The sequence below is a fragment of the Meles meles genome, chromosome 5 (genome assembly GCF_922984935.1).
Source record: "Meles meles chromosome 5, mMelMel3.1 paternal haplotype, whole genome shotgun sequence".
NCBI classification, from domain to species: Eukaryota; Metazoa; Chordata; class Mammalia; order Carnivora; family Mustelidae; genus Meles; species Meles meles.
In genome coordinates this window covers 58,416,839-58,560,913 of record NC_060070.1, presented here as the reverse complement: position 1 = coordinate 58,560,913, position 144,075 = coordinate 58,416,839, and the positions used below count along the sequence as shown (strand labels likewise).

At 36.9% G+C, this 144,075-nt stretch overlaps 1 protein-coding gene, 1 long non-coding RNA gene and 1 other non-coding gene across 6 annotated transcripts; 2 read left to right on the top strand and 1 right to left on the bottom strand.

Annotated features, from left to right (window-relative positions):
• Positions 1 to 43,614: 43,614 nt before the first annotated feature.
• SHPRH (SNF2 histone linker PHD RING helicase) lies at positions 43,615 to 134,229 on the bottom strand. 4 transcript variants are annotated; one of them, XM_046005462.1, is made up of 30 exons: positions 134,028 to 134,229; positions 126,799 to 127,470; positions 123,447 to 123,576; positions 121,286 to 121,504; positions 118,414 to 118,492; positions 117,593 to 117,743; positions 116,210 to 116,318; positions 115,295 to 115,551; positions 112,653 to 113,306; positions 108,873 to 109,124; positions 107,948 to 108,026; positions 102,279 to 102,442; positions 101,916 to 102,172; positions 100,674 to 100,795; positions 93,575 to 93,663; positions 91,890 to 91,982; positions 89,886 to 89,993; positions 88,773 to 88,915; positions 84,865 to 85,038; positions 84,476 to 84,538; positions 83,352 to 83,577; positions 81,446 to 81,589; positions 79,814 to 79,915; positions 72,885 to 72,956; positions 69,559 to 69,747; positions 54,388 to 54,480; positions 53,546 to 53,632; positions 52,600 to 52,778; positions 47,689 to 47,769; positions 43,615 to 46,546 (listed from the first exon to the last, which is right to left on the bottom strand). In XM_046005462.1, the coding sequence occupies exons 2-30, from the start codon at positions 127,435 to 127,437 to the stop codon at positions 46,450 to 46,452; spliced, it is 5,052 nt and encodes a 1,683-aa protein (XP_045861418.1). In that variant the 5' UTR covers positions 127,438 to 127,470; positions 134,028 to 134,229; the 3' UTR covers positions 43,615 to 46,449. The 4 variants fall into 4 exon arrangements, with proteins under 4 accessions (XP_045861418.1, XP_045861419.1, XP_045861420.1 ...); XM_046005463.1 differs by lacking the exon at positions 134,028 to 134,229 and adding an exon at positions 133,582 to 133,999; XM_046005464.1 differs by lacking the exons at positions 43,615 to 46,546; positions 47,689 to 47,769; positions 52,600 to 52,778 and adding an exon at positions 53,189 to 53,325.
• On the top strand, positions 70,954 to 71,061 carry LOC123942855. The gene has a single exon (XR_006818492.1). It is a non-coding gene; the product is annotated as a U6 spliceosomal RNA (small nuclear RNA).
• LOC123941766 lies at positions 93,137 to 107,759 on the top strand. The gene is made up of 3 exons (XR_006818351.1): positions 93,137 to 93,208; positions 102,305 to 102,401; positions 107,638 to 107,759. It is a non-coding gene; the product is annotated as an uncharacterized LOC123941766 (long non-coding RNA).
• Positions 134,230 to 144,075: the final 9,846 nt, after the last annotated feature.

The following is a 144,075-nucleotide window of genomic DNA, read 5'->3' as shown; positions in this document are numbered from 1 at the left end:
CTCACAGCTACTCACAACACTCTATACAGGTTGTCTCACACTGGTTTAGATGAGGCATAGCTCCTAGTGTTTTTGTTTTGTTTTGTCTTGGTTTTTTTCCTAGAGGCCATTCTCAAGATGGGGGAGGTATAAAAACCATAAGAATATATTAACACCACAAATAGAAGTACAAAACCTAACCACAAGACTAGACTGTAGAGAGAAAAGTTGCCAAAGAATGAAAATTCAGTTGATAAAGCAAATTTAACAGCCAAACAAAATCATCTTCCCTTTGTTCAATGTCAGGCAAATAACATCCATGTAGAAGATTTTCTTTCCTGTGTAGACCATCCAACGCTCAGGTAGCCCAGGGACCAAGGCAACAGATAAGTCTGGACTGAAGTTTAAGTCATGTACTAATTAAGGAAAGCATGATTGGCCAGAGACAAGTGTAAGAGGGTGGGGGCTGATTTGCAGCTGTGAAATCATGGGACAATCGGAATTCCCAGCTGGGACTGCGGTGGGAAATACCATTCCTCTTTTGTGATATGCTCATAAAGAATTACAGGAGAGAAAGAGCCACTTTGATCACCTAATTGCCAGAGTTTAGAATCTAATAGCTGTAATTATATTTTCTATACAAGTTTCTTTGAAGTATGCAGAATATGACAATTAACATACAATTATGTGGTAACTTAGAAAGAGCCTGCCAAGGATCATATTCATAACTCTAACTCAACCTTACAGTTTTATGTAAATAATCAGGGGAATTTGAGCCAAGGAAGCATGGAATGTTGAAAAAAGTAGAAAACCCAGGTATTGTTCTTGTATAGCACAGACTCCTCTAGGACATTGTGGAAATTATTTATCATGTGCATTTCATTCATAATTTCAGTTATTATAATTAGATTTACTAATATAGTTCCTAACTTACAGAATATATGCCCATTGACTGCATAAAGGAACACATGAATAATTTTATCCTCAGAAAGTCTGAGTGCCATTGTTGTAGTTGCATTTCAGGTAGCTACCACTAGGGGGAACTAGATCGTGTGGGAGCAGGTAAGCAGGTAGCCTGTCAGGTGGGGGTAATGAAGCAGTCTTAATCAATTGTCTACAAATATGAATGTAACTTTGTTAAGCTAACAGCACGTTTGGGGGTAATACTTAAATTCTATGTATAAATTTCACGTTATCCAAAGAAATTTTATGTAGATAAGATATCTGGGAGAAAACGCTTTTAATTTACCTAATAAATGAGCTCACTATGCAGTGCTGATAGTGTCTTCTCTGTTCAATTGCAGAGGTAGCAAAGTTGCATGCCTGAAGCTCAATGGCATGCTAGGAACAGGAAGTGGGTTTGAAGCGAGTTGCTGGAATCAGAGAAGCACATTGTTGCAAAGTTGTTACTTAGTTCTAGCCCAGAGCTGCTGTTGCCTGAAAATGGAAGGAGGTCGTTACCCTATCTTTGGATGATTTTTGTAGAAGCTCCTGGAAATTTAGATAAATTGTGTCAAAACCACCTCATGTTGTTTATAAATTTTTTTGAAAACCTGTCTGGGGGGGAAAAGACCAACTGCAAAAGAACCTGCATCATCAGCAACTCTTGTTTTCCTAACTCACACAAAAGATGACACAAGAGAAGAACAGACTTAACTTCTGTGGGCAGCCAGTCTCCAAACTGTCTTACTTCCCTCTGGAGCTTAGCTTTTCTATTAGTGGCTAATCCTGAGGCAAGTGTTATAGACTGAAAGTTTGTGTCCCCGCCTAAAATTTATACGTTGCAGCCCAATCTCCAAGGGGATAGAATCAGGAAGTGAGGCATTTAGGAGGTGATTAGCTCATGAGGGCAGAGGCCTCAAGAATGAGATTCGTGTTTTTATGAAAGAGACCCTGCAAGTCTCCTGGGCCCCTTCTGCCACGTGAGATGACAGTGAATTGGAGTCTCACCAGACAGTAAATCTGCCAGGGACAAGATCTTGCTCTTCTCAGCCTCTAGAACTGAGGGGGGCGGGGGGGGGGGGATGTCTATTGTTTCTAAGCCACTCAGCCTGTGGTATTTTACTACAGTAGCCTGAAAGGGTTAAGACGAAGTAAGTTAGTTAACCTCTCCTGTGACACACAGACTCTGAGATGGCCCCAAATGACCCCCGTCTCCTAGTATGCACATTTTTGTGTAATCTTCTCCACCTTGAGTGTAGGCAGGAGCTGTGACTTGCTTCTAAGCAGTAGATGTCAAAGGCATTGGGCTATCACTTACAAAAGACTGACTTTTGTCTCACTGGCAGACTCTTCTCTTACTGGCTTTGATGAAACAGGTCACCATGCTGGAGGCACCCACGTGACATGAAACTGAGGGCATCTGCTGGACAATACCCAGCTAGGAACCAAGAACCTCAATTCAATGTGCCCCAGGAATCTTGCCAACAACCATGTGCATGAGATTGGAAACAAATCCTTTCCCAGTCAGTCCTTCAGCCTGAGACCAGAGCCCTAGCCAACACCTTGGTTGCATTCTTGTAAGAGACCTTGAATAGAGGCCCCCATTAAGCTATGCTCTGACCCATAGAAAATGTGATATAGTAAGTGTTTGTTGTCTTAAGCTGCTACATTTGTGGTCATTTGTTGTATAGTAACAGATAACTAATATACCATGCCTTACCTTTCTCATCTCTAAAATGGAAAAGACGAAGCATTGCCCACCCACACCCAACAGAGGCTATTGTACAGCTTAAATGAGTTCGTCCATTCTAAGGAAAGTACTTAGAACAGTGCCCAGTGCATATGAGCACTCTGAAGTGTTGTTTGTCTTTTCCTCAGGTAGATCTTAGTCATGAAGTCAGGCATCTTAGCAAGGAATGTATAGTGGACAGAAGCTGAGAGAGCTGTGTCAGTGCTGCTTCAAATTCAAGTGACAAATTCTGACACAGTGTTGGGCAGAGGGAAATTTGTTCCCACTTGTGTACCACCAAGGGCAACTTTGCCCCAGAGCCTGACAGAGTTGTCGGCCTACCCATGGAAGCCAGGGAAGCCATGCTCTCACAGAAGAGACAGTAGAGACTCGGCCTCTCCCTCAAGCCAATGGCCAATGAGGAAGAACCCAGACGGAAGATCATCAGTGGATTTATTTTTGAGTGCATGGGGACAACTCCACTGGGAAAACCCGGAAACATCTAAACCAGTCTATGAGATAAGCCTCTGAAGGGTAGTATACCCTACCATTGAGATTTGTAGCTGAATCCTTCCATTAAGTCTTATAGTTTCAGTCAGGTAACCCCAAGTGGCCTAGAAGCAGGGTCTGTTGTCTGTCTTGTGCATTCCTGTATCCCCGAACCCAGGAGATGATGACATATGTGATGTGAAATAAATATTTGCTCAATGACACGGGTGTTACTCCAATATTTATGAATTATTTTTACTTCCTACTTTCAAATGACAGTACAGTTTTCACAGACTTTCTCTTGCCTGACCTTATATCTGACAGTGAAAGAAAGAGGATGCATAATAATATTGACTCAGAACCTCACCTGCCCACAGGTGAGACACATTTCTGGGAACAAAGGCAAGCTGGTCCTCAGGGTGTTTGCTTTTCCACTCCAAGTCAATATCTGAGGTTTGCCAAAGTTAATTTATCTCGCTAGAATAGAAAATTTCCCTAAGAAATAACTTAACGAACATCACTTTTGTTTCTCTTTAGTTATATAGACAACTCATGTGTTCAGAGTGTGGATGATGGGACTGGTGAAAAAAAGTGTGTAAGCAAATCAGTAATTAGGAGGTGATACTAATGACCACTCAAGGTAGGTTAAGTCACTCCAGTAGGAAAATCTCTATCACTTAAGTCTCAAAAGTAAAAATGAAAACTTCGGGGAGTTTTCTCATTAGAAGAATTACATGTCTTTTAGAGCATGGAGGAGAGAACAGAAAGACCTAGAAAGCAAAAGTGGGACTTTTTATTCTCTTTCCAGTATAAAAATGATTGAAAGGTAGAAGTGCTCTCCGTGTCTATCAGTATACAAAGCTGAAGTTAATATCTGGCAAAGGGCCCACTGGCTCACACCTGGATGGACTCCCCCTTGAGGAAAACAAAACCTGAGAAGAAGTATGTGTCTTGTCCTCTTCCTCAAGATTGGGAAGTCTGAGGTGTATACCCAGCTATGTGAAAGTCGAGTGGGACACAAAATTGTCAATGTGTTCCTTTGATGATTATGAGGTCTTCTAGAATAACCCAATAAAAGACTGATAACCGTGGGCTAGGCAGTACTTTATTAAAGATTATGGACATTTGGCAGCAGCAGTGCATCTGAAGCATGGGAATGGGAAATTCTCTGTGCCAAAGGATGGTGACAGGGACGAAAATGGGGAGATGGAGGCTTCCAAATTGGCTCTGAAAGTTCACCTCCTCTTTGTTCCCAGAAGCTAAACCTTCCACCCAACCTCCCTAAATTTGTATCTGTTTCTTTCTTTTTTTTTTTTTTTTCATGTGAATTGTACACTAATTCTGATATAACCAGAACTGGCAGAGGATACAATTCTGACATCACCATGCCAAATTTGTCTGAACCTTCCTGGGCAAATTTTGTTCCATGTAGATGTTTTATTGAGTTTCTTGGACACAAAGGAAGAACCAAAGTTAATTGCCCCTGATATCCTTCTCACAGAATTCCTGGAGCTAGTTTCACTGGCATTTTATGTTCCCCAGGGCATTTTGACTGTTCATATCACCCATATTTTGTAAGCAGAAAGGACAGTAAAATCAATTTCTGAGCCAGGGCCCAAGTCTAGGACCTGACTCCCACACACTGTGATTTAATTAAGAAGACATGGAAAACAAACACAACTCACACAAAAACTAAATTAACTCTAAATTGACTTACAGATCACTTATCAGATGCTTAATTTCATTTCCAATGTGATTTGGAAGGATCCAATGCAAGCCTGTGTAGGTCATTCATTAAAACCAATGTCCAAGACAACGCAAATACCTCATCATCTTCTTTGGGTATCAAAAAGGTACCCAAGTCTCTCCCAGACATTTCAGAGCCCAAAGGGCTGGCCACACCCTGATCCTGCTCCTCCAGACTCTCTCTGCTTATCGTATGCAGAGAATCATTATAAACAACATACGCTTCTATTTCCTTCCCTTCCTTAGTGAAATCACATAACAATGTTCTTCGTGAAATATAACTGACGGATGCCTCAGCCCTAGAATAACTCTCAGCTGCTTCCCACATTTGGTTAAAAGCTGTTAATGTTTATTAAAGAAGATAAACATTTATGAAATATGAGAAAGCAGACTTTGGAAAGAGACAGAAGGAAAATAGTACTATTCAGGGCTGGCCTTAATGCAAAGTCCATCAAAGCAACTCAAGCATGAGTTTGTACAACTCATGGCTAAGACGGCCCTGACTTGGCATGATGTGAACAGCAGCATCAAAGCATCCTTAAACAAAACAAACAAACAAACAAATGAAAAGCATCCTTGAGTTCACCTAAGATGTCTGAAAACATAGAGCTCTCGGGATCAGGCATGAGGGGTAAGTAAAAGAATTCACCGAGTTGGGAGCTGGTCAAGGACATCTTCTTTATTCCCTAAGAGCCCCTGAGACCCCATATGTGAGTCTAGATTATTACAATAGCTTCCAGCCTCAGTCAGACTTTGCTTTAGTAAATGCAAGTGCCCTGGGCCAGAATGGATGAGATTGGCCCACACACCAGGTCAGGAAAAATATTCTCCCTTTCGACCCTCTGTTCTTGCCTCAGCCCTTGAAGTCCTGGCTTGGACACCATGGTCCTGCTGTGCTATTTTCATTAGCAAAGGCAAGTTCTCCTGCTCCAAAAGTCCGATTAATCCATCTTGATAAATACAATTGAGCAATCCTAATTTTAGGTGAAAAGCCCTAAATTTGTATAATACATTTTAAGTTATTTTATTTTTTAAAAATTTTAAAGAGATTTTTACTTATTTATTTATCAGATAGAGAGAGCACAAGCAGGGGGAGTAGCAGGCAAAGAGAGAAGCAGGCAGAGGAAGAAGCAGGCTCCCAGCTAAGCAAGGAGTCTGATGCTGGACTTGATCCCAGGACCCTGGGATCATGGCCTGAGCTGAAGGCAGAGGCTTAATGACTGAGCCACCCAGGCACACCCAGGCATCCCTTTTTAAAATTATTTTAAATAAATTATAATTCAATTATTGTAACTTTGCTATTACTTTTGTGTTACTCAAGTTATCCCTACTTAGCATTTGGGGAAGCAGGGACAAAGAACATTTAAGCAAGGTCTTCTTTCAACACGGGACTGGGAGTCGAGCTGAGATCCCCTGATTCTGCGTTCGCCCTCTTGCAGGAACAAGATGAGCAAATTCATTGGACCTTAGAGATAATTAACCCATCATTTTAGAAAAAAAGACATCAGTGCAGACACCAAATGCTGTGCAAGGCCAGTGCTAATCATTGCGGTCACAACAACGTGGATTCAGCAAACCTACTGTCTGGCACCCACACCACTTTGAGCAGCACCTTGCTTTAAAAAGAGCAACATGGGGGTACCTGTCTGGCTCAATTGGTTGAGCATCTGACTCTTGATTTCAGCTCAGGTCACAATCTCAGGTCATGAGTTTGAGACCCACGTCAGGCTCTGCTCTGGGTGTGAAGCTTGGGATTCTCTCTCCCTTTGTCCCTTCCCCACCCCCCACCAACTCACCACCTGCTGGCTCTCTCTTAAAAAACAAAAGAAAACAAAACACAAAAAGAGCAACACTGCTGTGGGGGAACTGATACCTCCTCTTTCAGAGTATTTCCAAGTGTTGGTTTTCTGGAGTCATGCTGCTCACAGTTACCAATTCTAAATGAGGTGGCCCAGTGTGCCCTATTTCTGCAGTTGGTACACATTATATACAGGCTAATGAAAGATCAAGTTTCCTTGCTTGCACGTGAAATCATAACTTGTGAGGGTGGCAAGGAAATTGTTTAAAACTGAGTGTCTATGTACATGGAGAGAAGAGGAAAGGAGATAGATAGTTGAGGATTTAGGTGATGAAAATAGTAGCAACTAGATCCTGAAGCCATCCTACAGGCAGTAGGGATTAAAAAGATAGTTTGTTTCTAACATTAGATTGCAAGGCATCTCAAAAAGTCATCTATACTGTTGTTGGAATTTTTTTTTAAAGATTTTATTTATTTATTTGACAGACGGAGATCACAAGTAGGCAGAGAAGCAGGAGGCAGAGAGGAGGAAGCAAGCTCCTGCTGAGCAGAGAGCCCGATGCGGGGCTTGATCCCAGAACCCTGGGATCATGACCTGAGCCAAAGGCAGAGGCTTTAACCCACTGAGCCACCCAGGCGCCCCTGTTGGGATTTTTTTTTTTTTTTTTGAAGATTTTATTTATTTATTTGACAGAGAGAGAGAAACAGGTTCCCTGCTGAGCAGGGAGCAGACATAGGACTCGATGCCAGAACCCTGGGATCATGACCTGAGTAGAAGGCAGACATTTCGCTGACTGAGCCACCCAGGCACCCCAAAGTCATCTATATTGTAGTAAAATTTTGCTGTATGTGTGACATAGAAGAGAATGACTATGTGTCCCATTTCTTTCACAAGTCCATTTAAATAATAAAACATGCCATAAAAGGATTCTACTATAAACTACACAGGAAAGAAATATTACTTACTATTTTTGAATACATGAAAAAAGTCTTGAGATTATGTTTGGAAATAAAGCATTTAACTTTAAAAGAAAAAAAAAAAATCCCACATCTCTCATAGAAGCCTGTCAGTCCAGGGGCGCCTGGGTGGCTCAGTTGGTTAAGTGTCTGCCTTTGGCTCAGGTTGTGATCCTGGGGTCATGGGATTGAGTCCCAAGTCTGTTGAGCAGGGAGCCTGCTTCTCCCTCTCCCTCTGTTCCCCACCAGTGCTCATGCTTTCACAGATTCTGTCAAATAAATGAAATCTTTTACAAAGTCAGTCCAAATGGTTTATTGATTGTGTTTCTGCAATTTGCCCTGATTGACATTGGTTAAATATGTGATTAGTATCAACTTGAGACTCAGAATGAGCTTGTAAAGGGCCAGTCGCTAAGGAATTTACTGTCATTCAGAAGCCTCTGGGGTGGGGGAGGGGAAGCAATGTAACTGGAATCAGCACCTGAAGTACAACCACTTGCAGAATGTCTGGTCACAAGGGAAGGCAGGGCCAGGGCCGAGCCTTCTGTCCTGAGAACTCTGATAGGCCGCCCCCTGCTTTGACCTCCCCTGACCTGGCTGTCTCTGGCTGCCTGCCTCAGACTCCCTTGCCAGCTCTTTCTGGCGTGGCTGCTGCTGGCTGCCTCCTGCTCTGCCTTGAGCCAGGCTGGTCCTGGCCCACTAGCACGGTGGTGTCCCCCTGCGTGGGGTCCTGGCTCTGTATCTTTCAGCATCTTGTCCTCCCTGACTCTCGGGAATGAAAAGCAGAGGCATACTAAAAGCCTGAAGCCTTTTTTTTTTTTTTTAAAACAAGTATACACTGGGAGGATTTCTTTTTTAAAATTAATAAAAGTGACTCCATCATAAAGAACCCTGTAGCATAAAATTATTAAGTATTCTGTCCTAAGATCCTATATATGTATCTACAATTTTCCCTTATGAAAATCTGCATTTTCCAGGGGCACCTGGGTGGCTCAGTCAGTTAAGCGTCTGCCTTCAGCTCAGGTCATGACCCTGGCATCCTGGGATGGAGGCCCCTGTTGAGTTCCCTCCTCAGTGGGGAGCCTGCTTCTCTCTCTCCTTCTGTCTACCACTCTGCCTCTCTCTCTCTCTGTCAAATAAATAAAGGGCCTCTCTGTGTTCTTGCTCTATCAAATAAATAAATAAATAAAATCTTTAAAAAAAAAAAAAGAAAATTTGCATTTTCCAGAGTTTAAAGCAAGAGTGAAATAAAACCCAGTAGGTATAGTCATACTAAATAGAAGAGAAAAAACTCTAAACCCGGAAGGCAATGAGCATTTCTAATAACAGACAAATGGCAGAAACTGACAGAGGTCTGTGGTTTCTACCATACATGTTAACTTTTTAAGGTTAGTGTAAGAATAGTGTAAGTGGTGATTCTGTGTTAATAATAGTTCAGAAGCTCAGACCTTCATATCTGACTATCAGGCTAGAACTAGCTTAGCGATGAAGCAAGTGTCTGAAAGCACGAACGGATACCAGACACGATGGATTTCCAATTAAGATGTGAGTGAGTGTGCTCAGAACCATCTGGGAATTTAAAAAGCAACTCATGCTGAGTTTCCATATTTGCCCTAGTTTCTCTGACAAAGATTTATTTTTTTTCTGCCTTTTTTAAAATTTTTTTCATAGAATGAGAAGTTCAATATTTTTCTTTAAATCGCTGTATTTCTTTTAAGTCTCACTATCTTAGATATCTCATGTTAAGGGGAACCATGCAGTATTTGTCCTGCAACTGGTTTCTTTCATTTAGAACAACACCTCCAGGTTCTTCCCTGTTGTTGCAAATGGCAGGATTTCTTTCTTTTTTAATGCTGAATAATATTCTATCTTATGTATCTGCCACATTTTTAAAGATTTTTTTTAATTAATTCATTTATTTATTTGAGAGAGAGAGAGCAAGAGACAGCAAGAATGGTGGGGAGAAGCAAAGGGAGAGGGAGAGGGAGAAGCAGGCTCCATGCTGAGCAGGGACCCCAATGTGGGGCTTAATCCCAGGACCCCAGGATCATGACCTGAGTGGAAGCAGACTCAACCGACTGAGCTACCCAGGCACCCACATTTTCTTTTATCCATTCATCCATCAGCGGACATTTAGCTTGTTTCTGTATCTTGGCTATTATGAAAAATGCTGTAATGAACATGAAAAGGTAGATATGATTTTAACATCCCGATTTCTATTCTTTTGTGCATATACCTAAAAGTGGTCATCAGGGGCTGGGGAGGGGGACAGAGGGAGTTGCTCTTCAAACAGTATAAAGATACACTGTTTAGAATAAGTTCTAAAAATCTGATATGGAACATTGTGCCTATTGTTGATAGTACTTTCCAGACAGGAAAAAAAAAGTCTGTCTCGGGACTGCACACTTTACTCGGTCCTGAGGACAGTGTTGTAACTGGTGTTTATAATAACATTTTGTAGCACGTAAGAAAAAGTGGATATGTTCAGGATTCGAACATGTGTATTTATCAAAATTTCTGTTTTATATGGTTAAAAGAAAAAAAAAAACAGCACAGCCAAATGATTTTCAAGCTGAAAAGAGTAATACTTAGTGACTTCTACTGCTTAACTTTTTAGAATACTTAATTCACAGAGGTTTCTGGAGAGTCACGTTTTCACTGGGAATTTATTATAGAATTTTCTCTAAACAGAACCAACAATACCATTTAGGGCATTTGATTAATCAATTACATTGACACAGATGACTGGAGACACTCTCAATTTAAAGTCAAAATCACCTGAATTAACTCACCTCAATTTTGGCACTAAGAGTGAAAAAATAGTCTACCTATTTACAAGAAGGAAACTCTCTGTCTTCTTAAATTATAGAGTCATCTGCTTGTTGGAGTTCATTTAACAGGCATTTACTGTGCATCGTATGCACCAGACCGTGGCTATTCCTTTATGAGGAGTAGACAAGCATTAGGTAAAATTGATCAACTAATGGGTCATTCCTATATTCTTTTTCATGTATCTGACGAAAAATAAAGGGTAGAAATAAGCCAAGAATTTCTGCGTCATTTCTGATTTATTGTTATCTATTGATTTAACAGAGATCTATAGACTAAGTTTTATCATTTTGATATAAATAGCAAGTTTTCTATGTGGATGTGGAGAGTTTATCACAAAACTACATACAAAAATAAGAGTGAAATGGAACTGATAGGTTAATTTTATTCCTAAATGGAGTCAGTAAATCAGAGCAATTAATAAACTGGTATATTAATAAGATGCATGCTCTCCTGACAAAGCAAATTATAATGGATACATCCTTATATAAATTACAGGAATGGCTTCATAGATCAGCTTAAGTTATTGACTGGTGACAGTAAAATGAATAATAATAATAATATCCCTCAATCAATATCAATGATACCCAAACTCAAACTGTCATTTGGTGTGCAGTCGATGCTACAAACTCCATTGGGATGAATGAATTTCACATTAGCACCACACTGAGTTCTCTGGGATACTTCTACTGTGGGATACTTCTGTTCCAGGCGGGCCCATTGGGATACATTGTGCTAAAAAGGAACTACTCCACAGGCCTGCATATAGACTTTGGAAACTACTTTTATAGATACACATGATACAATTTTGTAAAACATAACATAGGATATTTAAGAATTTGTTTTATTAACTATTGCCTCCTCAAAGAAACAACAACAACAAAAAGGATAACTACTTCAAAGTCAGTTTTGGTTGATAACTCTGTCTTTAAGTTTTTACTAGGAATCAATGTAACATGACATCCTGTCTACTGATGTAGATGTACATTTGACAAGTAGTCTCTTGTGGAACCTAGGTCAAAACTTGGTGCTCCTGAGTGTATCCTAGGAATCTTACAATGTTGGGATCGGCATTCAGATATACTGATTTATATTTTTTGTCAACTAATTGTCAAGTTATCTGGAAGAGAAATTTGGGGCTTTTTGACATTCTTTATTTCTAAGGATCATCTTGGTTGGACCTATGGAAATTCCCCTCTTCACCTCCAAGAGGAAGTGGAATGGCTTTAGGAAAAAGTCATTAAGGTCTTTGTTTTTCCCAAGTTATCCATTCTAACCCTAGCTCTTTCCATTAGGAGCCATATGAATGTGTCCTTAATTGGCAACAGAGAAGAGTTGCTAGCTACTTGCCAGAGATGCATTCTTGAATTCTTTGTTACTCAAGTATCTATTAAAAGCTCAACTAAGAGAAACAATGTCCATGGATGATTTTGGAAAGATACACATTTCATTTATTCCTTTATATTTGTCCCCTCTGTATCCCTAACATGTATGTCAGACAAGTAGTAGGTATTTCACAATATTTTCTAACAGAATATATTGTTTTATCCCCTCCAAAATTATTCCTCAATTGTATTTTGTATGAAGCTCTGGGATTATACTGAGAATATCTCTATCAGTTCTTCTGTGGAACTCACATTATCAGAATACACACTCTCTACTTTAAGAAAAACCTTAGAACATTTATTTTTCTGGTCCTACTATAACAAATGTCTTGTTCATCTTTAGAATTTGATTTGCTTTATTTTATGCATATCATGAATTCTGTTACCGGTCAGGTTCGCTTTTCCCAATTCCCTGCCATCAAGAAAAATATCTGTAGCTCAAAATGCCACATTATTGCATTTTTCAATTAATTCATTTCTACTTCTATTTTCTGCCCCATTTGTTTTTCCTTTTCCACCCTCATATAATTTGTAGTTTATGATTTGTTGGCATATTTGTTAGTTTATTATATATTTTACATATCCATTACAATAAAATAGCGTATCAGCAAATAAAATATTTAATCCATCTATTAAATTAAAGATTAAATTTACTGTATAGGATAATTTGACAGTCATAATCTCTGGTTTTAAAAGCCACTGAGACAAGACAATCTTGTGGAGTATACTTGCTGATTGTTCTACCAAAAACTTACTGCCTTCTTCTGGAAAAAAGCAGCTCTATCTTCTGGAACTGCTTCTCTTTCCACTGCAATCATGCTGTCCTCTGACCAGCTCTGCCTCCTAAAAAGTGTTGGGCATTCCAGGGATGGGCTACTACACCAAACCCTACTACTCAGGCATCTCTTCAGTTGTTTCTTGGGGACAGGGATGTATTACAGGAGAGGCAGGCCTGTCCTATGATGGAATTGAGAGAAAACTTGGGTGCTGAGAGTGATCACAGTTTCTGCCTCACAGAGAAAGCCTAGCTCAGTGTGAGAAAAATTTGGCACAAAGCAGAGCAGCAAATGAGAAAGAGAAAATAAGTGAGCGATAGGAGAGAGCTGGCAACATTCAAATTCCTGGTTCTATCCTTTCCTGATATCCAACTGATTCCTGCATCTATCTTGTCCTGAGACCCAACTGAACCTTTGCTTTTCATGTGGTTTCGATGTTCACTCCTTCTTTACATTTTGTAAGATAACTAGTTCTTTTTCTTTTTTTCTATGTTGGTTCAAAGTGGATTTCTCTCACTTTCAAGCAAGAGTCCTTGCTGATGTATGTTGCTTCCAAGCTTTGTTGTGTGGAGTTTGGAGCACCAACCTGACTGCACAGAAAAGCTTTGGCCCTAATCCTAGTCAGTCCCATAGCCCACCTTTGCACAAAGATGTGACTTAATCTTCATTTTGCAGAGGACATAGCTGGCTGCAATTTTCTTTTCTTTATTATTTTTCTTTCTTTTTCTTTTTCTTTTTTTCTTTTTCCTCTAATTTTCATTTAAAAGAAATTCAGCAGCGCCTCTTTTAGGTCTGGTGTAAAAAATATTTGTGTTTTCTGCTGCAAGATACCAGTACTGCAGGTACTTCCAGCAAACTCAAACTCAAAATTGTTTGCTCTTCTGATTGTGTCAAAATTTGGACTTAAACAATGGTTCCTACAGATGTAGGGACATAATAACTAGCATTTTCCAGATTGTTCTACTTCTGTCTCTATATCAAATCAACAGAATTGTACATTCTGGGGTAGGTAAAGTGGAAAGAAGATGGACTTTAGGTCAGGCAGACCTGGCTCCATGTCTTAGGTTTACAACTTGGCCCAGTTCCCCAGGCTCTCTCAAGTCCCTCTTAAGTAACTTAGGGAAGATCCATAGCATCTACCCCATAATGTTGTTAGAGAAAACACATGTAAAGCCCCAATGCAGGGCCAAGATACAGTAAGTGGGAGTTGGAAGGCCATTTCTAGTGCTGGAAATACAGTAGACCTTTAGAAAGATTTTATCTTCCATACTGACTGAGACTAATGATAGTTAGACTAATGATGGTCTCAGTCAAACCTGAAGCAGGTTTGCATTTTATCTTATTTGGTCAGTGAAATCAGAATAGCCTCAAGGAGTGATGCCAGGTATCAATAGCTAAAATCCATAAGCATCTTCAGAAAATAATTTTTCACAATACCTTCCATGTATTTGAAGAACACATTATAATGCTGTTTAGAAGCAAAAAGGGTCGTCTCTCCATTCTACCAAAAAGAGGTTTAAAGTCACAAAAATAAATTTTCCTAGTCCACTCTAAACAAAAAAAACACATATTTTAAAATGGACTCAGTTAATTTAAATTTAAATGACAATCTATTCTCATACTCTTTGCAGTGAAAACAAAACAAAGAAAGATCTGAGGAATTTCTGCTTGAACCAATACAGGAAAGAGAGAGACAGCCTCTTTTCGGAGTCTCTGGTCTGTTTCACAACCTTGACAGTTGGGGGATTGTTTATCTTGTGAAATGCCTTTTATACAATCTGTTCTGGAAGGCATTTTGTTTATGGTCTAATACTGTTCCGGCTTTCACAAATTCCCTTCCTTCTCTTTTCTTTCTTGGTTGCTTTCATTGTTTCTTTCTCTTTACACCCTCTCTCACATCAAACACGAAAAACTGGCTGTTCTCTGTCTTTGCAGCCCTTCCTCCCTCTTCCCACCACCCCCGTGTCTCCCCTACTTCCACCCCTGAAGTTGGCTATAAAGAACAGTAGATTGAGTAAACACATATCTATAAATCAAAGGGTTTTCCCTTTTCAATTATATATATTTGTTGATATTTTATTCAAAGTACCTTATGTAAAGAAAATTTTAAATGATCCTATGAATTTTCAGCAATAACCTAATGGGTTTTGGTCATACAGCACTATGTATATGCATCAGAAATCCACTTAGCCTGTTAATTTAGTCAGTCCCACGAATGTCAGGATGACAGGTAATTCTAGCTAGTTAATTGATTGCAATTCTAACTGTCAAGCAGAGAGGTGCTCCCTTTTACTGGGATCTGCAGCCATGGGGATAATGGAGCCTTGAGTGGCCAGGGGCCATCTTTCCAGCACTTAGAAAGAGCCTAAGAACAAGGACAATAGAGGAAAGAACATCCAGAGATGGAGAGGAGAGAGAAAAGAGCCTGCGGATGTGGTCTTCTGACACTGTTCACAGCTGTCTTGCAATGACCTGTCCAGTTATTTAAGACAATAAAGAAATTCCTTCCTTTTTTTTTTGTTTTGCCTTAACATAGTTTAAGATCAATGTCTAGCCTAACTTTGAGAAAGTTCCAACATGCTTATTGCTTTTTAATTGAAATGCAGTGTCACAAGGTCATATTTGTTCTAAGACAGAATATGATTTTTATTTATTTTTACATCTCCAACCCCAAAACTTTCCTGCATGGGAAGCTTACCAGTTTGCTAATAACAGAGCTGTGGTGTATTTGGTCTATAACATGGAAGAGAAAGAGATCACGATTTAAAAAAAAAAAAAAAAAGGAGGGCGCCTGGGTGGCTCAGTGGTTTAAGCCGCTGCCTTCGGCTCAGGTCATGATCTCAGGGTCCTGGAATCAAGTCCCGCATCGGGCTCTCTGCTCTGCAGGGAGCCTGCTTCCCTCTCACTCTCTCTGCCTGCCTCTCTGCCTACTTGTGATCTCTGTCTGTCAAATAAATAAATAAAATCTTCAAAAAAAAAAAAACAAAAGGAAAAAAATGGCTCTGTATATACTAGAAAGGTTGTAACTATTACTGTACCTTGAGGAGACTTACAACAATGTTAAGCAGGTTGTTTGAGATAAACCAGTCAGAAACAAAAAGAAAAAAAAAAGAATGAGGCGGATTCAACTCCAATCAATATTTTTATATAATAATTCCTATATTTTTCTATAAAGGTGTTTCAAATAAAATTTTGCTTTCCTCGGGAAAAAAAAAACAAAACTCAATGAACCGAGGTATCTGGATTTATTTTCTAGGATTTTTTTTTTCATTCATTATTTCCAATAGCGTTTTGTCCTTTCCAACTTGAGAACACCTAGGAATAATTAAGAAGATATAAAGCCATGGATTATACTTGATCAAACACCAGGAATCCTGCTGTTGCCATGTACTAACTTATAGTGTCTTAGGCATCATTTTGTTCAAGGACCCTTGAATAAAGGAGCAATAAATGCAAAGACCAAACAGAGTTCGTGTTAATTTTCCATTACTTAAAAACCTCTTTTATCTGGGTTTAGCTTTGCATATGTCACACCTGGTGGCCAGTCCCTCGTACAGAGAGGACAGCCAAGTAACCACATTACGCAGCTGTTGTACAAGATTTGGTCCTAACCTTGCCAAGTAGTTGTGACTATGCAACTTGCACTCCTGGGAAAATTAGGTTTGTCATTCTTTCTCAGCTAACTTACCCATGTAGTTTTGCCATAATAACTTGAATTTTCCAGACCTAATACCTTTAAAAATAGAAGCAAGAATCTCAGGATCCTAATTCTGTCCAATGAGTCACTTTTTATTTCTGCCAAAGACCCCTCAGGGAATTAGCCTAAGGTTAATTCCTGCAAGAGTCACGGATGTCTCTCCTAATGGGTTATGCAGAAGGGTGTGGAATCTGTGGTTTAGGAATGAAAAGCAAAAGAACACCTGCTATTAAAATTCCTCCCCCAACCACCTAATATTTTAGCATCAAGGAGACAATCTCATGAATGAATATAGAACATTTATTAAATAAATTCCAGCAAATCACTATTCTCTGAACCTTGATTTCTCTTTTATAGAAATGACAATTCACTTTCTTTTTTAAAAAAGATTTTATGTATGTGGGTAAGTATTATGTATTTATAGAGTGTGAGTGAGGGTGGGGAGGGGAAGAGGAAGAGGGAGAGAACCTTAAGCAAACTCCCTCTTGAGCTGGGATCCTGACATACACCAGACTTGATCTCATGACCCTGAGATCATGACCTGAGCTGAAATCAGGAGTTGGACGCTTAACTGACTGAACCACCTGTGTGCCCCTAAGATTTTCTTTTTAAAATAATCTTCTAGTGGGGTTCGTGGGGCTCAGACGTACAACCCTGAGATCAAGAGTCACAAGCTCCATCGACTGAGCCAGCCAGGTGTCCCAGACAGGACAGTTCATTTTCTGAGCATGTTTGTTGTGAAGAATAAATGAAGATTCAATATATAAATGTAGGCAGTGTTTAGAAATTAATGCTCACCAAACTTGCCCATACAATATCTGGTCCTACTTGCCTGTCCAGTCTTCCTTTCACTATTATCTGCTCTCATCCCTCCAAACTCTATACTTAACCCTAAATCTGTCTGATCTCTCTTGCTTCTGTTTTTTTATGAAGGACTCTCTTTGTTGCAGATACTGTGTAAAATATGTTGCAGATACTGTGTAAAATATGTAACATAACATTATTTCCTCTACTGCTCCAACCAACCCAAAGGATATGTTCTTTATTGTAACCTTCAGTTTTACAGATGAGGGAAGAGGATCTAGAAAGGTCAGTGGTTCACTTAAGACGTTAGAGCACATGAGTGGTGGAATTAGGATTCCAAGCCAAGCATTCAGAATTCAGAACCTAGAATACACTGCCTTGCTCACTGGCCACATCAATTTCCCTCTCAAGAATGAACACTAATATCTCTATTATCAGGACTGTAGTGAAAACACATAGGAAATCAGAGTCTTCTAAGGTAAAAATAAGTACTTGGAAGAAAGGGTTTCAGTTTGTATTAAGAAATTAAAACAAAAATAAAAATGGACATTACTGGGGTACCTGGGTGTTTAAGTGGGTTAAGTGTCTGACTCTTGGTTTTGGCTTGGGTTGTCATCTCAGGATCATGAGACAATAAGTATTATGCAGTATTCTTCATAATAGCATAGGATGTCAAACATCCCTGATGCCTGGCTTCCAAAAAATTCTGATACCTTCCACTATCCTGGAGCAAACCAAAAATTGTCTTTGCATATTTTCTCAATTTGAGGGGACTTCTTTTAAAAATTAAATTGTAGATTCCGATATGCCTCATTTTATTAGTTAAGATGTCATTGTTGCTGACGCCTTCACAGTATTTTGGTCCAAATTTTACATATACGCAAATACTATTCCTTCTATCCCAGCAATTTTCTCTTTCCCCCAGCCCCTGCCCAAATCCGGCTAATCCCCATTCATCCTTCAGGTCTCAGTTTATATCCTAGCTTCTTCATCTCCCCAAACTGGTTTTATGTATTCGATTACAGAGCTTCTTGTGTCGTGTGGTACTGTTAGAAGTGAGTTGGACCATTCAGTAGTCAGGTCCGGGGTCCCCAGTGAGAAACTATGGAGTCAGGACAGCTAAGACAGAACAGCACTGACATCCTGTTTTGCATCTTAGACATAAGCACACTAGCATTCTTCTTTGCAGCCTTTGCAGAAATGACTTCTGCAAAATGTCCTAAAATAAGACAATTAACCACAAAACATCTGTTACTCTCACAGGCAAGGGGCAGTTAAGACATAAACCCCCAGATGTCAGCAAAAAAGACCATCAGCTTGATGACATTAACCCAATAGGTAGACAGATACGTGACCAAAGCCCTGGTGGGCATGATGAGCACACTCTGATCGCTTTAGTCCCACAAAAGAGTGCATAAAAAGCTCTAACCTTAGAAACTCCAGGGGCAACCCTCTTGGGTCCCCTCCCTCTCTGGGAGCTTTGTAGTGTTGCTCCATAAACTTTGCTGTGCTGCCCACCCCTCTTCGTCTGGTCTGCCTCTTCATTCTTTGAAGGGGTGTGACCAGAAACCGTGGGCACTAAAGGCAGAGAATTCCTGCAATGGTACTTGACTGTTTTTGTATTTGTCATCTCCCTAGCAAGGTTTTGCAAATATCAAACTTGGTAATATGTGAAAGTTACTTTAACAATTTTCAATTTGGATAATTATAGGTCTAAAGTGTGACTAAAAGAAATGAAAGAATATGGCCTGTAAAGTTTAAGTTGAGTTTTTCATAAATGATGTCCCATGACTTCCACTCTTTCTTGTGTAATGATCTGAACCCAGATGAACAATTTAACTTGAAAATAAGGAATGTAACTGAATAGATGCCATATTTACTATGTTAGGGATGTGTCTTTCTAGATTAGAAAGGGAACACTTTTGTATAGAGTCTTGAAAACTGAAAATGTCTACTTTATCTATTTAAAACAATGTCTGAGAAAATAATAATTCTATTTAGTCAAATGGACTAAATTTATTTGATCAGCATGTGCATGGAAGTGTGTTGGGGGCCAACAGACACATGAAAAAATATTCAACGTCACTTGGCATCAGGAAATACAAATCAAAACCACAATGAGATACCACCTCATACCTGTCAAAATGTCTCAAATGAACAAGTCAGGAAATGATAAATGTTGGCGAGGATTCAGAGAAAGGGGAACCCTCTTACACTGTTGGTAGGAATGGAAGCTGGTATAGCCACTCTGGAAAACAGTATGGAGCTTCCTCAGAAAACCAAAATTAGAGCTACCCTACAACACAGCAATTGCATTACTGGGTATTTACCCTAAAGATACAAATGTGGTGATCCCCACACACCAATGTTTATAGCAGCGATATCCACAATAGCCAAACCATGGAAAAAGCTCAGATGTCCATCAACAGATGAATGGATAAAGGAGATGTGTTGTATATATACAATGGAATATTACTCAGCATTAAAAAGAGAAATCCTGCCATTTGCAATGATGTGGATGGAACTAGAGGGTATTATGCTGAGAGAAATAAGTCAGTCAGAGAAAGAATTATCATATGATCTCATTTACATGTGGAATTTAAGAAACAAAACAAGATCATAGGGGAAAGGAGGGAAAAATAAAACAAGATGAAATCAGAGAGGGAGACAAATCACGAGACTCTTTCTTAAAAAAAAATTTAAAAAAAAGATTTTTATTTATTTATTTGACACAGAGAGAGAGAGATCACAAGTAGGCAGAGAGGCAGGCAGAGAGGCAAGGAGAAGCAGGCTCCCTGCTGAGCAGAAAGCCCAGTGTGGGGCTTGATCCCAGGACCCTGAGGTCATGACCCAAGCTGAAGGCAGAGGCTTAACCCACTGAGCCACCCAGGTGCTCCTGGAGACTCTTAATCATAGGAAACAAACAGGGTTGCTGGAGAGGAGGTAGGGGAGGATGGGGTAACTGGGTGATGGACATTAAGGAGGGCACTTGATGGAATGAGCACTGGGTATTATATAAGACTGATGAATCACTGACCTCTACCTCTGAAACTAATAATACACTATATGTTAATTAATTGAAAAATTTTTAAAAAGTGTGTTAGGGGAGAGATGGGGAAACCAAGAAGGTTTTCACTGTGATTCAGAAGGTTTAATGACCCCTGTGGGGAATGCCTTGCACCTGATGTGTTAAACGGCAGATGTAAGATTGAAAATGGCCCAAAGAATTCCACTATTTTTTTGTCCTTTTTCTCCTGGGACTCCAACTATATTTGCAGGACTTAAACACATTTTGTTTGCACTTGACTGTTAATTTTCTGTAAATTAACCTTCTGTATGAATATGGAAGAGAAAAACAATCGGGTTACCTTTATGCTCCAACTTTACACCTTGGAAATACTTATTCTTACCTCTTCTTATACAATGGAAGAGGAAAATGGCTTTGCTAACACACGAGTAGAGCTTGAACATCCTTGGCGCCTGCTTTCTCATAATACAGGTGAAAAATTGGAGGCCCAGAGAGGCCAGAGGGCTCCTCCAAGACTTGGTGGAGGCAGATTTAGCATCCAGGTGTCCTGGGATCTTTCCCCAGCCCCTCACTTTGGCTTTTGTCTTTCATCACTTGATCTGATCAACTCATGGGACATTATGCCATCCAGGAACCTGCTTCTAGCTCATCATTCCCAAGACTATGTGACCTGACTGTATTTATACAGCTTCTCAGGAGTAGGAAGAATAAGTATGATTTATATTTGTTCTTTGAAAAATGATTTCATGTTAAAAAATAAACTAAGAGTAATTTGGGGCTAGTATGTGGTCAATATGAGTAACTCTGTTTTCAACTTTTTCCAAAAAGTCCTAAGAAATAGCTATAAAACTATGAAGTTGGTGTTGATGATGGCTTTAAAACAAATCTCTAAAGTTGCTTTCAAAAGAGGAGTTCCAACAAGTTTAGATCAATATCTGATACTTTTTGTAAGTGAAGAGATCTCATTTTGGTATATAAGTGTTGTAATATATTCAAAGCATTATGCTTTATCAGCAAATATGATCTAAATTTGTAATAAGGAATAAGTTTGCTATATAAGTGCTGTAATGTGTTCAAAGGATTATGCTTTATGAGCAAATACCTAAATTTTCACCGGATGGTCTGATTTTACTGAGTTTTAGTTATGCTACAAAGTGACATTTTGAATAGTGGAATGTTTCAGTTGTTTCTACAATAAACGAAAGAATCAAGAGCATTCTGCATTAGAAAATGAATTTAAGATTATTCTTACGATCTTAAGTCTAAGCTTAAAGAGATCATAAACTCTTCGGCTAAAGGACCAATTCCAGAATACCTTTATCCTCCCTCCAAATTTTTGTTTGGATAGACGGAAAGCGTATATTCTAAAAGATAGTCTAAAGGTTCAAAATGCTAGTGCTGGATGACAGGGTGACCCAGCCCACCTACAACCATCACAGAGAATGCAGCGCTGTGCAGTTTGGATCTCCTGGTCCTTCATGAAGCGCTTAGAGAAACAGACTTACTTGTGGTTGGCCCTGACCTTGTTCTCCTCATTTGCCTGTATTTCTGTATAATTCATAGCATAAGGGCAAGTAAATCCAATACTAACAAGTGTGCTTGTGATTATCATGGACCACATGTTTTTGGTAGTATGAGAAATATAATGTAGGCATCTTCAGAAGTGTAAAAAGCAACACAAAACTTTTGCTTAGGTGGTTTTTGTACATATATGTACTAGTTGAAGTTCAGACATACATGAAGGGCAAGTCCAACCACTTTTGAAGAACTGAATCCCAACTTTGAGCTCAGCAAAGGACTAACAATCTGATCTCATCTAATCAGCCTGTCATGTTAAATACAGTTTTCTTTTGATGTTTAGTTATTGTATTTTCTTAACTGATCTATGTATACTTTAGAAAGTATTACACTGTTCAGATGATAGATATACAACTCATATTTGTATTTAATATGGTGTGTGGCATCATTTACAGAATTTGGGCAAAGGCTTGGGTTAGAGACTCTATGATAACATTGCATCTATGGAAAAATCAGAATAAGTTTTCAACATTGCAATGTAATGTGTTTTTTTTTAATGGATATTCTTTGCTATGAACATAGGGTCTACTTATATCTTAAATTATCTATAATCACTATGTTCAGAATAAATGATCATGTAGTCAAATCAGTGGTTGGCAATAGTAAAAGCAATCTAGAAACAAAATTGTCTGTGTTCCAAAAGGCAATGTTGGAGCTCCTTTGGTTTTGAATAATAGAAGACATTTGCAATACAAAAAAAAAAGAAACAAAGAAACCAAAGGTCAACCATAGTAAAGGTCACAGCTTAACCAGAAGGAGGATTCCAGTTAGAATATGATAATACACAGTTACAGAATTTGCTTTCACGTGATGATTCTGAGTCTAAAGCAATATAAAACATTGAGGAAGTTTGGTTGGCAATGGCTAAGTTTGCTGGCTATGAATACCACCATGGGAAAGAGCAGCAGCAGGTGTCGGAAAGGCAAGAGGAGGAGAAACTGGTTTTGAATCTTAAGTTGGATTCTGTTCTTTCTAAGTGACAGAAATGAGTATACATTGAAGGTATATTAACAGTATCAAAGGTAGACTTTTGTTTAAAAATTTTTAATCTTTTTTTTTTTTTTTTTTAAGATTTATTTACTTGAGAGAGAGAGAGACCACACAGGGTGATGGAGAAGCCAAGGGAGAGGAAGAGAGAGTCCCAAACAGACTCCACGCTGAACATGGAGCCTGACGCATGCGGGTTTGATCTCACAACAATGACATCACGACTTGAGCGAAACCAAGAGCCGCTCAACCACTTGAGCCACCCGGGAACACCTAACAATTGTTAATCTTTAAACAACAGTTAGACTTTTTACAACCTAAATTTAAATTGTATGTTAATATACCCCCTACACTGCTAAAATTATTTCCTGAACAGGCATTCATCATTGATGAATGAAAAGTGTACTTGATTGAGGACAAATATTCTGTATTTCTAGCCCCTAGGCAGAGTTTACCAGTCACAGAGACTGTGTTGAACAATTGCTTTTGTGTTTCAAGTCTCAAACCCCGTGTTCCAAATGTATAAGGCACTGCATTTCTCCCTGAAACAGTATGTTCATGTCTGTGTAAGAGTAATGAAGAAGTAGAGAACATTTTGCTTTTATTTTCGTGTTTTTTCTATCCAACTATTTCCATGAATGTCTTAGGAAACCCTCTCTCATATGCAAACAACGTATGAGATTTATTCCCTTGTATAGTTGCATAGTTCCCTCAATAAGAAGCAAGTATTTTAAGCAACAAAATGCTTTAAGGATGAACCTGAGAGCAGCAGTTCGCTGTTTTGCCATAGCCTCTGTTGTTAAAAACACAGGGAAGGAGAAGAAGAGCATTCTGGGTAGAGAAATAGCATATGAAAGGACACTCAGGTGTTGAGGGGATGCGAGTTTAGTGGGATTAGAGTATTGTTCCGAAACCGTGGCTATTTTAATCTGCTTCAGCTGCCTTAACATAGTACCATAGACTGGAGGTTTAAATAACAGAAATTTATTTCTCCCAGTTCCGGAGTCTGAGAAGTCCAAGATCAAGGTGCCAGCTGGTTCATTTTCTGGTCAAGGCTCTGTTTCTGGCTTGCCGACAGCAGCCTTGTCAACTGTGTCCTCACATGGCCTTTCCTAGGTGCATGCTTAGGCTTACGGGGGAGCAAGGGCTCTGGTGTCTCTTCTTATAAGTCTATTAATCCCATCACGAGGCCCCCAACCTCATGACCTCTTGTAACTCTAATTATGTCTCAAAGGCTTCGTCTCCAAATACCATCACTCTGGGGGATAAAACCCAAAGTATGAATCTGGGGGACACGATTCAGTTCATAGAAGTGGCTGAGAAGGGACTAGACATGAAGGGCTGGGCCCCCTAATAGAGGAAAATCTGTACCCCATGCCAGAGTTTGGGACACTTCCAATGTCAATAAGGAGCCAGTAAAATTTTTAAGAAGGGAAGCGACATGATCGAAGTATTTTTCAAAACGTACCTTTGACAAGCAGCATCTTCTGGCTCCTGCTTCCTCTGCCTTTGGTGACTCCTTCAGCGGCCGGCTGTCAGGAGTCAGGACCTACACCCAGTAGGATACAAGGTAATTGAAGAATTACCTTATTCATGACGTATCATTGGGAAAATATTGCTGAACAGGTTGTGTTAATACCTTTTGTGATCACCTTTTTTAACCTATTTTTTATCCATGTAAGTAATTTGAATCAAAATTGTCTGGCGGTGGTTCCATGAACCTTCAAAGCATTTCTTCATGTCAGTGGCTTATTCTCTCATCTCGTGGACAGATTAGATCCTTTCTCCTCTCCTTGTGGTGTGGCTTTAATTTCAGACAAATCCCGCAAGGAGATAAGGAGCCTTATCTCCTTGTTTCATTATTCTCTTCACTTTTTACATTTCCTTGCTTTGGACTTTAATTCAGAAGTCTTCACATTATTCCTTAAGGACATTTATTATGGAGCAGCCCCTACTATTTTACTCATGCCAAACATCTTTAAGCTGAAAAAGATCCTTGAAAAAATAATTTAAAAACATGTTTAAGTGAAAACAACAACAAGAAGAAAATTAAAATAAAAAAAAACAGAACGAATGATAATGTTTCTTGTAAAGAAGCAGTGTTTTTGCTAATTGGTGTTAAGATTTTTGTTCTTTTTTTTTTTTCTAAGTAATTTAGCTTACGAACAAGATTTTTAAAGGTTTCAAGCATAAAGGCAAGAAAAAAAAAAAAGAAAGAAAGAAAAGGCACAGCAATTCTTTCCAAGTGAAAAGCCCAAAGGGACCACAAGCTTTAGTGATGTCCTAGATTTCAGGCACAGTCTGCACTGAAATGATTATTTGTTTCTTTTTGAGTTGCCACATTTTTTTTTTTTTTTTTAGGTCATTGGTGGTAGGCAAAGTCATTAATACTACTATCTTTTTCTAGCTCAATAAGTCTAAAGCACTAAATACAAATTTAAAATACAAACACATGATTTGAGACTGATGCTTTTCTATTTATTTCTAGTATGGAACAGTCAGAACAGTAAGCTGTCACATTTCCATAAACTGCTATAGTTTTATTATCCTGGGCTGAAGATTTTCTTCCCTGTAGCTGTGACCAAGCCAGGTCTCTGACTTAAGCACCTGTTTGCATTCAACATTTTGGCACTTTTGACGGCTCTTAGACAATTTCCATCTGAATTTGGAAGGAAGCAGATGGTAACTTTTCATTCCGATTCAAGTTGCTATTCCAACTGCCATGGGATGTTCGTATGCATTTAGCAAATTCCAAAGCTGGCCCCTTTTCAAGAGTTTCTCCTGGTCAGAGGAGAGATCTGGGTGGTCTCCACCAAGAGCTGGGTTTCGTGGCATCTTGGTCTATTGACTGCTTCAGTAAGCATTTCAAGACACAGCAGGGCTGACTGTGGCTACAGGAAGTCTTTAACTACTTGACCTTTTATGCTCTCTTTGACCTACTTGCAAAATTTGGAGGCATCTTTATTCCAACTAATGAAGGAGACAAAGGAATCCCTTTCTCAGAAGCTGGGACCCTGTGGGGGAGGGCGGTGGTGGAAGGAACTCTGTCTAAGATTCCAAGATTCACACTCACCTTCTAATTGGGAAACCCTATGTATTGCCTACACATCCTTCTTCAAGTTCCTTGATTTTGATGCCATGGGAGTTATTTTATAATTCTGTACATGATCAGTAACAGGCATACAAATTCTGGCCTATCTGGTATGAATTTTATTGACCTCTGTCTCCCTCTGCCTCTTATGGGATGGACAATAATTTTGCTTCCATTCACAATTAACTTCAAGCTTTCTTTATTCCATAAAATATGTGCTTCTTGACTTTTAAGTGATTTTATTTATTTATTTGACACACAGAGCGCACAAGCAGGGGGAGCAGCAGAGAGAGAGGGAGAAGCAGGCCCCCATGCTGAGCAGGGAGCCCCACTAGGGGCTTGATCCCAGGACTCTGGGATCATGACCTGAGCTGAAGGCAGACGCCCAACAGACTGAGTCACCCAGGCACCCCTTGACTTCTTTGTTGAACCGGCTGTACTATCTGCCTGGTTCTTTCATCAAATGAGTTTAACAAATTATTAGTGAAAGTCCATTTTTCTCCATCTGTATGAAAGTCACTTTTTTTTTTTTTTTGGCAAGTAGCTTTTTAAAACTCAACTTCCTCATTTGGAGAATGAGCATAATAATACCTCCTTCATGTTGTTCTGGATTTTTTGGAATTCACTGAATTACAATTACCTAGGTTGAAATAATACTTAAGAGCTGAAAATGTATGTTATCTCCTTTTGCATTCCTAGTATCTGGGAAAGAGAATCTGTACCAAAGTGCTCTTCAATGTAAAATACGAGACTAATAGGAGGTATTTTGTTCTTAGCAGACATGATCAGCAGTGCAGGAGCCGGCAACCTCTAACCTCATTTTGAAAGTGGCCAGAGTTCACCTTAGGTGGCGTCCAGAGTGAGAGGTAGAGTGCTCACGTGCTGGGCAAATGGGGACATTGTGGTTTCCGATTCCAGTGAAGAGGCATTAAAGGCGACTTTCTGGGCCCTTTGCCACTAGGGGTTCAGAGGTCAAAAGTGCGTTCTCCACCGAAACATCCGCTGGTCTAAGACACAGCTGGTCCAGACACAATTACTTGCCACCTCTCCTGGCCTTTGGCTGTGCTGGTTGAGGTGGGCGGATACAGAGCAGGACTTCCAGAATACAAAATCCCACAGTGAGTGTAGATTTGTCAAAATACTTAACGATTGCCAACACTTATTGGCTAGTTCTGTATCCTATTTTTTTTTTTCACTCCACTTAACTTATTCCAGTTCCAAAATAGGACATAGAAAACTTCCGAGTAGGAAGCTGAAGCTCAAAATGGAGGTCCCTACAGAAATGTTCTGTACCGGTTTTTAAGAGTCCCGGCATTCTTAGCTTCCATTTTCCACTCTTTCTCCCTGACCTCAAAACGAACAGGTCCACTAAATCCCTTGCTTACGAAACATTACTAATACTGGAGGTTCCCAGGAAGGCAACTTGCATTCACCCAGTGAGAATCTGCAGATGTCCTTTCAGGTACAGTCACAGGCTGCACAAGGGCTCGTGAAGAGAGCATGTCCTGTCCCTGGGATCTGGAACCATTATTTTATGGAGAAACGTGTGTTTATAAAGTGATTGAGTACAGAGCTTAACAAGCGGAGATTATCTGTATTAACCTGGTGGGCCCTGGATACAATCGCAAGTATCATTCTGAAAGAGGGAATTCAAGTATCTTCTAACCACCTATTTCATAATAGCTTTGTGTTTTCTGTTGGTTACATGATTATTTTATGTTACATGTTATGAAACAACTAGAAAATCGATCTTTTCCTCCAGACAGTGTTTCGACAGCAATTGTTGGTATATAGTGTCATTCTTTGACAAGTCTGGTTATTTCCAAAGAGATACAGAGATGATTACATGATCAGACTCTTTCCTTTTCTTTTCCCTTTTCTTTTCTTTCCTTTTTTAAACATTTTTATTTATTTACTTGTCAGAGAGAAAGAGAGAGCACAAGCAGGGGCAGCAGCAGTCAGTGGGAGAAGGGGGCTCCCCACTGAGCAAGGAGCCTGATGTGAAACTCAATCCCAGGACCCTGGGATCATGACCTGAGCCAAAGGCAGACACTTGACCGACTGAGCCATCCAGGCATCCCTGATCAGACTCTTTCAAAAGTATGTGAACCCCTAGCCAGAGAATTGAGCTTTTTAATGTTGTTTAATTATGTGAAAAGAGGGCTTCCAGATAATTGTAACACCCAAAAAGTACTCAAAAAGAGGATAAATCTGTCCCTCTCACTTTCTTTATTTTCCATGGGTTAGTTCTAACTTCCAGACAGTAAGACTATGATGAATAGATTCATGTATTGATAGTAAATGTATCTATTATCTGCTTTCCAAGCCATTAACTGACTTGAAAGAAGTTTTAAAAACTCATGGTATGTATAATTAGTTGACCATAACAGCTTTGAACCTTTCGGAGACTGCCTTGTTTCCACCTGTTAGGGTGGTAACCTCTACCACCTGAGGAGAGAAAGATTGCCCAGAATATCTATACAGGGAGGAAAAACCCTACATTTAGGTATTTGAAATAAACCTATATTAATAAGGCTGGAAATTCTTGGGACAAACCAAAACAGTGACAACAAAACTGCTTGGATTTCCACATGATTAAATCTTTGGAACAAATGATTTCACTGATTTCTGCCTAAGATTTGATGTTGCTGGTCAAAACACAACCTACTAGTAATGTGTGCTAATCTTAAGAGAAATCTTTATACAAAATAATTAGGACACAGCTTCTCTTCTAGCTTTCCTCCATGTCTAGGGATTCAATTCACCCTCCTTTTTCCTGGACTGTGAAAGAACTTGTGTGGGGGCTCCTGACCTAAGTAGACTAATACGTATTCATACTCTGTTTCTCCGGGAATGCCTTCACTTAAAGTGCAAACATGTTTGCCCTGGAAGTTTACAACAGTTGTCTTACTCTTCTTTTTACACGCTATTTAAAGTTGGTTCCTCGGACACTGGTAAATTGTAATTATTTCATTCAGTGAGGATGACAGAGCAATGCATTGATCCTTTTAAGTGGATGGCAGATAAATGCAGCTTGTTTTCTTTCTTTTCTTTTTTAAAGATTTTATTTATTTATTTGAGAGAGAGTGAGAGCAAGAGAGCTAACCCAAGCAGGCAGAGGGAGGGGCAGAGGGAGGGGTAGGGGGAGAGGGAGAAGCACACTCCCCGATGAGCAGGGAGCCCCCTGTGGGACTGGAGCCCGATGTGGTACTCGATCCCACGACCCGAGGATCATGATCTGTGGTGAAGGCAGACATCTACCGACTGAGCCACCCAAGCACCCTGTGGTTTGTTGGTCTATTTCAATATCATAGAACATCATGAAGTACTGGGATGTTGACACATCACATTTCCGACCAACCCATGGTCTTCTCAGTTATAAAGGAGATGCACCATGACAGTTTCTCTTCAGGCACTGCATACATAGAGGAGGAGTTTCTCAGAGTGTGGTCTCTGGACCAGGAGATCAGCATTATCTGGGAACTTGTTAGAAATAATCAGTCCTCACTCAGACGTCCTGCGTTAGAAACTCCGGGGGCAGGACCCAGCAATCTGTGTTCTAGCAAGCCCCCCAGAGGATTCTGAAGCAGGCTACAGTGCTGTAGTTTGAGAACCAATGACACCATACATTCCTATCCAAAGGATAAGACTTATCAAGATACTAAGCCCCTCTTAGGCCTGATGTAATTATGGGTAAAACAAAAGGGGCTGGGGGATAAGCTATGATTGACATTGACACTCTTCTTGGTTACCTTCTTGATTTCTTCTTGGAATCTGTTGATGATAAAATTATGTTGCTTTATAGCTGAAACAAATTTAAATAAAGGACTTGAAATGAGAAGATGATCTGGTAAGGGGAGTATTTTTAGAGAAATTCTTTAACAGGAATCTCGGGAAGTTGCACTATACAAAGTCCTCAAAAATCTCCAAATTTTGCCACCGGGAGAAACTGAAAGAGACCCTCATATCTGCCTTTGAGATCAGATGCCAGTTAAGTGACATGTTATTCCTTACCTAACCAAACATCTGAAGATTCAAAAAACCCAGAATTAAATTAGCAAACTGTTAAATGTTGCAGTAAGACCCATAATAAGTATTATCGAATCATGTTAATTTTTTTTTACTGTGTAAAAAGTCAGTGCTATTGCCTTGAGGATTAAAAATAATGATCTCTTGGGAGAAGTAGATAAAGAGTTTCAACATATAGCTCCATATAAAAGGAAAAATCAAAGAACATGGAAAAACATAAAAGGTAGCTATAATTTTTGCCTGGGTTGGGGAAGCAGTGGCTTGAGGAGGGGTATAAGAAAATGAGAAGGCATTTGAGCTGGGCTCTGAAGTATGTAAAGATATCTATCTATCTGTCCATCATCTCACTACCTACTATCTCTATCATCTATTATCTATATTTATATTTTTAAATATATTTAATATTTTTATTTCCTAATAAACTTTATTTTTAGAGCAATTTTAGGACACAGAAGGTCCAGAGATTTCCCATATACATCCTGCCCCCACATGTGTATAACCTTCCCCATGTCAATGTCCCCCACTAGAGAGGTAACTTGTTGCAATCAATGGATCCACATTGACACAAGGGGTCCCTCTTGGAGTCATACATTCTATGTGTTTGGACAAACTTGTGATGATAGGGGTCTACCATTATAGTATCATAAGGAGTAGTTTCACTGCCCTAGAAATCCTCATGCTCTCCCTATTCATCCCTTCCTCCCCCCAGTCCTGTCTCCATAATTTTACCTTTCCCAGAATATCGTAGAGTCAGGATCATACAGCACATGGTGTTTTCAGATTCACTTCTTTCACTTACTAAGTTTGCATAGTTTTATTGCTCATTCTTTTTTGCACTAATATTTCACTGTCTGGATATGCCACAGTTCTATTTATCCATTCACATACTGAAGGACATCTTTGTTTGCGTCTAAGTTTTGGCAATTATGAACAAAGCTGCTATGAATAGGGGCACCTGGGTGGCTCAGTGGGTTAAGCCTTCAGCTCCTGTCATGATCTCAGGGTCCTGGGATCAAGCCCGGCATCGGGCTCTCTGCTCAACAGGGAGTCTGCTTCCCTCTCTCTCTTTCTCTCTCTGCCTGCCTCTCTGCCTACTTGTGATCTCTGTCAAATAAATAAATAAATCTTAAGAAAAAAAAACCACTGCTATGAATATACATATGTAGGTTTTTGTGAGGACATAAGTTTTGAACTCCTTCAGGTAAATACCATAGAGCATGATTGCTAGATCAGATGATGAGATTATGTTTAGTTTCATGAGAAATCAACAATGTGTCTTTCAAAGGGGCTGTGCTATTCTGCATTCTTTCCAGCAATGAATCAGAGCTCCTGTTCCTAGACATCCTCACCCGCACTTGGTATCGGTATTTCTGGATTTTGGCCATTCTAACAAGTCTGTAATATTATCTCATTGTAGTTTTGATTTGCATTTCCCTGATGACATAGGATGTGGAGCATCTCTTCATATACTTATTTGCCATCTGTATATCTTCTTCTTTGGTGAGGTGTTTCTTAAGGTCTTTGGCTCATTTTTTAAATCAGTCTTTTGTTTAGTTATTATTGGGTTTTAAGAATCTTTGCATATTTTGGATAATAGCTCTTTTTTTTTAATTTTATTTATTTGACAGACAGAGATCACAAGTAGGCAGAGAGGCAGGCAGAGAGAGAGAGAAGCAGGCTCCCCGCTGAGTAGAGAGTCCAATGTGGGGCTCGATCCCAGGACCCTGGGATCATGACCTGAACTGAAGGCAGAGGGTTTAACCCACTGAGCCACCAAGGCACCCCTGGTGATAGCTCTTTATCAGACTTGTCTTTTACAAATACATTCTCCTGGTTCGTGGCTTGTCTTTTCATTCTCTTGGTAGTGTCTTTCACAAGGCAAAAAATTTTAATTTTAATGAAGTACATATATCAATTCTTTCTTTTGTGGATTGTGCCTTTGGTGTTGTCTCTAAAAACTCATCAACAGACCCAAGTTCATCTATATTTCTCCTAGATTATATTCTGGGAGTTGGAATTCTGAGTTTTACATTTATGTTTGATCCAGTTTGAGCAAATTTTTGTTGAGTATATAAGGTCTGTGTCCAGATTCTTTTTTTTTTTTTTTTTTTTTTTTTTGCATGTGGATGTCCAGTTGTTTCAGCATTATTTGTGGAATTTTAGACTGTCCAGCTAGAGTATGGAAAATAAAGACTTTGGTTAAGCATAAGTCTCATCTCATCCCAACAATCTCTAGTGACTGAATTATACCAATATGTTGTTGAGACTGGCTGAGCTAACCCGACTTTCTATTTCTCACATGAGGAAGCTGAGACTATCACCATCTTGTTCAAGGAGACTCCATTTGTGAATGATAGAGTCAGATCAAGTCAGAGCTCATATAGCCTTACTCCAAACTGAGGTGCTGCTGGATACATTCAAAGGCAACTTAGAAACAAGGATTTGGTGCCAGAAAGAGAGTTGAAGAGTGGAAGTAAAGACTAGGGGGTCATTTATAAATGTTATAGTTGAAGCTGAAGCCACGATTGGTTATAAGGCAAAGATCAATTAGCAGGAACTAGTCCAAAAAAATAGAATCCATAATAACTAAAATGTAGCCCTATTCTGCTTTAGGGAACAATGAGATAAGTTATAAGCTTTTGTTTTTTTTAAACGCAACAATTTCTATGGGAAGTCTTTAGAACAGTACTACTCCTAACGCCATCTATAATATGGTAAGACAAGATCTTATGCATTCATTTTTCAAACAAGTTGCTATTGAGCTCCTACTGTTTATCAAGGGTTGGGCTATAACAGTAAACAAAATAAAATTTCAGCTCTTAGGGACTTTATTTTCTATTGAGAAGACAGAAAAAATAGATAAAAGAATATATGTCAGATGGTGATAAGAGCTTGGAGAAAACGAATAAGGGGGATGGAATGATGGTGTGGGTAGGAAAGGTGCAATTTTGTGTGGAATGCTCAAGAAGTCTTTTTTTTTTAAATATTTTATTATTTGACAGAGAGAAATCACAACTAGGCAGAGAGGCAGGCAGAGAGGCAGGCAGAGAGGCAGGCAGAGAGAGAGGAGGAAGCAGGCTCCCCGCGGAGCAGAGAGCCTGATGTGGGGCTCGATCCCAGAACCCTGGGATTATGACCTGAGCTGAAGGCAGAGGCTTTAACCCACTGAACCACCCAGGCGCCCCTGCTCAAGAAGTCTTCACGGATAAGCTGGCATTGGAGCTGAGCTTCACAAGAAGTGAGGCAGGGGGTCATGCGAATATCTGGAGGAAGATCACTACAGGTGGAGGGACAGCCACTTCAAGGCCCTAAGGGAGCCTCTTGGCATGTTGTAGATACAAGAAGCCCCCCACGGACAGAACAGAGGGATGGAGGAGGGATGTGAGTGAGGAGGACAGAGGCCACAGAGGCTCAGATCAGCAGGGACCTTCCGTCCTTCATACAGATTTAGGTTTCTCTCTGTCTGAGTTGAATAACCACGGGAGGGCTTTGCACAAAGCTGGGACATTATCATACGGCAGTATGTCCTAGAAGGATCACACTGGTGGCTGTGCTGGCAAAAGAATCTAGGAGGCTGTGACAATGACCCAGTTAAGATGATTATGGCAGTGATGAGGTGTTCGCTCTGAAAGTGGTGACAAGTGGTTGGAGTCCAGATGCATTTTGAGAGTGAACTTATGGATAGGATGTGAGGGGTGAGAAAAGAAAAAGACATGAGGATGACTGCAAGGTGTTTGGCTTGAGCAAGAGGAAGATGGAGTGCATTTACTGAGATACAGAAAACAGTAAGTTTATTCTTACACTGTTAGTTCACAAAACTTCCAGTTAAGAAGTGTATTTTGTTTTTTACTGCTCATGATGTTATATCCCTTTAGCAGGCATCTGTAGCCAATTCCATGGACATGAACTTGGGAATCGCTCTTGGTAAAGCCTCCCATCCTGCTACTAGGAGAGGCTAATGTGTCTATGCTTGCCTGCAGTGTAATTACAAAGGGTGTGGGTTACTGGCTTTAGTGTCTCAATGATGCTTGTTAAAGGAAGTAGGAAGGGAGGCTGTGAGGGAGGAAGGCGGGAAAGTTAGCAACTACTTTATCCCATCTTTTAAAAGACCATCCGATCTATTTATGGTCCCCTTGAGGCAGGTGAAGAATTTTCAGTGGGAAAATTCATGTCACAAAGTGGTATTATATTAATGTTATGACATATCAAAATGTGTGGGCAGATGACATCCGTACCATAGCTTCAGAATGCTTCAGAGAGTTCATATTTAAAACCCTTGAAATACAATGTATCAAAACTTTAATGACAATGTCCTTCATTCTTACGTGATTTAATTGGTAGACTAGAAGGACAATGAAAGTGAGCTCTACCATGCTGAGTTGGTGTCCTTAATGATAAAGACATACAGTGTATTTGCAAACTGTCAATAGCAAATCTTTAACTATGTGGTAAAACTCATAAAATTACATTCCTGATTTTTTTTAATGTTTCCATTTATGAGTGTCCAAGGACAGTCTTTTACTATAATACAAACATTCATTCCTTCTATGGCTCCAAGCTGGCATTTCAGCATTGGATTCAAATTTTAGATCATAATATGATAATCTTCCAAATAAAATTAGAAAAGAATATGGTCACCTAAATTTAGTAAGATCAAGGGAACTACTTTTTATACAATATTCTGGATTTTTCAAATCAATGACCTTATAAAGTAAAGTAGAAATCAAACATGAATTTTTTCTTTTGGTCCTTGACTTACCTACCGCAGTGGTTCTCAATTTTGCCCTCTAGGAAATATAGGATAATGTCTGGAAACATTTTTGGTTGTCATAACTTGGAGGTTAGGATGTGCTACTGGCATCTAGGGGGCAGGTGAGGGATACTGTTAAAGATCTTATTAATGCCCAGGACAGTCTCCACAAGAGTGATCTGGCCCACGATGTCAATAGTGCTGAGTTTAGGAATCCCCGATGCATGCCACTGCTCACAGTTCCTTCTACAGCTCATATCACAATCCCATTCCTTTAAATGAGCCTCACAGTTCAACTGTTCAAGTCAATATCTGAGTGCAAAAGGTAGATTGGGACTATGATGTATTTCTAGGATGGGACAAACACATCACTTTCAGGTTACATGATTATTGGTTCTTCATTCCTTGAGTTGAAAGACCATAGGATTTCTTATTAGAAACTGGCAAGTGTGCCAGTATGAAGACTTTTCACAAGAGTACTGTCAAGGGGGGCGCCTGGGTGGCTCAGTGGGTTAAAGCCGCTGCCTTCGGCTCAGGTCATGATCCCAGGGTCCTGGGATCGAGCCCCACATCGGGCTCTCTGCTCAGCAGGGAGCCTGCTTCCTCCTCTCTCTCTGCCTGCCTCTCTGCCTAGTTGTGATTTCTCTCTGTCAAATAAATAAAATATTAAAAAAAAAAAGTACTGTCAAGGTTAGTGAATTTTTTTTTTAAAGATTTTATCTATTTAACAGAGATCACAAGTAGGCAGAGAGGCAGGCAGAGAGAGAGGGGGAAGCGGGCTCCCCGCGGAGCAGAGAGCCCAACGCAGTTTCCATCCCAGGACCCTGAGATCAAGACCTGAGCCAAAGGCAGAGGCTGTAACCCACTGAGCCACCCAGGTGCCCCAAGGTTAGCGAATTTTTGAAAGATAATAGGCACCTTTGTTTTATTTCTAAGAACCCGATCTATTTACTTTTGTTTGGTCATTCCATTTCCATGGCTATTTATTCAGATGAATGACAACTACAACCAGTAATTCTAGACGCTGCCACATTTAAATTGTAGCTTCCAGGTATTAGTGAGATACACAGGCCCAGGGCACAATATTCTCTATAATGCGTGTGTGATATTTTGAAGAACATCTGTCTTATTTTAATCTAGAATGGGCTCTGCCAAAGCTTTTGCATGCCAAGTGACTTAGGGAAAGAAAAAAAAAAGCCTTTCTGCAATGTTAAAAATGTTTTAAAATATTTTATTTAGTAGGGATAGGGTGGCTGGGTGATGGACATTGGGGAGGGTACATGCTATGGTGAATGCTGTGAAATGTGTAAGCCTGATGATTCACAGACCTATACCCCTGGGGCAAATAATACTTTATCTGTTAATTAAAAAAGAGAAATAAATGAGAAAGTAATGACAAGTGGCATAAGTAAAAAAAAAATATATATATATATATATATTTTTTAATTGGGATATAATTCACATACCACAAAATCCAGCTTTAATTTAAAGTATAGAATTCAGTGTTTCTTCAGTATATTCACAGAGTTGTGCAACTATCACTAAGACCTAAGTTTGGAACATTTTCATCATCCTGTAAAGAAACTTTATGCCCATTAATAGTCACTCCATGTGACTATTACGTGTACCACAGCCCCTCTCTTAGGCCTAGGCAACCACAAAGGTACTTTCTGACTCTATAGATTTGGCTACTCTCAATATCTCCTACAGAGGCATACCAGATTTTATTACCAGTTCTTTCACTTCACATAATGTTTTCAAGATTCATTCTTTTGGGGGTGCCTGGGTGGCTCAGTGGGTTAAGCCTCTGCCTTCGGCTCAGGTTATGATCTCAGGGTCCTGGGATTGAGCCCTGCATCGGGCTTTCTGCTCAGCAAGAAGCCTGCTTCCCTCTCTCTCTCTGCCTGTCTCTCTGCCTACTTGTGATCTCTCTCTATCAAATAAATAAATAAAATCTTTAAAAAAAAGATTCATTCTTTTGTAGCACGTATCTGTACTTCATCTTTTTTAATGTCCAAATAATATTCCATTATAAGTGTATATGCTTTGTCTATCCATCTGTCATTTGATGGACATTTGGATTTTTTCCACTTTTGCCTACTGTAAAGAATTCAGGTGACAACAAGTTTTAGGATGGGCCTGGAATCCAATATGAGTGGTGTCCTGAGAAGAAGAGAGACATCAGGGGTGCGGGCCCTCAGAAGAGACACCACCTGAGGGTCAAGGGGAAAAGAATCGTCTGCATGCCAAAGGGAAGCCTCAGAAGAAATCGGATCTGCCAACACCCTGATCTTTCCAATTCCAGCCTCTAGAGCTGTGAGAAACACATTTCTCTGCGGAAGCCAGTCAGTCTCTGGTATTTTGTTCTGGCAGCTGTAGCAATGGACCACAGGTGTATGCCTGGGAGCAGAACTGCTAGGTCTTAAGGTAGCTCTGTGTTTAACTTGCAGGACTGTCAGACTACTACGAGTCCTTGTATGGATATATGTTTTCCTTCCTTTTTAGTAAATATATAGGAGTGGCATCGCTGGTATGTGGATGTTTAACTTTCAAAGGAATGAACCAACTATTTTCCAAAATGGCTGTACCACTTTTCATTCCCACCAGCAGTATGGGAAGGCTCCAGACCAGGGGTCTTGGTGAGTCAGTGGTCTTGAAAAACCTGAAGACCATGCCTGGTCACCCCAAAGATATTATCTATAGCGCTGAAAGACTCCAAAAAAATCAGTAAATCCTTGACCTTTACAAGGAAGACATACTCTGTTCTGTAAAGCGTGTGGTAAGCCAACAGGGTAGGTGTTGGGGAGAAAGAAAGCAGGAAAGGGAGCAAATAAAGCAGTTTTTCATGGGGTTTTCTCAGCAGCCCTGCTTCAATATATTTATCTTCCTGAGTCTGATTTATTTCACTTAGGGTTCACTCTTGGTGGTGTGCTCTCTATGGGTATACGTACGTGTAGTAACAGAGCCACCATTGTAGTATCATACAGAATAGTTTCACTGCCCTAAAAATCCTCTGTGCCCTGCTTGTTCATCCCTCTCTTCCCCTCCTGCAACTCCTCATTAGGTATTTTATTTGCATTTGATTTGCATTTTCCCTGATACTGTTATCTTTTCCTTCTTTCTTCCTTCCTTCCTTCCTTTCTTTCTTTTCCCTTTCTTTTTCTTTTCCTTCTTTCCTTCCTTGTCCCTCCGCCCCCTTCCTTCCTTCCTTTCTATCTCTGTTTCTATTTATTTGTCAGAGAGAGAGAGAGTGAACGAGCACAAGCAGGGGGAGCAGCAGGCACAGGGAGAAACAGGTTCCCCGCTGAGCAAGGAGCCTGATGTGGGACTGGGTCCCAGACTTGTCTTCTCACGTGCTTGTTGACACTTATATACCTTTGTTTGCAAGGAAGGGACATACAGGTACAGACTTTCAGTTATAAGGTAAGTAAGTTCTGAGACTCTGAAGCACAGCACGATGACTACAGTTAATACAGTATTGTATACTTGTAACTTGCTGACAATAGATCTTAAGCTTTCTTACTACACACTCAAAAAGATGATTAATATGTGAGGTGGTGGGGTGTTATTATCTTCGTAATCATTTCACAGTGTGTATGTACATCAAATTGTACTCTTTAAATAGACATACAACTATATTTGTCAGTTATTCCTCTTGCTAAAGCTGAGGAAAAAACCCTGCAAAGTTAAAATGCTACTATTTGTACTGATTACCTGATAATCATTTTTGAGGCCACACATTTAGTGTCGCTATATTGTGGCAATACAAAATACACCAGATATTTTTGAAGCGTTTTTATAGACCTTTTAGATTTCTTATGCTTTCAATGTCTTCATTTTGAAATAAAAATATGTCTATCAAAAACACATGCAAATGCTTTGCCCACTTTTAAACTGGGTTATCTTTTTGTTGTTGAATATCAGTGCTTTTTAAGGTTGAATTTGCTTCCAACTGGAGAGGAAAACAATCCATGATTTTGTCTAGTGTAGGGGCCCAGAGCAGGCTGCCCCAAGATGGATCATTTTGGCATGAGGATTATTGAGTTAAACAGCAATCAAACTTCAGCAGATTCTGGAAGAGCTCTTTACCTCCCCCTCACTACTGTCTGAAAGAATTTGGATGGAGGATCTGCTGCAGGAAGAGAGCTATCATCATAGCTAACTACATTATCCTTGGAACGGGCTAAGGCCTGTTTGGTCAGTCTCTGTGTCCCATTGCTTCTCAGTGGCCCAGCAAACATTTACTCTTTATCATCTTCCTGTGAATTGCATTTCATCCCTCTGACGTCCTGGACCCCAACCCCCTTCTCCTTAGTTCAGAATGACATGTATACCTCATTTTGCCTGTCTTGAAATTTCCATGTCTGGGTGGATTCTCCATTCATTCAAGATTAAATTTGACTTTCTCGGGGCACTGGGTGGCTCAGTTGGTTAAGCGTCTGTCTTTGGCTCAGGTCATCGTCTCAGGGTCCTGGGATCTAACCTTGCCTTGAGCTCCCTGCTCAGTGGGGTGCCTGATTCTTCTTCTCCCTCCTTGAACGTGTGCACACTCTCTCTTTCAAATAAATAAGTAAAATCTTAAAAAGAATAAATTTGACTTTCTCCAGTTAATTTGTCTCATGTCAATTTCTTAGTCCGTCTAGAAAGACCTTGAAGGGAACATGAAATTCTTGCTTCCTGACACTAGTGTGAGAGAAACCGGTAAGACTTGATTAGGCTGGAAGGTGGCCTCTTCAACAGATCCACGTCCCTTTGTATCTGCGATGCTTGGACGATGCAGTTTACTTGTGACTTCAGGGCAAATCCAAGAAACCCAAACAGCTCAACACAACATTACATAAATCATAGAGATAAAAGTTAGTTTGTGTAACAGTTACTGATATCAAAATCAAAGAAGAAGAATCAAACAGCACTTACTATCAAATATGGAACACACAGGAATAGTATAGTTAGGAGAAGTGTGAAATGACTTCTCAGGGTCTGTTAGCCAGGTCTCTTTAGTGAACAGGATTTTTGCAAATGTTTCAGTAGCCCTCACAACTCTGCTCTGATGTGAACCATGTTAATCAGTTATTCCAATGAATTATAATTCAACAATATCCTGCCCCCCCCATTTACCACACCCCCAATGGAAGATGCCTTTTCTACTGAAATCACTGTATTCTTGATAAAATTTTAAAAAATAGTTGCATTTTGTTTATTAACTTTTTAGAAAACGAAATAGCAGTGCCTCTTTACAGCATTATTCACTTGGGTAAAGAGATTCTGGAATTTAACACCATGCACTTTGGGAGAGAGAAAATAAAAACCTAAAATGGAAAATACTACAATTATTTAACTAAAGGACTTAAAAGAACCTTAGAGTTCACTTGTAATTAGATAAAAATCCTAGTCTTTTCTTAAAATCTTTCAGAAACAATTTCACTATCTCCTTCAAGTACCTATTTTATGTTCTAAACTTCCTTTCTTTCAAAATCATATGGGACGCCATACATCTCTCCTCTGCATTCAGTAGCAAAGGTGACTAGCTTCTCCCTACCACCTTGATCCAGAAATGAAACTCTTCACCCTTCCTTGCCTGATGTATGAGAGCTCCCATCTCCACTTACATAGGTGACATGTGACTGCCATATATGTGGATGGGAATGAGGGTGTCACTATCGGTCTGCATATTAAATAAAAGGAAGCTTAATTTCTTTTTAAAAATAATCCTCCCATTCAATATAAGTTCTTTCTTCGCCTTAATGGACCTCCTTGCCTGTTCATCGAATATGTCAGTGCCACGCTGGAGGGCATGATGGACACCAGTGGTACTCATTTCAAAAGGCTTTTCCCCCTACCCCCGCAACCTTCATTCCTCATTCATTTAAACAGGACATGTTTAAACATTTTTGGGTATATTTTCCAAGAAATACTACAATGCTATTTAGAAGTGGCATCCAAGGGTGGTGTATATATCAGGGTTCGATCAGAGACACAAAAGCAGCAGGAGAGATATATTAAAGGATTTATTGCTTGTGATCGTGGATATTGGTTTGGCAAGTCCAAAGTCATAGGGCAGGCAGGAACTCTCAAGAAGGCAGGAGTGGAAGCTGCTGTCCACAGGTGGACTTTCTTCTGGAAGTTTCACTTCTGCTCCTAATGCCTTTTTGCTGATTGAATCAAGTCCATTCAGGTCATCTAGAATAATCTCCTTTAACTTGGCTGACTATGGATTTAATCATACCCAAAAAACACTTTCACACACACACACACACACACACACACACACACACACACACACACAAAACCACTTCCACAACACCACATAGATTAATATTTGATTGAATGACTGAGACTGTGGTCTAACAGAGGTAACTCATACAACTCAAAATCACAGGTGAGAATTATCTCCACGGTCACAGAGTAATCACAGAATGAATATACTGTTTCATTTTATATTCATATGGAGAGAGCTTTTGGTTTAAAAAGTCAGTTGCTATAGGCACCTCAACCATTTTTTTTAAAACAGTGCATGATGCAAAATTAAGTGGAACTCGTTATATACAAGATCCACCAAACTTGTATATATTGCTGCCGTTGTGTAGATTTTTTTACCAGAAACTTTGGACTGTGATCAATAAAAATGTACATATAGCAAACTTACAAGCATGGCTAGAAAATTTTTGCCATTTCCTCCCTTGATCTTATTATTATTATTATTATTAAATTTATTTGACAGAGAGAGAGAGATCACAAGTAGGCAGAGAGGCAGGCAGAGAGAGAGGGGGAAGCAGGCTGCCGCAGAGCAGAGAGCCCAATGCGGGGCTCGATCCCAGGACCCTGGGATCATGACCCGACCCGAAGGCAGAGGCTTAACCCACTCACTGAGCCACCCAGGTGCCCCTTCTCCCTTGATCTTAATGAACAAGTATTTAACTGAAGATACTTCAAAAATAAGCTATTGTAGTTGTTCTCCAACTTTTTCATCTCAGGGTCTTGCATATACATCAAGATTATTGAGGGCCTTAGAGCTTTTGTTTATATGGGTCATGTCATTAGTTCAGACTGAGATAGGGGCAGTGTACTCTCTCTGGGGAGCTGCAGACTGTATAGTTAGGTGAGTTAAAGCTCATCCCAGGAGTCTCTTCCCTGCCCCCCACGCCCTCAGGAGCCCACTGAGTCCATGTTAGGAGTGTTTAAATGTATTTGCATGCATTCCCTTAGCAGGCAACACTGTTTATTTATTTATTTATTTGACAGACAGAGATCATAAGTAGGTAGAGAGGCAGTCAGAGAGAGAGAGAGAGGGAAGCAGGCTCCCTGCCGAGCAGAGAGCCCGATGTGGGACTCGATCTCAGGACCCTGAGATCATGACCCGAGCCGAAGGCAGCAGCTTAAACCACTGAGCCACCCAGGCGCCCCCCATGTTAGGAGTGTTTAGGTAGGGGTATGATAAGTACCCTTTTATATATAAACTACTTTTCTGATACAGAGACATACAGTCTCAAAACTGAGGGAGAACAGAAGAGATAGGAAGGAAGGAACAGTGGAAGAAATGAAGAAGAGAACTGTAAAGTGGTTTATTTGGTAAAGATCTTCATCTTAATGCTTGAAAGACCAAAACCATTTAAGAAGGAAACTTGCTCATCTTTTGCCAAATGCATAGAGAAAGATGGTGAGTAAAAATAATCATCCCTTTAAAAGAACTTACAGCATAAATTAGATGTCTGCTTATCTGAGTCGTTCTTAGCAACTTAATAGGAAGACAGAAGTGCTATGTATTTATTTGTAGCATATCAAGCTGGTAAGCAGTTACGTGGGAAGCGGGGTAGAATGGTCACTTGCAGAGTAGAGCAGTAACCTGACTATCGATTAGAGACTCAGAAAGTGAGATGCACTGAGGAAGTTTTAAGTAAATACAACATTCCACAATGATGCTTAATAGTTTAATAACTAACCACTGATAAACATTCTGATACAATAAAGCCAGATCAGGCACTAAAATACATTGTTTCCTTAAGCACAGGTTTGCATTTACGAAAGACATCTTTTTGTGACAGCCAAAGGGAAATATTTTCAACAAAATCAACAGGCAATAATGCTCTCATCTTAGGCAGTGGAAATTTTTATGAAGAGTCTGGAAAAAAAATCATTGGATGCAGCACTTACTTTATTAAAGGAAGCTGGGAAACGAAGGGCATAACATGCCTTTGTAGTTCTGAGTACAGACTTAGGGATGTGGCAAATACAAACTAAATGGTCTTCCAAGAAACTAAACACAGGTAATCTCCATAGACATATTCTAAATAAACTGTTAATAAAGTGAGGAGAAGCTAGATTTCCAAGAAAATTTGGGCACATATATTTGTTCCATAAGGCAATGGAGGGGTCACTGATTATAATTGAAAAAAAAAATTACATTTTTCTTTTGCTATGCCAGTTAAAAATGATGAAATGACATGTTATTGGCGGGGGGGGGGGATTTTGCTTAAATTCTAGAAAAACTGAAAGATACTTTTTTTTTTTAAAAGATTTTATTTATTTATTTGACAGAGAGAGAGATCACAAGTACGTAGAGAGGCAGGCAGAGAGAGAGGAGGAAGCAGGCTCCCCGCAGAGCAGAGAGCCCGATGCGGGGCTCGATCCCAGGACCCTGAGATCATGACCTGAGCCGAAGGCAGCGGCTTAATCCACTGAGCCACCCAGGCGCCCCTGAAAGATACTTTTTTAAGTAGGCTCCACGCCCAACATGGGGCTCAAACTCAGGACTCTAAGATTTAAAAACTCACATGCTCTACCCACTGAGCCAGCCAGGTGCCCCTGAAAAATACTTTTTATTTAATTTATCTACGTTAGGGGCACCTGGGTGGCTCAGTGGGTTAAAGCCTCTGCCTTCAGCACAGGTCATGATTCCAGGGTCCTGGGATCGAGCCCTGCATCCGGCTCTCTGCTCAAGAGGGAGCCTGCTTCTCCCCCTCCTCTCTTTCTGCCTGCCTCTCTGCCTACTTGTGATCTATGTCTGTCAAATAAATAAAATCTTTAAAAAAATTAAAAAAATAATTTAACTATGTTAAATTAAAAATCAGTTTAATTAATTTAACTAAATGATTAAGGTCATTTAGCATAGGTGATTTTGGCATTTTAAAAAGGCAATTCTGGAGTTTAATAAACAAAGAATTCAAGCACACTAAATCTTTAATGCAATAAATCCAGTAAATGAGAGCAGAAGATGATTTAAAAGACACTTTGTTACTTTGTCCACTTGAAAGGGGAGGTTAAGTTGATGGCTAATTAATCATGCTTTGCTCAATTCCATTCCTAACTAGTTTGATGAATACTGTGAGTTTGATAATTATTCGTAAAACATTTGTGGTTACATGCTCAATTACCATGTTGCTAGTTTTTAGTTTGTTGTTATTACTATGACCTGAAAAGAAGGAATCCCTAAAAACCAAACACATGGATCATTCTGCAGGGATCACACACTAAGAGAAAAGCTGAAACTACAATAAACAGTGAAGCTATCTGGGTTTGAGGCAAAGGATTACAGAATTAGCACATGTATTTTACATTGTACCTACCCCATCTCTTCAGTCCTAATAAGCTCACTTGGATTCACGTAACAGAGAATGCTTCCCCAGAGCCAAGCACACAGAAACTCTTGAAGGACTGGTATGATCTCATGTCTTCTCACGGGTTCATTAGCATAGCAACCACTTCAGAACTATTTGTGAGCACAGTGATGGTTCAGAAAATACAAAATGATGGAAGTAGGAAACTTGGCTTTGTTTGCAGACAAGAAGATGTGGGATTAGATCTGTATTTGTGTTGAATGACTGTCTGGAAGAATTACCACAACTGTTTTGAAGAAATAATAAATGTCTATAAAATAGGGAATCCTACAGTATAAACAATTTTGACACCTTTGGTTGAGAGATCAAAACAAAAAAACAAGAAAATAGACTGTATGTCGTTTGGCTCAGAAATTAATAAATCCCCAAATTTCAATTTCCACTAAAATATTTATTTAATGATATCTTACAGAAATAAATAAGAACAGTTTTTCTCTAATACAGATAGGTATTATTTATATATATATATTTTTTTTCCTTTTTTACAAAATCGAAGCATATCAAATTGTTTTCCCTAAAACTTTAGCTTAAAAAGGAATACTAGGAAACAAACAGAAATATGCTCATCATTAAATTACAACCATGGGCCTTCTGAATCTCAGCATGACTTAAGATTTAGAGAAAGACCATGAGATTGGGAGTCAGGGGACCTGGGCTCCACTATTTCCTTGCTACGTGCCATAAGCACAGTTCTCTGTATTTCTGAACCTTGGTTCTCTACCTTTAGAACGGGAATGTTATTAGTTATATCAACAGGATTGTTGGGCAAATTAAAGCTGAATGTGAATGTACAGGAAAGCTCTTTATAATATGTAAAGAGCTACAAAAATAATAGTTTTGTTTAATTTCATATAAAAGAATCAATGCATATCTTCCTTCAACTGCAGAATAAGCACCAGAAATATGTGTGTATTTTCTTCAGTTGAATTATGTCACCCTATAAGCCTAGAATAAGAAAATGCACCTTAACTAAGCACCAAAGCTTCTTAGATAAATGTGATAGAAGGGATATTTCTATTACAGTTTTCTGGGCAGCTAAGTAGGAGCTAATGAGTCCTGAGGGTCATTTAAAACTCTGAAGGCTCAAAGAAAACAAAACAAGAACATTTGTATTACATCAAATGGCTACGATAAAACAAGCTACTCCTTATTTAGTGATTTAAAAGTCCATTAATTCTTCACAGAAGAAGAAACACTCAGTTGTTATCGGTTGCAATTATTTGCTTATGTAAATACGACATTCTCTTATTCCAAAGATCAAATACTAGTCCTTGAGAGAGGTCCTAGTGAAATAAAATAACAAATATCACAAATTTAGATACTAGTGGTTAAGTCTAGTTTCCCAAGAACACAGGAAAAGAATCCATGACATCAGTAAAATAATGATTAAAAAAAAAAAAGCAAAACCCTGCCATACTTCCATGTTATAATGATTAAGAGCTAAAATTATAAAAATTGCAATATTTACAGATACATCAATCTTAAAATATGTAAAAGCAATAAGGAAAATTAAAAGTAGAGAAAGCAGTTTAGCTAACTTTATGAATAACATGAATACACTTAAAATGCTATTTAAAGTTCACTGCTTACACTGACACTACTTAACACATCACAGAAATAAGAAAAGTGTTCAATGTTTCAATTTTTAGTAGCAACATATAGAGAAAATAAATTCTTGTCTAATATTAACTTACTGTTAGGAACTGTATTACTGAAAATTACTATGCATGGAGTTATAGTCTAAGGCTACTTAAATAACTAAGAGTTAATATAATTCACCATCCACTTAAAATATTACTACCAAGATATTGGTGAATCATGTGCTAAAGATACTGAAGGCCCTTCCAAAACTGAGATTTAAGTGGGTCAAATATATCAGGTGGTATCACACTAGACAAGTTTAATTTCTCCCTTACTCCAACTCTTTTTAAGAGTGATCTTATCAAAAGTACACATTACCTCTTAATTCTCTTGCCTCATCAGATACAGATATTCTTTGGGACAAAAATAAATGTTTTCTCAGGAGTGTAAAATTAAAAATCTTTATAGATCTTTTGGAAACAAGATACCTGGAAAGGACTCAGTAACTACTAGGATGCCGTACAACTGAAAAAATAAAGAAATTCATCCAATGAAGAATAGTATTTACTGACATCTACTGGATTTTTTACTTATAACTTTGCTCTATAAACTATGAAAAATTTAAATACATTAACGTCTGTGGACTGAACCAAGTGTACTTCATTCAAGTTCTTCAGTTTCTTTGGTAAAAAGGTCTGCCAGATCAGCCAAGGTTAAGACGGAGGCCTCTGGATGCTTCACCGATGAGTTTGTGTGACTGTAGGATTTTTCCAAGTGAGTAGAGTCAGAAAGAAACCAAGGAACAAATGATTACATTTGTGTTATATTTATTAAGACATAATAATATTCAGAATATTCTTGTAACATGAAAACATTCCCTCGTCAGTATTTGTGAGAGCCACATGAACCTCCAAGGACAAAGTCAGTAATAGGATCACTATTACACCTCATCAAAATTAGCGAAGACTTCTGTATAGCACTTTCAGGCTTTGTTATAAAAATGTCCTTTTCTCTCCACAATTCCTAAAACAAAGAAACAAAACCCATGCCAACTGCTACTAAGGCTCTCAGTTTAGAATGTGCCTTCTTACTTCCCAAAGTTACATATTTCAAGAGAACTTCAACAGCTCTTCTAACTACTATTTTATTTAGGCAGCTTAACTATCATCGCTGGGTTCTATTACGCATGGAAACAACATTGACAACTCTAATGCAAATAGCTTTCATAGTAGACTCTCTGCTTCCCATAAACCATCAATAGAAGATTTCTGGTTTCCAATTGCTTCTTCGCTATGCACAGGGCCTCTGTAGAGACATCCCCCCAAGGCAATCATTCCTCTGTATCTGCCAACTATACCTATCTTGTAAGGATGTAGTGAAGCACTGGTTTATGTTTTCAAAATGACTTGGAAGAAAATTATGGAATACATATTAGAAAGCTTTACAGTTCTAAAGTTAAGTTTTTAAAATTAAGGCTCCTCTGGTCTCCCTGCTTCTGTTCTGCCTTTGGAATGAATATCAAAATCACCAGCTAAGTTCTAAGTCCAGATCTTCCTATGTGCACGTGACTGACATGTGTGATGTATAAAGCAACACTGTTAAGTTTCCTTTTATAGATATCGAATTTTAGGGTGGGCATAAAGATAGATTTCTTTAAAAAGTAATCCAATATGGCAAAGAAATGTAGGGCGGTTTAAATATTTTTAAACATTATAATTGCTATTAATATATGAAATCAAATATAGGATGTCTAGAGCATTAACTGGGAAATTTTAGATAGGTAAAATGTCCTATCTTGCTTTTAAAAATATCTGGTGATCTAAGTGAAGGAGTCCCAAACACTTGATAACCTTATACAAACAGGAAACACCCATGGGCTTGTAGGAAATTGTTGCCTACCTCTTCTCAGCGGTTTTCAGCATTGCTTGCATTCTTTCTTCTATTGTTGCCTTAATTAAGAATCTGTGTACAATGGTAGGTCTAGAAGGTACATAATAATAAAGTTAAAAACCTCTTAAAACCAACTAGAACAAATAAGACTTCCCCTATTATATGCTATATTCATCAGTCATGTGGTGGCCACTGCGACAGCTGCTAATCAAGATGCTGGGGGCGGGGTCAGCAGAGAATGAAACTAGTCTTAATAAACTAACATTCTAATGAAGGGAAACGCACAATAAACACAGAAACTGGATGGTACCGATAACGCCATGAGGAAGCTGACATAGGAGTTGAGACATGACTAATGGGAATGAGGCTACTAAGCCAAGAAGCAGGAAGAGCATCCCAACAGAAGCAACAAGAACTAAAGGCAAGCTCTGGGGAAGAGAACATGCTTAGAACAAGCCGAAAATGCTCAAAGGCCAGAAAGAAGCCTCACATGGCAGAAGTGTATTGTAACGAAGGGCTAGAGAGTGGAAGTGAGATTGGAGAGTGGCAGGGAGCACACGCTGTAGGGTCTGGAGGGATATGGCAGGAATCTGGATTTTATTGTGGTTATGAGGGGAAGCCACCTGTGGGTTTTATGCACGATTTGATTTATACTTGATTTTACTTTAGACATGACTTTGGCTGTTATATGGGCTATGGACTGTTAGGTAGCAGAAGTGAAGGCCAAGAAGCCAGTTAAGGTGTTCTGTAGGAGTCCAGGTAAGAGGGTGGGCTATGCTCTGGTTTTATCAGTGGAAACAGTAAGTAGCAGGAGGTCTGGAGTATCTTTTGCAGGTAGAGTTGGCAAGACTTCAGTGATGGTTTGGATGTGTGGCACGAAGAGAGGAAGTATAGAAAAGCCCTAGATTTATGGTCTGAGAAACTACAGATGAGAGAGTCGGATTATAAGATGGGAAGGGCTGGGGGGTGGGAGTGCAGTGGGAATACACTTTCTTTTACCATGTTCGACCTGAGTTTTCCATTAGCCAGGTATCCAAGGGAGGTGGAGTCCAGATGTGTGTGAAGCAACAGAACGGGGTATGTGAGTCTGAGGCAGGAGCTGAAGGGGCATGTCTGGACTGGGGACAAATGTCTGAGAGTCATCCACATGTAAATGCTACTTAAAGCTCTAGGACTGGATAAGCTCATCTAGGAAGTGTGGTTGAGAACAAAATCCTCAGGGACCACGGGCAAGAAGCAGGTCATTAATAACATTATGAATCTCATTTCTGTAATAGAGTGAGGACAAAACCCAAACAGAAAGGCTGAGAGGGGAGGGTTAAGGAAGTGGAGGTGAAGGTGGAAGGTAGGGGAGTGTTTCTGAAGACAGATGATATTAAGACATCTTTATGTGGTCATGTATTACAAGAGGAATGTCCTTGAGAATATGAGAAGGGATGGGACCCATGCCAAATGGAATGGCTGGCTTTTCAAAAAAAAAAGGGGGGGGACACTTCTCCCACTGTAATAAAAGGGAAGGAACATACTGTGCCTTTCTGCTTATTGCTACAGATAAAATATCCATACCCCTACCTACAACCACTCATGCGCTCGAGCATGATTCTGGCACTCTTTCCTCACTCTTGCTTCACTAGTTCTCTGTTTCTAATGAATCACTCCATTATTTTTTCCATATGAAAGTAAACAACAACAAACCTCTTGATCCCATACTCTTCCTTTTCTCTTCTCTTTGCAGCAAAACTGTTCAAAATACAAGTCCTACCAGACTTGTAAGTGTTTAGGTGTTTATTAATAAATAAATAAATAAAATCCTCTTTTCTCTGATACTCACATCAGGCCATCGCCTCCACCACTACGATCTCTATGCTGCTAAATCTATGGGTCAATTCTCAATCTTTACCTTACCTGACTCCAGGAACCTCTTTCTTCTGGTTTTCTTCCTTACTCATTGTTTGATCTTTACCTGTATACCTTGGCAGGTAACAGGTTACCTGTTCCTGATCTTTACCTGTTACCTTGGCAGGTTCCTTCTCTTCTCCCACAGCCTTCAACTTCGGTGTGCTCTGGAGTCCAGTCCCTGGTCCTCTTCTCTACCTACACCACTCCCTAAGTAATCTCACTCAGTCCTGACACTTGAAAATACTTTTATGCTGTTGACTTTCAAATGTATCTCTAGCACAGACTTCTTAAGTTGGACTTGTATATCCAATTACAGAATAGCTACCTCCATTTGTCTAATAAATACCGGATAAACATCTCAAATTTCTATTTAAAATACGTTTCTGTTTTCCCTCACCAAACTGCTCTACTCTGTAGTCTTCCCCAGCTCAGGTGAAAGTTACCTCATCTTCCAATTAGCTAGGTCAAAAACTACGGTACTGACCTTGACTTGCTCACGACCCATGTCCAGTCTATCCACACATAACTACTGGTTCTACCTTTGAAATATGTCTAGAACCTGATCACTTCTCACCATTTCCACTGCTGCTACCACGGTCCAGGTTGCCCTTAACTCTTACCAGGCCTATACAACAGTGTCTTTACTGTTCTCCCTACTTCCAGTCTCCTGGCCCTGAACATAGCACTCAGAGTGATTCTCTCAAAACTTAAGCTAGAACTTGTTGCTTCTTTGCTCAAAGTCTTGCACTGGCTCCCTATCTTATACACAGTGAAAGCAAGGTCCTCAGAGCGACCTCCTAGGCACTATAAAACCCCCTCTCCTACTGGCTCTCTAACTCCGTCTCCTATTCTCTCCTCTTTGCTTATCCTGCTTCAGCAACTCTGGCTCCTTGCTATTCCTCAAATGTACGAGGTATCCTCCTGACGGAGTCTTTGCACTGTGTGTACTATTTGCTTGAATATTATACCCCATGACATTTGCATGGCTTTCTCAACTCTTTCAAGTCCTTGTTCAGATGTTAACTTCCCCACAAAAGCTTGCATGCCAGTTGGTTCAGTGGGTTAAGCTTCTGACTCTTGATTTTGGCTCAGGTCACGATCTCAGGGTTGTGAGATTAAGCCCCAAGTTGGGCTCTGTGGAGTCTGCTTAAGATTCTGCCTCTCCCTCTGCTCCTCCCCTCTCTTTCTTTCTCTCCCTTTCTAAAAAAATATCTTTTATGCCAACCTGCTCCGCCAAATGTATTTTTTTTTCCTCTTTTAAACAGAGATCAAGACCTGAACTGAGATCAAGAGTCAGACATTTAGTCAACTGGGCCACTCAGGGGCCGCTAGTCCAATCTTAATCCTCCTTACCCTGCTCTACTTTTCGAGCTCCTAACAGCATATATTTTACTTATGTTATTGTTTACTATCTGTCTCTCTACCAACTGTCATAACTAGAAATTCTGTTCCATGAGGGCATCTCAGAAGGTGTTCAATAAAAATTTACTGAATGAAATATGGGGGTATTGATGTAAGTAAACTGTTTAAACTAGTGATGAAAAGATGAGACCTTATCTGTTTTCCCTGTATGAGGCAAGACTTTCATCAGTGGGGCAGGAAGTTATAGAAGACTTTTAAGATAGCCTCTTCAGAAAGGGGAAAATCTATCTACTTGGGAAGCACAGATAATGCTGAATGCCTTTTTAGACTGTGGTCTTACATCTGACCTGAATCCAGTCTATGTTTTGCAAAACACTGATAAGAAAAGAAAGTGGTGTTTAAAAATAAAACAAACAAACCCCACAACTAAATAAAATATAACTGCACTTTAAATGACACTCCATAGTACTTAGAACAAGTGTGTGTTTATTACAGTTATGTTACTTTGCCGTTATTTTACTACAGGTTTGTTTGATAAACGTGTCTCTTCTGCTGAAAACTAAAGTCCTCATTTATTCTCCTGGCAACTGCTTACAGAGCAACCCAGTTCTCTGCGTAGGTCATACAAAGATGGCATCTCTTGTCACTCTTCTCCACATACTCTATAACTCAGCAATTCCAAACTCCTTATGGTCCCTAGGAAAATCACGGTGTTTATCTCCTCTGTGTGCTTGCACATGCAACTTTCTCTTTAGCTGTGTGAGCACCCTGTTCCAGCCCAACTTTGAAAGAACTTTTCCTTTAAGATTCAACAAAATGAAGCCTTTCCTGACTCTCTAGGCATAACCGACCACTCCCTTCTTTTATTACCACAGTACTTCTTTGTATTTTTGTACACTCTATTGCCATATTTCTTGTACTACACAGTGACCTCCTTGGGGGAGCAGATTATGTCTTCCTCAATTTGAGTCTTCAGTATCTAGCATAATGAGTGACATACAGTTGCTTCTCAATATTTATTTAATGACTACTCAATATAGATGTTTTTTAAACATTCAAGGCATCTAACATCTAGGAGGTAATACATTTAAGAGGTCTTATGAAGGGTAACTGTCTATTCTGATATTTGAATAAAAGTGGTAGCTATTACACAATATACACTATTAGGTTTAGGCCCAGTATTAGGTTGAGCCTTAACTAAACTTCTTAGCATAGAAGTTTAGCTAAGTTAAACTAAGTTTAACTGAAACGTCTTAGAATAGAGCTAAGGGACTGTCTTTTTCTAAGCGGAAGAATTTAAAAAGGAGTCATGAATGAGATATGCCTTCTTTTAAACACAGGTTACTTTACACAATCAAAAATCAATTCTTCTCAAAGTCTTGATGGATGCCTTCAACTCTGCAGCTATATGAAATATTTTAAGGAAGTGATCAGGATAGACTGGAGGAGGAAAGACAAAAATCTGGGAGAATTTGGGGATTTGCTATTTGGAGGAGGGAGGGTTGGAAATCTCAAAATGTCTTTTGGTCATATACTTGAAAACTTAGTAAATAAGTGATTAAAAATGAATAGGTTATAATAAACATAAATGAGTTTAAATACCAATTTGTATCTTAGAAACATGAAGCAAATGTAACTGATGCTAATTTTAGTTCTTACTTTGTTTGTCCAATTCGGTGCACCCTCCCAATGGCCTGAAGCTCATGGGCGGGGTTCAATATGGGCTCCACCAAGAGAACATGAGTTGCTTCAATGATAGTTAATCCATTAGAACCTGTGTGCAGGGGCAGCAGCAAAATATTGATTTGAGGATCATGTTTAAATGCTGAAAGGTTCTCCTAAAAAGAGAAAGGTACATTTAAATGTTAGTTGGCTCACTTAAAAGTAAGAACAGTATATTATAGCTCATATTAAGAAGCCTAATAGAATTCAGGTCATTATAAAATTAACAAATAAGACAATTAAATGTAAAATTACCAATTTTAGAAAATGTAGACTTGTTGCTTGACTTCATGAGAAGTGTCACATAAGCTCCCTTGTTTTTTATGATACAGTGGAAGCACAAGATACATGTAAGTGATATATGCAAATTAAGCTATATGAGCTTGGAGGGAAAAGAGAAAGAGAATGAGAGCGTGTGTCAGAGTGAGGATGAGAAGACACATGAATCTGCTACATTGTCACTTGGTCTTCTTTGTGTTTTTGTCTCTTAGGGTGTGCACCTGTTGTTGTGCTAAGTGTAGCATAAGGAATTTGCCCATACAGAGTTTTGCCTGGCACAGTGTCTTGAGGACCTGATCCCAGCATGAGGGGCCTGTCCATTCAACCGGTGTATTGTTGGCCATCTTTTCCTTTATTGAAGCAAATGACCTCAAATCAGAAGATCTTAGGAAAAAAAAAAAAATCTTGCTATGGGTAGCAATATAATAATAAATGGATAAAATATAATTACAGTTTCTCTATTTTGCTTTTGAATGTTAATTTTATAATGAACCAATAATTGAAACCCTTACACAAGACAATAAATCCAAGTAAACTTTTATAGCAGTTTCAGTTTGCAACTAAATCTACCGCCCCCAAAAAAGCAAGAAAAATCTTGACATACCTGAAATGTCTTAACACGACTGATCTGAGCAAATTCCATGTTGTTGTCAGTGAGGGCTTTTGAAATAATGTCTAATACATCTTGCCACTAAAACAGTAAGAAAACAAATATTTACACATAGCTTTCACATAAAAAGGAGCTGAAAAGGAACTATATCCAAATAACTTTTGTACCTCAGAATTAAGAAAACATAAAAACAAACCTTCAAATGTGGTTCCATCAATATTATTTCATACTATCAAAAGGATAGTGTTTTTTCCCCTTGTTTGTTTTAAATCAAATGCTGGTTAAAGATGGGATAAAAGACATGAGTGTCTTTGCAAACTGAATTAAGATAAACATAAATAATAGAAAATAAATAATGGAGTGCTTAATGGATATAGCTGCTTAGCTTTTAAAAATAAAAACTGGAATTTTTACTCAATATTTTTCTCAAGCAACCAATTTTACTTATGAAATGAGACTTTCGAGGTTATAGATTTCATTTTTAACATATTAATACTAGAAAGTCCCCATGAAACATATTAATAGGAAATGTACCTATAGAAATTGCCTTATAAAACATTGCCTTATAGAACATTGTAATTTTTAACATATTAACACTAGAAAGTCCCCATGAAACATATTAATAGGAAATGTACCTATAGAAATTGCCTTATAAAACATCACCAAATTTCTCTGAAAATAATTCTATCTTATGGACATAGGAAAAAAAAAAAAGAAAATCTAGCGGTAATTCTAAATCTCAACTATATTATGGTGAACACAATTCTCAGATATAAACTGATCAGAGACAGAAAGCCAGTCTGAGCTAAGACTCAGGTTAAAAACAGTGACCGTACCGTTGAGAAGACAAGTGCTTTAGCGCCCGGGTCTCTAAGCTGGATTCTCATCAGAGTTCTGACCACAGCTTCCACTTTTGTAGAATGGCTACCCTTTGAACACAAACAAGGAAACACGTCACTACCAAATAAAATCTAGTTTATAATAGAAAAGGAAACCAATGTAAAACACTTGAATTACCAAAACTACATGTGTATCAAAACAATCAGGTACATATGTGTTTACTTTTCTTTATTTTGTATTTGCTGGAAATTTTCTTTAGCCTCAAACTGTAGATGCTATAATACTTACACCCCGAGAAAACTAAATACGAAACACATCAGAAAGTCATACAGTGACATGACTCTGAAGAGAAGATTTTTAGGTTAAAGTGGTTAGGATTTGTAGTTACAAGATTTTATTTTTAGATAAGCAGAATTTATATTAGAAACACTTTTCACTTCAGATACCAGGGTATTAAGAATACAATGAATCAAAACTCCAGTGTAAGCAAACTGTGAAGGATCCAACCTGGGAAGGATCCTTTATTACAAAGGATAGAGACAGAGGTAGAAATGACACCCACTTGGACAGCAGCAGATTTCTACAAAGCTAGATAAACACTCAATGAGTGGTTTTTGCATTTTCTATAACTATTTCCATCATAAAAGTATGAAAAGAAAGAAAGTGAAGAAGTAACAAAATGAGGAAATGAGCAAATGTTTTTGTAGCCTTCATGGAGAAAGTTTTCCTCCTGGAATGCTCTGGGAGATGGCAATGGCATGAAGATATTAAGGGCATGGGATTTTGAGACAAATCTAAATTCAAAATTGACCAACCAGTTCCATATTTTGCTGGTTATGCAGACTACCTTTTCCAGGGTTTAGTTCCCTAATCTGTCAAACAGAGATGATAATTCTATTTCCAAAGATTGTTGTGATGGCTAACTGAGAGAAATACATGTATAGCATTTAACTCAACACTTGGCAGAGCAGATACTCAGTAACTTATCTTTCTAAGACATTAAGTATGAGTACAGATAATGACACAGATAATCTCATGAGAGCAGATCTAACCAAAAAGAAGTAAAAATATTCCCACAGCAGCATTACTCTTCTCCTCAAGCCGAATCCTTGCACCACTTTTACAGAGACACTCACAGGTAAAATACATCAATGAAACAAGAAAGAAAGGCATATCAATTTGAAGTTAGCAAGACAGAATTATGGAACAAGTTTTAAAACCCTAAAACTAAAATCCTGAGTCTACATAATTATTTTTCTGGTATGCAGATTGCCAATCACACTTGAAAGGTTAAAAAATATAAAGGATCTGTTTCAGTCTAAAAAGTGTCTTAAATAGAGCAAAATTGTCTCCAATGAGAGAAAGCAGGAAATCAGCATGAGTATTGTTTAATGAGTTTAGAGAGAAACATTCATATCCCTTGCAAGGCCTCATTTTCAAAAATATTTTCAAATGAAACACCATACCTATAAAAACCTTCCATCTATTAAGTTGCTTCTTACGAAAAGTTCAAAAGAAAACATAACAATAACCTTTTATAAGCAAGATTCCAAACTAGAGTGCTAACTCTGTGAAGGAAAAGACCAGAACATCAGCTTTTATCAAAGTTTGGACAGTTCAGTGGTAACTTTCAATAATTCCTTGCAAATGTCACAGCTTGGAACCATTTGGTCCTAGTCCAATTACTTCTACTATGAAAGAATAATTAGTAAGGAAGGGTAGAAATCCAAAGCTCCGCTTGGCAGAAAGCTACATGGGGAGTGAGACTACCTTAATACCCTTTTCTTCCACTTGGACAGAGGTGGCTACTGACAGTAAGAACAACAGATGGTCTTCTTAGTGGGTGGCCCACGTATACTGGCAGGTCTTGGTTTGAGCATACAGGCCATGCATAACTTTAAAAAACAAATCCAATAAATGCAAAATCCTTATGTTAGGCCAGTCTGTTAAGGTAGTTTCTGTCAAGACAAAAGATTTCCTATGTTAAACTACCCAAAGACATTTAAATGATCATAAATTGTCATTAAAAGTGTTGTCTCCCAGTTGCAGGAAGAGATGTTGAGTTTAATTTTTTAAAAGATTTACTTATTTAGGGGCGCCTGGGTGGCTCAGTGGGTTAAAGCCTCTGCCTTAGGCTTGGTCATGATCCCAGGGTCTTGGGATCGAGGCCCGCATCGGGCTCTCTACTCCACGGGGAGCCTGCTTCCTCCTCTCTCTCTGCCTAGTTGTAATTTCTGTCAAATTAATAAAATATTTAAAAAAAAAAAGATTTACTTATTTATTAGAGAGAGAGGGAGAACAAATGTGTGTGTATGTGTGGGGGAAGGAACAGAGAGACGGGGGGAAAGGGAGTCTTAAGCAGACTCTGTGTTGAACACAGAGCCCTACATGGGCCTTGATCCCAGGACCCAGAGATCATGACCTAAGCCAAAACCAAGAGTCGGATGCTCAACTGATTATGCCACCTAGGCACCCCTGTTGAGTTTATTTTAATAACAATTTCCAATTTGTTGCTAAATCGAAAGAAAATGCTATGCACAATGAAGGATTACTGACCTAAGAAGTTAACACAGAAAGCCATAAGTTACAGGAGAAAAACTGAATAGAAATTAGATAAGGATCAAGTTTCTGTCTTATTTACTATATCTATCAGAAGCACATTTTGGATGACTTTAAAAAAATTACATAAAAGCAAAATAAGCTTATTGGACAACTAAGCTAACAGAAATATACAGAATTAAGGAAGTTAAACCCTTTTTTAAAGTCCTACCCTCTCAAAACACCATTAAGAATTGGCATTTATCCTGTTAGATTCCTTAAGGCATTTTTGAAGCTTATATAAAAAGGCATATATATTCCACAAACATTTGTAAAAACATGTTTTATAAAGTGGACTTTTAACTTGTATCTTAGCAATCTATTCATGTAGGATCTTTATTTTACTTGACCTCAACAGCTGAACATTTAGGGTATAACAATTTATTCAATATTTGGTTATTAATATCATTAGATTTTTGCATTCATTTTGCCATTATAACAATACTTTAGTGCTACTTGTTCTTATAGCTTTGGATGCATGTGAAAATTTTTTTGTTGGATAGGCACATCAAAGTGGAGTTGTTGGTTAAAGACTCAAAAAACTTACTAGATACTTGGATTTTGGTGGATCAAATTGCCATTTAAAAATGCTGGAACTGGGGCACCTGGGTGGCTCAGTCAGTTAGGCATTTGCTTTCAGCTCAGGTCATGATCCTGGAGTCCTGGGATCCAACCCCATGTTGGTTCCCTGCTCTGCTACGAGTCTGCTTCTCTTTCTCACTCTGTGCCTTCCCCTGCTCCTTCTCTCTCTCACTCACTCTTTCTAATAAATAAAATCTTTAAAAATAAAATCTTTAAAAACATAAAAAATAAAAAAAGCTGGAACTTTTAACAATCAGTGGTTAAAAATGTCTGTTTCTTTGCACACTTGTTAAAATTCAATTTTTTTGCCATTCTGATAGGTGAAATGAGGAGCCAAATTTTCATTTAGTCTACATTTTCCTGAGAGTGAATATGAGTATCATTAACTGGCCATTTAGAATTCCTCTTCTGTGAACTGTATTCATATCCTTTGCCAATCAAAAAAACCCCCAAAACCCTACGTTTTCATTTCTTAATGATTTGTAAGATCTCTTGTATACTGTATATGCTAAATTTATGTTGTCAATATTTTCTTACCTCTCTATATGTGGTTCATAGTTGTGTTAAATGCAATAATGTAAACAAAAGTGCTATCTTAATATATATTAGTTACAGTAACTCACAAATGTTTGAGGAATGACAACTGGATTTAAAAATTAAGTATTCTTTGATTTTACTCTTCTATTAGATTTTTCTGTGCTTGACATTTAACTAGTATTTCATAAGAGAAATGAGATTTTTTTGGTAGAAGAGCAGCTTTTTCTTCAATTGTCTTGCCATGGTTCTATCTTTTTACATTTTCATTTAAGTAGGCTCCACCCCAATGTGGGGCTTGATCTCATAGCCCTGAGCCTAAATTAAGTCAGATGCTTACTCAACAGAGCTACCCAGGCACCCAAACCTGGTGGAACCTAGATTCCCATACCACATTATGCCCTTATTCATGAACTTTCCCCCCTCTTTCTTGTTTGTGCTTTTTACTTCCAAATGAAAAAGCAAGAGTCCCAAAATAATACTGAAAAGACTACAGCTGATCTTATAGCAGAGTCAAAGTGAATAAGAGATAGGGCAGACTTTTCTTCTGCATCTTCCTCATCACTCAAATCTCTCCAATATTTCAAGTAAGTTCATATTTGAACTCAAATTACTCAAATCATTCATTTATTTATTCAACAAAATGCCAAGAACTATATTAGGTACTGGATATACAAAGATCAAAAGATACACTCCTTTGCTCTCCAAAACATATAATCTAATCATGTTACAGAATATGGAAAACAACAAAAAAGATGGTTTATAATGCTGGTTTGGCCTAGATGCAATTTAAGTCAGTATTTTATTATAACATCTTAATGAGTACTATACACATTCTACTTCTCTTTGTAATGTTTCTATCTAAAATGCATAAATGAAATTTCGCTCTAATCTGTCAGTTTCTTCTTTCTTTTTTTTAAGATTTTATTTATTTATTTGACAGACAGAGATCACAAGCAGGCAGAGAGGCAGGCAGAGAGAGGAGGAAGCAGGCTCCCTGCAGAGCAGAGAGCTCGATGCAGGACTTGATCCCAGGACTCTGAGACCACGACCTGAGCCGAAGGCAGAGGCTCAACCCACTGAGCCACCCAGGCGCTCCATCTGTCAGTTTCTGAGAAGACTACGCCGTGTGGCCACTGCTACAGAAACTAAGTACTTAGTTTGTTAAAAAAGGTTACAACACAAAGAAGGGATGCATTATATATAGGCAAGTCTGGAGGAGATCACAGAAGGGGCACAAGAGATTAGGATGAGTAATTGTGCACATGAATCTATCCCTATGCAAGGTGTTAACAACGTACCAAAGTATGAATGTTCTCAAGACAGATAAACTGGTAGCCTAAGTCCAACTTAGCTTACTTTTTTAGCTGTATGAGTAAACATACAAATGCAAAATTAAGCTGGGATGATATGTATTTGTGAGGAGGATACATAGGAATAGAAATCCCACAAAACTGCCAAATCACTTCTTAATACATTACGTTGATAAAGTTGTATTTAATTATAAGCACCACTGTCCTCTTCTGAAAATTCCTTTAAAAAAAAAAAAACCCACAAGATTTTATTTATTTATTTGAGAGAGAGATTGAGAGAGCACGAGAGGAAGCAGCAGATTCCTGCCACTGAGCAGGGAGCCCAGTGTGGGATGATTCTGGGACTCTGGGATTATGACCTGAGCCAAAGGCAGTCACTTAACCAACTGAGCCACCCAGGCGCCCTGAAATTTTTGTCCCTTTCTTTATTTCCATCCTTTCTTGAGAGTCTCTTTGGTTTTTCCAGATACATATCCACCAACCCTGACTTTGTGATCAATGCTTGGCTTTTCATGTTTCTGAAACATCAATGATGAAGACCCAACTGTAGAGTAAAAACACATCATCTGTCCTCTGCCTTCCCCAGACCATATCTTCATGGTTGTTCTCCCTAAGGCACTACTTCTAAGGTCAGCTGGAGAACCAGGATGGGAGATGTATTAAGTGTCATCAGTCAGATCAAGTCAGTACCTCTCCTGGTGTTCCACTCATGAGGTAAGCAGTCAAGAGTACTTTAACAGTTAATGGAAAAAAAAAAAAAGGATGGAATTTTCCTTCTTTATAGCAAAAGAATCATACAAGATATTCTTTATGAAAATCTTTGTTCTCTTGCTTATAATTTAATCAATGAAACTGAACAAGGTCTCCAAGCTACATAAACAGGCAGTCTTTCTACTTTCTGGAAAATAAACCACAAAGTTAAAAGCTCTAGACTTTTGGGTAGAAGTCGAGGCAATGAAAAAAAACAGCAGATACAAATTAGTACCAAAGGCCAACAAAGAATATTTCTTATGAAGTCTGGCCTAGAGGTTGTCTAGTTGCATACCTAAAGATCAGAAATGTCATGCATCCTCTTAACTACTCCAAGTAAGTGCAGCTAGCTTTTTTTCATCAGAGTTAAACTTGACTGAGTAGCTCTACAGTCTTAGGTTCATGTTATAAAATTCTAAGAACCTAAAGTTTGAGTTAAAATTTGTTAAATGTGTTAAAAGGATGGAAAACTCACTTCTGTTTCTTTGTCATATATTCAGTAGACAGAAAGAATTCTAATAATAAAACTATCAAGTAGTATTTAGACTTTGACCAACACTCCCTCCCACCCCCGCCAGAATGGGACTACATATCTCATCACATCATTTGTAGAGTGAAGTACTGCTTTTCCTTCCCTAAAGTCTTCTTATTGGGGAAAGAGGAGGGAATAGGTAAAATCTTTGAGTATGGTGTAGAAGATATGCAGTGGTTGGCTTTGCTCTATTCCCTTCATGCCTACTTCCTATGGCTGAGAATCCCTGTTTAGGGAAGGCAGGAAAGGAAAGAGAAGATACGAGATCTCCCTACTTTAGCAGCAAAGTGCTATTTGCTCTTGATTTACAGAAATAAAACCAGTGCTCTATGACAGGAAAGTTACTGTTGCTTTGTACTATAGCCCTTTGTCACCAGTCTGTCCTTCTTCCCTTGAGTCCCTCTATTTTCTCTATTTACTTAATCTGTCCACATTCCTCTCTCACTTTTTCCCTGTAGTATCTACGGATTCTCATGGTTACGCTTTGCTCCACTGGCAGAATTAAGGGCTAAAGTGGCTGCTGTGTCTTGAAGAACATTAGAGGAAAGTCAAACAGTGCAGATGATGAATGCAGTCTTATTTTTCACCAAATGTTAGAGAATATTATTTAGCAACTACTTGATGTCAATATACATATATTTAGAGACATTACACATATATATTCCATAGATGCTAAATACATACACACTAGTATCTGAAACACATCAAATCATGGCTTACATTAGAGGAGGCTGTCAGTCACCACTCAAAAGTGAAAGCAAAAGAAGTCATTTTCTGGTATTTGCCATTCACACACTCATCCTACTAAAATTTCTTGAAGTAGTACAGCACAGTGAAAAAAATACTATAATGAGCATTACAGGGATCTTAGTGCCAGGTAAAGGTGACACAGACATTAAGAAAGCTTTCTAGAGGGCACCTGGGTGGCTCAGTTGGTTGGGTGACTGCCTTCGGCTCAGGTCATGATCCCGGACTTCCAGGATCTTGTCCCTCATCGGACTCCCAGCTCTTTGGGGAGTCTGCTTCTTCCTCTGACCTTCTCTCTCATGCTCTCTCAAATAAATAAATAAAATCTTAAAAAAAAAAAAAAAAAAGAAAGCTTTCTAGAAAAAGGTCAGGAGTTCCATTAGATGGGAGTGCTTGGAATGTTTTTCTTTAAAAACAAAGTTTAAATCCACAAGATTAGAATTATATTCCTTTCTACATGACTTCAATCACTCTCCTTCGTTCTACAGTGTATAATATTGTTCACTATTTTACTGACTCTCTGTAGATATCGAAGACATACTGATAATTAGGTAATAAAATGTGAAAGCTATTAAACATCATAATATAAAAATGATACTACATGATACTATAACAAAAATTAGGATGTGGAAGAGAGACAAAAAACTGAAAGAGGAACAGATGCACTAATTTCCTCATATTCTGAAGTGAGGAGACAGCAGATCCTGTCTACAGTTGGTGTTTTAAGAAACAAAATCTATGTGTATTATTGAAAGTCATATAGGTGATCTTTAGAACTAAAACCAGAAACTGATCATAGTGGCAAGGCAAACAAGGTAGAATGAAGGACAACTACTGCATTCCATTTTATTCTGAGTTTATTTTTCTCTTGTGTAAATTATTGCCACTAAAAAATAAATATACTTTTTGTCTTCCCTTATTTCTTACAGATGAACAAGAGATCCAAGGGGATGGGAAGGAGGCCTATAATTTAAAGTTGTTACCTCACAGGCACACCAGCCTTCTGAATCTGTCAGGGCTTGAGAGCTGGACGCTGCTGGTCCTGCAGGGCCTCCTTATGCTCTAGGGTCAAATGGATGCCTAACCTGTGGCACCTGCCACAGCTAAGAAGTTTCGGCTTTGTGAGAGGTAAGGCAATCCCATCCGAAACACAGCACAGGTTTTATTTTAATCTTCCAGTTATTACATGGATTGATTTTTGCAGTCATTAAAACATACTACAAAGGAATTGAGATTAGAGATTTTTTGGGAAGATTTCATCTGACTGAAAAACATCACTTTAAAGAAGACAAATTTACACAACTTATCTCCTCCCCTCCCCTCTCTCAAAAAGGGAACTATGTCCTCTAACCAGTAACATGACCAACTAGGATTTTAACATGGTGACAGATAACAGATTTTTTTCTCTAGGTTTTCATTGTGGGCTTATAACTTGCAAATAACTTGAATGTTCAGTATAAAGTCATTTCTGTCTTGGTGTTACCTGACTTTTGTTACTTTTATTCTGGACACTTCTTTTTGAAAGACAGCTTACTCTTTGAATGAGCCTGTGCTATCCATAGTAGTTTCTGCAGAGTAAGATCAGTTAACATTGTTTTATTTCTGTCTGCACCTGTTTACCATGCTAAAAACCCATGTCGGCAGTGACAGATACAATTTAGTGCAGTTATAGAACTTGCATGACTAGTTTCATGAAGCAGGAACACTTCTCAAGCATATGCCTGGGGCAAGGGCTGGATTCTTCAAGCATTCACATGTTACTTGAATGAAGTTCAATGGAAATGCCACCCATGCAGTGGGAAATCTTACAAGTGCACTAGGCCATGAAAATATCATTCTGTCCCTTAAAACACTATGCATAATGATTTCAAAGAGACAGGTTAACAACTAGAAAAAAGTCAAAAATTTTATTTGTACCCAAAGGCTTTTAGAGATATTATATGTAAAGAGTAATCAACTGCTTATCTGTTCATCCATCTGTCTATCCTTCCATCCATCCAATCATCTATACTTACTGAGGACCTGTTATTTACCAGGTATTTTTCTAGATGCTGGGGATATAGCAGTGAATAAAGCGAAGTCCCCACTTCACGAACAATGTCCTTTCCACATTTTAATGGAGTTTATACCCAGCAAAGTGTAAGTTTTTCAGAATGGTAACTTCATAAAGATAATTTACATCTTAAAGTCTCTATTGTGTGTTTGATTTTTTGTAAGCTATTGCTAACTTAAATCCAGACTCCCCAACAGTTCAGAATTACAAATGCTAACTTGGCCAATGAATAGAAATTGTTTGTTTGTGATTTTAATTATACTTACTCATGACATTTTTCTAACAAAAACAATTACATTCTAAAATTACCAGTTAATGTTCATATACAAGTATCTTATATAAAAATATTTAGATATACTTAAGTATATTCAAATAAATAAAGCTTATGGATTATATTCACCCAATTATTTCAGGCCCAGTCACAATTTTGGAATCAGTTCTTTTCCATCCAGATGTTTCACTATATTTAGAAAGTACAAGATAGACTTCACAAGTCATCCTTGAATAACTGAACAAAAATTCAAGAAAAACAACAGAATTCTACATTTACAATTTGACACATGATACTGCTAAAATTCTTAGGGAGTTTGAGTACAGAAATATAGTTTTTTTTCCCCCTCTACAAAGAGGCTGTGTAAGACAGCTCTATCATCAATAAACTTACTTATTAAAAATGCAGATACCTGGACCAGATCTCAGATCTAATTAGTTAAAATTTAAATGGGAATGGGGCCTGATAAAAATCTTTATTTTAGGAAGCAGGCCAGTTATTTGACACTCCAAAGTTTGAGAAGATGAAGCAGTTGTGCCTGTGTGTAGGATGTGTGGGAAGGTTGCTGTTTTGCTGTGGCTATACCCATGTAGAATATTTGCTCCTGGATAGAACTTCTTATGACATAAGAACCATGTCCATCATAGGGTCAGGGTTTCCACTGACAAAAATGAAACCTATCCAAACTTAGAACACAAGGAACATGCCACGTGGGGTGTATGTTCTGCCAGGAAGCCTACTTCACCATCCCAAATGCCTGGCAGTTGTCAGAACTTGCAAGGGGAATTTTGTTTACTTTGCGAAATGCCCAGTAGGTTCCAAGGGTCATTTAGGAATACTGTCACACAGACTTTAGGGTAAATACAATCTTTAACTTACATGTGTCTGCTGAAGGGAACACTGTGATTGCAATAATCAGTTTATGTCTATTGTCCATCAATAGGATTCCTTATATTGTGAAATACCAGCAGAAAAAAATGTCTTATATTGTTTAATACTATCTTTATGTTTTCCAAATATCCTTTATCCAAGACCAGCTATATGATTATGTATGATATACTGTCTGCTCTGAGAGTCTTGACATTACTATTTAGAGTGAAATAAACATTTCAGATGACACAAAAAATTCAATGAAGTAAAAAAATTGCTTCTCGGCATTGTAATAAAGGCCAGAGATTTGATAATCAACATAACAGAAATATCCCTAGGGCTAGCAATAGTTTGAACTAATATTTATAAAATTTCAAAACACTGCCTTACTTATTTATATAGAATTATCTTTATTTTATACATGATTACTCCTTCAACTTCACAACAGATGGTATGACTGTTCAGCAGGGTAGTTACAGAAGCAGAGAGTGTCTGAGAGAACAATAGGCAGATGCTTCAAAGAGAAGGTGGCAGACAGTAGGGCAGAAATGTGCCAGAAGTTAGAAAAGGGGACAGGCAGCATAAGGCAGAAGTGGCAGGCACAACTGGTGACAGTAAAGGCAGCGAGAAGCAGAAGTAACTGTGGCAAGAAGTAATGTGAGAATGTGGAAGACAGATAAAACTTACAAGCATAATAGGTATAATAATCAGTCATGTTTAATAAAAAGGAAATAGAAGTGTACATGCACCTATGATGAGAGAAAAATTAACCTCGGTAAATTCTGTAATCATAACTTTTTATAAGATGCTTTAATTTATGTGTTTATTAGTAGGCAGGGAAGACAGGAAGAAGAGAATAAAAAACAGTATTTGTACACTGATATTCCTGTCCCAACAGGACAGTGAATGTAACTGTCCTGACCTCTCTTCTGTGTGTCTAGGAAAGGTGCCATAAAACAAACAGGTGTTTGGGTTTGATGGGCTCGATGACTCAGTCTCACAGAGACTGTGCTGTTTACTGGTAGTAGCTAAAGCAATCACTTCCTAAACCTCGCGGCGTGAAGCCTGACGCAGCAGTTCTCACACTCATTCCTTACAGTGTGATGAATGCTTTTACCTAAGGGTCAGCAGCCCTTCTTAGCCAAGAGTGCAGTCTGTGGCCCTCGGGATGCCTGAGGCCAAAGGAAAAGAAAGAAGAAGAGAAAGAAGCGCTAAGAAAAACCATTTTTAAGGGAAGGAGAGGAAAAGTGCAGGACTGGGAAGAAAGGGAGAGGGAAGCTGGGAGGAAAGCAGTTCTTTGGGCGGGGAGGAGGATCAAGCCTGACTATCAAATGCCTCATCAGGGCTAGTCAGCAGATTGCACCACAGACCACCTTCCTCTTCACTCAGCAACTCTTTGGCATTTGATTTAAAAATACACATTTATCCAGGGGATTCCCAGACAGGAGCAGAACTATACGACCCCCTTGAAATCACGATCTTCTCATCACTTAACCTTGCCAGTTGTGTTATCCCAGACTGCTCTGCGGTTCCCTCCCATTCTCCACCCTCCCACTCTTCTCATTCCACTCCCAACTCCGGTAGTTCCCCATTACTAGTGCTTTATGGTCAACAAACTCTTTCCCACTTTTAACCTTTTGTAGAAATACTGTGCTCTACTTCCTTGCTATAATTAGAACCTGGCTGTCCTTTGAGCACAGTGCTTTCTTGAACTATGACTACTGTGGTCCTCTGGTCCCTGATGCAGGTTTCAGATCATTATTTCTCATTTTTGTAAAAATTTCCATTCTTTCGGGCCTCATGAAACCCAGTTATCCCCTAATTCTACTCTTTGCTCTCATTTACTGAACACTACCTTTCATTCATGGAGGAGTTTTGGTGCCTAACTCTGTATCTCAAACTCTAGATATCTCAAACTCTGTCTGTCCCCTTGGACAACCCCTCCAATGTTCAAGTCTTACCATTTCATCTTCTGTCACCTTGTCTCCTCCACCTTACTTGGGTCACCTGCTTCTGCAGTTGGATCTGGAGTACCGAATAGCTGTTCTTTCTGAAATGACTGGGAGAGCCCATCCTCTGACAAGGACATTTATCCTTACAGCTTATTTGCTCAGTAGCCCAACCTCTCCCTGGTATGTGAATGAGATTTCTACTTTCTCTCTACATGTCAACACTCTTGTCTTTTGAAGAAACTTATTACACTGCAGATTATTCCTTCTCTTTCCTTTATCTTCACACTATCCTTCTTTGCCAGAGATTAAACATACTCAAGAATCTTTACCATAAAAAACCCTAAAGCAAACACCCCCCACCCCCAAAACCAAAGGCAAAAAAATCCCCATAAGCCCCCCTTGTGCGCTTTGTATCTCTTACTGGTTATAATTCTCTTTTCTACTTCACAGTTAAATTGATAAAATGGTTGGGCATTTTCTCTACTTATTCACTTTTTGTTCACTCTTCATTCCCTTCCAATCTGCCTTCTGCCTCTAAATTTCCATGGAAAGGCGCTCTTGAAGTTCATCAATGACCTCCATCAGCCAGACTGGTCCATAGGGTCACTAAGACACCTTGGCATCACTGGATATGTCTGGTAACTGCCTCCTTATGGAAGTAGTTCTTTGGCCTCTCATTGATTGCTGACGCTTCCAGTTGCTCCTTCCTGGTCTCCTTATCAGCTTCTCCCCCTTTATTCAACTTTTAAAGAGCTCTGGAGTCCTAGGGGACCTGGTCTGAAGCTAAATTGTGTTCCATCCTAGGTAATCTCATTTACTCTCATGGCTTCATACATCATTATGCCAGTGACTGTGAATTTTCTATCTCTTGCTCTACAGAGCAACACTTTGCTACATGGATGTCCTAGGCATTTCAAATCCAGCATGTTTAAATGTACTCCTCCTCCAAGTACCTCCTATCAGTAACTGTACTATTATCCATCTGATTTTTCACATCAGAAACCAGGGGGTCTCTCACAAAATCACAATCAATCCCTCCAGCATTCTATCTTACTAGTCAACCTTCAACCTCATGACTATAACCGGTTCTTTCTACCTCCACTACCACCGACCTAATCAAAACCACCATCACTACTGCTGTGGCCTTCTGATCTGCCCTCTCCAAAGTTTTTCTGTTTGTTTTCCTATTCCTGCTAATCAAATTTCTACACTTCACAAAAGGGATCTTTTAAAGATTCAAATCTGATCATGATACTTCTCTGCATATAACACGTAATGCCTTTCAGTTTATAGGAAAAGAAAATTCTCAAATCTTCAGATGGCCCTTCAGTATCTGGTCCCTCTTTGGATTCCAGATTCATTTCATTCACTTGTCTTTTGTGCCTTCTACACTGCAGCCACTGAGTTCCATTAAGATCTTCCTTGTCTCAGACATTTCTATGTATTGTTTTTTGTTTGTTTCTGTCTGGCAGCCTCCTCCCACAAGGTCATGTCTCTCTTCCCTCGGCCTGGTGAGTTCATTCATCCTTTAGGCACCTACTTAACTGTCATTCCCTCAGAGAAGCCAGGTTTGATTTTCTTTTGGAGGGCTTATCACAACTGTAATACATTAATTATTTGCGTAATGTCTGTTCCTGACTGCCCCAACTCAAATTCTGTCCTTCCATTGCCAAACTGTAAAATCACGAGGACAGGAATCATGTCTGTTTTATTCAGGAGTGTTTGTTCTACCTGTGAGGCCCAGCATACTGCCTGGCACACACTATGTGTCCAATAAACAGGTATGGAATGAATGAATGTTCATTCCAACTTTGGGATTTTGTTTATCTCAACATACTAGAGAGCAATGTTATTGGTATTTTCAGGTTTTACTCAAATAATAGTCGGGATAAACAGTACTTAAACATACTTTAATTCAATCACACTTTTGTCAGAAGGGGGAGCCCTAACTCCTGACAGTTTCAACTTGTAGTTAATTTTCCTCAAAAAATACAATCCTTGGGACGCCTGGGTGGCTCAGTTGGTTAAGCGGCTGCCTTCGGCTCAGGTCATGATCCTAGCATCCTGGGATCGAGTCCCATATCGGGCTCCTTGCTCGGCAGAGAGCCTGCTTCTCCCTCTGCCTCTGCCTACCTCTCTGCCTACTTGTGATCTTTCTCTCAAAAAAAAAAAAAAAAAAAATCCTTAAAAATAAGGATTTTTAACTCTCAATTACTCCTTCAGGCCTATATTCCCTACTACAATCATATATTGATTTGTCCTTTGTCTAAGTCTGATTAGGATGAAAAAAAGAAGCGTGTTTAAGGAAGGCAAAGAACAAAAAATTCTAGTAAAGGTTTTTCATTAGATAAATGCCCCTTAGAGAGAAAGTCCAATTATCCTGTTTGGATTTCAAATTCTAGTCACTTTCTTAGAATTCAGAATGAAGCACGGGAAAAAATTAGGAAAATAAAGCCAAGTTTTGGCTCTGAAATATCAATCTGTGTCATCTGAAAGTATATCACCTCCTTCTGTGACAGTCTCCATTAACTTCATAAGCACTGTTCTCCCCTCCAATTAGGCTGGGCCTATCCCTTTTCCCTGCTATCTAGGGTGAATGAGAGAATGGAGAATGAGGAAGAAACTTTCTCTAGGTAAATCGCTAATTTAACCAGAGCTCTATTTGTAGTAGACAGAAATACCATCAAAGATGATGCAGAACTGAAATTCTAAGATGTTACTTTTCTGCCACAGTGGACCTGACGAAGGCCAGCCATGTTTGAAAAAGCTTTCTTGCCTTCCTCCCACACAGAAAGCGTAGATGGTAAAGCTGAGGCTTTCAGGCAGTGTTCCTACAGACAGAGAGAGTGGTTTCTACATATTCACTGTGCCAGCCTTGTTCTGATTCTGATGGTCTCACTATCAGATAATGACTGCTTACTACATTGTTTTGACTATGCTTCCACATGTTCTTAACCTACTTTACCTTCACAGGGATATCTTCTTCCTGGTTGGCTTTCTCGGAGGTGAAGACATATGAGATTTCTTTGTGAGATGTGTTCTGGCGGCAGATGGCACACTTAATGGAGCTCCTATGAGACCCCACGCTGTACTGCTCAATAATAATTGAAATGCACTCGTTACAGAAACAGTGTCCACAGGTCAGTACTGCCCACTGAAAAAGAAAACACACAGAACATACCTCAGTGAGGCACTATCAAAGATGCCTTCTAGGGGTGCCTGGGTGGCTCAGTGGGTTAAAGCCTCTGCCTTCAGCTCAGGTCATGATCTCAGGATCCTGGGATCGAGTCCCGCAATGGGCTCTCTGCTCAGCAGGGAGCTTGCTTCCCCCTCTCTCTCTGCCTGCCTCTCTGCCTACTTGTGATCTCTCTCTCTCTCTCTCTCTCTCTCTCTGTTAAATAAATAAATAAATAAACCTTAAAAAAAAAAAAAAGATGGCTTCTAATCTATAAATATATCAAAAGGAGAATAAGGGAGTCATAATTTCACTTCCTGAATATTTTATGATGTTAACACTCTGTAAGTCATAAAAGCTAAGTTGTACTTCAAAATTAACTATTTTTTAGTTCAACCAGAATACACTTTCAGTCTTTAGTTCTACTCACTCTGTGAGCTTAACAGTCAGTCACCATTATTTTGTAAGAAGTTGGTGTTCTCATTTCAGTATTTAGGAAAAATGCAAACTACTCCTTTAGCACTGTAACAGCAGATACAGTAGAGGGACTGAGAACAACATTAATTTGGAGATATCATCCTCAATATATTCTATATAACTCATTAAATGGATTTACATCTTTATATGTTACAGTATTTATTATATAGAAAATGAGATGGGCTAGTATCTCAGGTTTATTTAAAAGCGGTCGTAGAGATATTTAAAAAAAAAACCAAATACATAAAAGACATTTTTGAAAACCCTTTTGTCCTACTTTAAGAAAAGAACAATAGCTCTGACTCTTGGAGGATACCACAGAGACTCTCTGATATTGGCAATGAGGTGTGCAGAAGAGTACCAGTTTTAGGTGAGAGGTCAGTTCTAAAAGCCACAGCATCTTATGCAAATTATTTAACTTTTTCACCTGGTAAACAACAACAAAAATTGAGTGGTATTATGAATGACTAGGTTCTAAGCACTAAGCTGTGTTTTTCTAGAATTCAGAAATGTATGCACGTGCACAGAAGCAGCATGGCTGGGCCCATCTGGGGTGCTTTTGCGGGACAGACTAAGAAGTCCCTTAGAAAAGAACTCACACTAAGGGAGGAGAAAAATGAGATATATAAACTTGGTTTGAAAACAATTTCTGAGAGGGGGAGAGGCTTTTGGGGTTTTACTAGCTGAAGCTGTTCATGCTGTTGTCTAGTGCTCGCTTCGGCAGCACATATACTAAAACTGGAACGATACAGAGAAGATTAGCATGGCCCCTGCGCAAGGATGACATGCTGTTGTCTAGCTATGCATCTGCTCTCTCATGTCTGTTCTCAGGAGCTGAGGCTGCATTAAAATTAAAGAGCTGTTTCACTAGCAATTTTCTTTTTTTAAAGATTTTTTAGAGAAGGGGGAGTGGCAGGAGAGGGAGAGAGTCCCAAGCAGACTTCGTGCTAAGCTGGATCCCATGACCCTGAGATCCTAACCTGAGCTGAAACCAAGAGTCCGTTGCTTAACCGACAGAGCCACCCACGTGCCCCTCACTAGCATTTTTGTAAACACAGCAGTGTTCTGTACCCTGTGTACCTTCAGTGCCGGTAGGGATGAGGGGCACTTCCTCTACTTGAGAGAATTTTGTGGCTCATGAGAGCTCAGAGTGGACAAGCGGAAAGTCCATCTACACCTGCAATTCAGGAGAAATCACACATTTGGCTTCAGAGCCTTAGGAGTGACTGGAGGTTGACTGAAGCAGCCCAAACAGAAGACCAGGGGTCTTCTGCAATGCCTCCAGGGGTGTTAGCCAGTTTATGAGTTATCTCTGATTGATCCTCTAAGTTAGGAGGGGAAGAGGAGAACTGGGAAGATAAAAATGATCTAGAGTTCCTACAGATTGCAGTGAGGAACAGAATTCGAAAAGAAAAGTGTTATTACTTTTATTGTATTCCAGTATGTTCTCCTAAGTGAAGGAAATATAGGTTATACTAAAATTAAATGAAATTATGTATATGAAAGAGCTTTAAAAACAGGAAATGTTTAAGACATAAATTAAAATTTCTGATTCACCCAGTTGTGTGAATCTCATTGAAACTAAAAGTAAAAAAGACACTACTTACCTCTTGATCCTTTCCATTTTTATCATGACTTTTATCATATTTTTACTAGTGATTTTTCTCAGATGTCAGCAGCATCTGTACATTACTATTCTGCTTGGTCTCCAAAGTAATATTGGTGCATTTAAGATTATCAATAAAATATCCTTTAAAAATCCCACTTTCTTCATAAATTGTGGAGACCAAAAGGTACTTTCTGTCTGATTATTGCTGGTCAGAGTGTGGAGCTCATATATTTAACTTTTTACTCTTGGTTCCATGAAAAAAGCAGCCAAGAACACTTTTACTCACTTCAAATTTTGAGGAGCAATTAATACTCTGATATTATATATGATTTATCATACAAAGTAGAAATTTGTAGTTTCCAAAAATCACAATTGGTAGGATAAAGAATCTCTTTGAAGAAAACTAATATGGTGCCATTAAGTTTGTAGAAATTTGTACACCAATCTTAGAAAGATTTATTCTATTATAATGGCCTTGTAAAAAATCACATCTAAATTTCACTAGGATAGATATTATTTACACTTTAAAGTTTGGTTTTTAAATATTAATAATCCCAAATAAGAGCTATGTTACTATACTTTGTAATAACTTAAGTAAATGTATGATTATATTTCTGTATAATTACCAAATAAACATATTAAACTGACAAAGTCAAATTACTTAGACTTGATCTTCTGACTGGAAAAAATATGCAAAACTATGCACCTTCAGTGAAAAATGTGGGGTTATTCTAGAAATAACTTTTCACCTATCACTTAAGGAGGAACATTGTTTAAACATGTGGCACTAAGCTTCTCACTTAACCTTTGGTCCTATTTTTAAGGTGGAGGTCATTTTTGCCTTGGATATAAAATTGTCATGAGAGAAAAAGAGAGTTATTTTATATATATATGTATATATATATATTTTATATATATAAATTTTATATATATGTATATATATAAATTATATATTTTATATATATATAAAAATTACACCTTTGAAAGGTATAAAGTGTTTTATAAGTGCATATGCTATTTATTATTTCACCTGTTTTCCCAGCTGCCGGGCACAGATTGGACAAGGTTCTGGATTAATGCCTCCTGATGTTTTATCTTGAGACTGTTCAAAAAAATAATTTAAAAAAGAGATTAGTTGCATTTTAAAACCTTAAACAATTTAAAAAATTTATAAAAGACCTAAAAAAATTTAAAATATGCATTTTACAACTCATTTATAAAAGTAAATGCTGGCAACTGCTATTTAAATAAACTTGATAATTAAGATAACTTACTAATGTATTACTTAATACTAATATTCCCAGGATTAACAAATAATAGTCACAGAACAAATAAAAAATGCAAATAACTTTCCTTAGAGTTTATTAAAGTTACTATATTATTAATATTTGTGACTACTGTAAAAGGCAAAGTGAAAAGCAAATTGTGATATAACAGGTAAATTCTCAAAATTTTACACTCAAGCTAGCTTTTGTTATAAAGAAATAATGTATTATTTTAAAAAATATAATTTAGAATTCTGAAATAAATGCTCCTTAAAAAATATACAGAGAATATTTATTCTGTACATTTTACTGGGCAGGCGATCACAAACTTGGGAAGGGGCAGCATTTATTTACAAATCTCCTTATTAATGCTAGTTTCTTTTCCATATTCTTTTATTATCTCATTAAGGCAAAACAAATAACTAGAAAGCAGAAATATCTTTGAGACCCATTTTGCCTGAAAATTATACTGGAGTACAACAGTTCTCTTCAAAATCTCTAAAACTATCTCAAAAATTTTTGAGCTTCAAGACAGTCACCAAATGGACAGTTTTTAATACTGAGGAAGACCTGAAGGAAAGTAAATTAGACTCATAGATCACTGAAGTTTTAAGTCTTTGGTTTCATTAACCAAATAGTTAAACATTTTAAACAACTGTTTTTCATTACCTCTTGACTTTTGTTTAGTGGGGGGGGAAAAAAAAGGTAAATTGTGCATGGATTCAGCAACTCTATGGTTCAAAACAATTCCATTAACGAAAATAACAGGATTGTTTTTAAAAAAATTAATTATTTTCTTCTATTATTGATTTGTATCGGATAACATAACAAACCACCTAAAGTCTTAGTGGCTAAAACAAACAGGAGTTTCTCATGATTCTATAGGTCACCTGAGTAATCGGGGGTGGACTGACTTGTGTGGGGCTGGATGGTCTATTATGGGCTCATGTTGATGTCTAGCAGTCAGCAGACAAGCTGGTCCAGAGAAAGGGCTAAGCAGAGATTTTCGCTCCTGAAGACAGGTAATTTGGGCTGCTTCACAATGACTCAAAGTTCCAAAGAGCAATAAGATTGGCAAACTTCAATGTGCATGTACTATTCAAATCTGTGCGCTTCTGTCACAGGCCAAAATCAGGTCATGTGACCAAACCCAGAGTCAGTGTGGGAAATCATCCATGGGCACATACAACAAGGGGCATTATGTAGCATTTTGTAAACATTTTTTCATAATTTACATCATCTCTTCTTTTAAAATTTACTTAAAGTGAGGATTACTATTTTTTCCATAGAGGGCCAGGTTGGCTTTGTGGCCATATGATTTTGGTTGCAACTACTTAACTCTGCTGATGTAGCACAAAAGCAGCCATAAACAATATTTTAAGGAATGAGTGTGGCTAATTTCCAACAAAACTTTACTATAATTACAAAACAGGCAGTGAGCTGGATTTGTCCCATGCAAAGTATTTTCAGATCCCTGATTTAAAGTTCTAAATTTCCTCTAAGCACACCTTAGCTACACATTGTCACATGATTTTTATTTTTGTTCAGTTCAGAACATTTTCTAATTTCTGTTGTGATTTCTTTAACTCATGGGTTATTCAGGAGTGCTGTTAATTTCTGAACATTTGGGGATTCATCTGGTTATACTTCCATACTGAATTCTAACTTAATTCCTTTTGTCAGGAAACATAATCCTGTACTATTTTCATCTTTTACAATTTTTTTTTTTAAATTTTATTTATTTATTTGTCAGAGAGAGAGAGTGAGAGTGAGCACAGGCAGAGACAGAGAGAGAAGCAGGCTCCCCGTTGAGCATGGAGACCGATGTGGGACTTGATCCCAGGACGCTGGGATCATGACCTGAGCCGAAGGCAGCCGCTTAACCAACTGAGCCACCCAGGCGTCCCTCATTTTTTACAAATTTTAAGAGTTGCTCTTTTAACTAGCACAAGGTCTATTTGGGTAAATGTTCCACGTACCCCTAAGAAGAGTGTATTTTGTCAATTTGTCAAGCTGCTATGTCAATTTGGTCATGGCTTTTCAGTGTTCAATGTTAGATAAACTTACCGATTTTTTCTGTCCATTTGTGTGACATATGGGAGAATCTTGTAATAGTTTGCCTCTGCATACCTTCTTCCTACGTTACTGTTATGTATTTCAGTTCTGGGTATGCTGTATATCCTACACAAACATCAGTACTCCTGCTTTACACAGTCAGTGATCTTTTTATTTACCTACATACTTAAGCTTTCTCTTGTCCTGCATTCCTCCCTGTAGTTCTATTCTTCAACCTGGGATAATGTCCCTTTGGGCCAAAGAAGCTCCTTTAATATTTGTTATAGTGTGAGTCTACTGGGAAGGAATTCTTTAACTTCCATAACCTAAATAATCTTAATTTCACTTTTTAAAAAATTTTTTTAATTTATTTGACAGAGAGAGATCATAAGTAGGTAGAAAGGCAGGCAGAGAGAGAGGAGGAAGCAGGCTCCCTGATGAGCAGAGAGCCCGATGCGGGGCTCGATCCCAGGACCCTGAGATCATGAGCTGAGCCGAAGGCAGAGGCTTTAACCCACTGAGCCACCCAGGCACCCCTTAATTTCACTTTTAAACACAGCATTTTAAAGATGTTGTTCCACTGATGGGGTGCCTGAGTGGCTCAGAGGGTTAAGCCGCTGCCTTCGGCTCAGCTCATGATCTCAGGGTCCTGGGATCGAGCCCCGCATCGGGGTCTCTGCTCAGCAGGGAGCCTGCTTCCCTCTCTCTCTTTCTCTGCCTGCCTCTCTGCCTACTTGTGATCTCTCTCTGTCAAATAAATAAATAAAACTTAAAAAAAAAAAAAGATTTTGTTCCACTGTTACCTGGTTACACAGCATAAAGCTACTGAAACCTCTTAACAGTGGAATGCCATCTTTAAAATGTTAAAGCAAACAGTTTCTCTGTATAGTCAATAAGGAGAAGGTATATATAGTCATCAGATTTTGTCCCAATTCTAGTTGCTTAAAATATATTTTCAAGACTTTTGGATTCATGCAGTTTATGATTTTCATAAGTGTTTTGAAAAATTTTATTTTTATTCTGTTAGGAGTTCCCTGAGCTTCTTGACCTATAAGACATTATCTTTCCTCAGTTTTGGAAAACTCTCAGCCCTTATCTCTTCAACTTGCTCTGGTACCATATACCTCTTTTTCTCCTGGAACTTCAATTACATATATGTCAATCATATGGCTGTGTCCCACACCTCTCTCACTATATCCTGTTCTTTATTTTTATTTATATGCTTCTTTAAACTGGGTATTTGTTATTGAACCATACTTGAATTCACTACTTCTGTCATTTTCTGTGTCTAGTCACCCTCCAACCAGTTTTTAATTTTAGATACTGGATTTTGCCTTTCCAAAATGTCTGTCTGATTCTATGGTATACATTCCAATTCATTCTATGTTGGCCAGCCTTTCCTCTCTTTGATGTATAAATCGTAAGTGCTTTAAAATCCTTTCCTGTTATGTTCACAATCTGGATTATTTATAGATCTGCTTCAATTGTTCATTTTTTCCCTTTTAATTACTGGTCACATTTTCCTGCCTTGCACATTTCTTATAATTTCTTACTGTGTGCTATACTTCTTAGTTTGTTTATATGAAAAAACGCAGAAACAAAATTAGATGTTTTCTTTCACAGAGGATTATTCCTACCCCAGTAGGCAGTTAGGTTGAGGGGTGAGTCGCTGATTACCTCAATCTAGTAAAAAACTGAGCTGGTTCTGGGAATGGGTTTTAAGTTTAAAATCAAGCCACCATGGTTTCAAATGTCTCAGGGGTGAGACCTGTTACGTGTTTGTTGTTGGACCCTTGCTCCCTTGGGGAGGAACTGTCTCCGAAGTACTGCTGAAACCAGGATTTCACTCTATATTTCTAGTTCAGGCCCAGTTGTCATGCAACCCTATCACTTAGCAAATGAGGAGAGTTTGTCATGCATCTGAAGCTCCTCGAAGTTCCAAAATGTAATACTAGCTCACCTGGCCATCAAAAGTTCTGAGTTCTCACTCTCCTGTTTGAGTCCTTCTGCAAAACTGACCTTAATCTCAGCCTGTATCCAGATACTGCAAATGTTTTCAGGCAAGACAATGGCCAGCAATCTCAGCTCACCTAGAAAGAGCTCTTCCTTCCCTGGAATGTCATTTCACCTCAACCTTTTTGCTTCCACAAGTCTCCACTGTCTTTAAAAATAAGATGTTAATAAGGTAATGGTAAGACATCACTGCTATTCCCATACAGAAGTAGCAGTACCCAGACAGACTAAGAAAGATCTCAGGTGGTTGCTTAGTATTCAGAAAATTTCTTCTGAAGAACTTATTTTTTAAACTGAGATATAATTGACACATAACATATTAGTATTTCAGGTATAACAGTGATTCAATATATGTTTACTGGGAGACCTTCCTTATGCTTTGAAATCTTACTGGAAATTGACCAGTTTTTTGTTACCTGACACTGAAAATTGCTGATCAATAATATAACATGTTCATCTTTAAATATCTTCAGAACTCTTGAATGTATGCCATTCCATTATTTTAAGTGATCAATTAAGTTCCTTGAGGCCAAGGACCAAGTCTGTCTATCTCAAGCTCCCACTATAATGCATATAAATCTCAGGTGCTCAATAAGTATCCGCTGACTGCCAGAAAATGTAAAAATTTGTTTCGCTTATTTTTTATTCAACTAAACACAGTCATATAAAATTGGGATTATACTCCATTTATAATTTTTTTTTAAATTTTATTTTTTTCTCTCAACTTTCTAACATGAGCATTCTCTTATCTCATTTACTTCCTGAAGACACCATTTACAATATTTATATCATAATTTCATTGTAACAATAATCCATGACTTTATATGTAAATATTGAACTTTTTTTGGACACTTAGTCTTCTAGTTTATTATTATTACAAACAAGACTGCAGTAACTATCCTTTAATCTAATTCACTCCCAAAATTTCTATTTACTTGGAATATTCAGGAAAAAATTCCAATTACTGAGTTAAAGGATATGAATTCTCTAAAGTTGTTAATACATGTTAAAGTATTTTCAGGAAAGGTCTATATAAATTTATTCTTATTGGTAATACATGAAATATCCATTCACTGCCCTTTCACCTCTGTGGAGTGTTATTTTAAAAATCTCTGCCTATTTGTTGGCAGGAAATGGTTTCAGCTTAATATGATTCTTCTTCATAATATTTTTTCTTTTATTATTAGCTGAATTTGATTTTCTAGGCAGATTATATATCCTTAGAATTTTAATTTTTTAAGAAATGATTCAACAAATACAGGATATCAATTTGTATCCTATGCTAACAATTAACTATCTCTTAGTTTTGACTTTCACATTTAAAGTATAGAAATCAAACATTTAAAAAACTCACATTCAGGAATATCAAAAAGTTTTTTCCAAACATTACTTCTCTAATGCTAGAATTTTGTGAGACTGACTTTTAAAAAAGTTTTCCCCATCTAGGGGCACTCGGGTGGCTCAGTCAGCTGAGTGTCATACTGTTGATTTCAGCTCAGGTCATGATATTGGGCTGTGAGGTGGTGGGGCTCTATACTCAGCGTGGAGTCTGCTTGAGATTCTCTCTCTCCTTCTCCCTTTGCCTCCCCCCCCCACCCCGCCTCCATGAGATTGTTCACTCTCTCTCTCAAATAAATAAGCCTTAAAAAAAAAAAAAGGTTCCCCCACATCTACATGATAGTAGTAGTCATCACAGTATTATCAGTAACAATAGGATACTAATAGCAAAGACCTAGAAAGTGCATAGTAAGTCAGGAACAGCTCTAGCACTTCATATATAATTCATACAGTCCTCAAGAGAGCCCTACAAGCTAATGTTGTTATTCTTATTTTACAGATGAGGCAAAGAGAGGTAAATAACTTGAATAAAGTCCCATATGTAGGAAAGACTGGTGTCAAGATCCAAACCTGAACTGCCTAGGTCCCAAGACCATCTTCTCAACTACCATGGTATTTTACTTATAATGAATGTCCAACTTCTAATTTTATCATCACTGGGATTTACTGATTCACTTAAATGTATTTTGTATCCATTTTCAGGACCAACTCTAATCTACTGCTTTCCTTCATTTGTTCTATCCAAAAATCTGTTATATCTCTTTCTGGTTAGGTACTGCCAACAGCCATTTATCCTTACAATAAGATGGAACTACATTGATCATAACTCAGAAAATGTGGTTTCAATTACAATAATTTATCGTTACATCTTGTGAGTTAATAGCCTTCCAAACATTTTATAGTTCCAAATAACAAATTAAAAAAAAAATCCATGTATGTTAAATGAATGCATGTATAAGTATATATAGATTATGCATTTTTTTGCCCAAAGGTGGTTATACTTCCACTATTCAAGGCTTTGAATGACAGTCTGTTTACATTGTTTTATACTCTAGAGTGCACACCCTTCACACAATCTGTGTAACTTAAATTTTCTATAGGTATCACCTGTTGTGATCTGTGCAGTTACTGTAGATATGACTAGTGTTCTGACTGATATAATTAACACAAACAAAAGATTAAAGAAAACCTTGTATCATTAATTATGTGACTAACAGATTAAACAGAAGGAGTCACAAAGGTTTACTGATATACAGCAGGGAAAAAGTAGCATCTTTAAACACAATACCTTCTCCAAGTTAGTTAGGTAAAGAAGCTGCCCAAGTTTTTTCTGAAGCTGTGAAGTAGCAACAGCTTTATCATTTAGTAGTTTTATGCGATTTTGTTCTACCTAAAAAGCAAAACAACACAACTTTTTATTCTCTCTCTTAGAAAGATGATAAAATTATATTAAACATGTCAATGGGTTTACTAAAAATAGGACACACTTAAGTTAATGTGTCCTATTTTTAGTAAACCCATTGACATGTGAAAACTCGAATTTGCAGAATGGATAGTAGATATTTTAAAAGGAAACACGCAGTGCACACACACACACACGGCTCTACAGAAGACAAAATTCAATACAAAATTCTTTTAAATAGGACATTTCTGCATACACTTGAAATTGGTTAAAAATCAACCTGAATTTTATTTATGGACCATTTTTTAGTCATATATCTATGGGATAGAGAAAAACTAAATGATCTGCTGCTTTGGTCAAAAGAACTCTCCCTTCACATGCCATTCACACCTACACCCATACCCCTTCCCAGCAGACAGACAATGATGAAAACTGTAGTAAACAGTAGACAGATGATTATGAAAATAAGAAATTTGGTTACAGAGGAAAAAATTACTGATAATTCATATTTTAAAAGCTCAGATAGTATAAAATGAGTATTTTAAAATTTTTCTCAGGTAAAGTTTCCAAGCTTTATAGGAAGAAAAAGACTTAAAAGTTAAAACACATAGGGCACCTGAGTGGCTCAGTCTTTGTTCAAAGTGTCAGATTCTTTTTTTTTTTAAAGATTTTATTTATTTATTTGACAGAGAGAGATCACAAGTAGATAGAGAGGCAGGCAGAGAGAGAGAGGGAAGCAGGCTCCCTGCTGAGCAGAGACCCCCCCGATGCGGGACTCAATCATGACCTGGCCGAAGGCAGCGGACCCCGAGATCATGACCTGAGCCGAAGGCAGCAGCTTAACCCACTGAGCCACCCAGGCGCCCTAAGTGTCAGGTTTATGATCTCAAATCAGGTCTTGATCTAGGGGTCATGACTTCAAGCCCCCATGCAGCTTATTTAAAGAAAACAAAACACCCCCCACATACAATGAATAAAACTATAAAGGAAATTATATTTTAATATGGGAGATAAAAGGTTAGGAGAGTCATTTTTTAATCCTGGGATATAAAAAGGGATTTATTAGAAGATAAGCTGTCAATATCTGTTCATCAGTAGAAAAGGAAAAGTGCAAAAGAAAAGTTTTTGATTGTTCTTAGGAGGGTAAGAATAATCAAAAACTTTTCTTTTGCACTTTTCCTTTGAAAAAACTGAGGTTAAGAAGGAGATGTGTCTAACAACTGACTGACACCCCCTTTAGATTCTGGCATACAGAAGGTGCTCAGAAACATATGAATATGCAATCTGAAGAGAAACAAATGAACCCAAATAGTGAATTCTATGCATGTATTAGATACGACATTATTCCTTCTTGTCCATTTTCACCTATAAAACCAAACACTTTTATATGGCTCAAACTAAGAGCAGAGATTAAGTACAGTCTTATGGAAGAGATCACTGTCCTGACTCTTCTATGGACTTTGGATTTTTATGACATCTATTGGCTGTGTTCCTCTTTTTGATTTACTTGCAAATTACCTCATGCGGTTCAATGATATGAAGAACAGGTGGATTGGGCTTTGGTTCCTTAGGATGACGTACTCTTAATCGTTCTGTAGCCATTGCAAGTTCATCAATAGCAGATACCCGATTCCTCAGAGCCATCCAATACTCATGAAGCAACTAGGAAAACAGAAAACACAAAGACAGTGGTAATTAATGCACAGAATTAAAACTGGTTAAAACCACCAAAATGTGCCATAATCAAGTCTTCAGCGAGGTCTAAGATATACATATTTTTTTCATTAAGTGTGTAAGACACAAGCAATTTTGGGGCCAATCTTTAGGATGAGGTTGCATGACTGAATAACCTCCATAGGCCACTACAGAATATCTTACCTTTAGAATCGTAGAACAGAATACCCAAAGATATTTTGGTGGGACCACAGATCTTTATATGTCAATATTAGCCTAGTGGAATCTCTGCTTTGTTTCTTTAAGAAATATTTTTCATTATAAAATATTTCATATTTTCAAAATATGTATATATGATAATGAGAATACTAAAATATACAACTGAGTACTCAACATCCAATTTAAGAAAGAGAACAATACCAATGCCTTGGAAAGTCTGTTTCTGGATCAACTGCATCCCTCTTTCCTCGCACTTTTTCCTTTAAGCCCCCTACAATGGACTAACCACTATTCTGAATTGGACTTATTCTGTACTTTTCATTTGAGTCATACTAATCTACATATTCTTAATAATTTGGTTATACATGTTTCTGAAATTTATGGAAATGCTGTATCAGTCACTATAAAATCTTTGATATGCTTTCTTCACTAACATTATGCTCTGAGGTAGACCCTGACTGATGTGTGTAACAGTAGCTTATTAATTTGCATTAGTGTATTAGAGTTCAATCTGCAAGTTAAAAAGAAAAAAAATTCAGAAAGATCTGAGAAAACTGCATGATAGGCAATCCTCAAAGACATAGTATATCATCAAAATAAGCCCAGAGGTAAAATACAGGGGCAACTGGACACTGTATATAGTACTGTCTTCCAACCGCTTGCTGTAATTATGTGTTAATATGCATTTGCATTTAGAATAATAATGTGAGAAGAAAAAAATTACTATGAATCAATGATTTCAACTATAAAAGTATTATTCCCCAATTTATCAAACATATGAGATGATATTACCAATAGCATACTTTCTTTTTCTGGATAGAAATTTTTATCTTGCTTTAAAAGTTAAGAACTTCAGATTTTTAAAAAAGATATAAATGGAATTATAATATTATAAATAAAACAATTTTTTCATTTCCTCACCCATCTCACCTATAAAATAGGATACTGGATAACAAATTCAAATATAAAGAATAATTCAAAATTAATGAATTTTGGCATCTCAATCAAGTACAAAGTTGTGATATGATAAAATTATCAAAATATAAATATAAAGGGCTACTTTCTACTTTATTAACTGGAATGGTTTCCAGCCTTGTAGGTTGAGAAATATTTACCATGTTCTCTAATCTTCAAAATATTGATGTTTGGTTGTTATTCACAGAGCAAAAGCAAAACAAAACACAACACAACAAAAACAAACAAAACTCTAATTTCACAGAACTGCAGTGTAAGATCAAACTAAGAACAGGAGACACTTTCACAGCTAAATAAAAGGTTTCATACCAATTTCATTTTAATAATGACTTCTTTTTAGTAATTTAATATATAGAAGTTCATTATTTGTTCAGCATTATTATATGTATTATTTTTCATTAAAATCATTACATTTTAGGGAAACAGAAATTACGATACCTCAAGACTCTAAAGCAGATTTTTAAAAACTCTGAAAAGAGCAAAGAAAAGTAGTAATTAAAATTAATATAGAAAAGAAAAAATCTAATATTGGAAAAAAAATATTGAAATGCTGTACCTTATATTCTTTTTTCCATGCTTCAAAAAGGTCCATTGAAGTACTTCCTTCATCAACGAATTCAACATCAAATCTGTGTGACTTTGCAAATGACAGCAGTGCTTTCATAGATCGTTCTGTTTCACTTACTGCCCACAGACCCCGACTAGTGGTGGGTATTCGATCATCCACCAGCCCTTCTTCATCTTCTATCATCTCCTCAAATATTGCAGTCTGGCCTTTGACGCTGAAAACATGTAAGAACAAAACAACAGGAACTATTGTCAGTGGGTTAACAAGCATTGTGAAAGTCCTATTGGCAGAGCCAATAGATAAACAAGTCTTTGGAAGACCACAGCAATTCTAAAAATGCTGGAGGCATTATAAATTTGTCCAATTATCTTGACAGCAATCTGACATATTAAAAAATGGCTATAAATTTTTATGCTAAAATCTAGCTCTGAGAATTATCACAAAACACAAACTTACCACCACTACCACCCATGCAAAAGCAAAACAAAACAAAAACACTGGATGATCTCAAAGTACACCATCAATCTCTTTTTTTCAAGGCAATCAGAACTTAGCCTTTTCTCAATTTGTAAAACAGGAATAATTTTGCTAATTCCATAGCTATTACGCACTCACTGCTTGACACAGGATGATAACCTCCAATTTGTGTTGCAGAAAGTATATTAATGAAAGCTAACCTTTTACAGAACTCTTACTATGTATCACACACTATGCTAAGCAATTATGTGCATTTTAAAATTTAATATTCATAAAAAATTCAATGAGGTAAGTATTGGTTTGTCATTTCATGAATGAGCATACTGAGATTTACAGAGGCAATCTGCCCACAAGAGTGGGGAGGGATTTCAGATGAAATGTGTCAGACTTGAAAGTCTGTCAGTCCCCTAAAACGTCCCTTCATAATGTATTACTAAAGGACATGAGCATCTGGGGGTAACTTCTGTGTAAGTGAAACTGAACATGTTAAATGATCACATGCTAAAATTCACTGAACTTATGTAATTAAAGAAAAAACACAAGAAGGTTACTGTGAGGAAAATACAGTCTTATAAATCAAAATACCAAGTCTTGCAAACATTTCATTCTCCTGAGTAATAAATCAGAGAACTCACGTGTGGGAAAACAGTTTTGATTCATACTCTGTGAACAATTCATCAGCCTTACAAAAGACACAGCTGAAAAAGAAAGAAATGACCAGAGAAATATTTACAAATATAACTAGCAATTGGCTAATATCTACAACAGACTTAGTATTTTATATTTTACACTTCATTTTTTCTTTACAGCACACATGCCATTTAAGAAAAAAAAAATACACGGTTTTCAGTATGTGGTCCTTGAGAGTTTTTTAAAAGTTAGATTAATAATATATTTCTTTCCACTTCTGTTTGAATTTAAATGAAAAAACTTTTATTAGATGAGTCACTGTTTCTTCTCTCAGAAGACATCTAGCTGAATGGAACTGACTCCACTTCATTGCATGACTGGTCTTATTACCTACCAGTTGAGAGGAAGTCTGGTTGGTCGAAGATGGCAGATTGTTGCTGATTCAATAACATTACGAGATGGAGGCCCCTCCAGGTTTTTTACAGCTTCTCTTACTAGCTTCTGGAATTTATTTAGCTCCTCCATTTGTGTTGTAAGTAAGAACTGAAGACCTCTGCAGTCATGGAACCTGATTCCCATCACCAGCATCACACAAGACACAAAGAAAAGAAGAGTAGGTCAATTTCCTCAAATTCAGAAAATGGTTGCCAAATAAAATATTCAAGAAATTGTGCAACATTTTACCTAGCCTACCTTGAGTGAATTTACCTTAGTAGTAAGCTCAATCTACTGGCAGACAAGGTATAATAACATTGGGTTATTTACTACAAAAGATATCAAAATTTTGATAGTCTGTCCTCAGGAATTGAAATAAAGTCTACAAAATCTGTCTCTGTCTCAGATATCTTTTGAAAGAATGAGACTGCCGTACTGTTTCTTTTTTACTGCTGACTGACTCCAAATGTCCCTTCAGAAATCCTTGCTTTATATGGAGAGGCAACCGCAGAATGAAAAATAGAGAAAAATTGAGAAGAAGAAAAATGCCCGAGTTATACTGCTTGCTGCAAAGAGCTTATAAATACATACATATTTATGACATGTGATATATACATGCGTACATGTGTACATGTATATATCACATATATTTTATAATACATACATATTACTTACATGCATATACATTTTATTAAGCATTTATTATATGATGCCAGATACTTTGCCAAGCTCTTTTCCTGTATAATCTCAACAGATACTACTGTGTTCATGTTATGGATGAAGCTTAATGAACTAAAATAAAAGCTACAAAACTATAATGTAGTAGAGCTAGGAGTTAAACCCAAACATAATTCTCTCTCTCTTTTTTTTAGGATTTTACTTATTTATCTGAGAGAGCCCATGAGTGTGTGCACAAGCGGGGATGGGGTGGGGTGAAGTGGGTGGCAGGCAGAGGGAGAGGGAGAAGCAGGCTCCCTGCTTGGCAGGGAGCCTGATGGGGAGCTTGACCCTGAGATCATGACCTAGGCTGAAGGCAGACACTTAACTGACTGAGCCACCCATATCCCTCAAGCACAATACTCTTTTAACACTTTTAATAAACTGAGTGAAATGTGCCAAGGAAAGAAATGTATAGATGTACATGAATGGGTTTATGAAATGAGAAAGAAAATCTAGATTAATAAGGAATTAGAAAATGGGAAATACAAAATACAAATGGGATTTGTTGGCTTTTTAAGTTAAGAGTATATCCCTTTTCCTTCCTAAAATGTCATACACCCATTTTTCTAAATCGTTCAGAAGAGTCTGCTCTCCTTCCTGAAAGCCTTCCAGTATTTTACACTAATCTGTTTCTTTCTGTCCATAAAGTTCTTTGAAAGTTATCATTCATTTTAGTATGTTGTCATGTTCAAGTGTTTATACATACTTGTATTTCTCAGACTGTCATGTGTTTGTCTACTCATTAAGCTAATTTTTAAAAGGTAAGAATTAGATCGTATCTTTAAAAAAATATGTAATAGACACAGAACAGCTGCTCAGTAATTTCTAAGACAATTTGCATGGGGATTCACAAACACAATTAGGTTAGGTATCAATATTATTCATATCAGTATTATTCAATATTATTCGCAAATTATGCAATAGGGGCTAAAAAAAATGATCACAGATAGCATTTAACTGTCTTACAATATACTTTCTTGCAGGTCCTTTAAAGGAAAAAGAACATACAATTACATGTTACTGGTAGGCACTACCCTAAGTACACAAGCACTTTGCAGATATTAATTTACTAATCCCCACAACAATGCTGTGTGGTTTTATAAATAAGGAAACTAAGGCACAGAGCTTATCTAACTTTCCCAAGGTTACAGAACTAGTTAAGTGGTGGGATATGAACACAGGCATTCTGACTTGGGAATCTACCTGTGCTCTTAAACTAAGGAAAATTATGGTTTTCTTTTCCTAAGAATTGGTAAGAAGCAAACATGAATAATTTGGCTTCTGAGATATGGATCTCACTGAAAAACACAGTAACAGTATTAAAATGATCTTTGACTGTATATGCAATACAAAAAAAATATTAACTCTCCTAGGTGGTAAGTTATATATTAAAAAAAATTTATTTTAGGGCACCTGGGTGGCTCAGTGGGTTAAGCCGCTGCCTTCAGCTCAGGTCATGATCTTAGGGTCCTGGGATCGAGTCCCGCATCGGGCTCTCTGCTCAGCAGGGAGCCTGCTTCCCTCTCGCTCTCTCTTCCTGCCTCTCTATCTACTTGTGATCTCTCTCTGTCGAATAAATAAAATCTTTAAAAAAAAATTTATTTTAGAAGTGTTTGTTACTTTATGTCTAATGTTTCTGAGAAAAATATGTGTAATGAACGACTTGTTTTATATTACCTATTTGTCCTTTCATAACCCTGGGACTCCCAGACTTTTATTAGGGATTATGTTCTCATATATAAGAATCTGCAACTTTTAATTAGTTTCTTTGTGATTTAAGAAAAACAACTTCAAAATAACTTTAAGATTATCTTATCAGCTGATTCCACAATGCTGACAGAAAACATCAGTATTTAGCTTTAAAACTGGATAAAATGAATCTTGACTTACTTAAATGATAACTTATCCTGGAATGGTGACTCTTGGGTTAAACAGAGAAAAAGGAAGTGCACTCAAGAGTATAATGTACTCCATATACCTCAGAAATGAAGCCTGTCAAGTTGTATGGTGAAAAACATGATGACTGTATATCTAAATTAGCAATGACACATGGAAAATCTAGCACATCTCTTTAAGGTTTTAGCAGACATTTAGAAAGTCTTTTAAAAGAATAAAACACTTTAAAACATTTTAAAGATATTCTTATGCTGAATTTTTCTGAAAACCAACATTAATCCCAAGACCTTATACTGGGATGTGATCTGAGAAGCAATAAAAACTCTCTCTCTGTCCCCTTCCTGGAATCAACAGTCCTGCCATAATACCTCAAGTTCCCACATTAGACTGCATTCCTTTGGGTTAAATAACTGTGGATACTTTTTATAAAGAATAAGTTTGGTCTTTGGGAAGAATTATTCACCATTTATACAATAAGAGCAATAATCCAACTTACCTACAAAGACCCTGAAGAATGATGAGGGTTGATGAGAAGAAAGAAGGATGGGGGAAAGAGCAGGTAACTCTATAACATAAAACCTGGGCCACTGTTGTGCTATGATGCTTAGCTCATTGGGGGTGAATTACACAGTGGAAGCATGAATTTTTTTTTTTTTTTTAATTTGACAGAGAGAGAGGGATTACAAGTAGGCAGAAGGGCAGACAGAGAGAGAGAGGGGAAGCAGACTTTCCGCTGAGCCGAGAGCTCGATGCAGGGCTCGATTCCAAGACCCTGAGATCTTGACCTGAGCCGAAGGCAGAGGCTTATTAACCCACCGAGCCACCCAGGTGCCCCTGGAAGCATGAATGTCTTATCTCAAGGACAACTTTCTCTGAAAACAAAGTCTACTTCAAGACTTTGCTTGGAGTTGGCTTTGGTGTATCCAACAAAGATAAAATAAATATTTTATCTTTAAGCAGATTAAAAAAACACTAAAAAGAATTGTTTAAAAATGACTAATACACTAATACAATATACTAATAAAAATGACTAATGACTAATACAAGGTTTCTTCACACAGAAATCGTTTTCTTCTTTCAGACTTATAGATATCTAATATTTGTTTGAAATGTATTTTTAACAATACGTAAAATCCAGATGTTCATAACCACAATATGTTCTGACAATTAACTGTACCTCTTAACGTCAAACGATCTGAATATTTGGGGTCATTACTCATACAGTTATCCTATTTTGTACTACTTTCTTACTTCTCTGACATAGAAAGCTTGCCAATTTGTTGCTTGTAGTTGCTTGTTATTTCATTTCGCACTCGCTGAACAAGTTCCTCATCAATAGCAAATTCTATTGCTCTGTGGATCACATTCAGCCACCAAGGAGAATTAGAATAAATCTGTAAAATAGACAACAGCTCATCAATTCATGTTTTTTCAGTGCTCACTATGTTTTTCTATCACTGGGAAAGATGTGAAAGTCAAAGGAAGCAATAAATGCTAGTCTCAAGGGAATTATAACAGTGGGGGACACAAGTGGGGGAGACACACTCTACATAGAATGGGTGCGTACAAGTTTTGCATACAGAATTAAAGAGAATACCTGTTTCCTGACTACTGTGGATGAATGAGAATTTACTGTACATATATTTGTGTAACACAGTTGTGCTAAAAAAATACATTACCAAAATGAAAACTCAGTATTCAGTGTTATATTTGAAAAGGTGAGATCTTTCTCAGCATAATAGAGACATCCTGCTAATCTTCAACTAATTGGACTAGATGCTACTCAATAATACTCTACGATTACTAGCAAAATTTTATGCCTGAATACTAAATAATGAATTAGGAGAATAAAGTATGGAGTAACTGGTTAAAATAAAAAAGTCAGTGTGTTCTGTGATAGCCTCCTCTTTAGGCTTGCTACTGATTTCATAAGAGAAATTTTTGAAATGACAAAAAGCATGTACCCCATAAGAAAAATACCATGTTTCTAATGTTCTAATATCTTTAAAGAAAAGATTTTGGAAACATATATATCTAAGATCAAAAGGAGGTTACAGAAGTCTTTACTTTCTTCAAAAGACAACTTATTGTCTACACAAGATTAGAGAAAACCCATCACAGCTTAAAAAAAAAAAAAAAAAAAAAGAAAGAACTTCCAAATAGGCGATTTAGCTATACATCTGTTCATTCAGTTAACAAATGCTGTGAACAGCGCATACATTTTTTTATTACCGGACAGGCACCCTAGTAGGTGCTATGAATTTCAAGATGAGTAAGAAAGTTCAAGTTTTCCTCCCAAACAAGACAAAATCCAAAATGCTATATAGAGACAAACAGGTAAGAAAAGTCATCCTGGGGACGTACCTTTCTCTGGAGCTCCCGTATGGTCTGCTGCACAGGCTGCAGAGCCTGCTGGGCTTCAGCGACTTCTGTGTTACATTTGCTCATATAATGCTCTCGCAGCTGTTTGGCCTTTGGTGAAAAAGGAAAGAGATGTCAACTTTCATTCTAGGTCTAGAACATAATTCACTATAATGTTGTAGGAATAATGTGGTATATTTTAGATAGGTAAAGCTACTTAACACAGTTTAAGCACAGAGTTCCATAAGGATACTGTGAAGAACATGAGAGCCAAGCTAGAGATTTCCAAGACAGATATTAAAGAGACCACATTTACTTGTTAAGTAACAAAATTTAAGAAATCCCAAGAGTCTGCTTCCCAAATTTCTATTTAATTTTTTAATTTAAAAAAAGGGGGGGCGGGATGGGAAGAATATCAGTATTTCAAAGCATGAGGCAAAGCATCTTTTAGAATTTGTCTTATTTAGTTATTACAACTTTTTGGAATTATTTCAGTTTGGAAATAATACTTGAGAGTATATATTAACACAGGTGTTGTGGACATGGGACAGGAAGGAAAACCAGAAAGACTCCTAAACAGGAAATTCTAACCCTTCCACTTGGAGGTGGGTTGACCCACGTGAAATTGCCAACACTAGACCTTTGGACTTACAAAAATTTACAATTTCATGGGGTTCAACTGAATAGCTACATCTCTTTGGACTAGCCATTTTACTTCTCTGGGTTTCTGTTACTTTATTTGCAAATGTGGTGGCTGAAGTAGATGATTTCTTGCATCTGTGGTTTCATATTCTTTGAGAGACAAAAATGATAATGTGGTCCTCCTTGGAAATCTATCTATCCAGTGTGACACATTTTTTCTTTCCCTTTTCCCATGATGCATTTTTCCCTTTCCTGTCACAACCTTCCGATTAATTTTCATTAAAATTCCTTGGCTATAATTATTTGGTCATTTAGAGCTATCTACTAATAGAATGGACAGTCTCTCAGAGTTTCCTGTCGCTGAAGGCATTTAAACAAGTGACTGATTTTATGTAAGATTAGATGCCTGCCATGGGAATGAGAGTTCACTTAAAAATCTCTAATACTTAGGGGCACCTGCGTGGCTCAGTTATTAAGCGTCTGCCTTCGGCTCAAGTCATGATCCCAGGGTCGTGGGATCGAGTCCCACATCAGTCTCCCTGCTCCATGGGAAGACTGCTTCTCCCTCTCCCACTCCCCCTGCTTGTGTTCTCTCTCTCACTGTGTCTCTCTCTGTCAAATAAATAAATAAAATCTTTTTAAAAAATATTAAAAAAAAACCCTCCAATACTTAGACTGTCATCTAACATTAAGAAAGGGCTGTACATAATTACACAATCTCACTTTGTATCTTAATTAAAATAAAGGGCCCACTTACAGGTTAAATTCACTTTAAACATATCTACTATTCTCTTGATTTTAGTTTTTTGCCATCTCTGACTTTTAAAAAGGCAAAAATCCATGGGGGAATTAGCACAATATGCTCATTAACTATTTATAGGGAAATGATTTACACCACCTTTCCAATGAGGAAAGACTCACTGCAGGACGAACTTCTTTGAGAGGACCTAAGAAATACCACCAACACACCAAGTTTATTTCAGCAATACATAAAAAGGTGGAAGAAGCACAAAATGTTTTATTTTTACTAAACCACATCTTTTGATGAGATCAAGTTCTTCCTTCCTTTCTTTTTCTATGTGTTCCTTCCTTTTTCTTTCTATGTGCTGCTGGCTACCAACAGCCATATCTATAAAAGCAGTTACCACGTAATTTCAAGTAGATTACAAGAGAAGCAAAATAACATGGAGTACTGCAATTCTCTCCTATCCAAAACCACCAAAGCAATTTAGAAAATAAAAGCAGCAGGAAAACATGATTACTTTCGTTTAGATGCTGAATGCCCTAGGAAATATTAATGATATGGGGGACAAAACCTGAAAAAAAAAAAAAAATCCTTTACAAACAGAATAAAAAAATAATTACCTCTTCCTCAAGTCTGCCATCTCGTAAGGTAGGAGGTATTCCTGGGTGTTTGGCTACCAACAGTTCCATCAAGTTATGGGTAGCATGAAGTCTCTACAAACACACAAAAGGCAGTAATTTTGAGAGCCAATGCAGTGGATTCTAAAGGAAGAATCTACTATTAATATGGCATATAGAATACTAACACCACGACAAGATCAGATCATTGAAAACTTTTCCTCTAACACAATTTGAGCACCAACCTCCTCAGAGAAAACCAAAACCAGTTTCATAGTAAAGGTCTTAATTCATGATGGCATAAACAGTCTTCAATTAAAATACACTGTCTTAAAAAAATATTATGAAATATGTCTATGCATTTAGGTGAATGTGTAATATAGGTATATTTATTCTAGTATATGTGCTATTGTCTATATAGGGAACTACAATTATGCCAAGTAAGTCTACTAAAGTAGAAAGACTGCCCAGACTCGATTGATTCCTCTCCTGGGAAATGAGTCTGCATAAGTCTAGCAATTATGATAAAAATAAGAACAATGAAATATATCAGAATACAGCTATGACCTGGATCTGTTGAACTTAATGGCTGAAAAGGGGAGAAGCTAGAGGTAAAAATGGTATAGGAAAAAGGAGATAACTGCATCTGTTTGGTATAAGCCAGGGTTCTCACTATGATATTGAGTCTGCAGCTGATTAAGAGGCTCCCTCTAGAGTCAAGGGCTGTGAGGAGAAATAAGTAATTTCCATCTATTAACTTGGCTCTTTACCTGGGAAGACAGCTAATGGCTAAAGGATAATCAGGAAAAAAGAGTCCTGGTAAGATCTGATTTGCTGCTAGTGGTTTGAGACTATAAAGGTTTACTCCGTCTGGCTATGGATTTCAATGAACCTGTAAATGACACTATGGAAACAAAGTGGTAGAAACTCCACTCCTCTTCTCCATGTGTGCTTGTAGAAGAGGATTCCTGAACACGGTGGTGGAACACACTGGGGAGAACACCTGTCTCTTTCTATCCCCTTACATATTTTATCCCCAAAACACAACAGAGTGGCTAATCTCACTCAAAAGAACCAAACATTCAGTGGGCCATGGTTTACAGTACACAGGATTATTAAAACCCAAAGGAAGAAACAGGCTGACTGCTTACTCTTCACTTTCGAACTCAGGCACACTGGACTTAGCTGTCTTCTCGCCCACTTTTCTACTTCCGCTTTTTTTCAGGAGCCTGTTCCATTTGTATTTCTGCTTTCTTCCATGAGGCAAACACATTTGCTTAAGACTGAAGGTCTGACTTCTGTAATCCTCACCCATACAGAATGTAAGTAGGCTTGTATTTAATTTTCTTCTCTTTCCCCCAAACATTCCTACTAATACTTGCTGAGGCACATGTGAACATGTGGATCCCAAGGTCTTGATTGTGTATGATAAAGAAGTTCTATCAAGGACTCAAGCCTAAACTTAGGAAGATTAATAAAAGTGGTCCTTATTTACCATTTGGCTACAGAGCCTTGTGTATGATCCACTGGACAGGACTAACAAAGAGAAGAGATTCAGTACTTAAAATAAATGTTATAATTCAAATATCCATAAGGGACCTCCAAAAATTAAATGAGAAGATCATCATGAAAAATTCTTTTGTAAAAAATAAAGACTATACACTTGAAATTGTTTAGTGCTCACTTACCTGGAGTGAATCCGTTTTAAGTTTTCCTTTGTGTTCCTCAGATGAACGCAACACTTCTCTGTACAGCTCTGCTGCTAAGGCATACTCACCTGAAGAATTAAAATGTATTTAAAGCATAAGAAAGCCATATATTTAGCTCCCAATGTGATCTAGTAAGCTATTATCTAGAAATGTCTACTGTAAAATATCATAGTGATTATACCCCACTATTTTTAAAAGAAAAGGAATTTGACTTGTATTAATATGACTGTACCAGTAAAAAAGCTGATTAACTCCATTTGCTAATTCCATAGCATAGAACACAAATGAGATATACTTATGCTTTAATATTATACTGAAAAACAAACTGAATAAACTCTTAATTTAGATGACTTTCCTCTTACTGGTGTTAAAGGGTGCCAATTAGTGGTCATTTTGATGTTTGAAATTAAGAACAACTTTATAAATAAATATTCAAAACACTATGATCAACCTATGTCTAATTCTCAGATAAAAAATATTCTCTTTTCATAATTACCATACTTATAAAAGACAGTAAAATGACTAAACTATAACATAAACAGTTGAATTTGAACTATTTGCTTATCTTTTTAAAAATTTTTACTTAAAAAATACATGCCTTCTGGGAAACACATAAAAATAGGTATATTCATTAAGCTTACAAGCTTAAGCCAAATTTAGAAATACCCATTCTTTGCCACTTGATGGCACTAACATTTCCAAGTAAATAAATAGTACTGAATTTGACACTTAACCAAGCAAATTTCTCGAAAAAATATGTGCAGAAAACACATTGTACCAAGATGGAATAATACTATATTTTTAAAACCATAATCAGTGAGGAACTTAAAACATACATTATATATCATACATATATGTTTGTATATAATACAAACAAATCCCTTGAGTTTGCAGTTTATTTTACATTTCTTTTAGAAGTCAAAAACCACAAACTTCTCTGGGCAACTAATTTCTTTAAAGTTTTATCAGGTAAATTACAAGAAAATTGGTAAATTATCTCCGTGACTACCCAAGCAGAGTGGTGGATTAATAATCTTTGTGAGAAGGTCAAAAGAATTGGAATTTATCAAAAAAGGCCTTTCTAGTTCTAACGATATAATGCTAAATATATAAATTTTGTGAGCAGTGTAGATATAAAGAAGCATTTGTATATACGAAGTTATAAAAGTGCTTAAAACTGTACATTACCTCACCATTATGAAATACTTACATGATTTTAAGAATTATATTCTACTTAGTTTTAGAGAGACTAAAATAAAATTATCTAAACCAAAGCTATTAAAGGTTTTAAAGGTAGATTTTATAAAAAGGCACATTTACATTTACATCAGTAATTTCCTCATTGTGTATAAGAATGGCCCCAAAGTCATTATGGCATAAAAGCTATAAAACCATGCAATGTTATTAAAAATGCAGTAATAGATGAGTAACAAGAGACTCTGTTGAACAGAGTATTCAATGATTCATTAAAGTTGCAAACACGTAAGTTTAAAACGTTCAGCCAGAAAAGTTACCAGAAAAATTAGAATAAATTTCTGCAAAGAATGAGTAATTCTAAAATAAAGACAAAGGCACCGAAATCATTCCAAGTTTATTATAAAAGTAAGCTGAGGTCATGGAAATGAAGCTAATGAGTAAATGAAGTAATAGAAAGATGGCTGTACAATTTCATATTCTCAATATCAGTGTATGAATGAGAATTCTACTTGTTTCTACATCCTTGCCAACATTTAATCTGTTTAAGCCATTTCCATAAAGGCATATTGAGATGTTCTTGTGGTTTGCATATACTTAATGACTAATGATGATGAATACCTATCTTTTCACATGCTTTTCGGCGTCTCTATATATTGACTGAAATCTGTCCAAACATTTTGCCTATTTTCCTTGTGTTGTTTTCCTATTACTGGTTTTTAATAGTTCTTTTCATATTTTGAATACAAATCCTTTCTCAGTCTTGTGATTTGCAAATATTTTCTCTATTCAATGCTTTATCTTTTTATTTTCTTAAAAATGCCTTTTGAGAAGTGGAGGTTATTAATTTTTTAAAGATTTTATTTATTTATTTGACAGAGATCACAAGTAGGCAGAGAGGCAGGCAGAGAGAGGGGGAAGCAGACTCCCTACTGAGCAGAGCCCAATGTGGGCCTCGATCCCAGGACCCTGAGATCATGACCTGAGCCGAAGGCAGAGGCTTAATCCACTGAGCCACCCAGGTGCCCTAAGAGGTTATTAATTTTGATGAAGTCAAATGTATCAGTTTTTTTATGAACTGTGCTTTTGGAGTCATCTCTAAATCTCTACCTAATCCTTAATCACAACTTTTTTTATCCTTTGTGTTTTTCTCTAAGTTTTATAGTTTTAGGTTTTAATTTTGGTTTACTATTCTCTGTATTATGAACTTTCTATATGGTGCAACACTGAAGTTTTATTTTTTTGAATGAAGGTATCTAATTGTTCTAGCACCATGTACTGAAAATACCAACTTTTCTTCACTGAAATACTTTTGTATCATTGCCGAAAAATCAAATGAACATAAAATAGTAAGTGGGACTCTTTCTGGACTCTGTTCTGGTCCACTGGCCTACTCGCTTATCTTTATTCCTATGTCACACCGTCTGATTATTGCAGCTTTAAAATAAATCTTGATTCAGGTAGTGTAAATCTTCCAATTGTTTTATGCTTTTCCAAAATTGATTTGCCTATTCTAGGTGAATTTCAGAATCAGCCTGTAAACTGCTATAAATAGTCTGCTAAAATTTTGACTGGAAAATTTTGATTGCATTAACTATGCATCAATTTAGGATGAATCAGCATGTTAACAGTAATGAGTTTTCTGATCTATGAACATGGTATAAGTAGGTGTTCTTTAAATTTCTCTCAGCAATGTTTGTAATTTTCAATGTTTCTGTGAATACTATAAACATCTTACACATCTCTTTTCAAGTTGATGCTTAAGTATTTCTTATTTTGTTTTGATACTACTATGAGCGGCATTGTCATAATTTCTAACTGTTCATTTCTAGCACATAGGAGTAAAATAATTTTTTTTTTTAAAGATGTTATTTATTTATTTGACAGAGAGAGACACAGCAAGAGAGGGAACACAAGTAGGGGGATGTGAGAGGGATAAGCAGGCTTCCTGACGAGCAGGGAGCCTGATGCGGGGCTCGATCCCAGGCCCCTGAGATCATGACCTAGGCCAAAGGCAGTGGCTTAACCCACTGAGCCACCCAGGCGCCCCAAAATAAAATTTTTATACTCTTCTTGCATGATGTAACCTTTCAGAACTCTCTTATTAGTTTTAGTAGTTTTCCTACATGGACAATCATATTGTAGTAAATAAGGACAGTTTTACTTTTTTTCCTATTCAAACTGGTAACTTTTATTTCTTTTGACTTAACAGCACTGAAGAGAATTCAGGTACAATGTTGAAGAGAAGTGGTGATGGGACATTCTTCATTGTTCATGATCTCAGAAAAACATTCAGTTTTCAACCATTAAGTATAGCATTAGCTGTAGATCTTTTATAGATGTCTTTTATCAAAGTGAGAAAGTTTTCTTTGATACCCAGATTGCTGAAAAGTTTTTAATCAGGAATAGATGCTGACTTTTGTCAAGTACTTTTCCTACATTTATTGAGATATTTGCAAGGTTTTCCCTTCTTAATTGTTCATTTGGTGAATCATACTAATTAATTTTTGAATATTAAGCCAACCTTGCATTCCCAGAATAAATTCCACCTGGTCATAACATAATTATTTTTGGATTATTATTATTATCCAATTATTATTGGATTCATTTTGTTAAAATTTTTTAAAAATTTTGCATCTATGTTTCTGAGTGATACTGGCCTATGGTTTCATAATCAGGATGATGCCTCAAGATAAGCTGGAAATTATTCTTTCCTTTTTAATTTTCTGGAAGGGTTTATACAGATTTGATATTTCTTCCTTAAATGTTTGGTAGAATTCCCCAAGGAAATCACCCAGGCGTAGAATTTTCTTTGTGGTTAAGTTGTTTAACAATAAAATTAATTTCTTGAATAGATACAGTGCTATGCAGGTTATCTATCTCTTTTTCAGTCAGTTTTGGTGGTTTGCCTTTCTGAGTAAGCTTTGGTAATTTGTACTTCTAAAGTATTTGTTTATATAAGTTGTCAAATTTCTGCCATACAGTTGTTCATAAAATTCTTTTATGATCTTTTAAGTATCTGTACACTCTGTGATGATGTCACCTCTCCCATTACTGATTTTGATAAAAGTAATTTGTGTCATTTCTTCTTCCCTAAACAGTTTGATAGGGGTTTATAACTATTGATCGTCGCAAAGAATCAGTTTTTGATTTCATCGTTTCTCTCTATTGGTTTTGTTTTCGTTTTAATTGATTTCTGCATTATCTTTTTCTGCATTATCATCGTTTCTCTCTACTGGTTTTATTTTCGTTTTAATTGATTTCTGCATTATCTTTATTATATTCCGTCTTTTGCTGACTTGGTATTTCATTTGCTTTCTTTTTTTAAGTTTCTTAAGGTATAAGCTGATGCCAATGATTTACAACTTTTTTTCTAAGTCGGTGTTCAGTTTCCCTTTAATTACTAATCAAGACTCTATAATTCTCAATGTTATGTTTTCATTTTATTTCACTTCAAAACACTTGCCAGTTTCCCTTTTGTTCTTTAACCCAAAGGTTATTCAGAATTATTTTAATTAGTTTCAAAATATTTGGGGACTTTCCAGTTTGACATCATTTTCTTTGTTTGACATCCAATTTAAATCTAGTGTAGTCAGAGAATGTATTTAAGACTTTCATCCTTTTAAATTTTCTGAATTGGTCTACAGCCCAGAACAAGCTTTGTCTTGGTAAACATTCCATGTGCACTTGAAAAGAATATGTATTATTTGGTGGGGTAAAGTGTCTATGTCAATTGGTTATTAGTGTTGAGTTTTCCATGCCTCTATTTTGTCTTCTTGTTCTGTCAATAATTGGAAGAAGGGGGGCGCCTGGGTGGCTCAATGGGTTAAAGCCTCTGCCTTCTGCTCAGGTCATGGTCCCAGGGTCCTGGAATCGAGCCTCTGCTCAGCGGGGAGCCTGCTTCTCCTCTCTCTCTCTCTACCTGCCTCTCTGCATACTTGTGACCTCTGTCTATCAAATAAATAAATAAAATCTTTAAAAAAAAAAATAATTGGAAGAAGGATGTTGAAATCTCTGACTATAACTGTAGTTTTGCCTACTTCTCACTGTAGTTCTATCAGTTTGTGTTTTATTTTGAAGCCTTGGTTTTAGGTGCATAAACATTTAGGATTATTTTCCAGTGATAGAATAACACTATATCCTTGGGAGTATTCTTGCCTGGTGGTAATACAGTCACTCCAGCTTTTCTGATTGGTGTTAATATGGTGTATCTTTTTTTATCCTTTTACATTTGCATCTTTAAATAAAAAGAGGGTTTCTTGTAAATAGTGTATTATCAGATATTGTTTTTTAAAATCCATTTTGAAAATCTCTGCCTAAAGGGTCATTTAGACCACTGCATTTAATGGGATCACTGATATGGATGGCGTTAAATCTACTATCTTGCTGTTTGTTTTATATTTGTCTCAGCTGTTCTTTGTTTCACTATTTTTTCTTCTTTAAGCATTTTTCATTATTACTTTTTAACTCATCTTTTAGATTATTACCTCTAACTTTTTGTTGTGTTTTCAGTAGTTGCTTTAGGTTATATAGCATATATCTTTGTCAGTCTACTGTCATGATATTATGCCACTTCATATATAGTATAAAAACTTCACAACATTACATGCCTGTGTGTTCTCCTCACAGATATTGTGCTATTATTGTTCTATACTTTACATTTTCATGTTATAACTTTGTATGTAATATTCATTTTCGTAATATAACTTTGTATTTCTTCCTGTATTTTTCTTCAGAGATTTCAGTACATTTTATATTACATTACTTGAAGTTATCTACACTCTTACTGATGCTCTTTTCAAATTTTTCAGTCTTTATTCTGTTTTTCATGTTGAATGGCTTCTACTTCTACTTTATTCTTTAATTTTAATGATTTTTTTCTGTACGGTGTCTAACCTATTATTAAGTGTATTTTTTTTTTTAAGTGTATTTTTTTATCAAATACTGAAATGCACATCTCTAGAAGTCTAAAATACTGTTTCAATGTCTCTATCTAAAATGTTTAATTCTTTTTTTTCTCTCGAGGCTATAAAATACAGCTTAATGATTCTCCTATTTATGTGGCAAGGGTTTTACTAAATGGTGCTCATTAAAAGAGCTAGTTAAGTATCTTCTGCTTTTCTTCTTCTGTTATTACAAAATAACAGGGAATATGAATTTACCCTCCTTTCTGAAACAAGTAAAATAACATACAAAATATATGGAACAACAGACTGTCACTGGACATTAGGCAATAAAAAATGATAATCCCTGAGAGATGAGACACACCAATTAAACATTTTTCCATGAAAGATTCCCTTTTAATGTGCTTAATTTTGTGCATAATAGTAACAGTTTAACTGTAACCATACACACTGCGTATTTGTCTCTCTCTCTTTGTTAAGAATTTAAGCTCCACGAGATCGAAGACCTTACTCAGCTTTACTGTATTATTACGAGATCGTAACTGGTACAGAACACTCTACTACGTACTGAAAGAATGAATTTACAAACATTATTTTGTAAATTGATGACTAAGATGCCCTGAATGTGTCAAAATTTAACCATTCTTCTATTTCTAAATATTTAGCTTGATTTCAGTTGTTCACTACTACAGACTAAGTAAGGTTAATAATTTATTGCCAAATTTTGTTCAAAATCTATTTTCCCTAATCAACAACAACAACAAACTTCGAAAGTGGAAATGTTTGGTGAAAGCATATGTAAACTTTGAAAGTTTTTCAAATGTTCAGCATAAGTACTCTCCATATGTGTAAACCTACCTAAATTAAGATCAGTAGTGTGTGAGACTGTCTTTCTTCGGGGGATTTTGATTTCTACTATAACTAATCTGTCTTATTAAGTATTTAGAAAAATCAGAGATAACAAAGCAATCACCTTCTACCTTTAATGATGTGGATGCCTGCTAAGCCATTGAGAGCACAAACTAGTTGCCGATGTGCTTCTTCACATTCAGTTCCGCATTTCTTCTGCAGAGATGTCAGCAGCTCTTCCATTGTCATGGTGCTAAAAGAAAAGGCAGATCAGAACTGAAAAGAAAATCCTAGATTTCATCACATAAGATCAAGAGTATCACTCTTATAGTCTTTGTCTATCCTCAGATCTTTCTCTACACCTCCATTTTTACCACTATCACTTTTAACTCATTTGCCTCTTACTATTTTAGCAAGCATTCTATCTGATCCCAACATTCTTTCCTTTTCCCCCGTTCAGTCAGTGGAGAAGGGAACTACAAAATTTTCCTAATATATGAAGCACAACATGATATATTTGAAAGAGTATGGGTGTCAGAAGGTAAGATTAAGTGTGAATCCCTAGTATTATAATTTAATTAATCTCCATGGGCCTGAATTTTTTATCCATAAGAAAAGAAATACTTTTCAAGGATCAGATCAAATGCCATTTCCACCAAAAGGCTGTCTAACATGAACGATTTACACAGCAATTATTTCCATATTCTGTCTGTAGCCATTTATATGTACCTCTTATAAAATATGTTTATTTGCCTTACATTAAAGAAATTTATAATCTTTGTCATCTTCTTTATTTGCCTATCAACTGCGTAAGGGCAAAGACAAAAAAAAATTCCTTTTCATATTTCTTAATAATACATCATCTTTTTAATACTAGGTGCTAAAAAAAAAAAGCCAGTTGCTGAGTCACAGTCTGATGAAGGAAAACTTTCTGGCATCATAGATTACTGTGAACATAAAAGCCTTACTAGGATGAAATAATCAAACAGATAGACTTAGCACAATTACAAATAAAATATGTAATGGTATTCTAACTCATCTAATTCCCTGATGTGGGAAACAAGAAATATAATAAGAACAAAAGTATCCGTCATATCTGAAGTATAACAAAACAAAACAAAAAACCCAGAACAAAACAACAAAAGCCCAAAATAGTTCTAACTTTAAAAGAAACATTCAAAACCATGAAACTAAGTTTGGTAAGTGACTCTTTCATAAATGGAGTTCCATACCAAAGAAAAACCACATTACTAAAAATAACTGACAACTCTGTTAAAACACCCCTGAATAAAACTGTGGGCTAGGTAGCTAATAGCTTCCTGTCTATCACTACTACATTATCAACTGCAGTATAAGGAAACTGACAATAAAACCTTTTTTGGAGTGGCAAGAATTCTCCACGAACCGCCTGTGGGTGGCAGCAGGCCTGCCTGAGCCTCAGCAGTGGATACAGGATAGAGGTAACCGTCCTTCTGTCCAGGCTGCTGAGCTTCAGTGCCCAGTCAGAAATCTTCCTGAGTTTTACTACAGCATCCTGGCAGCACACTTCATGCTGACGGTGATAGAAATGCCTTTCCACTGGAGAAAAGTGAAGCCAGTGGATTTCTTCTGTCTGAGGAGGTATCTGGATCTGTCGGGAAAGGAAAAAAAAATGATTTCACCTGAAAATTTAACTTCTATCCCAACTCTTTCTTCTCTTGTAATGTCCTTAATCAGCAAAAATGTATCCTACTGACTTGGTCAATCACATCTTTCTTTGCAGACCTCCAGAGTATCTCGGCAATAAAGCTGTAGAGGCGCTGAGGATTCTTCTTGCAGTAAGGGCGATAAAGAAGTCGAACCCACCAGTGCTTGACACAGTAAGGTTCAATACCAAGAAAGACCACCAACCCAAAAAGATCTGAGAACAAAATAAGAAAAGAGCATATTGAGAATAATTGTTTCTATATTTCCTCATTACTATTCTGAATAACCACTTTCACAGACATTATACATTACATGGTATTTTCCACGAATTAGAATATGGTTTGTATAGACTCTTGAATCTGGAAGTTAATTCTGCTCTGACTTACACTTCTGGGTATTTACTTTGCTCTAGATTTTGTGCTAGGAGCTAAAATGTGAAACCATTACATAAACCTTTTACTTAATTCAAAAGTCCAGAATTTCCATCAGAAGTAAAACTAGAAAATGACTCACTTGTGTGAACCTGATCAAGAGATACATAAAAAGAGTCAGACACTGAAACTACTGGATGTAAGACTTGCTGGATTTGAAAATAAGTTTGAATGACATAGGTGATAATTCATTAAACTTTCTGGTCTAATGATTCTACTTTGGGGAAATAAGACTAAAACAATGATTAAAAAATAGAGACAAGATTAACCCAAATGATGATATTCATAGCAACAACAAACAGAATAAAAATGACTCAAATAAAGGGATGATAAAATGATAAAACAATGATCAAATAAATTATGTAGTATTCTCCATAACACAAAAGCTTTCTTTTTTTAAAAAGATTATTTATTTATTTATTTGACAGGCAGAGATCACAAGTAGGCAGAGAGGCAGGCAGAGAGAGAGAAGTGGAAGCAGGCTCCCTGTTGAGCAGAGAGCCCGATGCGGGGCTCAATCCCAGGACCCTGGGATCATGATCTAAGCTGAAGGCAGAGGCTTTAACCCACTGAGTCACCCAGGCGCCTCAAAAAGCTTTCTTTTCCCAATCCAGTATGTCCTGTGTTTGTTAGATTTACTGCATGGTACTTGTTATGTATTTCACAATTGGGCACACTCAATTTTATATACTATTTTCTGCTCACTTAACATACCCTACACAGTTTTCATATTTATGATGAATTTTTAAAACATTTTGGAAAACTGCTTAGGATACAATGAAAAAAAGAATACAAAATGATGCATTTAGTATGAGGATAAATATATAAACCTTTATATTAAAAATGGAACAGTGGATCTATCTTCAAATGAAGATTATGGCTAAGTATAATGTTCTTGATATTTTTCTTTATTGTTAAACATGTTCAAATTGGGCTATACTCTCTTTGGAAATCATGAAAATTGTTTTTACCTTTATTCTGAATATGCCCAACAAATATTTAGGTTGAATTAAGTTACTCTGATGATTTCTGACAGTTAACATCTGAAAGATACACTGTCTATATGCAGACATCGACGGATATATTATATACATTTCTGTTAAAATCAATCCAGTTGGCTAGGTGCTACCTCTTTGAGGTCCTAAAGATGCCAAAATCTGCCAAAATCAAATTCATAATCTCTTTGCCCAAACATGCTTCTCTTCTAGTACTATTCACTTGTAAATAATGTTACTGTCCATGGATGCAAGTCCGAAGACTTGGCATCTCCTGATCACTGCTATGCCTTATTACTTTTTTTCTTATCCACTTTGTCCATTTCTTCAGGACAGTCCTACTTCAAATCAGAAATGTCAGCATCACTTATCTAGATTATTTACAGTAGCCAACTTGAGATGATTCTCAACTACTCTGTTTAACTCCTTTCAGTAGCTTCTACTATTCATTAAGAAAATAAAATTCTTTATCATGGCCTATAGAATCCTCCATGGTCTGGTCTATATTCAACTATATAGTCTCTCAACCTACTGTGTTTTCCCTAGCTCTTTTACTATAGCCACACTGATTCCTTCTGTTCTCCCTGCCTGAACTTTATATTTTACTTCCTTTACAACAGAGAATTCTTCCCTCCCTCTTTACCTGGCTCATATTAGTATTTCAGATCCTGCCCAGCCATCATTTCCTTCTGTATCTCTATTTTTTTTTTAAAGATTTTATTTATTTATTTGAAAGACAGAAATTACAAGTAGGCAGAGAGGCAGGCAGAGAGAGAGAGGGGGAAGCAGGCTCCCTGCCGAGCAGAGAGCCTGATGCGGGGCTCAATCCCAGGACCCTGGGATCATGACCTGAGCCGAAGGCAGAGGCTTTAACCCACTGAGCCACCCAGGCGCCCCTCCTTCTGTATCTCTATTATGTGATGTCACAGACCCAGACATCTTTCCCAAAGTCTATTATAGCTTGAATTTTATATTTATTTCATACATTAAAGTTATCTTGACTGCAATCTTATACTTGTCTAAGTACTTAACAAATACATCTTCCATTTAAGCTGTAAGCTCAAGAAGGTCAGGGACCTTGTCTATTTTTTTTGCTATTATACTTCACAAAGAATAAATGAACCAATAAATGTACCACAAGGTACTCAAAGAAGCTAAAATGAATACATGAATATATAAATGGATAATAAGAACAAAAGCAACATTGAAAGCAGCTACTATTCATTGAATATTTAGAATCTGGCAGGTACTGTGCTTTTTACTTTTTGTATACTTCATTATAATTAATCTTAAAACATTTTCCTTACAAATTAGGGAAAATAAAACTGTGAATGTTTATGCAACTTCTTTGTGGATATAAAACTCAATATGTAGTCAACCTGGTTGTTGCAGAGTGGTACAATTTTGCCCTGAGGGGATATCTGGCAAGGTCCAAAATATATTCATACGTGTCAGAACTACAGAAGTGTTACTGCCATCTAGTGGGTGGAAGCTAAATACACTAAGATGCATAACGCACAGGTACTGACAAAAAAATACCTAGTCCCAAATGTCAACGGAGCCAAGGTTGAGAAACCCTGTTCTAAAATCTAAACAAAAACAAAAACAAAATAAAACAAAAAAACCAAATGAGACTACCATTTCCAACTACAACACAGTAAGTCCTGGCAGGCTAAGATTTCTACTACAACAACTACAAAAAGAAGAGATACAATGAAGCATAATAGTGTTAAAGACATCAGGGAATTATGGAAGCAAAGATGAAAGATGAACTGTATTTCCAGAAAGTTTAGAAAAGCTCTTTTTCAAGTAGTTTGGGCTCAAGGAAACTTTTGGGGCTGATCATTTTAACTGTGTAAATAAATTCATGGATATATATGTATGTCAAAAGATCACAAATTTTATATTTTAAATATTTACAGTTTTATTATATGTCATTTATACCTCAATAAAGCTGTAGAGACATTTCTCCAAAGAAGACATACAGATGGCAAACAGACACATGAAAAGATGCTCAACATCACTTATTATCAGGGAAATGCAAATCAAAACCACAAAGAGATAGCATCTCACACCAGTCAGAATAGCTAAAATCAAAAACACAAGAAACAACCAATGTTGGTGAGGATGCAGAAAAAAAAGTCTTGGTGGGAATGAAAACTGGTACAGCCACTGTGGAAAACAGTATGGAAGTTCCTCAAAAAAATGAAAAATAGAATTGTCATATGATCCAGTAATTCCACTACTGGTAGTTACCCAAAGAAAACAAAAACATGAATTCAAAAAGATATGTATCCCTATATTTATTGCAGCATTATTTACAACAGCCAAATTGTGAAAGTGTCCATCAACAGGTGAATGGATAAAGAAGATATGGGGTATATATATATGTGTATATATATATACACATATATATATTTATGAATATTACTCAGTCATAAAAAAGGAATGCAGTCTTGCCATATGCAACAACATGAATGGACCTAGAGAGTATATAATGCTAAGTGAAATAAGTCAGTCAGAAAAAGATAAATACTACAGGATTTCATTATGTGGAATCACTATAAGTGGAATTTAGGAAACAAAACAAATGGAAAAAAAAAAAGAGAAACAATAAAACAGACTCTTAAATATAGAGAATAAACTGATGGTTACCAGAAGGGAGATGGTGGGGGGTGGGTGAAAATGTACACTTACTGTGATGAACACTGAGTAATGTATACATATAACTGCTGCATCACTATACTGTAAACCTAAAACTAATGTAACACTAAATGAATTATATAGTTGAATATATATAAATACATATTTATATATATAAATAGTATATAATATATATAACAAACTATATATAACTATATATATTACATATATACAGTTTATATATAGATGAACACTACAGTGGAATTAAAAAATATACTCAAGAATTTGTTAAATTATAATAAGTGCTTAAACACCTGCCAACACCTTACATATCCAAAAAACCTACCCAGGAAACTGAGGAATCACTCTCCATATTCTTTTAATGTTAAAATTTTAAAAATGTAAATATGATACTCATTTTCTTTTTCTTGTATCCTCTCAGCTAACTTTTTTTTTTAGCTCATCTTAGTAACAACTAAACATCTATAATTTGGGCAGTTTCCAAATATAATAGCAGACCACTAAATTTGGCCTTTTAGTTAGCCTGATATTATTGTACAAATGGGTATCTTAATGTAATTTACTAAAATTATAAATACTTAGTTTACATTTATAATTATACAAATTTATATAATTTATAATATATAGTAATTTAAACATATATATTATAAATTATAATAATTAAAATTAAACAAATATTAAAATACATACTTATAACCTTCCTAGAAAACACTTTGTTCTTAAAATTAATCATCAAAAGTAATTGTTTTTCAGATCGCAGTCATGAATGCTGATATTTTTATTTTTAAAAAGTGGCAAGTTATCCTGTTGAAAACAATGTATAAAAACCTGAATTTCCAGAAAGATTTTTTTTATATAGATAGTTTTAAGGATGAACACCTGTCACAGAACTTCAAGAATATCTACATTTTATAATTATACTTTAATGACAGCTTTTCTGAAAATTAAGTAAAACATTTAATAAAACTTTTAGTTTTAAATATTCACAACTTGAATAAAATTTGTAAAAATGCAGTGTCTGCTCTATGGAAGAATAAGTTATATGGGTGAGATGAATGCAGAAGCATGAGTTAAAATGTGTGTGTGGGAGCGGGGGAGAACTTGACACAATCTAAATGTCCAAGAGGAACAGCTGAAGGAATGATGGTGTAAGCATATGGAGTGGTATTTTATAAAGCTATGAATACTTTGTAACTTCTACAATTAATAAAATTGGGATCCACTATGGGTCAGCCAATGAAAATTATGATCCATGTTTTTATAGATACAGCCAACTGAAATTAATTCCTTTTCCTTCTCCTCTCTCTCTTTCTTCTTAGGTTCTTTCTGTTTTATACCTACCATTTTGGAACTCTGAGTTCAGTTGAGACCTGCATCTACACTGCTGAGGAAGGCACAATGACTGTTCGACTTAGGACCATGGTACTACTCACTGTGTATCTGTCCTCATAAATAAAAACAAAAGCCACTTAATTCCATTTCAAAGACAAATGCTTGAAACCACTAGGAGTGAAATACAAATATATGTATAATCACTTAAGTAAGGATTTCAACAAAGGTTAAACATACTTGTTTTTAAGAAAAGCAAGCTTTTTAAATACAGGCAAAATGTGGGAAAGCATACATTACCCTCTAGCCCTCTCTGCACCGGAGTGCCACTGATGCACCAGCGATTAATCCCACTCAAGCGCTGAGCCATTTCTGCAGCCTAACGAGAGAGAGATATGAAAGAAAAAAGAAAAAAAAAAAAAAAAAAAAAAGACAGGGCAAATCAGGAATACGTTTACTCCTGAAAACAGCCCATGAAAAGTCATGCTTCAGGTCAGACATATCCACTCTTATTCAATAGTTATCACACTCAAATTTGAATGTCAAAATCACTGGGTCATCTTCTAGCACAGTGGCTCTCATTAGTAGCAGGCTGCTATGTGCCCTCCCCAAAAGAAGGGTAGTTCAAGTTCATGTAAAATGAAAAGGCTCCCTGAATGACTGATATATCCCCCTAAACCACCCCATCCTTCATACGTGAACCAATATACTAATAGATGAGATTCATAAATTGAATTTATGTTAAAAACTGGCCAAAGAAGATGTAATAAAGATATATGATGAACAAAGGCTGAATCAATACTCAGTCTAAATGTAGCATGGTCTGCTATGATATGGTCTCTCTGATAAAAAACTGCTGGACTTTGGCCCAAAGCTATCAGAGACTACCTATATGATGAGATTTCCATTTAGCAGAAATGCTTATAAAAGTCCCCAAACAGGTTTAATTTCATTGCACCATATAAAAACTGCCATCTTATTCAAATACACATAGGCATTGCAAACAGAGCAATAATTCACATAGTACCAAAATAATTCCTAAGGGTTATGTAGTTCATGGCACAAGAGAAAAGCATATGTATTGTGTTTAACAGCAAACTTTTGGCCAATATCAATACTGTGGGTCAATTACACTTAAATTATTACATTTTTTATGGACAGCTTCCCCAATCTCTTTCCTCTTTTTTCTTCCCCAATGCTCAAAAGATTTTGTTGAAATTCTCACTTTTACAGCAGGGCATTCAACCATCTGGGCTTCATCAAGGCAGATCCTCCACCACTCCACAGCTACTAGGGGGCTTGGAATGGCCATATAGCGCTTCTGGTTCCGTAGGCGACGCCCATCCTCACTGTTGCTGTGTGGGATATCTACATAGTTTAGTTCTGAACGAAGGACATCATAGGTAATGATAACTATATCCTGTTCAGCCAAAAAATGAGGTTGTAAAAAACCATCTTTCTTCACTCCTTGGTATACCTAGACAATAATCAGCACAGACAAAATTATTGCAGAAAGTTTCATCAAAAGATAACTAAAATATTCATTCTTTTAAATCCTTACCAAGCCCTTTCTGTTTGTTTAGTACCAAACATGCTGTGAGATACATTCCACACATGCCTAGACAAAGATACATTTTAGGGTGAAAGACCAATGACATAAGCAATGTGAAAGAAGATATAACAGAAGTAAAAATGGTAGCAAAGGAGAAAGACCAATGCTGGAACTGAGAAGGTAAATTCAGAGGAGTGAAAATTTGAGGTAGATCTTGAAGAACATTTAGGAGTTCTCCCTGGTGGAGCAAGGAGAAAAGGACTTCTAGGTAGGTAGGTAGGTAGGTACAAAAGCACAAAGGTATGAAGTAGAATAGTAAGGGCTATGATTTAGTGAATGCCTTTTATGTTGCAGACACTAAGCTGAGCTTTATCTCTTAGCTTCAATAACAATCTTGTTAGTAATTATTATTCCCATCCCACACATAAGAAACATGAAGTTTCTTGCTCAAAACTGGCAGAGCCTAGATTTAAACCGAGGTTTATTTATTACACAAAACAGAGCTCCTCAATGGCAAAGATGGTATTTTACTTTTTACTGTATTCTCTCTCCATGTCTATGATAGTAGCTGAAATATTGAAAATCTTAAATGACATTTGTGTGGACAGAAGGAAGGAAGAAGAAAGGGAGTGAAGAATACTAACATTACTCAACAAAATGTGTTTGGAGGGAATATATCTTAACATAGCAAAGGCCATATAGGACAAACCCACAGCTAACATTGTACTCAATGGTGAAAAACTAAAAGCTTTCCCTCTAGGATCAAGAATAAGACAAGGATGTCTGTTCTCACCGCTTTTATTCAACGTAGTATTGAAAGTCCTAGCTGCAGCAATCAGATGAGAAAAAGAAATAAAAGGTACCCAAACTGGTCCAAATTGGTAAGAAAGAAGTGTAACTGTCACTATTATCAGATGATGTAACAGAATATACAGAAAACCCTAAAGATTCCACCTAAAAGCTATCAGAACCAATTAGTAAATTCAGTAAGGTTGCAGGATACAAAATTAATATACAGAAATATATTGCACTTCTATACACTAATAAAAAGTAACAGAAAGAAAAATTAGGAAAATGGTCCCATTTAGTAATAAATTTAACCAAGGAGGTTAAAAACCTGTATCTGAAAACAGTAAGACACTGGTGACAGAAACTGAAGATGAAATAAACAAATGGAAAGATAAACCATGCTTGTGGATTGAAAAAAATTAATACTGTTAAAATGTCCATTGTACCCAAAGCAATCCACAGATTCAATGCAATCCCTATCAGACTACCAAAAGCATTTTTTTTCTGTTGGTTGGTATTCTGTATTTGTTCTGAACAACAAATAGAACAAATAATCCTAAAACTGGTATGGATCCACAAAAGGTCTTGAAGAGCCAAAGTGATCTTGCAAAAGAAGAAAAGAGCTGGAGGTATCACAATCCCAGATTTCAAGATATACTACAAAGTTGAAGTGATCAAGAATATGGTACTGGCACAAAAAGAGACAAAAAATCAATGGAACAGGACAGACAGCCCAGAAATAAACCCTTGCTTATACGGTTAGTTAATCTACAATAAAAAAAGGCAAGAATATACAATGGAGAAAAGACGGTGTCTTCAATAAATGGTGCTGGGAATACTGGACAGCTACATGCAAAAGAATAAAAGTGAACCACTTTCTTACACCACATAAAAATTAATAAATGGAAATGGGGAAAATGGAATAAAAACCCAAATGTGAGACCTGAAATCATAAAAACCCTAGAAGTAAATATAGGCAGCCACCCCTTAGATGTTGGCCTTGGCCACATATTCATGGATACGTCTTCTCAGTCAAGGGAAACAAAACGCAAACTACTGGTCTGCAGCAAAATAAAAACCTTTTGCACAGCAAAGAACACCACCAAACAAAAAGGTAACCAGTGAATGCAAAAGATATTTGCAAGTGATATGTCCATTAAGGAGTTAATATCTAAAATATACAAGAACTTATGTAGCTCAATACCCAAAAAAAAAAAAAAAAAAAAAAAAAATCTGATTTAAATAGGAATAGGATCTGAACAGACATTTCTCCAAAGAAGACATACAGGTGGCCAACAGACACATAAAAAGATGCTCAACATCACTAAACAGAAATGCAAATCAAACCATTATAAGATTATAACTTCACACCAGTCAGAATGGCTAGTATCAAAAAAGATAACTAGCAGTTGGTGAGGATGTGGAAAAAAGGAAACTCTCTGGTGCACTGCTAACAGGAATACAAATTGGTGTAACCATTGTAGAAAACACCCCCAAATTAAAACAGAAATACTGTATGATCTAGGAATTCCACCATTTACCCAAAGAGAATGAAAACACTAATTCAAAGACATAGTTACCCCCATGTTTACTGCAGCGCTATTAACAAGTTATGGAAGCAACCTGTGTTCACTCACAGATGAATGGATAAAAAAGATGTGGCATATATATACAGTGGAATATTAGTTATAATAAAGAATGAGATCTTGCCACTTGTGACAACATGGGCCTAGAGGTATTAGCCTCAAGGAAGGAAGTCAGAGAGAGAAAGATAAATCTCATATTTCACTTGTATGTGGAACCCTAAAAACCAAATGAACAAAGAGACATAAAACAGTATAAATACAGAGAACAAACTGGTAGCTGCCAGAGCGGAGGGAATTGAGGCGGTGGGTGAAAAAGGTGAAGAAAATTAAGAAGTACAGATTTCTAGTTATAAGATAAATAAGTCATAGGGATGAAAAGTACAGCATAGGTAATACAGTCAATAATACTGCAATAACATTGCATGGTGACAGATGCTGACTACATTTATCATGGTTGAGCATAGCTAATATACAGAATTGTCAATTCACTGTTACATACCTGAAATTAATGTAACATTGTATGTCAAGTATACTTCAATTAAAAAAAAATACCAACATTAGTAAACTACAATGTACAATGTACCAGCACTTTATTATATCATTTAACCTTCACAGTAAGTCTGTGAAGGGGTACTATTTTCAGAACTTAGCAGAATTCCTAGTATATTACAGGTGCTCAGTAAGTATTTGTTGAATGAATAAATTCTTACATTATAGATGAGGTAACTGAGGATTCAAAGGAAGATTTTGGAGCTAAAGGGTGGAGATCAGACAAGTAGCTACTGTTACACAATGCTGCCTTTGGGCTGCATTTCTGTCTAAGAATAGGAATGCACGTATGAAGTTTTTTTTCTTTACATGATGAACTTTTTCAAAAGCTTTCACATCTTTCCATTTTGAGTGAAGAAATAAAACAGTAGTTTTATTTCTTATTCTCAATTTCCTCCTAAAGTTCTGATTTCATATTATCTCATTAATTTTTGGGATAAACAATAAAGTGACAAAGATGATAAAAATTATCACAAGGAAGCAAAAACTGACATTTTCCCATCACTTTCAAGAGCCCAAACTGCCTTACCAAGACTCGAAGAGATGATGACCTCACATGCCTGTTGATTTCATCCACCCACTGATGACAGATGGAACTGGGTGAGATGATCAAAGTTGCTCTCGTTGATACTGGCTCCATCGCAACAAGGCAGTGGGGGCAGTAAAAAGGTTTAATCTTCAAATTCTTCTCTTCATAATTCACACATTTTGCATGTTGCCACAGGTGGCATTTCAGGCACTGAACACGAGGTTTACGGTCTACATGGTCAAGTTCACCACATATGCACTCAAAGCGATAATCAGAGGAATTACAGGGACTCATCACAGTAGACTGTGGCATATCACCATCAGCAGGTGATTCAGCTTGGTCTCCTGCTGCATGTTCTTGCTTTCCTTCAAAGATACATGTACTTTTAGATGTGGTAACATCAGTAATTCCAGAGTCACTGGTAGCTGGACACTGATCTTGTGAATTGAGATTGATGTTAGGCTGACCTTTTCCCTTTTTTGTGGATGGAACAGGCTTTTTCCTGAATTTACTACGATTTTTCCGAGCCTTATAGTAATAATAGTAAGGATCATCATCATCATCAGATGTGTTTGATGGTAAGTATTCAGAATCTGTGTCTTTGCTCCCTGATTTTCTGGATTCTTTTTGAATTTTCCTTGGACTCCCTACTACCTATGAAAAATATTATTTAATTTATTTCAACATAATTACATTTCTGAAATTAAATTCCCAACCTTTCTTATGAGTTTTCCATAAAAATCCAAGTTACTCTTTGCAACCATTTTCCCAGGGGTAAATCATTCCTGATTGGTGGCTTTCAATCTGCCCTCTGTAGTCTGCAGGTCTAAAAAGGAAGGCTCTACTACTGTGTAAGTAAAATTTGAAGAGAACAAGAATTAGAAAGATAGGGAGCTACTAATATTTTGACATTAACCTCTTATAATTTATAGTCTGTCTCAATCAATAAAAGACTAATATTTTATAATACACAAATACACAAATAGGGCCATTATAAACATAGGAAATACTGAAATATAGCATTTAAGGAAAGTGAACACTAATCTACTAGTTACTGCAATTAGCAAATAAATTCCTTCTTTGTCCTTTCTACCTGTGTCCCCTTCTGAAATTATTTACTGAATGCCAATTTTGTGCCAGGCATAGTGTTAGATGCTGGGGACAGAAATATGAGGAGTATTTAGCTCCGGGTCTCCAAGGGGTTCTTTTGGAAATGGAAGAACAATAAAAAGTGAAACAACAGTACAGGAATCTGTAAGAGGGGTATATAACAGAGGAGCTGTGACAGGGTGGTACGTGCCAGCAACAGCTTCCTAGAAGTAATATCAGAGCTGAGGTTGAACAGAGGAGTTGGGACACTTAAAATGAATGACATTAATTGAAGATTTCCCTTTTTTAGTAACAGAAGGATTACTAGATACAGAGATGTTCACTGCAGCCTCCTACCCTGGCTGGGGAAAACGTTGGGAGACTCCCTACTTCAGAAAATGAACTTTATAATCTGCCATTCTTTTCACAGTAGACAAGCTGATAGCCCCACACTTCGACCTGTCATTAGTTTTTACCCAATTTATTTATTTACCTACTTTTTAAAAAGATTTTTTATTTATTTGAGAGAGAGTGAGAGAGACCACAGAGGGAAAGGGAGTGGGAGAAGCAGACTCCCCGCTGATCAAGGAGTCTAATGCAGGGCTTGACCCCAGAACCCTGAGATCATGACCCGAGCCAAAGGCAGATACTTAACGAACTGAGCCACCCAGGCACCCCTATTTATTTTTTTAAAGTTAGTCAGTTTATTTATTTATGGTAATCTCTATACTCAATGTGGGGCTTACACTCATGACCCTGAGATCAAGAGCTGCATGCTGTTCTGACAGAGCCAGTCAAGTGCCTCCTTTACCTGATTTATGTAGGCATAGCTATATAACTATTTTTTTTAAAAGCAAATTTGAAATTAATAGTCCCAAAATAGCAGTTTTATAACAAAATATTAAAATTTCATATGATGAAAACATGGGAAAATGAGAATTTACATAAGAAACTGAAAATGTGTGTGAAGAGCTAAGCAAATGTAAGATATCTAATACTGTAGAACAATGCCTGGGTGGCTCAGGTGGTTAAGCATCTGTCTTCAGCTCACATCATGATCCCAGGGTCCTGGGACTGAGCCCCGTGTCAGGCTCCTTACTCAGTGGGGAGCCTGTTTCTCTCTCTGCCTGCTGGTCCCTTTGCTCTTACACACTCTCTCTCTGACAAATAAGTAAAATCTTAAAAAAAAACCAAAGAAACAAAAAAACCCGAAACTATAGAACAGATTTTTTTTAACTGCTGACAACAGCATAATAAAGAAGGAGCTCTTTTACTTATTTCTTCCTCTTTAAAAAACATATTCTTTAGAGTTATTTTAAACTTTATATATGCTTTATATACAATTCACTCCATAAATACTTATTGAGTATATTTGCTATAATGTTTCTACTCTGATGACATGTATATTTAGGAAGTAAAAAAGTAAGTCACAGCCATATGTGATTTTCTTGGTTTGTTTTTTACCCTCAGTCTCTAAGAGACTCAGTATCAAGTGGGATCTGTCAATGCCTTCCATAAGGCAACACATATAGCAACTAAACAAATATTGTTACCTGTTTTTTTGTTTTATCACATATATCCTCTTCCTTGTAGTTCTTCCCCAATGTAAAAGTTCCAGAAAAACCATGGCCTTTGATCTGTTTCACAAGACCTTCAAAAATTAAACATTTCAGCATCCGTTTCAGGAGACTCCTGTTCCGCTGAACATCATATCTATATATAGAACTGACATACTTATAGATGGAAAGGATGGAAACTCCTTTCTTTCCATTCATTTCTTTCACAGCTGTCAGGATCATCACACGTGTAGCTATATGCAAAAGGATATGCTAACTCAGTCAAAATAATTAAAATTAAAAAAAAAGAGAATGCAATTAATCTTAATATGCGTTAAGAACTAAGAAAAAATAAAACAGATTTACTGAAGATATGTTGTCTGCATACCACCATTTTGAAGAATATGTAATAAAAATTTATCTCATTAACAAATTACTGTAATGGAAATAATTTAAGGAAAAATTACTCATTATTTTGTTAATCTGACAAAGCAACTATCATTTAAAATTGTATTTTAAAAAACCTCTCACAATTATCTATGTATATGCTACCACTAGTAAGGGAAACATTCATCTGCTAGCAGAATTTGAAGTAGCTATGCCTAAGAATAAACAAAGCCTGGTTTAAAATGTAAGATAAAGAAATTCAAATATAAAAAACTGAACAAGAAATATCTAGACTAAAAAAGAATGAAGCAATCAAATGAAAGAACAAATCTTTACTTTTGTTAAGATAACATGACTTGTAACTGACTCCATTTATACAAAGTATGAACGACTATGTAAACAATTATAACAATTATAATAATCATAACAATTACAAGACAGCTCAATATAAGGAATGCAAGAACTAAAACAAAGATGACTGTAAAAACGTATTTTTTTTTTTTTTTAAAGAGATTTCATACTTACGTGGGCACTGAACTTTTTCTTTTGGTTCAAATTCCATATTCTGGGTTTCTGTGTTTTTTACTTTTCCTCCAGAATAATGTGATGGAATGAAATAATTCACCACTTTTCCCTGATATAAACAACATTCAGTAGTCACACAGTGTTTTGCTTTCAGTAACTAGAATTGTTTATTAAAATTAACTCTCCTTCTATTAAGGAGATGCAACAGAGTTGTAAAAAATGATGAAAAGAAAGAGCTAAAATACTATTCATACATACAAACTTTATTTTTTATCTCAGAAGCTTACTGCTAGCCATCACTTTTTAAAATTGTACATATTATCTTAAATTACCTAAATGTTGTGTGGAACTTCTGAAATCAACTTTTAAAGGCTTGTTTAAATATGGAATTAATATAGAAGTTACCAACAGTTTACTGTTATATATTCCAGTTACATATTACAAATCTTTTTTTTTTTTCTTTTCACAATGAAATAAGTATTTTCTATTCTGTACTCAAATCTACAAGGTTAACTCTGCAAACCTGACCCTATCAGAAGATCACATTATCACTAAAGTTGTGAGCACAATGGGCCCTACAGGTAATCAATTATACCCTTAACTAGTATGTTGATTTTAGATTTGGTTATTGTAAATTATGAGCTATGAGCTATATTTGCCTTAGTGGAGTTGCCCCCCCCCCATAAACTCTAAAATTTGTATTTTTATTTTTTAAATATTTGTATTTATTTATTTATTTACTTGACAGAGAGAGAGAGGGATCACAAGTAGGCACAGAGGCAGGCAGAGAGAGGGACAGGGAAGCAGGCTCCCCTGCTGAGCAGGGAGCCTGATGCGGGGCTGGATCCCAGGACTCTGAAATCATGACCTGAGCCGAAGGCAGAGGCTTAACCACTAAGCCACACAGGTGCCCCTAAAATTTGTATTTTTAAACATAATTACACATTTTGGAATAAGAACTTGGAGTTTGATTCATTTAACAATCTAATTACTAATTATTAGATTCTATGATTTACAGATCTGTGATTTGTGCAATTTAAAAAAAAAATCACTCAAAAATATTTAATGGTAATGTGGAGGCTTGCAGTACTAAAGTAATAGTACTTCCCCTAAACGCTTCCCTGCCAACTAGAAGGAAGCTTGGTGAGTGACAGCACAACCCCTTCCTACCTGTCCAACATCACTTACAAAAACCCTGCCAGGTCACAAACATCCTATTCTCTGTGCCCACTTGAAGTTAACTAATAACTTATAAAAATCATTAGCCTATGAGTAAATGGAGTGTTGGCTTAAGTGCCAAGCATAATCATATGCTTAAGGCCATATGATGCTTTTTGAGAACATATGTCCCCTACTTTCTCAGCCCTATGGTATTCCTCCTACCTCGGGAAGAGTGAGAGCATCTTGTTTGACATCCTGTCGAGTATGTGTCAGAATCAGAGCCAAAACCTCCACTGTCTTTCCAAGACCCATCTCATCTGCTAAGATGCCACCAAGCAATTGTGGCCCAGCATTTGGGTAATCACGGATGATGCTAAAGGAAAAAAACAAGAAAAACATATCAGAGGAATGCAAGTAAAAATTATACTATTCCTAAAAAAAACTGGAAGAAATCCATAAAAGCTCAAGTTTTTTTTTAAACTACATTTTAGGGTGAAACAATTTGAAACCCTAGGTCCTGAATAAAGAACTGTGATAAAAAACTGCCAGAGCTGATAATTGAGTGTGCAGAGTGGTACTGGTAAATGCCCATCATGTTTTTCTCTTCTATAAATAACAGGAAGCATAGCTGCCTTCTTTTGTGTCTGTGAATAAAAAAGTTAGGAGGACAATAACTACTGATTCACCCAGTATTTTATTATATTTAGTGGCTCCTAAGACTTTTATAATAGAAATTAATATATTTAATGAAAATGTAGAAATTGGTCCATAACATTAAATATAATCTCTTTAAATGTCAATAACTAAGCATCTTAAATCTATTATATTGCATTCATTTACTGAAAAATGAATGGCATTATTAATTTCTTGTTTGTCCTACCTACAAAAATGGTAAAAATATGAAGTCTAACAAAACTTTAACTTAGTATTTCTTCCTCAGGTTATTGTCAAAGGTTCAAGTTATTGGTAGACATATGCTACCAATCTCATACAGCTTTTCATAGTATTTATTTCTAATACCAAGCTCATGAAGTTTGTCTTACCAGCCTGTATATGGATTATAGTAGAGTTTCAAACCCTCAGATGTAACAATCTCACGCCATAAGAAGTGCAGGGAATTTTCTAAAGAAAAATATAACCGTAAGAGTAAGTTACTATTTGTCTTCCCTTCTGCACACAATCACATTAAAATACAAATAAGTTAGCAGTCGGGATACCCTGGGAAGCCACATACACATGGGAAAAGGTTAGGATCTCACTCTTTTCTGAAGATATTATTCTTATGTTTATTCTCTTCTTTGCTGGGACACCAATATTTTCTACATAAACAAGTGTTAGATAGAAAAACAAAGTACAGCAAATCACAGAGGTTTAATAGGAAAAGAAAATTAGTACATGTAACCAGTTCCTACCTACTAAGGAGAGTAGCTTATCCTTTATAAATCCTTCAAGAAGTTGCCTAAAGTTTTTAAATAACTCATCAGACATAGGCTAGTGGGCTAATACATTAACCTAAATCAGACCCAACCTTTCAGATGGGTCTGAGAGTAGGAGGAAAGGCTTATTGCTTAACTGAGGAAAAAGTATCCTAAAACACTGAAGACTGTGTGTATTTCAATCAAAATCTTTCACTATCCTTTCCCTTAAAAATTTAAGTTGTTTAAACCAACTGACAAATTAGGAAGTACATCTCTACCCACCAGTGAAAAGGCAAGTAATTTTTTTGTTGTCTTTTTTATGGATTGATAGATGAAACAGGAATACAGATGTACAGGGTTTATAAAATGAAAACATTAAAAGATAAAAACTTCAATTTATGGGAGCCACAGGGAACATAAATATTAAATGATACATGGGATTTAATCAAAAAAATCCGTTCTGTGGAGAAAAAAGAATGGATTACTGGTACATGCAGCATGGTTAAATCTCAAAAATATTATGTTGAAAGAGGCCAACTTCTCTTCCACGTCAAGTGTCCATACTTTGCTATTCTATTTATTGTTTCAAAAAGAGGCAAACCTAATTTATGGTGGCAGCAGTTGCCTCCTAAGGGGCAGAAGCAGAACTGACTGGGCCATGAGGGAACTTTCTGGGGTGATGGAAATATTTCATGTCAGCACTGCACAAAAGATATAAAAGAAATAAGTAAAATCAATTTTAATAATTTTATTTAGCATAATATAACCAATATTTTACCATTTCAATATGTAATCAATATAAAAATTAATGAGATATTTGGCATCTTTTTTTGTCCTATCTGAAATCTGCTATATATTTTAAACTTAGAACACATAATTTGAAAGCCACTTCAAGTTTCAAGAGACATGGGTGGCTAGTGCCTTCTGAGAAAATCTAGTTCTATGTCTTAATTGGGTCACTGGTGACACAGATACACAGACTTGTGCAAATTTATCAAACTGTGCCCTAAAGATCTGTGCATTTTATTGTAAGTTATAATTTGACAAAATTACTTAAAGAAACATTGTACTTTAGAGAAAAAAATAGTCCAGTCTGTGGGAGACTACACAGCTAACAATTTCTTCAACGGAATAAACTGTAAGAGAAAATACAGAATGTGAGGAAACAAAAATCTATGGATTACAGAAATTTAAGAGACAGCAACTAATTCCAATGTATGAATGCTGCTGGTTTCAGATTTGACTCAATTGTTAGAAAGAGAAATAAAGAAACAGAAAGGGGAGGAGAAAAGAAGAGAGAGGGGGGAGAGATTTGGCAATTTAAAGGAATTACTGGGTTTAAAAAGCTATTATAAGACTTATCTGTTGAAAGGAACCCTTTCCATTATAATATATATATATACACATATATATTTTGTATCTGTTTAAAGGAATCCTTTCTTTAATAAACTGAAATATTATTAGATTAAATGATATGATATGTGAAATTATTACTTCAAAATAATTTATATTAAGGGATGAGGGGGAATGGGAAGAAATAATGTTGGCTATAAATGGATACTTAAAAATAAAAAATTTTTTTAAAAAAGAATTTTGTTGGATAAAAAAGTACAAACTAGAACCTACGGAGAAGTAAGTAAGAGCTATCCATCATTAAAATAAATCTATACAGAGTGAAATAGTTAACATTTCACTTCCTGGAATCACAAAAATCTCACCTCGGGCCTATGTCTTTAAAGATAATGATAAAGAAGTGGCATAAGTGATGCCCATAAATTGACTTTTATGAAAACTCTTAATAGATAACATTTTATTTTATTATTTATTTTATGGAGCAAAGAAAATAAATGCAAAGCTAGGAGGATCAGTCACACATTAGTCTCCCACTTCTGTAAATTTGCTTTCTGTTGCTAAGATTCATCATCACTGTGAAGCCTCTAGCAGATGATTAGTAAGATTCCCATCTGGGGGAGATGAACCATGAGAGACTGTGGACTCTGAGGAACTGAGGGTTTTGGAGGGACGGGAGTGGGAGGTAGGGTGAGCCTGGTAGTGGGTATTGTGGAGGGCACGTATTACATGGAGCACTGGGTGTGGTACATAAACAATGAATTCTGGAACACTGAAAAGAAATTTAAAAAATAGATAAAAATTAAAAACAAAACAAAATGAAAAAAGATTCCCATCTGATCAGGTTCCAAAAGCAATTCTTAGTAGGAAAGGCATGTAAAAAATGAATTTTTAAAAAATTCCAATCAAGGCAGCCCTAATTTCGGCAGGAAAAATTAGTTCAAAGACTTATAGATGAGGAAACCCACCAATGAATTTCTCTAGATTCAATTTTAAAGAATTTCTTAGACAATCATTTTGTTCATAGTAAAACCTATTCTATTCTAACTTTTCAGTATGATTTGTTTAACAATGTCCCCCCCATCCTAATTATCTCTTATATAAGCCCTCTGATCAATCTGCCTTTCTTTAAGCATCTTATACTTGCCACTAGTAGGAGGGCTTCTGAAACGCTCTTGTCGTAGCATCCAATTGACAGCCTCTCTCTGGTATGGTCTCAAGACAGGAATCAATGCAGGATGCTGGACATCCACTTGGATGGACTGTGCTTCTTGCTGATGTGTTCGCTTCACAAACTGATAGAGCTCATCAATGTCCTGTCCTTCCGGCTCACTCTCTGAATCTTCCTCATCCTCTTCCAACACATCTGTACATCCAACAACAAATGTACTCAAAACAACCCAATCCACCTTTTATAACTATAAGCAATTCTTATTCTAAAAACATGCTATGTACTTTTCCATCTTTGGGGCCTTGCTCAGTGTGTTTTGGGACTGGAAGAACCCTATCCTTAATTCTTCGCTGATTAAAAAATCTACGTTTCAAGATAGTTCAGCTTTTTCCATGGCATTTTCTTTTGTTTTCCCTGGTTAGAATTAATGTTCTCCTCTGTGTTCATGTAATACTCTTCTACTTTGGATATAGTGATACACTGCAATCTGTCTGGCAGAGCAATCATTTATGTGTATTCTTCCCTTGTGCACTGAAATGTTATGCAAAAGCTGTCTTTTGTTTTTATAGTTCCTCAGAGCACCTAGCGCATGCTTTGCCCATTGCAGATATTTAAAAAACATAAGCATTTGAATATAAAGATCTTTTGCAGTTTATAAAGGGTAATTTACTTCATTTTTACATCTTAACATAAAAAAATTCATATGCAGACAAAATTTTTCTATGTCTAGTAAGACAAGGGTTCCCATTTTATTTCTTATGCTAGAAAAGGATAGGCATTTGGTAGTAGCAGGGGTCCACTAGGAGATAAGTGCTTAAGCCATTAGTACAATTTGTAAAAAATATGATACATTTGTTAGGCACAACTGCTCTGTGGGAAAGACTGGTGCTTACTATAACATGAAAAAAAATTTCAAAATCTTGAATGAATGTACAAACCCACTTTAGCTTATGATTTATTTCTCAAAATAGTTAGTTCTCAAAAATTTAGTTCCCAAAAAGGCCTATCCACTTTTATGGAACATACCTCACATGCCATAGGATGAAGACTGAACCACAATACATAATTTACTTTTTTCAATAAAAAAATTTGCCATGTGAGATTTTAAAAATTTTATAATTAATGTCTAATTATATGTGTGGTTATTTCAGACTTTTACTATAGTTGTGTAATCTAGTACTGATAATTATATTGATGTTTTCCTCTGAAATCCTGACATTTTCCTCTGGAACACCCAACTTGTATTATTTTTAAAAGACAGAATAACTCTTAGCAACATTTTAAAAACTCTAGATGTATTTAAAAGTATCCCTTCCAATTCTGAAACTAGTGATTTTCCTCCTTTTAAGTCTTCAACATGCAAAATGATTTAATTTTATTACTATTTTTTTAATTAAGTAGGCCAACATAAGGCTTACACTCACAACTTTGAGATCAAGAGTCACATGCTCTACCGACTGAGGTAGCTGGGCACCCCCACTTTTATTAGTATTATGAAGCTTTGCAAAGAATGCACTGAAGAAACAATTCAACAGTCAAACTTAGCAACTGACTTCCCAAATATTCCAGTATGAAATGTTCTGTAATTTGCACCTAAAGTAATGCTGACCCACCATGAGCATGGCTTGGAGAATTTGAGCTGTTTTTCCAGTAGTGTTGATGGGCTGCACCAAGCCATCCACACTCTCCTCTTGGGAACCAATGGCAGATAACTCTGAAGCTGCAGTCCTGACCAAGGATACAACATCTTGCCAAGAAACAGGAGGAAAGTTAACTGGTCTTTAAGGCTCTTGAGCTTATTTGTCAGACTGCAAATGAGAGGTGGAATAAGGGCAGCCAAGAATCTCTGGCCATGACAAAATAAAAGCAAAAGAATAATGCAAAAATTCCAACCAGCTCAGATCCCTTTAGATTCTACTGACTGCAAACACTTCTTGAGCACTTACTATAAGCTAAGCACAGTATTTAGCAAAGAAAGACACAAATTAGTGGGGGCATTTCAGATACATGTAATTTTGTCATATCATGATTTTATAGAGATTGTTTAATTTTATTATGGTTTTGTTTTTCTGCTTGTTATATATACGATTTGGGAAAAACCCACAACTCTTAAAAGTAACAGCCATTTTTAATTTACCTGGAATAATAAAATTGTGTAACTTTTCCATCACTCTTCTCATGAGTTGATTGAACTTCTTCATTCTTGAATTTGCATCACTCAAAAAGTCTAGTTTCGCTAGGCCACCTTCCAAAAGATAAATTCCAACCTACAAAGAATTAATCAACATAAACATAGTTTTAATTGTACTAATACATTCTTTATGAGGACATGAAAAAAACCTTTTCTAACCATCACTGTTTTTAAATGTATTCATAGTATTTGGCCCATAAACATTAGATACATACCTACCAAATCTCCCTCACAAACTTTTATTTTCAATAACAAATTCATTTTTACTTTCAATACAGTGCCTACTAAGTGAGATGCACCACTCAAGTTGCTAGAAAAAAATACTTTCTAAACTAGAACTGAACCTGGGAGAATGTGATGAGAATACTAATTCTACCTACCAAGTCAATGATTTCCAGACTTGATGAGTATCAGAATAATCAGTGAAACTGGTAAAAATGCAGATTTCCCCCAGAAGATTCTGACACACGTCAATTTTTTTTTTTTAAGATTTTATTTATTTGACAGAAAGAGAGATCACAAGTAGGCAGAGAGAGAGGGAGAGAGGAAAGCAGGCTCCCTGCTGAGCAGAGAGCCTGATGCGGGGCTTGATCCCAGGACCCTGGGATCATGACCTGAGCCGAGGGCAGAGGCTTTAACCCACTGAGCCACCCAGGCGCCCCCACGCCAATTTTTTAAAAAAATTTATGTATAATGTACTATTTGTTTCAGGGGTACAGGTCTGTCAATCATCAGTCTTACACAATTCACAGCACTCACCATAGCACATACCCTCCCCAGTGTCCATCACCCAGCCACACTCTTTCTCCCAACCCCCTCCCTCCAGCAACCCTCAGTTTGTTTCCTGAGATTGAGTGTCTCTTATGGTTCGTCTCCCTCATGATCCCATCTTGCTTCATTTTCCCCTCCCTTCCCCCTAGAACCCCCTGCCGTGCCTCTCAAATTCCTCATATCAGAGAGATCATATGATAATTGTCTTTCTCTGATTGACTTATTTCATTTGGCATAATACCCTCCAGTTCCATCCACATCATTGCAAATGGCAAGATTCTGGGGTTTTTGATGGCTGCATAGTATTCCATTGTATATATATACCACATCTTCTTTATCCATTCATCTGTTGACAGACATCTAGACTCTTTCCATTGTTTGGCTATTGCAGACATTGCTGCTATGACCATCCGGGTGCACATGCTCCTTCGGATCACTACATTTGTTTTTTTAGGGTAAATACCCAGTAGTGCAATTGCTGGGTTGTAGGGTAGCTCTATTTTCAACTTTTTGAGGAACCTCCATGTTATTTTCCAGAGTGGCTGCACCAGCTTGCATTCCCACCAACAGTGTAGGAGCGTTCCCCTTTCTCTGCATCCTCACCAACATCTGTTGTTTCCTGAGTGGTTAATTTTAGCCATTCTGACTGGTGTGAGATGGTATCTCACTGTAGTTTTGATTTGTATTTCTTAAGCATAGTCAGGCTTGGGAATCCCTATTACTAGATCAAACATTAAAATGTACAGGAAAACAGATCTTGATTAATATACTATATCTTGATTCTGGTAAAACAATGCAGTAAGAAGTTCTGCAGTCAAAAGATTTGAAGTTGAATACTGGCACTGGTATTTAAGAGCTAAAAAATCAGGCAAAGTAACTGTTTTACTTTGACCCAAATGCTGTTATTTGCAAACTGGAGAGAAACCTATATGAGATAGCCTATATAATACAATTTTAAAACTTTCTAATGGTAGATACTCAACAAATGCATCTTCTTTCATTTCCCTATGTTATCCTGGACCTGATCCTGTAATCATGGAGAGGCTCATACTCTTTTACTAAAGAACAAGAATCCAACTCAGCATTATATAGGAATGAATAACAAAGAATTTATTTCATTATTATTTGTACTCTGCCTTGTGTCCACCCACAGTTAGCTTACTATAACATCACTAAATGTTTAAATATTTATAAAAATTCATATAAGAAAACAAAATAGATCAAGACTTGATCTATGGAGAAGGGGGACAGAACAGATATAAAAGCCATGAATTCTTATGTACTTGCTATCACTGAGCCATCATTTTGGCATGCATGATCAACAAGGAGAGGGAATAAGTGGTTGCATAGTTTCATCCTCCAGGGAAGAATCAGTTACAATCTAATGCTTCTGAATTTTCTCCTTTCCTTCTGTCAGTACTGAAAGTATACTAATAGAATTGCTTTTAATGTGAGAAAGACACACAGGACACAGTTTTCAATTGAACAAAAGTGAATTTAACATTTTAGAATTTCTTTTCAAGTTTTGGCATAAAGGCCTATTAACCTGCTTAACAGTATATAAAGGACACCTACTTACAGTAGCTCACATGATTCTCAACATGACTATATGAGGTAAAATGAATGATTATTTACATTTTACACAGAAAGATGATGAAATTAGAGCATTTAAGTGATTCACATAAAGTTACTTAGTAAATAGCTGAGTCTGAAATGAATTATAAATTTACTCTTTCATTTGCTAAAAATCTGTTCAGTATCAGGGCTAGAGTAGGCACTGAAGATAAATGACTTCATAGTTTGCTGAAGGAGAAAAATCTAAAATGTAAGTACACTACAAGTGGCCAAGGCAAAAATAAATGTGTATAGAGTAGTATGGGAGAAGGGCATGAACAGTATCCACGAATTTTAAGAAAATATCTCCCTAAAGAAGTAAACTCTGAGCTGAATATTAGAGAATGCCCAGAAGTTATTAGGGAAAAGGAAGAGAACAATCCAGGCAGAGAACCGTGAAAACAAAAGCAAAGATGCAGAAATACGGCCAGAAAATATGCAGGAAATAAATCAATTTGGAATTTCTGGGACAAAATAAAAAGCAGAGTGATAAAAGATGAGGCTGGAGAACTAGACAAGGGGCTATAAAAGAAGGGAGTTACTCAATTCTGCAGTGAAGAATAGAATTCCATTTCATTCACATTATACCAATTTAGAGACAAAGTAGATGGGAGTTGAAAAGACAAGCAAGGGCAATGGTTAAAGGACTGCTACAAGAAGACGAAGAGATGGTAAGACATTGAGAGTAGAGCTGAAAGGGACCAATACGGAATATCTTGAAAAAGGACAGCCTAGAAATGATCACCTACAGCATACATTTCTTACAGTCATCGAAAGCACAAAATAAAGTACACTCTGAAACTTAATAATGATAGGCTTATTTCTGGGTTTTTAGGCCTTCTGTCTGAGTTAACTTCAAAATGGGACTGCCCAATGCAGAAGAACCTTCAAAGACACCACAGAATTTGAGTACCTTGATCATGTGATTTCCTTCTGGTTTTTGGTAAAGTTTTATTCTTCTCTTCTTTTGTAGCCACCCCAAATCTTCTAACATTTCACCACTGAAGGATGATTCCACTCTAATACCCTTGTCACAAATACTAATTGGCTCATTGAGTCCTTTTTCTTGTTTCTCTACATCTTCACATTCTGAATTAACATAGATCAGGAAATGATTGCTTGACTCTGAACTCATCAGTGTAAAACTCCTTTCAGAAAAATGTTCTATTAAACTCTGTTCAGGAAGAAGCTGAAAAGTTAATTCTCCCAGAAATGCCTTCCAAGAATTGTCGAAGTAATAGGGAGAAATCACAATATTCAGCTTTGCAGAGAAAGGAGAAAAAATGCCACCAGTTTCTTCTTTATCCATCGATTTTGAGATGCTCACTGCCTCGAAACACCTCTTCTTATCTTGGTGAGCCACTTCTTCCTTTAGACTATCATCTAGGATGATACAGTGAGCAGAAGAGAAATCTGAACCCGATGAGGGGTGCTCATCATCAGTTAGGGTGAGAGGTTCATTCCTTCTGTCTTCATGCATATTCCAATGAAGCTGCTGTTGCTTTTCCTCATCAACTCTCACTGGAGGAGCACGTTTCCGTCGGCTACTCATTTTCAAGTATTTCTCGGTTGGTAAATATGAATTCTAGAAGACAAATGCAACAAGTAAGCATTCCAAGAGAAGATTTAAGTATCAAAGTGTATCCTGATGAACAACTCACCATAAACTAATGGCCCCCACACATAACACTGAAATCTTAGATATGTAAAGCAATGGTTAATTTTTTTTAAGTAAGTCAAATACAGCTAAGAAACACACTGACCATAATCTCATGTATCACAGAAATTCTCCCATCCAAGTACTAACCAGGCCCGACCCTGCTTAGCTTCCGAGATCAGACGAGATCGGGCGCGTTCAGGGTGGTATGGCCGTAGACTATCACAGAAATTCTAATAGTCTTACTGGTCCTTTAATGGATAAATTTAATAAAGACAATGTGTTATATAAAATAAAACACATTCTAAAAATACATATAATAAAGCAGCATGACAGTAAGGTAAATCTCTCAAATAGCCTGGAAACGTGTATTTGAAGAATTTAGTAACATTTAAACTCCTATCATCTCAATAAAAGTTCAATTTGGTTTTATAATCCCAAAGGGTTAACAAAACTTCACTTGACTATTAACATTGTTAAAAAATTCCTAAAAATATATTTTCTTTTTCAAAAGAAGCTGAAAATACAGAACATATTTCTTTTTTGTGGGTTAGCAGAAACAAGAATAGCTGGGCAAGAAACAAGGTGGTGATGGCAACCAGGGGAAATGGAGCAGAGACAATAAAAGAAAAAAGAAAAGAAAAAATGTAGGAAAAAAAGAAGATAGCTTTGTCATCTGAGAAGAGGAAACTGGTCTGACAGCAACTTGTATTAGGTAGACTCACTGACTAGGAAGCCCCATTCAGGGGCTTGATCTCATGACCTGAGCCAAAGCCAAGAGCCGAATGTTTAACTGACTGATCCACCCAGGCACCTGGTCAATTAATTTTTGAAAGAAACTCAAAGGCAGTCAATGGGCAAAAATATCTTTTTCAATAAACAGAGAGTTACATGCAAAAAAATGAATCTGGAGCTTTACCTCACACCACATATAAAAATTAACTTCAAATAGATCATAAACTGAAATACAAAAGCTAAAACTATAAAACTTCTAAAAGAAAACGGGAGAAATATAAGTGACATTAAATTAGGCAAAAAAAAAAAAATAAAATAGGACACAAAAAGCAGAGAATATAAAAAATTGATTTTCAACAAAATTACATATTTTGGCACTTCAAAAGGAGAGGGGAAGCCAGATGGGATGCAATATTATATTAGTAAAACAAGTATCTGATGAAGGACTTGTACGTGGAATAAGAAAAAAAACTTTCATAAATCTGTAGTAAGACAACCTTATGAAAAAATGGAAATTTGGAAATAATTCTGAACACACACTTCATCTAAGATGATCTGTGAGTACCAAATTAGCACATGAAAATATCTTCACCACATCAGTCATTAAAGTAATGCAAATTTAACCTACATTTCACAGTAAGAAACTCTGTATGTATTAGAATGGTTAAAATTTAAAAGACTGAAGAGGAAGAACAACTAAAACTGAATTCTCAAATATCAGGGAAAGTTTGGCAATTTCTTACAAAATTAAATATAAACTTTCTGTGCAGCCTAGTAATCCTACCTCTAGATATTTGTGGAAGAGAAATAAAACCAAAGAAGACCGACCAAAAAAAGATTTATTTATTTATTTAAAGATTTTATTTATTTATTTATTTACTTACTTATTTACTTACCAGAGAGAGAGAGAGAGCAAGCAAGAGAGCGCGCACAAGCAGGAGGAGAAGCAGGTTCCCCTTGAGCAATGAGGCCAACGAAGGACTCTATCCCAAGACCCTGGGAACGTATCCCAAGGTGAAGACAGCTGCCCAAGCAACTGAGCCACCCAGACATCCCGACATAAAAGATTTAAACTTGAATGTTAATAGCAGTTTTAAGAAAAGCTAAAAACTGGGAAACAACCCAAGCATCCATTACCTGGTAAAGGGATAAACAGGTGGGATACTTCTCAGTGATAAACTACTGATAGAACATACCATGACACGGATGAATTTTTAAAGCATTATGCTAAGTGAAGGAAGCCAGATGTGTAAGGCCACATGATTCTCTTTACATGAAATTCTAAAAAAGGCAAGAACTTACTGATAGAAAACCGATGAGCGGTTACTGGAGGTGAAGAAGTGAGAAGAAGCAGAATGATATAGCAAGGAGCAGGAGGGAAAGATTTGGACAGACAGAAATGTTCAACTGGTGTTTACGTGATTGTATATACTTGTCAAACCTCAACAAATTGTACACTTAAAATTGTTAGATTTTATTGTACATAAATTATACCTTTATAAAGCTGATTTTCAAAGTACAAACAAAAAGTAGACACAGAAAATATTTAAAATTATTAAGAGAATGGGGCACCTGGGTGGCTCAGTCAGTTAAATGTTTGCCTTCAGCTCAGGTCATGATCCCAGGGTCCTGGGATGGAGGAGTCCATGTTGGGCTCCCTGCTCTTTGGGGAGTCTGTTCCTCTCTCTGCCCCCAATCCCCGTCCCCTGCTTGTGTTTCTCTCTCAAAAATATAAATAAAACTGGGGCATCTAGGTGGCTCAGTGGGTTAAGCCTCTGCCTTCAGCTCAGGTCATCTCAGGGTCCTGGGATTGAGCCTCACATCTGGCTCTCTGCTCAGCAGGGAGCCTGCTTCCCCCCTCTCTCTGCCTGCTTCTCTTCCTACTTGTGATCTCTCTCTCTCTGTCAAATAAATAAAATCTTAAATATATATATATATACATAAAACCTTTAAAAAATAAAATTATAAGAGAATATTCGGAATAGCTTTATTCTAATAAACTTGAAAAATCTAAATAAAATGAGTCATTTCTTGACAAACCATAAATGAATAAAATTTATTTTCTTAGTAGCCATGCTGCATGTGGTTTTTAATTTAAGTAAGATTAAATAATATCATAAACTCAGCTCCTCAGTCTCACTGGCCACACTTTAAGTGCTGAACAGCCATATGTGATTAGTGGCTACTATACTATACAGTACAAATATAAAACATTCTCAAAATTGCAAAAAGGCTATCAAGCAGTGCTGGTCTAAGTCAATCATGAGAATTCTGTTTCCTTAGCCTGTGCCTCCTTTATGAACGCGCAGGTAATAAAGTATAAACACTCTCTTACTATGGTTAACTCTAAGCATCTTACCTCCTCTATTACCTTGGAAGAATAATATAGGAGGCCTCTAATAATCTATATGTTTATCTTTGTCCAGTTCTCAACAGAATTATAAGCTAGAATACTGGAATTTGGTCATTCTGCTGGAACTCTGACAAGTTCAGCTATTATCAGCTTATTAGTTAACTATGGACACATATAGGCTGTATAACATACCACTCCAAAGCTCAATCCTGAGATAGCAATCATTTATTTTCACAGATCTGCAGGTTAGCTGGTTAGCTGAGGGTTGGCTGACCTAGCTTAGGTTTCTGGAGAAGCAGTTCAGCTTTTCTAAGTGTAATTCTCATCTTCCTCCTGGGACCAGCAAAGCAACCCACAAATGTACTTATCACCATGGCTGAGGTCTAACAGTGTAAATCCAATCACAGAAGTACTTTTCAAATCGTGGTCACAGCAAAAGCACAAGGTTCCACGAGCTAAAGCAAGTCACACAAACAGACCCAAAGTGAAGAGGTAGGAAAATGCACCATATTCTCTACTGATTAGAACTGCTTATAGCAAAGAGTGTGGATATGAGGTAGGGATCACATAATCTACTATAACAAAATATTAATATTAATAACATGACAATTATGGAACTGTTCACTCTAAAAGCCCCCAAAGCAACTGGCTAGAGAGTCTCACATCTGCAAAGCAATGTGATTTATAAGAGAAAAGATTCTAATTCTAGCTTTGGCATTTACTAACTGTGTGGCATAGGAATAGTTATCTAACCTCTCTGTGCCAGTTTTCTCATTTCTAAAATGCGGACGATGGGATTATGCTTAGAAATAATGTAAGTGCAACAGTACAGTTAACAGAAATTTAGCATATATTCAGTGAGTGGCAGCTGCTATCACCATCATCTTTGGAACTATGTATTATATTTATAATAACCAAACTTTAAAGTGGCAAGATAGAGGACCACGTATCTTTGTGTCTCAAACTCGACTGCACATTAGAATCACCTGGGGGAATTTTTAAAAATCCTGATGCCCGGGTACTATCCCAGGCAATTAAACCAGAACTGAGCATACATTGATGAATTAAAAAAAAAAAAATCTCGTTCCAACCGACTCTTTTCTTAAGCGATTTCTATCCAGGGATAACTTCTTGAACCAAGAAGATATTATTTGATCAAAACTACTTATAACCATAATGTTAACTCGCAGCTAGTAAGTCATGTATTAGTAAAATTCTATATATTTCTAATCATATTCCAAACCCTTCTCCTGGTGTTCTTCATACCACATGAGTCCCACTTTTGACCACTCTACTTCTTATTCCTCCCTCTTAAATATCAGAGTTCGGTGAAACTATTAGTTGCAATTTTTAAATATTGACCACACTTTAATTGTCCTACATTTAAATGTAAGAAGCCTTTTGCTTGAAATGCCCTTTTGCACTTTTCTACCTGTTGCTGTCCCAATCTTTCCCAGAAAACCTTCCATGACCAGGCATACTGCATTAAGGGCCATTCCTCCTCGATCCTAAATGCTATACTGTTCTAACTGTACGACTTTGAAAGCCAAGAAAGTTGGGCAGGAACAGTATCTTATTCATCACTGTACCCCCAATGGCAGGTCAGTGCCAAGATAGAAATGATTGACAAAAAAAGGTGAAACAAATATCTCTAACTTCCTGAATACCTAATATCCTCCCTCTTTTTAAGCACCATGTTTCTTTTTAGATAAGTCTTTTAACCATATTCTAGAAGATTACAGGTAATGTGTAACTATTCTTTACTATTTCTGGCCCTAAATGAGACAGAGAAAACTAGCTGACCCATATCTTCAAGAGAAAATACAGATAGGTTATTAGAAAAATAAACACAAATTGTTGTTATTAAAACAATATAACAAATGATTACCAATTAAACTTAGATTCAGATTTTTTCCCCTCCAAATTATTACCTCTTCATTAAAAGACACACACAAATCCTGACTTACAACAAATCCATGGTAGGCCTGGATCTAGAATTTAGGAACATTAAGAAGTATACATTTGCCATACTGCTGCCCAAGGTGAGCCTTACACAAACAAAGCCCAATCATTCCGGATTAGTGAAAAGCTCCTAATGATCTAGCATTACCACAATCTTTCCGCAGTAATAACTTCAGGAGCATCAGAGTATTTTCATCTACTGAAACAAAATATGTTAGTCACATAAACTTTAAAAATGTCTACGGAAGAAGCTTTTTCACCAGCACATTCCGTTTCCCCAAATCTTTGTAGCCTGAACTCTTAATAAAAGATTTGTTTTAATAATTCTGCAAATGCAGTACTTAGGCTTAGGCAAAGAACACATATAGATAGTAGCATCTTTCAAAAGTAAACTTTTATTCCCAACTGCTAGTTTATTGGCTAACTTGACCTGGGAAGCTCTAGGAAGCACAAGTTATCCAGTACAGGCACACTTCTCTCACCGATGCTCAATAATACTGTTTCAAGCATGGTTTCTGATCATAAACCAATGAGTCTTTCTGGTAACAGTACAGATATTATGGATCATTTCTATTCATGGGAGTTTAAACAGTTTTGCTACCAACATCCAACAAAATAATTTTAAATAGCTATAATGACTTTAAAATTATCGTATTTCATTCAGTTAAAGCGTTAAGGTAGTTTAAATACAAGTAGGAAAATATCAAACATCCAGTTTTTCTACCTCCTGGGTCACGTAAAGTCACTTAGAAAAAAGGCACGAGCTTAATGGCCATTAATTCATAGTACTAAATCTGAAAGTGACAGTCAATCATCAAAATAACACATCATTGTTCATACACTAGCAACGATCACGGAGTCAAAATGTACCGCGTACAAGGATGGTTTTGAGAGCGAAAAGTAATTAATCTGACTCCAAAGGTAACTGAGAACTTTCAGACTAACTTGGAAGCCTCGCCTCCCTTTTACCACATTACAACCCCGCGCACCAAGCTAGGCAGCTACCCAGATCCAGCCTCCAGGGGCGTGTGTGACGAATGGTGATACCCAGCCGGTTTTCTTCCGAAACTCAAAAGCGGTTCACGGAGTCAGAGCTGGGCTGTCAGCGCAGATCGCTCCCAGCAGGCCGGGCAAACAAGCTACCCGCGAGCCGGGGAGCGCGACGACAGTCCCTCGGACGCTCGATCTAAACACCGCAGGCCCAAGCCCCCGAGGAGAAGCACAGCCTCCTTTCCCACGGCCCTCCTTTCCCACGGCCCCCAAGTCTGGGATGGGAAAGGGTCGGGGAAACTCGTGCTGCGTTTCCCCCTCAGCCCTTTAGCTTCCTGGGCTCCAGAACAACCGAGTCTTCCCTTCTCCGGACCTCAGTCTCCGTCTGCAGGCGTCTTCTGTCCTCGACCTCTGACCCCTGACCCTCCATCACCCAAGCGCCTACCTAAGCTGGTTCGCCAAGCCTCTTGAGCCTTTATGCCCCAAGCTCCGGCGCTCTTCTAAAGTCCCCGCAGGTCCCGAGCGCGCATTCGCCACCCACCGAACACCCGCCTGAAATGGGCACGCGCGCTTTACGCTGGTTTGTATTGGGGTTCCCGGGGGGCCCAGAAACCACAGCTCCCAGCTGCCGAGTACGCGCTGGAGCGTGGGGTCAAGATGAACGCGCACGTCGGAGCGCCCCGCCTCTTTTCTCCGGGAATGGCTTCATGAGTCTCTTCTGCGCAAGTCCACACGGTCAAAGTCTCTCGGAGGTACAGTTAAAATCTCGTGATAGCGCTGCCCGCGACATTAGTAGTACAGGATTGGCTGGAACTTTTAAGGAGGAGGCGGGAGTCTAAGCAGATATCAGGTGTGGGCGGGGCTCCCCGGAAGGGGCAGAACTCCGCTTGGAGCGCGTCACCGGGTTGATTGGTGGCTTTAGTAAACAGGCAGAAGAGAGTTCTAAGATGCTCATTTTTGATTACTTCTAGAAAGCAACCGCTAACTGGGTACGGGTGAAGCTTATCTCTCTCAGAAAAGTCATCTTAAAAGACTTTTCAGGGAAATGTGAGTAAACAGTTTTAAGAGAGAAGGAGACGACAAAAACTATATATATTGTGCTGGGACTGTCCTTTCAGTATCTGACCCCCCCACCCCTGACCCCCAAGCTGAGAGGTAGCCTCTTTCTCATGGATGGAAACTTATGTTTAGTTAATTTTGGGATAACTCTGAGAGACTTAAGGGCCAAAAACTTGTAAAATGACCCCCAGGAAACATCAGTCTCTCGGTACAGTGAATACCTGCTACGGACTCACCATTATGCTGAAAAGGGGTGTCTTGGCTTGTGAGAGCTCAGAAGCACAAAACTAAGTTCTTGCCTAAAAGAACATCCGTTGTAATTGCAGAGAGAGTTCAGAGGGGTCCATATCCTAACGAATACAGAACTTCATCACAGACCTCTAAGCCTGAAAGAAGCCATTTACATAAACTAAACCCTCTAAACTTTGGTGGAAATCAGTTATCCCAGACTTCATGAGTATTACTTTAAATAAAAAGTTAATACTGATGCTGGAGCAAAGGGCCAGCAGAGTCCTTCAAGGGAGAATGATCATGTTACTAAGTACAAGGTGATGAGTTCTGTCTTTGGAAGTGCAATTTGAGAAGCATTTAATGTATATTGAGCTGTAAAAGGTTATCTTTGCTAGTTTCATGTGACTTCTTACCATGGGAACAGGGAATTGAGCTCATAGTTTGACTGAGTCCAGCTGAATGCCAGGCAAAAATTTTAAAAAATAAACACAGCATTGTTTCATCAGCCACCTTAATTGGGGTAATTAATCTCTATAGACATACTTACTATTAGCCTGTGCAAAATAGTAAACTACGGATTCAGTTGTAAGTGTGCAGAGATGCAGTTTCAACTATAGAGATGTAATTCTATACACTATGACTCAGTAGTTACAGTTAAACAAAATTCTTCCTCTTGAATTTCCCAATGGTGAGTTCAATCCTTTATTTGCAGAGTGAGTGCTGTGTATATTTTTTTGAGAAATTTCTCTGGAATAACGTGTTTCAATATTAGAATAACCAGAGCTAATTTTAGAAAACATGGTTCATTTTTGCACTTTAGCTCTCTGGAAGTTCCCAGGTGTGAAACACCTGTTCGCCCCTGACAAAACTGAGGTCATCCACCTCTTAGATCCTAATGATCTAATACCATCTCACAAATATAACCGAGATATAAACGAATGAGTGAACACTCAGTGTTCGTAGAATTCAGCTGCTTTTTCTTGAAACTATAAATGTGATGAGAATCAGACCGCTTGTTTCCTGAGTGGTCTTACTAGGCCAAACTAGACATCCAGTTCCTTTTGGTAAAAGTAGCTTTATATAGCCGCACCCTAACTCAAGTTATCTTTTTGGAAATGAACAAGTTGTTCTTGAGGAGGACTGATTGAGAGAGAATAGGTGAATTAATGCAAATTTAACTCCCTTTCGGGGTAGAAACAGGATAACTGATGATATATGAGCAGAACTTTATATTTTGCAAAGCTCTTTCATGTTCATTTTTCTATTTGATTCTTAAAATGATAATATGAGATATTTAAAATTCTCATTTTATGGAAGAGGACTCTGAGAGTCAGAGAAATTTGATGATTTGCCACTGTTTAGCTCTGAGAGACAAGAGGACATAGAACTCCTCTTGACTACTCTGTCTAGGCTATTGCCTCTTATTACTAAGTCATGTATTTGTCTATCAAATAAGAATAAGCAATTTATCACCAAACTTCCTATGTTGGCATGGGAAAAATGAAGTCAAGAAGTTTGTAATTATTTGGTCACAGCAGGCTATGTATATCAACAATAAATATAAGTCAGGTCCAGGACTCTTTTTTCCTTAATAGATCATTAATACAAATGCTTGAGAAATTTATTCTATATTCTGCTTGCTTTTGCATGCTCTCCCAAAGTGAAGACAATGACCACTCAGTATGATTGAGGCTTACCAAAGATAACTCTTTGTTGCCATATCCTCTACTACCAACCTGTCTTGGGACTACTTTTCCTCCTCCTTACATAATGAGAGTATTAGAGTAAAAGTCAGTATTCCAGAGTGATTTGTAATGCCCAAAGCCATTGTTAAAATGTATATAGTTTTAACAGAGAGTGGAAGAAAGAAACACAGTCTTACAAAATTTGTGTTGACTGGGGTGATCAGCTGTATATGAGGGAGTGATGCCAACTGGTATCAGAGGGACTGGGCATGTTTTGCTTTAGTATGAGTAGGATATGTCGAGGGACAGGAGGTGTGTGACCAAACACAAATCTTCATGGTTAGAACTTCACAGCTTTTCCTCAGGCTAGGTGTCTATAAGTTTGCTTAGTAATTTTCAATTTAATTTTCCATGGTGAATTGCAGGTCAGATTTATTTCAAACTCCAAAGTTTGTTCTGTCTCTCCTGCTGCAAACTCAGCCTGAAAACTGAAAATTCAAGCTGTGTCCCTTCTGCCTCTTATAATTTGTAAAGCCAAATTTGCAATCTGTACACAAAATGCTGCATTGGACATGAACTTATGACATAAGGAGAAGGTAATTCACCATGTCTTTCTAAGTGTTTTTTTGGTTGTTAATAAAGCAATACTTATAAACTAGGTAAAAGCAAGGATAAGGTTGAAGCTGAGTCTGTTGGGTAAGGAAAGATGTGAGAATGTATTCAGTGTTTCTCGATGATAATGACATAATCCGTATCATTGGTTCCTTTCCCAGCTTCTCCCACTCTCCATGCCCAGTTGTTACTTTTTTCTATTTTTTTTCAACCAGTTTTGTCAATGTGGCCTGTAGGCATTAAGCAACAGGAATATTGTGGCTAATTCTTGTGACTTATAAGCTGATACTTAGGACTTAAGTAATAATTATTATACAGTTTTAAAGAAAATACAGTAAAATGTTTCTTGAATATTTCAAGGGTTACCATGTGTCATTGTAAAGTACAAAAATGGCTATGAAACACTTTCAGAATGAACCTAAAATCTCAAGCTTGGTCATAGTAAAAGTTAGCATAAAATGATACTTATCAGAGAATAAAGAATCTTTCCAAAGTTCCATCCACTCAAAGGGTAGCACCATGCTCAAACGTTATCATTGGTGTATTGTTTAGGTCAATTCTTGAAACAATGGATAAAATAATCTGAGTGCCATCTCCTTTAAATTCTGTTAAATTTTTGAATCCCTCTTTGAGCCCTTAGATCAACATAAATACTTAAAATCTTAAATACTGCACAGTAATAGCATGTAATGATCAATCATGTCTATGTGCCATAATACCCCTGTTTTGACTATGTACTCCTGAGAATGAATTTTTTTTTATTTTTTAAAAGATTTTTATTTATGTTTTTGACAGAGAGAGATCACAAGTAGGCAGAGAGGCAGGTAGAGAGAGAGAGGAAGGGAAACAGTCTCCCCGATGAGCAGAGAGCCCGATGCAGGGCTCTATGCGGAGCTCGATCCCAGGACCCTGGGATCATGACCCGAGCTGAAGGCAGAGGCTTTAACCCACTGAGCCACCCAGGCTCCCCCTGAGAATTAATTTTTAAACCACAAACTGAACTATCCAACCTATAATTCAAGTGAAACCAATTTAAAGAGAGATGTTTAGGAATCACTTGAGCAGATGATCTCCAACATATGACCTGATTCCTGCTTGGTTAATAAGCAAGCTCAGGTAAATCAAACCCTTGGTTCCTATAGCCATGATGTTATAAACTAGGACTCCAATCCCAGAAACCTATATTATACCTTAGAAATACCAAAATTACTTTTACAAAACTTAACTCTCAATGAGTTACAGACCTAAATGTAAAATGCAAAGCTATAAAACCCCTAGAAAATAACGTAAGAGAGAACCTAGATGACTGTGGATATGGTAATGACTTTTTAGATACTATACCAAAGGCCTGTACTTGAAATAAATGACTGATAAGCGGGACTTCATTAAAATTAAAATCTTCTGCTCTGCAAAATATAATATCAAGAGAATTAGAAGACAAACCAACATCTGGGAAACATCTGCAGAAGACCCATCTGATAAAGGACTGTAACAATAATAATTAAAGAATACACAAGATAAAAAAAATGTAATATGATATTAAAATGGTGGGGAAATAAAACTGTAGAGCTGCACAGTGTGATTAAATTTAAACGTTATCAACTTAATATAGACTCTGATAGCTATAACTTGTTATGTGTAAGCCTCATGGTACCCACAAAGCAAAAACCTACAGTAGGTACACAAGAGAGAAGGAGATCACTAAAGCAAGTCATCAGATCTCGAAGGAAGAAAGCTTCCAACAAAATGACCATAAGTACATAGATATCAATAATTAATTTAATGAAAATGAAATAAATTCTCCAATCAAAAAAACCTAAAGTGGCTGAATGGATAAAAACACAAGACTCATTTATATGCTGCCTACAGTAGCTTCATTTCAGATATAAGGACACTTGCAGACTAAATGTGAAGGGGTGGAAAAAGATATTATTTGCAAATGGAAACCAAGAAAATTGGGATAGCTATACTTAATAGCAGACAAAACAGACTTTAAAACAAAGACTGTAGTAAGAGATAAAGAAGGGCATTGCATGATGGTTAAAGAGGTCAGTCCAATAAGAGGATATAACATAAATATTTATGTACCCGACATAGGAGCATTTAAATATGGAAAGCAAATATTAACAGACCTAAAGGGAGAAATAGCAATAAAATAATAGCAGGGAACTTTAATATCTCACATCAATGAATAGATCATTTAGACAGAAAATCAATAAGAAAATATTGGCCTTAAATGACCCATTATACCAGATGAACTTAACAGATACATGCAGGAACATTCCATCTGTAAGCAGCAAAATACACATTCTTCTCAAGTGCTCATGGACCATTCTCCAGGATAGATAATGTATTAGGCCACAAAAGAAGTCTTTTTTTTTTTTTTTAAGATTTTATTTATTTATTTGACAGAGAGAGAGAGAGAGAGATCACAAGTAGGCAGAGAGGCAGGCATAGAGAGAGGAGGAAGCAGGCTCCCCGCCGAGCAGAGAGCCCGATGTGGGGCTCGATCCCAGGACCCTGAGATCATGACCTGAGCCGAAGGCAGCGGCTTAATCCACTGAGCCACGCAGGCGCCCTCACAAAAGAAGTCTTAATACATTTAAGAAGATTGGAATCATAACAAGCATCTTTTTAAAAAAAAAAAAGTTTATTTAATACAGCAAGAGAGAGGGAGTGTGTGAACACAAGCTGGGGGAGCAGCAGATAGAGAGGTAGAAGCAGGCTCCCTGCTCAGGAGCCTAACGTGGAGCTTGATCCTGGGACCCTGAGATCATGACCTGAGCTGAAGACAGATGCTTAACCAACAGCTACCCAGATGCCCCTCAAGTATCTTCTTTGACCACAACAGTGTAGGGGAAGAAAACCGAAAAATTAAAAAGTATGTGGAGGTTAAACAACATGCTGAATCATTGACAGCCAATGGTTCAAAAAAGAAATCAAAAGAGAAATAAAAAATATCTTGAGACAAATGACAATGAAAATACAGTAAACCAAAATGTATGGGTTGCAGCCAAAGCAGTTCTAAGAGGGAAGTTCATAGCAATAAATGCCTATATTAAGAAACAAGAAAAATGTCAAATAACCTAATAATACTATGTACTACTACTACTACTACTAATATAATAAACATATATGTTCTCAATAGATGCAGAAAAAGCACTTGGTAAAGTTGAACATCCATTTATGATTAAAGTTTTCAAGGGAATAAATATAGAAGAAACTTACATCAACACAAAAAAGGTCATCTGAAAGAAAAAAAAAAACGCACAGTTAATGCCATGTTTAATGGGGAAAAAAACTAACAGATTTCCTCTGAGGACCCAGAACAAAGTAAGAATACCCACTTACCCCTTCTATTTAACATAGTATTGGAAATTCTAGCCAGAACAGTGGGACAAGAAAAGAGAAATAAAAGAAATTCAAATTGGAAAGGAAGAAGTAAAATAATATCAGTTTGCACATGACATGATCATATATGTAGAAAACCCTAAAGACTCAACAAGAAAAAGTGTTGGAACTAATAAATTCATTTAGTAAAATTGAGGTTCATAAAATCAACATCAAAAATCAGTCACATTTCTATACACAAAACAAAAAAACACCCAAAAAGGAAATTAAGGAAACAATCCCATTCACAATAGCAACACAAAGAGTAAAATACTTAGCGTAAACTTAACCAAAGAGGGAAAAGCCTTGTACCCTGAAAAGTATGAAACACTGGTGAAGGAAATTAAAGAAGGCACAAATAAGTGCAAAGATATTGTATGTTTATGGATTGAATATTATTAAAGTGTCCACTCTATTCAAAGCCATCTATAGATTCAACGTAATCCATATCAAAATCCCAATGGCATTCTTCACAGAAATAGTAAAAACAGTCCTAAATTAATATGGGGCCACAAATGACCCTGAATAGCCAAAGCAGTCCTGAACAAGAAAAACAAAACTGGCGGCATCATACTTCCTGATTGCAAAATATATTACAAAGTTATATCAAAACAATGTTACTAGCATAAAAAAGACATATACACCAATGTAACAGAATAGAGAGCCTAGAAATAAATCCATACACCTGTGGTCAACTGATCTTTGATAAGGGTGTTAAGAACACATAATGAGGAAAAGATACTTTCTCCAATAAATGGTTTTGGGAAGACTAGATGTCCTCATGAAAAAGAATGAAATTGGACCCTTCTTTCATACCATATAAAAAAAATCGACTAGAAATGGATTAAGGAATTAGAAGACCTGAAAGCGAAAGATTACTAGATAAAAACATAGAGAAAATTTTTGTTGGCATTGGTCTGGGCAATGATTTTTTTGAATATAAGACCAAAAGTGCAGGTAACAAAAGCAAAATAGACAAGTAGGATTGCATCAAACTAAAAAGTTTCTGCTCAGCAAAGGAAATAATCAAGAGTGGAAAAGAAACAAATAGGAGACAATATTCACAAAACCATATATCTGATAAGAGATTAATATCCAAAATACATAAAGAACTCAAACAACTCAACAGCAAAAAACCCACATAACGCAGTTGAAGATGGGCTAAGAACTTGAATAGCTGTTTCTCAAGAGGACATACAAACGGCCAACAGGCATATGAAAAGGTGCTCAGCATCACTAATCATCACGTGAATGCAAATCAAACCCACAATGAAATATTATCTTATACATGTTAGAATGGTTATTATAAAAAAGATAAAAGATAACAAGTGTTGGCAAAGATATGGAGAAAAATGAACCCTGGTACACTTGGTGGGAATGTAAATTAGTATAAACATTACGGAAAATGGTATGGTGGTGGCTCAAAAAATTCAAAACAGAACCACCATACGATCCAGCAATACCATTTCTCGATATATATCCCAAAGAAATGAAAGCAGTATCACAAAGAGAAATCTGCATCCCTACATTCATTGCAAAATTATGCACAATATCTGATATATATGAAAAATGTAAGTCTATGTGTATACACAGCCTTAAAACAGAAGAAAATCTTGCTATTTGCAACCAACAAAGGTATGGCAAATGATATAAGCCAGACACAGACAAATACTGCATGATCTTACTTATATTTGGAATCTAAAACATTTGAACTCATAAAGGCAGAGATTAGAAAGATGTTTGCCAGGACTGAGAGTTGGGGCAAATGGGGAGATGTTCAAAGAGCTTAAAGATTCAGTTATGCAGGATGAGTAAGTTCTGGAAATCTAATGTACAGCATGGTGATTATAATAAATAATGTGTTATATACTTGAAGTTTGCTTAGAGAATTAATCTTAAGTGTTCTCACTACCAAAAATATAGTAACTGTGTAACTACATTAACTTGATTGTAGTAATAATTTCACAATGTATATGTATATTAAACCACCAGGTTGTATACCTTAAGTATATATATTTATTTGTCAATACCTCACTAAAGTTGAAGAAAAAGAATGCTCATTGAGAAATTTTAATAATTTGAACTGATCTCATAATAAATGATTTGTTTGTAGTCAAATAGGTATTACATATTTCATTGTATTTTGATCCTTTGAAAGATGATTACCTGTGTAGAAGAAATTTTTAGCCAAACAATATGACAATAGGTATAATGCATTGCCTGGCCCTGATATTTTGAACAAAGGACTGTTTTCTATATTTTGCTTGACAAAGGGGTTGGGAGGTAATTTTTTTCCCCTGTTTTTTTTTTTTTTTTAAAACCAAAAACCTATGAAGGAGTCCTATTGCTTTAATGCCTATTTTCTCCGATGCAGAATATTTCTTCAGTTTCTTTCCAAATGAGTGTGATATGTTAAAATCAAACTGAAAAGCAGAAGTTTCCTATCATTAAGGAGAGTAATTCATAATGGATGTGTTGGCAGAAACGAAATACTTAATCAGGTATTTAAAATAAATTTAAATCATCAGTGCTTATTGCCCTGATTACAAAAGAGGTATCTATGTAAAATAGAATATTTATGAATGTGTGTTTTCAATCATTTTGAATACAGCTATGCATTTAGAAAACTCTTCAGGTTTATCGAAGTTCTTCTACTCTAAAGGACCAGTTTTACTTAATAAGTTTTTTCATTATCCTCATCCTTTTTTGCTGCACACTTAAAGGAGATATAACAGAATATTTCTCTAGTGACTACTGGCTGTGCAATCATTAGAAAATTAAAAATATTGATATTAATAATGGGAAAGTATGTTTGTAGATGTAAATAAACCTTGCTTCTAGATTTTCTGTACCCTATGCTTAATTTTCTAGCTAGAAATAAATATAACTACATGAAAGGAACATAAAATGTTTTTTATTATTATCTCTTATGGGCCCCATTGCTGTTTCAGAGTGTTTTTTAAAAGCACTAAAATTACTTGTGGCAGTTATCACAATGTCAATCTCTACAGGTTTTCTAACTTAGTCTGAACTCCTTATATTTTAATATCCTTCCATTTCTTAGAGAAACATGAGTGCCTTGCTACCGTGGGAACAAGTCATAGGAAAATTGTCATCAACCACACTTTGAAGGAAAATGCTGTGGCTTCATAGAGATCTTGCTTGAAAATTATGGGAACCTCTGCTAGTTTGGATGAGGTTTCAAATAATCCACAGAAAAGGTCAGAATAGAGACCAATCTCTGTACAGTGTTGACTTCTCTGTTACCTTACTGCTAATATAATGTGGAGGAAATTTTATGAAGTCCATGAGGTAGATATATCCTGGGCAGACACAGTAGGAAAAATAGTAATGTGAGAATAACTTAAAGAATACGGAAATCACCACCCCCTCCACACGATACCTCCATGTATAAAATATCTCACATCTGCCTTGGTTCTTGAAAGTATATAATTCAATATTTATTTCTTTGGATAATGATACCACATATGGAGCAATCCTTTTTTTTTTTTAAAC

Excerpts from the sequence above, each read along its gene's own strand:
- SHPRH (XM_046005462.1), bottom strand. The coding sequence starts at position 127,437 with ATGAGTAGCCGACGGAAACGTGCTCCTCCAGTGAGAGTTGATGAGGAA. Across the intron at positions 123,577-126,798 it reads AAGGAAATCACATGATCAAG|GTTGGAATTTATCTTTTGGA; the intron begins GTACTCAAATTC and ends AATTCTTTGTAG. Across the intron at positions 102,443-107,947 it reads GGTGCAGAGAGGGCTAGAGG|ATCTTTTTGGGTTGGTGGTC; the intron begins GTAATGTATGCT and ends TTTTGTTCTCAG.